We start from the raw sequence: 144,179 nt of genomic DNA, 5'->3' as shown, positions 1-144,179 counted from the left end.
GTAGGGATATCATACATTGACCTATGTGAGGACGTGTGTGCAGAATAAGACCAGCCACAATTTCAACAATAATAAACCATGGCTTTACTCACATCAAAAGCCACATGCATCCCACCGAAGAAGAAGCATTCTACAGTGGAGACCAGGTCTTGTACAACCAGACTAGACACAAGCTGACAAAGAAGATCAAGGTAGCAAAAGACATTTCAGTGAGAAAAAGTTTATCCCCCTCTTTTATTCGTTGTTACAAGTTTGTGTTCATGATGTTGCAAATCTGTGTTGTGATGTATATATGTATGCATGCATGAAAATGCCTAGCTGCAAAACAAATTTCTCCCACAAAGGACAATAAAAGGAACTGAAACTAAGCTTAAAACCATGCATTGACCAACTTACCCCATCATCACCAACATATTTAATAGGTCTCTAGAACTGTGGGAAGTTCCCACCAGCTGAAAACACTTTACCATCAACACTGTCCCCAAGAAACAGATCATCACAGCTAAATGACCATAGATATGTGGTCATGAAATCCTTTGAGCGCCTGGTGCCGAAGCATCTGAGAGAAATCAGAGGCCCTCTGTTGGACCCCCTGCAGTTTAACTACCGGGCAAACAGCTCAACAGAGGACGCTGTCAACCTGGGTCTACGCTTCATCCTGCGCCACTTTGACCACCCAGGGACATACGGCAGGATCCTGTTTGTAGACTTCGGCTCGGCCTCTAACACGATCAACCCTGACATCCTCCACCAGAAACTCACCCAGCTCACAATGCCACCCTCCACCTGTTAGTGGCTTACCAGCTTCCTGTCCGACCACCAGCAGCATGTGAGGCTGGGCAGCATTTCCTCCTGTCCAAGAGCAGTCAGTGACGGTGCCCCCCAGACGTGTGTTCTCTCCCCTCTCCACTTCTCTCGGTAAATTACTGGCTGCACATCCATCTATGAAATTATTAAAGTTTGGGGACGACACCGCTGTCATTGGGCTGATCCAGCACAGTCTACATACAGACACCCCCCCCCCCCACACACACACACACACACACCCCTCCACCACACACATATGCACTCTGTCTTCAACATCACTGTCTTCTGTGAATCACTTCCAGGAAACACCCTGAGGACCTGAGAGTCCTCATGTATTGACACCTTCCGTAAGACACTGTGCTTCCTCTGACAACTTAAGAAATCCAAACTTCTGTAGGAGCTACTGGTCATCTTTTGCACTGTCAGTCTGTCTTGTACTCATCCATCTCTGTGTGATTCAATTCATCCACAAAACTTAACAGATCTTAACTGCAACAAACAATCCTCTGCAGAGAGGATTATCAGGTCTGATCTTCCATACCTTCATGATCTATCTATCTATCTATCTATCTATCTATCTATCTATCTATCTATCTATCTATCTATCTATCTATCTATCTATCTATCTATCTATCTATCTATCTATCTATCTATCTATCTGTCTGTCTGTCTGTCTGTCTGTCTGTCTGTCTGTCTGTCTGTCTGTCTGTCTGTCTGTCTGTCTGTCTGTGTGTGTATATATATATGTATATGTCCTAATACAGCCAAAATCCAATCAAATGCTGTAACATGGTTTCAATCACACAATTCATACCCCAAACATGTAAAAATGCTCAGTATCGATTGATAGAGACAGAATAAATCTGTAAACCTATTTTTGCTTTATTGAGCATGTTTACATGTTCAGGGTATGACTGGTGTGATTCAAGCCATGTTACAGCATTTGATTGGATTTTGGCTGTATTAGAATATACCCCATTAATCTCGGTAACAGATGGTCACAGAATAGTTTTTGAAAGGGCTCTTGCAATAGCATTCCTGCACTTTAAATACAATAAACACTTCAAGACGTAAATAAGTACAGTTCCTATTTTGAAGTGTTCAAGGTGGATATTGCAAAAGGAATAAAATACTTTTTTTTTTTTTTTTACAATGGCTCTCCAAGCCAGAGAGAATAGAAAGGTTCTGCCTGATGGGAACAGCTGGAATAAGTGACCTGGGAGCTGAGTGGCTGAATAAGAGATGACCAGCCATCTTTATTTTTGTTCCCATAGCACAACACTTTGGTATTTATGACATTCTGCTCAAAGAAATTGTCACAACAAACTTTGACCAAGTTGTCAGCTGCCTGTTGACACCGGGGATGAGCATCAGAGCCAGTCAGGTGAGCTAGCAGGGCCATGTCATCTGTGTATTTCAAAAGTGAAATCCCCTCACTGTTGCAAGAAATGCCTCTGGTATACATGGAAAACATAACTGGAGATGAAGCTCAACCATGAGGGAGTGCTGTGTTCAAAACCAGCTTATTTGACTTACAGTAAAAACCCTTAAACAAGACCTGTTGTAGTTAGGTTAAAAATAACATAAATAAATAAATACATACAGCTTTAAGTCCATTAAATCAGTCTTGGAGAATCTGTAGATCGAAATTGCTCTCCAGTAAAGTTGGATAAATAAAAGTCCATGAATACAGTCCTTGTGAGAGGTTGTGTAGAGTCCACATGTTTGGTCCACATGCTTGGTCATGGTGTTTAAAAGTATGAGGCTGCATCTTCCACCCCACACCTCACCTTATAGACAAACTGGAGTGGGTTCAGTTTATCCGACACCATTCTTTTTAAGTGGTCACACAGCTCTCTCAATGCATTTGCATAAAACTGAAAACTAAAAAAAGTCAGTGCCCTTTTCTTGACCCCAGACCTGTTTAAGTCCTGGATTAAGGGAAGGTCACCCCTGATGAGGGATGTGGACAAAACAGACTGTACAAAGGAGTGTAAAAGATGACCAGCAGCTTCTGTGTTCCCACACGAAGTTCAGTCCCTGCTGGGCCTTCTTTCAAACAGTATCTATGATTGGGGACTATCTTAGGTCCCGTCAAACTCATTGACGGGACCTAAGAACTTTAAATAATTTTATGAACACACATGTCAATTTGTTCCTGGCTTGCTTTATACAGGGCCCAGTTCCATCTCATGTAAGGTTCTTCCCTGGTCTGATGCACCTTCTTCATATATGAAGTGAACAATGTTTTATTGCTGTTAAATTTGTGAAAGGTCTTGATCTGCATAGACATATCCTCATATAAACTGATGTATGTCTCTGCATGAGGAAAACTATTCAGCTCAGTAAATGAAGCTTCGATGACAATTGAATAGGAGCATTCAAAGCAGGCCTGTAACATGTAATTTGACTCAGTCTACTTTCTAACAATCCTAACTACAGGCTTAGAAGTTTTACAGTTTTTGCCTGTAAGTTGGCATGAAATGAATCAGGCAGTGGTCAGAGAGTCCTAGAGCTGCATGGGGAACTGTTTGGTATGCATCTTTTAAAACTGTAACAGTGATCCGGTGTGTTTTTACCCCTGATGGTTTGTGCTTTTATAATCCCCAAAAACAATGGTGAGAGAGTCTGGGTGTTTTTTTCTCCACGTCTGTTGTCAGCCCATCAACTCGTTTTGTTAGCCTCCACCATGCTGGCTTGTGGTGGGATGTAATCATCCAACAAAATAAGGAAAGCTCCCTAGGTAAATAAAAAGGTTTAGTCTATGTATAATGACTCCAGGAAAGTATTACATATCTTGTGTAACAGTTTAACATCATTACATGATTCCACCATCTCTCTTGTTCTGTGTTCTACTAGTAACAGCTGAAAGCCCAGCATTAGAAGCATGCTGTCCAGGGAGTGCTCACCAAGCCAAGTTTTACTGAAACAGAGGGCTGAAGATCTGTGGGTGGAGAGAACTCCAGATAAATTTGTCGTCCTTGAATCAGGTGAAGAACTAGTTCAATTAATCTGCCAGAAAGGCAGGATCTGAACATCTGACTGTTGGAGACTTTGTGACTATGCCCATCATGGATTTCATGGCCTGCCATGCTTTCTTGCATTTATGCATGTTAGTTCGTTCTTCACCTGGTTCTTGTGGTTGATCTTGGCCAAAGCGGTCTTTCTCCTGAACTCTTATGAGCTCTCTTTCTCTTTAGATTTGTCCCCTTGAAACAAAACATTTTTTGTAATCCATGTTTTATTGTTGGGATAGTCAAAATTTAAAAGTGGCATAGTCCTCACAGAATAAAATGTAGGAGGTTAAAACATCTGTCAAAGGTGTGGATCAACCCTGTGTTTATTAGAAAAGAAGTCCTGGTCAGTAAAACGTAAGCAACCTTTAAGTGTGTGAGCTGCTTCTTCATTCCAGACCTCAACTGTTTCTGGACAGATTCATCCATTTTTAATTGAGAAAACAGAATCACATTTTGATCTCAACAGGTAAATGGTGGTTGTGGCTTAGAAATAATTGTGTGATATGTCACCAAAGCATTAGTTCAGTATATTGTTCATTTTGATGAGGATTCTGACACATTGTTCCAAGCAAGTTGAGTGATTTTATCACACCACCTTATAAAATACTGGCTGCTCTCCAGTCTGACAGTCTGATAGCTCTGTAGTAGTTGTCAGTGATATGCTCTTCAAGAAGATGAAAATCTGGACCTGGTACAGAAACGAGAATAACAGTAATCTGGCTGAACTCTGGGCAGATAGAGAGCTTTAAAATACACAGTCATCACTTCGTAGTCTTTACAGCTCTGTGTCTACCTCATAGTACAGTTTGTTGCTCACCTGTTTTTACCAGCTATACAGACTCCTTCCCTGATTGATTCCTGGGTTTTGATTGGATACCTGTCAAAGTGAACAATCTTAAAAGACAGGAAGACAGGTTTCAGCGAAAACGAAAAGGCTGGTTTGTTTAAAACCCAGGTTGAATTTCAAAAACATGGAAATTTCTTGTTACAGTGATCTGATGTTTGCTAGCATCATAGCAGATAGCAGTAACAAGCTGCCTCACCTCCTCAGTCAGTTTGGTGTTCCTCTTCTGGATCATCTTTTCTTTAAAATTACTTTTTGGCAATTGCAAAACTTAATTTAGTCTTTGTCATTTAGAGGTCACCTTGCTACTATGGTTTCTTTAATAGTTTAGCTGCATAATCAAAGTGTGACTGGGCTTAAGGTCCTGTATTGATGGCAGGACATTCTCCTGCAGTGTTTTCTGATAGAGAGCAAAATTCATGGCTGCATCAACTATGGCAAGTCATCCAGGTCATGAGGAACTAAAGTAGCCCAAACTCTCACACCACCAACACCATGGTTGACTGTCAGTATGATGATCTGTTGCTAAAATGCTGTTAGTTTTAGGTCAGATTTAATGTGACACACACCTTACTAAAAGCAAGTGAGGCCTATAGTTCTTTAGGTGTTATTCTGGTTTGTAATTGTAGTTGAACGGCCTTCATGAGGAAGGTTTATCACTGCTGCATGCTGACTCCAATTGTAGATAATGACTCTCAGTTTGGCTCACTGGCATTCTAAAATGGCTTTGTAACCCTTCCCAGATAGACAGATGTCAAAGACTGTTATTCTATTGGTTTTTGAAATCGTTCTGCTGTCAGGTTCTATTTAAATAATTTGTTACATCCATCAGTCAGGTAATAATAATCAAGCCTGAGTTTGACCTCTGAAATTGAGCTTAGCTTTTTTAGAAACCATAGTTCAACCACAGTTTGGCTCGACATAAAAGCAGAAACAGAAGAAATTTGTGAAGGCGCTACACAACTGTATTTAATATATATGAACTGCAATACATAATTCACTGTTGCTCATCTGAAATTTCACTTAGCTACATCTCAGCAACAGATAGTCTTAACATTTAGTTCTAATACATAAATCCTTTGATTTAAATCGATGTTGTGAGTTTTTTTGACTGTAAGAGATCTAATAAAGAAATGAATAAAAGTGAGAGAGAAAATCATCGAAACAGAGAGAAGAATGTTTATCCTCCTTGTGATCATGTAGCCGTCTGTCTCTCATTTAGCCCAAGGTTCTGATTAAGTCGTTTGTGTTTAAAGAGGAGGAAGCCTCTAATTCCCCTCCTTTCATCTAATTTAATTATGCGCTGACATTCTCCCTTTATTCCTTGAAAGGATAAAAGCAGCTTAAGCTTTTATGTGGAGCTTTAATGACAGCACCGTGAAACTTTACTCGTTGATTGCTTGGCCTTAAGTGTGTTTAGCCTCAACACAGTGCGGTATCAAACATATGTGGAAGCACACCAGCATAAACGCGCAGGCTATAACAGAGCTGGATGCAGCTGGTGTACACGCCTTCACAGTTAAACGCACACACATACAAAAAAAATCTTTTCATGTTGAACTACACTGCAGTCGGTGAACTAAAAAGAAGGTTCTGTTTAACATTCTGCTACACCACTGCCTCTGGGTGCATTTTGACTGTGCTGTTTTGAAGTTGTTGGTATGGTGGGTCAGTGCTTAACACCCCTGCCTTGCAGCAAGAAATGGTTCAAATAGGCCGACCAGGACATTTCTGTTTGAACTTATTGGGTTTTCTATGTTTGGCGTAGAAATACATGTTGTAGGTAAAGTTACTGGGAGGTACGAAAACACTGGACCAATCCTGGAGCTACAGAAGTTTTTGCCAAAATCGTAGACATCACAAGAGACTTTCCACTAGGTTATTTGCTGCAGTCTTAAACAAGTATGTCATCACAAATAGAAGTTTAACAACCCCAGATTGTTGTATCCAGTTATTTGCAACAGGGATTTTATTGCTTTCACTGATCGACTTTAATTACTGATGTTGTTTAATTGATTTTACAAAGCGAAGCACAGAAAACAAGCTCTTTGGATCTGTTTTGGATCACATTTTATGTGTGTAGCAATGCTCACTTTGTTGATATCTAACAGCTGTGGATACCTAAGTCCAATGAACACACAGCGCGTCGTGGAGCATGAAAACACATACCGGGAGGGTTTAAAAGTACAGCAGAAGTGAAGCGCCCTTGGTATATTCCTGGCTGAGAACTCTTCTGGCCCGAAGCTTTTGAACACATCAGTGTGTGGTGACAAAAACAATAAGCTAGAGATTGTGAGCTTCTGTGATTAGCTGTTAATTTAAAGGCAAAACCAAAACAAAAGGGTTAGTTTCAATGAGCTTTGGCTCACTGGGTGAGAGTTGTCTTGCACTTGGAAAGTTATAAGCTCCATTCCTGCCCCCATTCCACCACATCTTCAAGTGCCTTTGGGCATGACACTGTTGTGCAGTTATGATTATATGATTGTGAACATTAAAAAAAAATTGAAAATCATAATTAATAATTTGTAATTTCTAATCAATATCATATACAACAAATATATTTAATGTACACTAGAAGGTTCAAAAAGTAATAATTGGAATAATTAATAACCAAAATTTGGTTATTAACCAAAAGTGTTTGGACATTGAAACTTATTGTGAACTTTGGTTTGATTAAGTCTTAGTAAATATTAATAATTGCAATTTATAACTGCAATGTTAATATTTTAAGTGTTAACTATAACAAAGGGATGGATCGAGCACTAGCTTTTGGTTAGCAAATCACCTCCATATAAAATAAACACAAACATGTCTCTTTTAACATGTCTCTCTTTTATCTATGAAAAGCTGAAAAGGATGCGAGGCTGAAAAGGGGGCTGAAAGGAATGGTCAACTCAGCAGGCCCGAGATTCGGCTGCAGGGTTACTTCAAATGCATTCAAATGTGTAAAATCAGGCTCCTGGCTGATTTAAGATGAGCCAAAAGGTTGCCCATATACAAAACAGTGAGGACTCTACATTTAACAGAAACTTTGCATATGAACGCTCAGCTCATGGCCTGAGGGAAATGGCTCAAACCCATCAAAGGTAAACAGTGACAGTTCTGGACCAGCCTACTTCTAACCTATTTGATCCTGCTCAAGCAAATAGGTTAAAAATCAGCTGTTGAACACACAGCTAGATTTCAAAGCTTTGATGAGCTTGCTTTTTCAAAGGAACATAACGGAGGAAAGTCAAAATTATTATTGTTTAAAAGGTGCCATGTTCAGTTCTGTTCTTTTTGTTTAACTGCTAGAAATATTTATCATTAAGCTTATTTACTTTTTGCTTAGCTTCTTGGTTTATTATTGTCCTTTTCTTTGTGCATTTGGATGTATTCATCTTAGATCAGTGTTAATCCAAGTCAGTGTTGTAGTACTCGAGTCCGAGACTCGAACTCGAGTCCTAGTCATTAGCTAAATTTAGAGACTCGTGACTTGACTTGGACTTGAGCACTGATGACTCGAACTTGGACTCGGACTCCCACATTTAGATCATTCTGACTCGGAAATTGAGAAAAAGACTCAACTTTTTTTATATCATTAGGCTATAATTTTAATATGTCATTAGAATATTATTTGGTGTATGATTTTAATAATCTAAATGGCGTAACGCGCACGTGACGTCACCATCTCATGAGCAACGCCCCTTGCCGCTAAGGTTGGGCAAACAGTGTGAGAGCGCACGTAGCAACCAGCCATTACACATGCAGCAGATACAACGATAGGACCGACTTTTCAGCTGTTAAACTTTCACAAGAGGATGTCCCAGGCGCCCATTTTACTGGTAGAAGTGTGGAACAACATACCAACGTTCAGCTCAAACGATGGCTTGAGTGTCAAAGTCTTAGAAAGACTGGAAAACGGGCCGAGTTGATAGAACGGTAAGTCAATGTTTTTCTTCTGCTCGGCGTTCATGGCGTCATCGGCCGTTTTTTTTTTCTGTTTGTAGTCACCGTCCAGGAATCGGTATAAATTGTCCGGCCCGCCGAACAGTTTAGTCCGGTCCGGTGGCCAAATGCATTTTCATTATCCAACGGCTGTATCTCCTCGCTGCATCGACCGATCCACACCAGATTTGTTGCGAGTCATGGGGGAACGCTGCCGAACGCGTTTGTGTGAATCGCCCGGTGGACGGGCGAGGAAAATGCGTGACAGCATCTGCGGTGGCGGATGACCGGCGGTGCGCGAACCCCGCCAGCCGGCTGGCACCGTGGCAGTGGCCAATAGGCCGGAGCACGCTTGGCTGCGAGGGCCGATCAACGCTGCTTGCGGCTTTAACATCCTTCATATGCGGCCTATCAGCGTACCTCGAGTCGCTGTTGCACGTTCCATAACAACAATGTTTAAAAACCATGGTTAGGAGACGTCTTTGACTTAGAAAAATCAGTCGTTTTACCGAGTAAAACCAAGGGTAACTACAGCGAAAGAGTGGAGGAAAACACATATTTGCCCTACATGTACCACGTGATATGACGTCACGTTCTTAAAATAGCTCGCTCGCGGAACACCATTATTAGTGCAATGGAATGTTACTGCTTCATGTCATACATCACACGTCACGGCATGTTCCTACAACGAATTTGGATCAATAGTGACTCGACTCGGACTCGACTCAGATTTTTTTTTTAATGACTTGGACTTGACTCGGACTTGAACACTGGAGACTCGAACCTGTATGAATAATGGCAATTGGCTGGCTGCCTGGACCTTATTTAGGGGCATCGGATTAAAGTGAGCTAAATACATCTGCATAACAACCATTTCAGATTGTTTTATTGTAAAAGGAGTTAGGGTTAACATTCAATCCTATGCTTGGAGACGGACAAATGTGAAATGATTCAAAGGGTATGAATAGTTTCTGTGAGACACTGCAAGCAGACAAATGATGAAAGGAATGCTTCCAGACACAAAACACCAAAAACAGAGCACATTTTTTCTAAATAAAGGGACAGATAAGCAATCATTCTTGTACCGAAACAGACACACACGGAGGAACAAGGAATCTAATGGGCCTACACTTGAGGTTGGGAGGGTGGGTGGAAAGTTGTGTGATTGTGTGTGTGTGTGTGTGTGTGTGGGGGGGGGGGGCGTTAGGGGGTTGCTGGGGGTGTCTAAAGAGAACCTCTAACAGGTGTTTCTCATTAAAAGTCGGAGGAAACAAATCTAGTGCAGAGAGGAGGAAAGGAAGGGTATGTGATGAGTAGAGAGCAGAGCAGCAATATATTCCTGTGTTATTCATTAGTGTCTTACAGGCTGCTGATATTAATGATTCACTGTCCGTGAGGTTCCCCGTCCTCAGCATGTAGACATACACACAAGAAAACCGAGCTTAGGGTGACATACACACTATATCACCAGTGCATGTTTTCTCCTGTGCTCACTCCTCCCCTGCACTCTTTAAGACCAAAAAACGTATTTGCGTCTTGTCACATTTGCCATGTGTTTTTGTTTGTGTGGTTAGTCTGTTTTGTTAAAATGCTCAATCTGTCTTGGCTCTATCTACAAAGCCCTTGCTTTGTTTTTATTTTTCTATATTTTAATCATATAAAGCACTTTGCTTTGTCTTTGTACTGAAATATGCACTATACAAATAAATTTGCCTTGCCTATAAACCAGATTTGCCTTCTGGAGCCCTTGTTAAAAAAAATGGAATGGACGAAGGGCATTAAAGACATTCATAGACATGACTATACTGTTGGATCTCAGGAACAGATTTACAGTATACATGAAGTGGCCTACAACTGTCGCATTACTTGTATAAAACCCCTCTTGAAACAAAGACAACAGCAGGGTAATCTTACCCTGTGGCATTGAGTGACATGACTGGACTGTTGCTCAGTTGTCCAAAATCTTCTTTTAAACTCATTGTTACATTTCATTTGGAAATCAAGGTCCCAGTGTCTTGAGGAAGAGTAAAGAGGCACATAAGGTCTAGTGTGAAGTCTTAACAATCAGGGATGATTTGAAGAGCCAGGTCATCTTCTAGTGGCTAATATTTTTGAGAAACTGATTTAATAGTTTTCATTACCTAGGAGCCACAACTATCACACTTACCAGAAATAAAGGTTTGAAGTATGCACTGTGTGAAAAAAATAAATAAATAAATTTGTACGAGTTTCATTTGAATATACTTATTAAAAGAAGTAGACTGGCTACCCGCAACATGTTGCATTATTGTGGCTGTATGGTATCATAAGCAAAACCACAACATCTGAGAGATACTAGGCCAAGCACACACACATTTAAACACACTCATTCTAAATTCCCACAAAATGCTACTCTCCCGAGGCCACACACATTTTAGATCTCCTGTAGCCTTTACCTGTCCTAATTAACCAGCTGAACCAATCCATCACCTAGAGAAATCCTCTAATTAACCCCCAACACACCCCAACCCTCCACCACAGCCTCACCTCACCTGCCCCCCCCCCCTCCCCCACCACCACCACCATCACCCCCCAGCTCCCTTTACTCACCCACCACTTTTAGCACTTGGTTGCACATGGATACCTCCATTAACCGTTAAACTGGACTTAGATAATACCCACGTGCAAAAGGCAGGGGTGGGGTCTCATTAAACACTTTGAGACCTGACAAAATCAATTACAGTGATATATTGATTAATCAGCTGGTCCTGGTGGTTCAACAATAGCACCCAGACTCCCACAGGGCTGAAGGGAATGCAGGGGTTTGGAGAGGGATGATATTGGAAAAAAACAGAAAGACATGCACAAGGGAAAAAGAGATGAGCATAGGCTAGAAGAGGAAACCATGGCGACAGTGTGAAGATGGGGAGGACTAAGGAAGAGTCGTAAGGAAGGAATGGTTTTAGGTGGAGTGATTGAATAGGTGTAAAAGGACAACGTCAGGAGCAGAGCAGAGATAAATGTAGACCTGTAAAACCTAGGTAGGGAGAGTAGAGTGGAAAATACATTTCCTTATCAAACTAGTTTCTCCCTCCCTTAATGTCACTCCATTTCTCTCTCGTCCTCCGTTGACCTTTCTTTAATTTCTCTCCTCTACCACCACAACCTCTCTGTTCTTTATATTTTCTCACTTCATCTCCCTCTCTCCTCCCCTCTATTATAACTTTCTCAGCCTGAACTTTCTGTCCAGGGCATAAAGTACTTCCATTTCAACCATATGGGGGTCATTTAGGCATAGATGAGGCTATAACCTTGAAAGTTATAACTGACAACTAAGTTAAAGCTGGGCCGGCAACAACATGAGAGAAAACAGTAGGGACATAGTAAGGGGGAAAAAATATAATGCTGCCCATGAACCAGGGATTTGTGTTTAGTGAATAGTTGAATCCTAATGCATCCTCTAAGATACTTGCACTCATTCTGGTTTTCCTCCTATATGTGCAAAATGAGATTGCCTGTTATCCCACACCTGTGTTGCACTACGTTGCTCTTTCTATTCACAACCTGGGAATAATAAGGTAGACACACAGAGAGCAGCTAGCACAAACTAAGTAGCTATGAGACTTTTTCATATTTCACAAAGACAGACAAGACATTGCTTCCTTTTCCTATAATGAGGCAGCGGGGCTGAAACAGACAACATGGGACATGATTAGATGGCTGCACTTGCAGCAAATATGCCTCCAACCTGAAAGCCAAAACGACAAGGAGCCACTAATTCATACTGGTATGATGCAGTTTGCACACTTGAAGAAATTTATGAGTAAAATTATAGTATATGCATCCTTCTTGGCGCACCATTAAGGTTGAGGGTGGACATGGTTTGATTGATAATTTAATGCATTACTAGGCATACAAACACAGATAGAATAAATTGAAATTAAAGCTACCATGGTCTAATCATACTCTTAAAATGTCCAAAACATACTGTGTGTGGTGTGTTGCATTTCTTAGTAAAGCACTTGTTTGTCTCATGGCTTTCCCTACATAGAAAAATACAGATCAGACCAGATCTATGTAATTTTTTACAAAGTTCTCATCAACCCATGTTTAGAAAAATAACCCCGGAAACTGTACTCTAAAACATCTAGTTTAATTATAGCATGTGAAGCAACTGCTGCCATATTACCTATGGTTTGCAAAACATAGTTAGAAATGTTTTCAACACAGTTTGATAACTTCCATAGGAAATGGGCAAAGAAAGAAGGCATTAAGGAAAAGGAGTGTGGAGACAGTTACTGCAGATTTATTGATATCAAGCCAGAAAAGATCACCTTAATGAGAGTTGTTTTGATTATGCCCACACACCCATAAAACGGGTCTCACATTATATCATTTCTATTAAGTTCTTCTTGCTCCTGCACGTAAATCATGATTGTTTTTAGTGCCTACACAGTTTCTCAGATTCAAACGTACACCAAGATTTTAGTAGGAAATTTTTGCAAGTCTTTAAGCATGGGGCTTCTGGTTGCCGTTCAGGCCAGTTTATTTGAGGATATACTGAAGGATTTTAATTGGGAACGGAATTTGTTAGAAGAAAAGGAAAACAAATCAAACCTATCAAGTCACTGGCTTCTTTAAAATGCTTGAGTACACAGCAGTAGAAAAATGTTAACTATTAGATCTATGATCAGTATGAGCTGTGATGTTTGTTCTATTTGACCATTTTGTATTCAGTTTTGAATATTAGGAGTTTTCAAAACATACTCCAGAGTAAGAAAAAAAAAATATCCCGACTGAGTATATTGGACTATACTGTGTATTTTATGACACAATCAACCTGAGCTTCAGTACAGTAAAAGGCTCGGTTAATATAGTAGACTTAAATGTCAATTTTTCTAGTTTGACTCTCATTTTGACAGCATCAGCAGCTTAACAGACAGCTCCAAATCTAACAAAGGTCAGCTCTGCTTCTCTGATCTTGTTTGTATGCGGCTTCTATGCATGTGGTTACGGGTTTGTGCGTGACTGTGTTTGTGAAGGTGAAAAAGGAAAAGAGAGAGAAAAGGACTGCATAGATCTTAAGAGTTGTTTAAACTCAGCCTAGTGGTTCAATATCCATCAGATTTATGTCTCTGTTATTTTCCTCTCCGAAACATTAAGTGATAAACTCAGTGAAGGACACAATAACAAAGATCTACCTTTTCACCTCTCTCTCCTTGTCTATCTCTTGGTCTCTCTGTCTGTCTCCTTCTGTCCCTGTGCTATCAATCAGCCTTGTGGTAATTGCTGTTGGATTACAGGGCTTTTGCTGTCTGCGTCTAGCGATTAACGTCAGGCCCAAAAAAAATGCCCTGATATACCTCCACAGTTACTGAGTAAAGAGCAGGGCTGTGTGCTCTCACATTCACCGCACACAATAAGCAGCTCACAAACTAATCTGAAATTCCATCACAAAGTTAGCATCTATTGAATTCCAGTTTCAGTGTGTGCTGGCTTTGTAATGCAAGCGTGATTTTCCACCTGTTTGTCCTTGTTTGATCCTCAAATGCATAGCAGCTGGAGATAAAGTGGTGGATGTTGGGTAGTGATCTCAGTCGAGGACAGTGGCGGCCATGATAGATTAGGACTGGCTGCAGGGAATAATGGAAAACAGCAGAATTGAGGAACATACAACCTAGCACACAGCTCTTGAGCATCCGCACGTTCGCCGCAGAGGCGACAAACCTGTTTCTGTGCCTGTTGTTTATCTTCCTCCACTCCTCAGGAATACAGGGAGATGGCAGAAGCAGCAACCACTGGCACAGTTTTCTTTTCCCTCTCTCACAAACATAATTTATCACCTACAGGAGCTTACTCAGTGTATGCACGTGTATGTGTAGACAGTCTGACCTGATCCAGTGCCACCCTAACCTTATTAAGGAACAAAGTGTTGACAACAGGGGAAAATGTTCTTCCTTACCCCTATAAAAACACCACCACCGCCAACTGTCTCTCAATGTCTGTCCTTTAACTCATGTCTCAAAGATTCCCCCCCCACACATACACATTCTGACAAACACACATTCAGAAGGATTGCAGGCAGGCATTCTCTTGCTGAGAATAAAGGAAAAGACACCATTTGTCTTCCCGTCACCTCCCGTCCCATCGTCATGCCTTGCATGTCAAATTGTTTTATGCCTTCAGTTAATCCTTCCACAGGCATGCATCTCACACCGGGGCCCAGTGCTCCCACATGATTAATATAAACATGTTGCACAAACCCAAGGGACACACATAAAAAGAGAAATAAAAACAGCATTTATTATAACTGTTACTTTTATATACATGTGAGGGAAAATGCATCTGCAAAACATTAAATGTGTATTTTTTTTCTTTTTGCTTGTCTCTCTGTGAGGACATGACTCATGGCAGTAAGAGGACACTCTGTCGATCTGTCTCTGCAGTCTCATCCTTTTGGTTTTCTGTCTTGCTGGGTCCTCCCCTGAAAGACCAAATCCACCAATTACTGCTTGAACATTGTTTACATACAACAGTCACATCATGGCCTATGACTAATGCCCCATTTCCATTAGTACCATCTCAGAGCAGTTCGCTATGGGTCAAATTGCTTTTTCAACTTTCCCTTTACAGTTAAGTGGGACAATTTTTAGTACCTGCTTCAATGTGGTTCTAAGGGCTGCAAGTTGACCCCAAGACATCTGGGTCGTTGATTCACTAGGGAGTGAAGTTACTGCTTGCGTAACTGATGACTCCAAAACGAAAATGAGACCTGTCGTATTTTAAGAAAAACACACCAGCCACAGCAGCTACCGAGTATCATTAGAAGCTCCCGCATCAATATCCTGATCCAACGCAGAGGTGCACACATTTTGGTGCTTGGTGGCTGATGAAAAACATTATGTGTTGGACTTTCGGAGCCGCCTTACTATGTTGGCCACGCCCACATTGGTAAGGTACTCATCCATCCATCCATTTTCTAACATGTCTATCCCTTGTGGGGTCGCGAAGGGTGCTGGTGCCTATCTCCAGCTGTCAATGGGCAAGAGGGAACACACTGTAGGTCGCCAGTCAATCGCAGGGTACTCGTCCATGTTAGAACTGAATCAAACCGACCCATTTGAATGACAATGGGTGGATGGATCAAAAAATGTTGAATGTTTGGCTTCCAAAGTGCCAAACAAAGCTCCCCGATGGCTTCTTTAAAATGCACAAAGCTCTGCTTGTGATGGACAGTATGCGAGCGCACATTACACCACAGTTCAAAGATAAAATTAAAGCCTGCAACTCAATACCCATACCAGCCATCATCCATGGAGGCTTGACCAAAGTACTCCAGCCACTCGACATCTCGGTGAACCAGAGCTTTAAGGCAGTCTTGTGTCACCTGTGGGGGGATGGATGGTGGATGGAGAGTACAGCTTCACAGCAACAGGAAAAATATGCCATGCAACTTCCCAGCAAGTCCTTGAATGGATTGACAAAGCATGGACTTCAGTGACAACCGGAACAATTCTGTCAGGATTCAGAAAGGCTGGAATAACTACAACAGAGGCGGAGTCTGATGGCAGCCACGCAGAGGAGGACACGGCGCTTTGTCTCCCTCCGGAGATGGCGGAGTTGTTCAGAAGCGTCACAGAGGATGAAGAATTCAATGGATTCACTGATGTGGAATGAGATCGAGAGCTTGGTGAACTTGCTTACCGATTAGTTACTTGTTGGAGTTGCCGGCTTGTTAAGTTAATTTAGCCAATTCGGCCTCCAGTGTTCTTCATGTTATTGTGTAGCAGAATAACTGGTTACGTTAACATACTGGACCCCTGTTGTTGCAGGTGTTATTGTGTAATAAAATAAGGCAGTAAATGTGACTTATAGTCCAGTGCAACTTAAATGTTTTTTTTCCTCTTTATGATGAATTTTTTGACTGATTTATATTCCAATAAATATGGTATTATTACATTCCGATAAACAGTATGTTATTAAAGGATTAAGGCACAGGGACATATAGGATGCTTGTGCAGTAATAGTGGCCAGCTGCACGTCACGCACCATTTGAAAAGATGACTGTAATCTTGGTTTTCCCCTTGACTGTCTCCTGACTCCAATCCCAAGGCTTGGACACCTTTTTAAAAGTAGATATTAAAGAAGTTTTTATGCATGTTTGAGTCAACTTTGTAATAGGGTAACATGTACATCACAGATAATAGATTCATATTTACAGATGCATGGAGTATTTGCCGCAAGTCTTAGTTCTTGCTCCATACTGTGCATCATGCGAGCGGTTATGTCAGTGTCCACATCAGGGTCCTCACAGCCTGTCTGGTCCACACTGCAGATCTCCATAATCGCTTGTGAAGCATGGGAAAGTGGACATCCTGCTAGACCAAATTCTGTACAGCAGAAAGACAAGTTGGTAGGGAGGAGAGGGAAAGAAAAAAGCATGATGAGGTCGATACAAAATGAAATATTGTATTTGGACCCCATGGAGCCTATTAAAAAGGCTGACTTTGAATGTTATACCAGAAATGGTTTTGAAATGGTTTTGCTTGTGGAAACAAACCAAAAACTGGGAGGGTGCTAAACAAATATTGAAATTAAACCTTAAAAACAGATAATACAACCAAAATATTGTCACTCATTAAGTTTTGAGATAATATATGCATTGCAATTTAAACAAATTTAATTGTTTGTAATTTGATTGACCTAGACTTGCACTTTTACCTGTATGGTGCCATGAAACTACTTGAACCGGTTTAGGAGTTTGTTACCCATTATCAACTTGCACATAATAGAATTATTTCACGATCAATATAAGAAAGCACAGCTAAAAGTAACAAAGATACTTAAAGAAATTTAAATCAATATTGCCTTCCAATATTTCTTACTTTATTTTATTCACCCTTGGATGATCATTGAATAACAATACCTGTATGCCTGGGAGTTCTATTCCTTGGGACCAGCAAAAAAAAAATTACATACATAAATATGTAAACTGGTAAACACAAGCCAACAACAACAACAACAAAGAAAAAAAAAAAGATTAATACAACTGAAATAACATACTCAAGATTAAAAAGGGTCTGGCTATAGAACATCCAAGGGTGTTTAGTTAATTCAAAACCTCATTTACTCAAAACAGTAAGCAAAACCATTGTGAACACTGAGCTCTGACTGACCGCAGAACATCTATTATTTCCTAATAAAAGGGGCCTACTTAATATTTCCAAGGAAACTGCTTGTTCACCGTCCTAAATTAATGCACCAGATCGGTCTTAATCACTGGCATCAGGTGGCTGCGGGCTCCTCAATTAAAACCTAAATTGAAAGAAATCTGATTACTCCATTTACTACACTGATTTTAGTCATTCACTGCCTCACAAAAAGACCTCACAGGATGGCAACTGCTGTACACATGCTGCAGGAACAACACCAACCCACTGAACTTTGTATAAAATCTACCATCGTCTCTTACATTCCTCAACTCTTAAACTTGATTTATTCCAGCCTGCAGCTGTCATTGTGATTATTCTCACTCGTCAACACACTGTCAATATATATTGATGTAATTATAAATATGTATAGATTTACAGCTACTGATTATGAATCCATTTGAAAGAGAAAAAGTAACATCTTCACTTGCGATGGCATAGTGAACAATGTTTGTGACAGGTAGCCCTGGTTTATTATAAAATTAAGACTCCCATGTGTAGTTAGTAATTCATAAAATCTTAAAATGTTAAATGAAAATTAAATTAAAGTCTTAAGATTTTTTCTTTTTTCTTCTTGAACAAGTGGCCGGTGGTGCTTTTCTGGTCCATATCAACAAAGGAATAATCTACAGAGATTACATTTAATAATCTACAAAGACAAGGGATAATCTTCACTCATGAATTACAAGTAGTTTACACACAAGCAAAAAAACATAGGGGCTTGAAATCATGCATGATGTAAGAATATGTAAAGACGGATTCTTGAAAATTATTGCAAATGGATTCCTTTGCTCTAATCTGAGCGTTTCTTTAGGAAAATTTAATTCAATGCAGTGTGAAAACGTCCTGGTTAAACTATTTAGTAGGCCCTTTTGAAATATAACAATGCCTCTGAATTTAACAAGCGTATATATTTACCAAAGAAGAAAATGCCTGAGTTACATAATATAATATACTGCCCCTAGTATTTTCCTTTAATAGAAGACTTGATATGATTTGTAAAGGTTGTTCTTTTTTTCCCAAATCCCACAAAGATTAAACTCTTGTTTTGGAAAAAAAAAACGCTGTAGATTGACGGATGCACTGACAGACGTAAGGACATGTGGCAAAAAGACTTCTTTGAAAGTAACTAAAGAAAATGTGAGTGTTAGACAGAGATAAGGGGAGGTGTAAATGAAGAAAGGCAAAGGTAGAAGGAATGTGGCTCTGGCTACAAAGAAAGAGTGAGAGATAGAAAAATGATCACAACAGTTAGTGGAATGAGTGGTGTCTCATCCCACTCCACTGTGAGCCACATCAAATTGAATCAGATTGAACATCCATCCCCACCTGCTCACTGTAAATTACATTGAGGCCCCCACTGAGAAGCTATGATGGTGTGGCTGAGCATGTGTATGTCTGTAGCACACTGATTCCTCATGCTGCTTGCTGTCTAACCAGTTTCAGCTCCTGTGTTAAAGATTTCAGTCTTTCAATCTTCTATTGTCTCCTCACCCCACCTTCTCTCCTCCCTCTCTGCTGCTGTCGCTGTCTTCAAGCTAGCTTCGAACCTCCACTTAGAGCATCACAACCACCTGCACTGTCAGAGGAAATAGCAGGGGAGGCAAAATGCACAAAGTGCAGAGCTGCAGGCGCCACTGAACATACATAGTTCTGCACTAAAAGTCATTACATTTGAACAAATGTTCGGTTTTGCTCCTACTGATGGAGTGCCACGCCCATTTAAGTCGTCCACATTTTTGCAACGATATCATCACAAACCAGAAGGCATTTTATTTGGAATCAGTGCGATAAACCAACTCAAATTAGTGCAAAATTATAAAGTGGAAAGGAAAGTGGCACTGCATTTGTATTCGGCAACAATTTACTCCCAAATAAAATAAAATCCTCTGCAACCAACTGGTTTCAGAAATCACCTAATTAGTAAATAAAGTCCAGCTGTGCGTAATTTAACCTCTGTCAAAGCACAGCTGTTCTGCGAAAGGTTTGCTCGAGAATATTAGTGAAGAAAGAAAACTGTAATCCATGCACTCTGCAAATCTGCCCTTTCATACGTTTGGCAAGAAGAAAACCATTGGTGAACGAAAGCCCTGAGCACTGCTAGCAATTTGACATACATCAGACAGATTTGATGTGACTTCTGTACCAGGTTTATGACGTATTGAAAAGTCCCAAGTAAAAAAAAAAAAATCAGTGCATGAATTGTACTCTGCTAACAGTGTACTTCTATATATCTATAACCTATAGTCATATTTAGATGTAATTGTCTTTCTTGTCACAGATGTCAGAATGTTTTTATACAGTTATCGTCAAGGGGGGCCCACAGAAAGAAGGGATATTCAAAAGAGCTCCCTAATACAAAATTGTTTTTGGAAATGTTTTAAGATATTTATTCGAGCCACAAGGGATATTCAGCACAGATGTGTTTTCCTGTATTTTTTATTTATTTATTTTTTATCTTTTACACTGACACTGGGAGGACAGCAGGATGGAATGGTTAAACTGAGCATCTTTAGCACTAATAAAGGCTCTCAGCATGCTTCTGTTAAATTGATAATGTCATCAAATATGTCAACACATTGCCTGAGTGTTTGAGTTATGGAAAATTATTGTGATATATTCCATTTGGGTAAAACCTTAAGGATTTGACACACAGTTGTCTATTGACAAAGGTCAATTGACAAATTTGTCTGTAGAAGGGAAAGTCAATAAAATAGAACAGTCAATAGAATGGAAAGAAGCTAACTGAGAAATAGACCTACATTTAAGGCTATGTTAACCAGTAAATGTGTACTGGTACATAGGATTTCAATCCTGAGGATACAGTTGTGTACGATCCGAGGTATTCCTCACAGATGAAGTGGAGATGGTGGAGGAGTATAAATGTTCACCTGGACAAAAAACTGGACTGGAGACACAACGTGAAGCTGTCTACAAGAAGGGACAGAGCAGACTGTGCTTCCTGAGGAAACTGAGGGCCTTCAGGGTCTGCAGCAAGATGCTGCAGATGTTCTATAAGTCTGTTGTAGAAAGTGCGATCTCCTCTAGCGTCATCTGTTGGGGTAGCATCAACTGACTTAAAGAAGCTCAACAAACTTGTAAAGGCCGGTTCTGTTCTGTGGACTCGTCTAGAACCTCCGGAAATAACTTTGCAAAGAAGGATTATTTATAAAATGAAGAACATTCTGGACAACCCTCAGCATCCTCTTAATCAGACTGTTGTACATCAACAGTGTACTCAGTCAGAGGCTTCTTCAGATCCGCTGCAAGACAGACCAGTACAGGAGATCCTTCCTGCCTGCAGCCATCAGCATCTAAAACAACTGGTTGAAGAAACCCCTGTAACATGAGTTAAATCAGCATATGATTTCCCTTTGTGACTGATAAATCATTTTTGAACTGAACTGAAGATGTTTAAAACTGTAAGAAACTCGATGGCCTAATAACCTCACCATGTTTTAGCTCTATCAACAACCTGGTACCATTATTGCAATGAATGTATCATTAGTTTAGACAAAAGTGTGAAGATATACTGTAGCAGCTGATTTCACCTTTTCTATTCTGGCTAAATTACAAGCTCAGAATGGCTCCTTTCAAGGGGAGGATTATGTGAAATAATTCTTCTTGCGTCGACCATGGTTACTTCCTTAGAACAATGTAATTTTATATCACTGTTACAGCCCCTGGCGTGTATTGCCTACATCTTAATTCCTTTCCTTTTTCTGTACTGCCTTTCAATCTGGGAAGTTTCCTCCTACTAATACATCTCCAGTTACTGATTGGCTGCCTCCCTCTAATGGTGGACTCCCGACCAGGGCCATCAAGGTGACCTGTCCAAGGATGATTGGCTTGAGGACACTTGGAAGATGGATGAGAGCGAGATTTAAAAGCCAGCCCTACCCTTCAGTCAGGGCTGGTGTGCGTCATGTGCAGTAAGCCATTGTTTGCTTGCTATGCTGATCTTTCCGTTTTCTAAGGTGGTCTTGGTTCTATTTCAGTGATTTTTGTAGCCAAGACAATTTATTTAGGAAAACTCTAGTCATGGTTCGAGCCATTGGTTTTAGTTTCTGCCTTTTTGTAATTTGGATTGTTTGATTTGCTTCACTTTTGTCTTTGTAGTTAATTCATAATTATTATCATTTTAGGCATTTTTCTGCTGTCTTTTAGTTGATTTTTGAGAATTTAGATTATTGTTGAATTTTGTTTATTTCTATGGACTCATACACTGAAAATAAATTGTCACATTTTCCTTTTTAAACAAGCTTTTGTGTTTTGTCCATGAGCCCAGATTCAACAATCTCCCAAACTAATTTAGTAAGATTACAGACGGACACTCGGAAACCACCATGAGTCTATCTACACAGCAGCAAATACAGACTGGAGTAAAATCCTTCAAGAGGAACCTTTCAAGGTGATCCAGGGGGAGTGTTTAATAGTATAAAAAATAGACCATGATACATTATTTTAAAAACCTACATGTCCCCTGCACAATTTAAATAAAATAAAAATGTAATAGAGTGAAAAATAAATAGAAAAAGTGCAATAACCCAATGACATAGGTGTGCACACCTTAAGCTAAGGCTCCATCTAAATACCCTTAATAAAAGCTCCTAGCTCCTGTTCCTAGCTGCTGTTCCTTGACCTTTCATGGGGTCAACAGAACTCTATCACGGGGAAGGAAAGGAGCTTTGGACTGCTGTGCTGATTTCGGACAGTCTACAATTCCATCATTGTGTGGCGGAAACACACATAGATGATTCTAGACAAATCCGGGCCTACAGCCTTCCAAAAAATGAACTACAAAGTGTGCAATCTCTGCTCTCCGGCCATTTTCGTTTATTTCCATGAGGTAGGCTGTGTTTATACATCGTGTTGCACAAAGGATTGTAAGATTCCTTATAGCTCCTTAGCACTGGTAAGGGACCTCTCGAGGTTCCTATGCTAAATTAGCTGCGGGAGGAAGCATACAAGCTCCTTTGCCTACCTCCTTCCTTACTGACTGCGATATTTGGACAGCACTTACCATGGCAACCACTGACGCACTTCCACCTTGGCTAAAGAGTCCTTACCCAAAAAGGGTATTCAGATGGGCCCTACTGCTTCATTCAAGCACATTTTCAGTGCAGTGGTCAGTCTTCTTTGGTGGGAGCTTTGGTAGGAGCCTGTCAGCATGTCACATCTTGACCTGGTAATAGTTGCCCATCCTTCATTCCAAAAGCTCTCCAAATCGATTATGATGCAAGATTAGTGTAGTGAGCCATTTTCAGATTTATGTGTTTGTTTTAGTCAGAACTTGCGTCTCTTCCTAACTCTACTTCTTAGCCAAGACATGGATAGTTGTCACATGCAGAACACAACAACTACATGCCATTCAGTAGGCCTCTTGGGGGGCCTCTCTGACCAGTGTCAGCCTTGATTAACTTTAAATAAATGTCCAGTTTTTGTAATGTCACTATTGTCTCACATTTTCCCAGATTGTTGGTGACTGCACAAATACAACAAAGTTGAATTTTTGATATCAAGTAAACTTTGTACATCTTTTTTGTTTTATTTGTTGTTGGGTTCCTGCAGACTGTGATTCAGGATACAAAAATGTAAATGTCAGGAAAACTTTAATAGAAGAGCAAGATGCTGTTCCAGGTTAATAAAACTCACTACAATTGATGGTAATTGCAGACTCAAGAAGACTAAATGCTGAAACCAAACAAAAAGGTACTTTAAAAAACAAATGTTTAAGGACTTATACCGTCTGACGAAAGCAGCTTTTGTATTTCTTTTATTTTTTTCCACCAGTGTGTCTATTTTTCTCTTGAACTGTCATGATTTTAGGTTCTGTCTTAGTTTGGGATTATGGAATAGTTTGAGTTTTGTTGTGATTTGATTTTGTTTATTTTATATTATCTGTCAGGGTTCTGCAAGCTTTCAGTTCAGTTCTGTCAGTCACTTCCCTGCCTCTGATTAGTTCCAGCTGTTTTACTGTAATTAGTTTTCACTCCATTTCACCTGTGCACTCCACTATATAGTTCTGCCTCAGTCTTTAGTTCTCCGCCAGATCATTTACGAGCCCACGGTGAGTTTTGTTCCAGCGTTCTTTATTCTGATTGACCTGTTGATGCAAACCCGATTGCTTTTTGATTCTGAGCCAGCCTGTCCCCTGAATCTGTTTTTTCCTGCCCTGTCTTACTGCCTGTTTTGCCGACCCGAATCTGCCTAAGGAGTTTCTGAGCTTGCTTTAGCCCTGTCAGTACTTCTGCCTGATTTTGGACTGCCTTTTGTGTATCGTTTTTGGACTGCCATTTTTGACCATTGAGCCTGCCTGTCCCAGTCTTGTTTGTCTCAGAGCAATAAAACGTCTGAACCTGAAGCCTCTGCTTGTTAGCCTGAATACTGAGTCCACCCGTTCAGTTCCGTTCATGACATGAACTGTACTTGATATGTAACATTAAAGATGAAAAAGTTTTTTAATAAGTTTTTTTTCTTTTTTCTAAACATAAACCAGACATTTGAACAGTGGTGTGTAAAAATGTTTGAAATTTAATTGACTTCAGTTTATTGTTATAGTGCTAATTTTAAAACTAATACCAAACATTTTAGAAACAAAGTAAATTCAGACACTTTTGAGAGACATGTAGATTTGTATAGGTATTTAAATATTCATGTGTTTAAAAAGTACAAACCTGGCTCGCGAGTGTCCATATCTAAAGACAGAAAGTGATAAAAGACATAGTTGGACTGATTACCCAGATATGCATTTGTTTATAAACAGAACTTGCAGCATAACACTGACATATGTGCCATTTTGTGTCTGATAGTGATACGGTATAACCCGTTTAAAATATCTACATGCTGACTGCCAAGAAAGCATGGCTATTTGAGAAATCTGGTGGATTAATTGTGTACTAAATTGAATTGGGTTTGAAGGAATATAAAAGTGTAACAGGTGGTGCTCAGCTTGTCTTAAATGCTCAAGGACAAAGAAAATATACACAGAAGACTGTTTGAAAGCACATGTGTACAGGCATTTACCAGATGTTCTGAGTTCATTTGCTGACATTTCTTCTCTCCCGGTTGAATGAATTTGAATTCTCGTTGGCTCTACATAGGCTGTCCTTCATTTCACAAATCAGGTATTCCTCAGAGCCACATCCAAGGCTGCTGTGTGAACAACCCACTGATGATAAAGAAAAAAATAAATAAAGTAAATGTAAAAAGGAGGCCAAGAAGAATCTGAGATATTAATTAGATTTATAATGCCAGAAAAATGGATGAGCTGACAGTAACTTCAAAATATACAAGGTTAATTATTCAGAATGAATTCAATAGCTTTAATTAGCTACTGTCTATTTTGTAATTTTAATTGTGTAATATTTACACTGGTATTAACTTTTTTATCTTCTATTCTGGCATTTCATTCAAGCTAATTTAAGTCCAGACTTGTTTGTTCTTTCTTTTCTTTCTTCCTCTTTTGATTGCTAATAATTGTGTGTAACTGTCTGTGTATGCCACTGTAACACCCAAACGTCCCCATAGTGGGACGTTTGGGTGTTTTCGGATGTTTTAGTTTTTGCCACACATTACATGTTTGCTTTTTTGCATTATTACCTAAATCAAACTTGGCAAAACAACCATACAACCTCACCAGATTTGTTTTGCTGATCTTTGGTGATGTGTTCAATGTTTAGACCTTTGGCTTTGAAAGGCACAAACATGTTCATCTATACAGGCACACTAGTCCAACTACTTACTCCTGACATTTATGTGGTTTGGTTTTCTCCTCCACTCATCCTCATCTCACCAACAAGCAGCAATGTTGTTTTGTTTTTTCTCAGATACAGTCTATAGAGGATAAATAAACTAAATGCAATCTCTTCTCTCACAAGAACTCTCAAAGATTGCAGGGCTTAAAAGGATATATATTTTTATACATAGCAGTGAGGAAAGGCACCAATCTAAATATAGGGTAGAAAAAGACAGAAGCTATTCAATGCATATAGATTTATTTTTGAAATACAGGTGTAGCTGTTTAAGAAAGTTTAAAGGAGGAATAAGCGATATTTCCCCTCTAGGTGGAGCTTGAGCACTGCCTGTAGACCAAAACAAAATTAGCGACCAGCAGCAAGTCTCTATACCTTCACTCCAGCTGCCACCCGGCCCTTCCATTCTCTTCTCACGCGTCGCCTTCTATACACATCTTTGCAAAGGATAACAATTCAATTCAATTCAATTCTATTCTATTTATATAGCGCCAATTCATGAAACATGTCATCTCAAGGCACTTTACAAAGTCAAATTTAATCATATTATACAGATTGGGTCAGATTATACAGATTGGTCAAACATTTCCTATATAAGGGAACCAGTTGATTGCTTCAACGTCCCGACAAGCAGCATTAACTCGCCACAGGGAGAGTCATCTGTATTGTCCATGGCTTTGCAGCAATCTCTCATACTGAGCAAGCATGAAGCGACAGCGAAAAGAAAAACTCCCCATTAACGGAAAGGAAAACCTCCAGCAGAACCAGGCTCAGTATGAACGGTCATCTGCCTCGACCAACTGGGGCTTAGAGAAGACAGAGCAGAGACACAACAAGAGAGACAAAAAAGCACAGAAGCACACATTGATCCAGTAATCTGTTCTACATTAGATGGTAATAGGGGGTGATCTGTCTTCCTTGGATGATGTCACAGCTAACAGAACGCCAGACCAGGTGTACCTACTATGACTAAAAAAAAGAGAGAGAACAAAAAGTTAAAAGCTGAAATGACAACAGTCATTTCAATGCAATGCAATGCAAAACTGGAGAACAGTAGAGTGGAGAACAGTAGAAATCAGTAGAGTGAGAAAAATAGGCCCTGATGTCCTCCAGTAGCCTCACCTATAGCAGCATAACTACAGAGGTAACTCAGGGTAACATGAGCCACTCTAACTATAAGCTTTGTCAGAAAGGAAAGTTTTAAGCTTAGTCTTAAAAGTAGACGGGGTGTCTGCCTCACGGACCAAAACTGGGAGTTGGTTCCACAAGAGAGGAGCCTGATAGCTAAAGGATCTGCCTCCCATTCTACTTTTAGAGACTCTAGGAACCACCAGCAGACCTGCAGTCTGAGAGTGAAGTGCTCTGTTAGGAACATACGGGGTAATCAGAGCTTTGATATATGATGGAGCTTGATTATTAAGGGCTTTATACGTTAGAAGGAGAATTTTAAATTTTATTCTTGATTTAACAGGAAGCCAATGAAGGGAAGCTAAAATTGGAGAAATATGATCCCTCTTGTTGATTTTCATCAGAACTCTTGCTGCAGCATTTTGGACCAGATGAAGACTTCAAACTGCATTTTGTGGACTTCCTGATAGTAAAGAATTACAATAGTCCAGCCTTGAAGTAACAAATGCATGGACTAGTTTCTCAGCATCACCCCTGGACAGAATGTTTCTAATTTTAGTAATATTCCTGGGGTGAACAAAGGAAACTCTGGAAACCTGTTTAATATGGGATTTAAATGACATGTCTTGGTCATAAATAAATAACACCAAGATTTTTTACTTTATTACTGAGGCCAATTTAATGCCATCCAGATTAAATGATTGATTAGGAAGTTTATTTTTTGAGGACTCTGGTCCAAAGATTACAACTTATGTCTTGTCAGAATTTAAATGCAGGAAATTTAAAGTCATCCAACTTTTGATGTCATCAAGACATGACTGCAGTCAAAGTAATTGATTGGATTCATTAGGATTTATGGATACATATAGCTGAGTGTCATCAGCATAACAGTGGAAATTAATCCTATGCTGTCTGATAATTTTGCCAATCGGAAGCATCTATATAGTAAAGAGAATTGGTCCAAGGACTGAACCCTGTGGTACTCTATAAGTGACCCTAGAGTTTGAAGATTTATTATTAACATAAACAAACTGGAATATGTCCGATAGATAAGATTTAAACCAGCCTAATGCTTTTCCCTTAATCCCTACAGTATGCTCAAGTCTTTGTAGGAGAATATTGTGATCAACTGTATCAAATGCAGCACTGAGATCTAACAGGAAAAGTACAGACACAAGTCCATTATCTGAGGCCATGAGAATGTCATTAGTGACCTTCACCAGAGCTGTTTCAGTGCTATGAGCTCTGAAGCCTGACTGAAACTCCTCAAGTAGGTCATTACTTTGGAAATGTTCACAAAGTTGATTACCAACTACTTTCTCAAGAATTTTAGATAAGGAAAGATTAGATATAGGTCCGTAATTTACTAACTCATCTTGATCAAGAGAAGGTTTCTTAAGTAAAGGTTTAATAACAGCTACTTTAAAAGCCTGTGGTACATATCCATTTACTAAGGATAGATTAATCATGTCTACAACAGTGCCACTGATCAAAGGGAATATCTCCTTAAATAACTTGGTTGGGATTAGGTCTAACATACAGGTTTAGGTGAAGCTAAAATTTTAGACAGCTCAGAAAGCTCTAGTGCTTCTAAACAGTTCAGACACTGCAGGTTCTAAAGATTCCTCCAATGCTGCCTCACTTACTGAGGACGAGGTAATCATGTTTGGGAGTAAGAGAAAATTTTGATCTGATGGGGGTGCTCTCTACCTTGTTGCTCCAACACTGTGCTGCTCTGAAGGTGGTATTTTAGGAGCAGGGAGAAGCTAAGTTCTAAGTGGCAGCTGTTCACATGCATATATATGCACGCGGGGCAGGCTGGCTGTGTAGACAAGAGACTGGAGAACACAGACAGATGCAGTGTGACGTCATACCATAATCCATCTGAAATATTACCTTTAGTTCTTCATATCACTATTTTTTAGTCTACTAAAATAATGCAATTTTGCTTATTGCAAGAGTTTACAACCTGTGTCAGTGATATAGGTATATTTCCTTTTTGTCACAGTGATTTTTCCACTTTTGTTATTTTCATTTTACTGATTTTATTTAACAGGGACAACGTGCATTAATTAACATTGCTGTAAATGCACAAGACTGTTGTCCCTGGACAGATGTAAATATGCACAACTGAAATCAAATAGAAACAGTTTATACAAGTAAACAGTACAAGGTTAAAATAAACCGTTGATAAATACAGTGAAGCAAAGCAAGCTACAATATAAATTGGGCCTATGTTTTCCATAAGGGTTTGTCCATTCATTTACTTTTGGCTGTTCAAAGAAGAAATTCTATACTTATCACCTGAGGAGATTGTAGTTATTAGGATACAAAACCAAAAGTGGTATTAAAGTGAAAGATGAAAAAAGGACATTGTACAGAGTTCAAATGTTTCACATTAGGGTTTGAGGAAGACTTTCTTAGATCCACCTATGTCACTGTTAGTTGTACTTCCTGGGCAGTGCTTTAAAAACATCATAGAGTCACATGTCAAGTAGCAATTCCTTTGCTTTGTCATACAGCTGCAAAAGTTGATGACAACACATGAGTGCAATAAAGAAAACCAAGAAGTGGGTTTCACAATGCTTTTGTGATTCTAATTATCATCATCAATAAAATCATTTTAACCAAAAGGTTTTGCTTTCAAATCATGAAAGGTGAGATTTTTATTATGAGTTAATATGAAACTTATAGTTTGTTGTTGTAGTGGGCAAGAACTCAATAAAACAAGGCTTTAGGGAAAAATGGTTGAACCACTAAAAAAAGCAAAGCTCCCTAATGATTTCTACAATATTACACACTCATTCATGCTGACAGAGCATTGGCAAACTAAAACAACAACCAGAAGCAACAAAGGTCAATTATCAAATAAAACACAGCATCCTTTCTATGCACTAACAGTTTCCAGTTTTAATACAAAATGTAAGCAGACTGTCAATAATTATATGGAGAAATACAAGTGAATGTATTCATCTCTTTTATAATATTTACGTATTTAGCAGTATCAGGACCAAACCCTTTTTTTCTGCAACAAGCTTATTCAGCCAATCATGATGGCTACAAAGCAATTACTGTTTTGTTCTTTTCTTCTCTGCTGGTCAGCCAATTAATTAATGTTATTGACTGGATTCAGAAGCTTCTAACTAGTCTAAATCAGCAAAAAATAAATAAGGAAAAGGACAAGACAATCACTTTTGGTTTATAGTGTTTTGTGTTCTTCTATATTTCTGTAGTTCTATCTGTTTTGCTGGAAATTTAGTCATCAATCTTTTTAAGAATTCATCTTATTTTAAAGTGCATTAAGTGTATTTGCATGTATCTCTAATGTAATTTTGTCTGAAACCCTTGTTTTGCCTGTGTTGTATATCCGTCTAACTATAGTTTTTGTTCTACTAGATCCACATGCAACTGTAAACTGCATACTGATAACCTTGTGTCCAGACCAATGACAGCCCAGAGCACAAAGGAAGAGGGAATGTAGGAAAGGTAGAGGTGGAGACATGAGATCTGTTAAATCTCTGTAAAAAACAATAAATAAAGGAAACAGATGGAAGACCATAAAGACGTGTGTAGTGTTGTCAAGGTGATACTGCTCTCCTTTTACTTTTCTTTTCTACTATCTTTCAGAGATTTAACAATGGGCAGTACAGGACTTGGTGAGTGATTGGCTGAGTGGTGCAATAAGGGTAACAGTTCCCTTAGATAAAGTCTCTTGCCATAAGACTTATTCATTTAATATAGACAGACATGAAGCCAGAAAAGGTAAATTTTCATATTTTGGTAAGGCAATTCATCCGAGCAAACAGAAATTTCTTTCACTGTCTCAGATGAAAATAATACTGACAGTTTAGTTCTTTTAACTGTCAAAGGAACAAAAGTCTAACATGCACCATTCGACTGGATACATTTTGTTTGAATCAGTTGTCATGTGACACTTTCAAGCGTTATGCCATGCACAACTTAACTTTAAGCATAATTTAAGCAGGAGTCTGATTGACTTCATGGATCTAACTAGTTTACATAAGTTCTAATAAAGAGAAGCAGAGCATTAAGACAACTAAAGCTAGCCTCAGTGAGTTATTGTATGGTTTACAAACCTTGAGATTTGTATATTAGAAAATTCATGACACATGCAATAATACATTTCAAGTATTTAGGGATGCTAATTAAGCATTCATGACTTAAAACTAATGAAAACCCAGATGTCAGTTTGTTTGGTTAGAATATAAGAATATACATTTTATTACACAAATGCTAGCCTGCTGATAAACATGTCCTGCACAGTGATATGCCATAAAAATATTTTCTCCCAACAACACAGTTTTCAATTGATTTCATGTATTTAGAGAATAAAGCTCTGAAACCAACTTGGCTGTTTGTGAAAAAGTAAGTTCCCCTTAATCCTAGTAACTGGTTGTGCTGCAATGGACGACAACAACTTCCACCGAGTGTGACAAGCATTTGTGTTCTTTATGGTTAGCAGAGGTTATAAAACTGGAAATGTCCCATGGATGCATTTTTTTGCCCAGTCTCTTAAATCATGCATACTGACCTTTACAGAGACAAGTCAGGTTTGGAGTGCTTTAGATGTTGTTCTGGGTTCTTTTCTCATTATTTACCAAGGAGAGCAATGGCTAGAATAGTTTGGAAGACTTTTCCCCTTAGTAATATTTGAAAACTGTGTTTTGAATTAACTATTATCTATGCCCCATATTAGACATTATTTGACAGTCCGAACCAGTAAAATTTCTAAGAAAGTTTTTTGTTTTCATAAGATGTAAGCCATATTCATTTAAATAAAAACTAATAAAAACATCAATTCAATTCAATTCAATTCAATTCAATTCAATTTTATTTATATAGCGCCAAATCATGAAACATGTCATCTCAAGGCACTTTACAAAGTCAAGTTCAATCATATTATACAAATTGGGTCAGATTATACAGATTGGTCAAAAATTTCCTATATAAGGAAACCAGTTGATTGCATCAAAGTCCCGACAAGCAGCATTCACTCCTGGGGAACCGTAGAGCCACAGGAAGAGTCATCTGCATTGTACATGGCTTTGCTGCAATCCCTCATACTGAGCAAGCATGAAGCGACAGTGGGAAGAAAAACCACCCATTAACGGGAAAAAAAACCTCCGGCAGAACCGGGCTCAGTATGAACGGTCATCTGCCTCGACCGACTGGGGTTACAGAAGACAGAACAGAGACACAACAAGAGAGACAAAAAAGCACAGAAGCACACATTGATCTAGTAATCTGTTCTACATTAGATGGTAGTAGCGGGTGAGCCGTCTTCTCTGGATGATGTCACAGTTAACAGAACGCCAGACCAGGTGTACCTACTATGAAGAGAAAAGAGAGAGAACAGAAAGTTAAAGCAGAAATGACAACACATAATGCATAATTGAAGAACAGTAGAACTCAATATAGTGAGAAAATTAGATCCTGATATACTCCAGTAACCTAAGCCTATAGCAGTAAAACTACAAAGGTAGCTGAGAGTAACATGAGTCACTAGTTATAATTTTTGTCAAAAAGAAAAGTTTTAAGCCTAGTCTTAAAAGTAGACAGGGTGTCTGCCTCACAGACCAAAACTGGGAGTTGGTTCCACAGGAGAGGAGCCTGATAGCTAAAGGATCTGCCTCCCATTCTACTTTTAGAGACTCTAGGAACCACCAGCAGACCTGCAGTCTGAGAGCGAAGTGCTCTGTTAGGAACATACGGGGTAATCAGAGCTCTGATATATGATGGAGCTTGATTATTAAGGGCTTTATACGTTAGAAGAAGAATTTTAAATTCTATTCTTGATTTAACAGGAAGCCAATGAAGGGAAGCTAAAATTGGAGAAATATGATCCCTCTTGTTGATTTTCATCAGAACTCTTGCTGCAGCATTTTGGATCAGCTGAAGGCTTTGAACTGCATTTTGTGGACTTCCTGATAGTAAAGAATTACAATAGTCCAGCCTTGAAGTAACAAATGCATGGACTAGTTTTTCAGCATCACTCCTGGACAGAATGTTTCTAATTTTGGCGATATTCCGCCATCACTGCGTGTGTGTAATCAATCAAAGAAATACGAGTACAATTTTTAAAATCAGTTTGTGAAATAAACTCTTAATGATGTGACATATTGAGGTGCACTTGTACCATCTATTCAATATTAAAATCAACCTTTTCTATATCATGCAAGGAATTTTTAAGAACTCAATTACGCTTCTTAATCTATAATATAAAGCTACCTTTATAGTTTTACTGCTATAGGCTTAGGCTACTGGAGTATATCAGGATCTAATTTTCTCACTCTATTGAGTTCTACTGTTCTTCAATTATGCATTATGTGTTGTCATTTCTGCTTTAACTTTCTGTTCTCTCTTTTCTCTTCATAGTAGGTACACCTGGTCCGGCGTTCTGTTAACTGTGACATCATCCAGAGAAGACGGCTCACCCGCTACTACCATCTAATGTAGAACAGATTACTAGATCAATGTGTGCTTCTGTGCTTTTTTGTTTCTCTTGTTGTGTCTCTGTTCTGTCTTCTGTAACCCCAGTCGGTCGAGGCAGAGGACCGTTCATACTGAGCCCGGTTCTGCCGGAGGTTTTTCCTTCCCGCTAATGGGTGGTTTTTCTTCCCACTGTCGCTTCATGCTTGCTCAGTATGAGGGATTGCAGCAAAGCCATGTACAATGCAGATGACTCTTCCTGTGGCTCTACGGTTCCCCAGGAGTGAATGCTGCTTGTCGGGACTTTGATGCAATCAACTGGTTTCCTTATATAGGACATTTTTGACCAATCTGTATAATCTGACCCAATCTGTATAATATTATTGAACTTGACTTTGTAAAGTGCCTTGAGATGACATGTTTCATGATTTGGCGCTATATAAATAAAATTGAATTGAATTGAATTGAATTAATTATTACAGTTTAATGCTAGACTCTGGCACTTACAGTATGCATTTTTTTTTCATCTGTGCAATGTTTGTAATTTGTAACACAAGTGGGTTTTCATAATTAGCAGGGCTTTAAATGTCTGCACACTACCTTCTGAAGTTTTTTGTCCATCTGTCTGTTTAAATATTTCAGCGCCGAATGCAAAATGTGAGAAATGCCTATAGGTTATTTATTAAGGAATGCACAAATGTCCACTTCAACTAAAATGTGCAACTTTATCGGTCAGAGTTTATGATAACCTTGCGAAACTGAATTTTGTCCACATCTCACAGATGCAACAACAATTGAACTAAATAGCAGGCGAGGATGAGAGATTCTTCATCTAAAAAGGTCCACTTCTTCTGTGTTATTCAACAATATAATTTAGAAGCAGAAGGAGAGATGAATTAACCGATTGTAGGAACGCAAAGTGACATACTAGTTTTATGTTTGTTTTAACGGCTAATTGACCGTATGGATACGAGACAACAATTATGTATTAGCAATTTAGTTTACACAAGCCACTTCACAGTATCATTAAAAATATTAAAACATTAAAAGGAAAAAAAGGCACAAATAAACTACATGGAAACGAACTACATTGTGCCTAGAAAAGATTCCTTTAAAGATGAATTTGTGCTTTTAATCCAAATGAAGGACACCGTTTTTATGATCTCCTTGCCAGCTAAGAGAGAAACAAGACAGAACATATGTGTCATCTCTGTAAGAGCTCTTTTCATAGAAGATAGGTATTCAGTGTCAGTTGTGGGGGCGAGGGTGATAGATAAGTGACAAGACCAGGGTCTAGGTCTGTGTGTGCCTGTTTCAGCAAGAACTGAAAGCTGAACACAGGTAAAAAAAAAACAAGCACACTGACTCAGAAGCATCGGCAGGCACACATACACATACATAATAAAGAGCACATCTGAGAAAAGTTCCCTTTGGACCAGCGAGAAGTAAATTGTCTGCTGTCCCACACCCCCCATCTCTCTTGTTTCGCCAAGCAGCCAGAACTCCTTTGGGTTTAAAACTCATTTTCATGTCTCTTGTAGGCTCTACAATTTTTACATATTTGTTGAAAATCCCATTATGAGGCCTTTGTGATATGAATAATGCTTGCAAATTGGAAAGCATCTTCAGGCAAAAGTTGGACACAGAGGTAATCTTCACAATCTAATCTCTTGAAGCACAAAAACAGCAGTGACACCTCCTGGTGCAGCTTACAGAAAAACATGATCCAGATTGATGAAACGCTCTGAAAGTGATGCATTAATAATCAAAAACAACCCTAATACATATCAAAACACTTTCCCCTTTTTAACCAACCTGTTGGTTCTGAGTCATGCACGGAAAATTGGCACGTGTGAAGTCTGTCACAGTGAGTCTGCTCTGGTGGGTCGGGGCGACCGGTATCCGTGTCCAAACCTAAAGGCGAAAACCCATCCAGATCACAGAACTGCTCTGATCCAAACCCAGCAGTCTGGTTTTTCATCACCTAAGGGGATATGGAAACAGATGGAGGGACGGAGGAGAATGAGGGACAGAAATAGAAGGCAGAAATAAAAAATGAACAGAGGAAAAACGTTTTTTTTTTTTGTTAGAATGAGACAGAGAGATGGCACAAAGGAGGAGAGCGAGGACATAAGAAAGCAAATAAATACATGTTTGAGCTGATTAAAAAGAGGAATGGATCAACGACAATAAAATAGAACATGAAAATAAAACACATAAAAACAGCAGAGTGAAAAAAATATGAGGCTGTCGTATTCTCTTTTCCCTCCAACAAAATCAGTAATTGGTGCAAAAATAAAATCGAATATCATTGTAACTTTTGTGAACCCAAGTAACTGTGGTGAATTAGTATTTTTCAATGTTGAGCGTGTAAATACATATTAATAAGACAAAGTCTTCTAATGAAGATTATTCCCCGCTCTCCTTGTTTCCTTTGTTTCCACTTGATGAATTGATTTTTAATTAACCCCTGGAGCTGGCAAGAACATCTCACAATTGTCTGTTCACCGTTCCTCCCATGCAAGTGTCCTCCTGTGGGACAGGAGTATAGTGAGCAAGCTCTGTTTAGTTAAGATTAGATCTGATACATTAGCATTCTAGCCTTGCATGACACTGCAGATGGGCTGGAGAATGTAGGGAGAAAGGCAAGTGGGAATAGCAATGCTCAGAGCAAGGAAGGAGCAGGGATGAGGAAAGAAAGGATGGAGTCAGGGTAAAAGATATACAATAAAATGGCAAGAGACCAAACAGTGATACTGCACAACCTGGAAGGAATGCTAATTCTTTACGCAGATTAATTTTGTTCTTATAATGACTGGATGTCTTACTTCCAGTCCAAAGGTTGAAAATATACGAAAATGCAAGATGAAACCCAGAAAGAAAGAAAATGAACAAAAATATTAATAAAGAGACATGAGAGGGGAGGAAAAGTACGAGAAATTAACAGGATAAAAGACCAGAAAAGGTCTTGGGCAAAGAGAGAGAGAAAATTAGAAAAGAAAATACTATCTAATCATTCCAGGAGCAGTTTGATTTAGGTCCAGCGGGTCCAGATAACTACCATTTTTACAATCATGAACATCATTTTATTCAAGTTCTTTAATAAAGCACTGGCTGCTCCGCTTTTTTTCTTTTCATTCCTTTCCCACAGTATGGAGGATTTGTGTCATTAAATGGTAGATTACTCATTTGAGACCATTCAGAGAGTTATTTTTTAATCCACCCTGTCCCTGCTTTCTTTAGTAAATGGGTTTTACATTTAAAATGACAGCTTTATGTTCCTCCGAGCTATAGATAAATTATTTAAAGTAATTAGTTCGATACTGATATTGTCTAATACATCAGGGTAGTAAAGAAAACTGTGGGTCAACAAAGTCCCCCCTTTTCCCGCAGTGAACTGTGCCGGCACTGTTTCTGTGTGCCCTCAGAAGTTTTCTGAGTCTGCCATAGTCAGTCTAATCACATATGGGGAGTACAGACAGTGGATAGAAAGCTTTGTAGACTGGCGCCAATAGAACCACCTCATGCTAAATGCAGTGAAAGCAAAAGGAGCTGGTGAGGAAATTTGGAGATGCAGACTCACGTCACTGATAACGGTTCACATCCAGGGAACTGATGTTAATATAGTGGAATCTTATAAGTACATGGGTATTCACCTGGACAATGAACTGGACTTGAGTCACAACAGAGATGCTCTCTACAGGAAGGATCAGGGATGCAGCCTGATAAGGAGACTGAGGTCTTTTTGAGTGCAAGAGGCACTCCTGAAGACCTTTGTTGACTCTGTGGTGGCATCAGCCATCTTCTATGGTGTGGTTTGTTGGAGTAGCATTGACTTATTTGTAGCTGAGAGGAAGCAGCTGGATAAACTCATTAGGTCTGTCTCGGGATGTCCCTCGGATCCAGTGCAGGTTGTGGGAGGCAAAAGGATTGTATGAAAAATAGCATATTTGATGGGCAATATCTCCCACCCCATGCATGGAGCTGTTGCATTAGTTGGAGAACTCTTTCGGATGCAGCAGTCTGTCACCGAAAGAGGTCCTTCTGCAGGTCCTTACTCTCAGTTGCTGTTTGACTTTATATTTTTCTGCTGCTCACAACTGAAGGAGCTGGTGGGGAACCAATTAGTGTTTGCAACATGCTAATGGTTCCACAGGTTCTGAACTGATGATAAACCATTTACACTGTCTCTCAGATGGTAATATCAATTTGCACACATTTTAGCTTCTCTAGGCTCGTTGGTGGTACAATCATGCATATTGCATAGTTTTCTCACATTGTTCTGTAAATCGGCAGCTGTCTTCTATTTTAACTTGAACATGGATTTTTTCCTTGAATATCCCATTTTATCTATTAATAATTGCACAGTATTTTTGATGGGTGACGGGTGGGTCATTGATTTGCATCTGACTTAGAATGCGTCTGGCAGGATGTCCTTAAAGGGATCCACGATTAGTTGAACATATTGGGCTAAATATGTTGAAATGTTCCTATTTACTTAAAAATTGCTGTTTGTGATACGTAAAAGCTCATATTTACTTCAAAAACTGTATATCATTTGTTATATTTCTCACCCATGGAGGTCGCCATTTTTTAACCTGCACAATGCATGCTGGGTTAATGACGCAATCAGGTCCTACTGTACCATAACCTATTGAGTGATCCAAGTTGTTTATTGTATTGTGTTTGACTGGTGTTAATTTAGACAGTACCACACTCTGTCACTGTTGGCTGTAATTTCAAAACAAAAAATAACAGAAAAAGTGAGGTAAGTCTTCATCACTTCCCTCGTATAAACAAAAAAAACCCGCAATGGGTAAAAGCTGTTGGAAAAACACAACTTCCAAAGGACCCACATTTGTGCTCTCAACCCTTCTCTCCAGAAGACTTTGAGTCATTTGTGTGAACAAAATTGATGAAGGCGCTAAGTGGGCACTGCCGTGTGGACTATTTTTATCCATAAGGTCCTTAAACCCCACCGCCTTGTGAGCAAAAGACGCTGGAAGAAACAGAGACAAGGAACACTGGGAGTCCATTTAAATAACAAAGGTACAGCCACTGCCGCCGGTACCTAATGTGAAATCAGTGGACCTGACACCAGACGGAAGACTGGACCGATCAGATCCTAAGCAAGAGTTATTGGACCGGACACAGAGCACACAATCAAACAAGCGGTATGTGTCATTTCTATCTTTCCAACCCATAGCTAACCCTTAAAAAATGGAAAGCACAGTAGCAATATAACTGACTGCCAGGATACAAATGTTTAAAATTCACAATATTAATACCCATAACATAAAACTATCAAACAAGCCAAATCAATGGCATTCTTACAAATACAGCCACAGCAAAGGCTGTTTAGTGTCAGAAAATGTTCAAATAAACATCTCTAGTGCCACAAAACCATTAAAAAACTAATATAAAAGACACCCCAGCAGAAATGCCAGTGAAGACCACACATTCTGTATCAAAACTGTGTGTCAACATCCAGTTATAGTAGATTTTGACTCCAGCATTGACTTAATCCTAAATTGTGCTGTGGATATTACACAAGTTTGCTTTCGTTTCCCTGCTGTATGCTATCACTACAGTTACCATCCACCCCTATCAACTGCTACTGACCAATAGGACCACAATGTTTTGCCGAAAATGTTTATTTTGTGAATTAGGTTTTGAATTATGAAATAAATGCACCACGGACCAGCTCATCAATCAGCCCTTGATTCCACAGGATGATATATCCTTGTAGCAGACAACAAGAGAAGCAAAAAAGTTACAAACTTGGGTATGAACTTTATGTAAGTGGGTTCATTGTGTTATGTATGTAGAAATGTGTATAAGTAGAAAACAAGGTCTTTGCTCACTGTTTAGTTCTCACAGTAAGCTGACAGTTTCATTGAAATTTTGTCTTTTTATTGTTATCTTGCTTCCCGTTTGTATGCTTTAAGATTCCCACTGATACAATTTATTATGATTAGATAAAGTCATAAACGTGATTGTTGCAACATTTGCAGGTTGATAAGCTTGGGGAAAATGTCACTCCAACACCTAGAGTCGTGATACAGTATACAGTATATACAGTATACTCTTTTAAATCCAGGGTTTCAAGTTGAAATGATTGAGGTTCTAAACTTTAAAATTTAAACGTAAAGGTTCCAAAACTACATGTTTCAGTTATTTTTCTGCATCAATTGTCTATAATAGCTTATCCTTGTTAGGTTGCAGGTGGGGCAGATTTGGATGAGAGCCAAGATAGATCCCAGGTTCATCACAGGCCGTTTATTAAAGATGCCAAATATGGAAAAGGCTTGTGAAAGTAAATAAAAAAATCATACAAAACCTGTAAAGCCTAACTTAATAAGAGTGTTTTTTTTCACCATAACATTAATGTATGCAAATAAAACACGTTACCATCTGTGGTTCTGGCTGCTGTTCTGTGGCTTCAGTTTGCAAAACTTTCTCTTGTTTTTTCTTTTCCGGTTCAAATGAATCATCTGGATGAGACATTTCCAGATTGTTAGTTTCTCTTGTTTTCTCTCTCGGTGAACATCCATGTATCTGTGCTCTGCAGAAGTCTTCTTCTGGTGGAGTCAGAGTAAGGCTATCAATAGTCATTTCATCCTCACTGTCTTAATAAAACACACACAAACACACAAAATTAGAATGAAAGTTACCTATGTGCGGTAGCTGAAAAATATTTTTTTTTACAAGATGCTCAATAAACAACACATTTGTCTTTGTGTAGTTTGGAAAATGTTGAAGTTTCAAGGTTAACAATAAAAACAGTGTCCTTGTTTGTCCCGTTTTAAACCGATGAAGAGAACATTTTTATATCAAATATTCAAGAAAAATGGTGAGGTCTGATGTAAGTGTCCTTGACACTTTAAAGCTCTAATAAGCTGATAAAGTTGGCATTCCATGTCTCCCTGGTCAAAGAGCTGAAGGAAGAAGTGGAAATGAAGGATGAAAAAATGAAAGCGAGCATAGAAATGATGGATGAACACAGAAATAGTTGTGGACATTTAAACTAAGGGAATAAAAGTTATATAAAGTAAAAGCAAGATTTGACAGAGTTATGAAAGATTAAACCGTTTCAGCTGTCAACACTGCTGCAGACTTATCTTTCTAATGTAAGTGGTGGATCGTGAAATCAGGTCTAATTAATTAAAATGCACATTTATTCATAGGGAACCTATCATGTAAAATTCACTTTTTGGACATTTTCTGTACTTCCATTTTGGTCTGTACTTCTTCTAGAAACAGTCCAATTGCTAAAAAAAAAATCTGTCCAGACATTTGTTTGCAATAAGTAAATGTTTTTATGTCTGGAAAATGAGCCGTTTCAAAAAAAAAAAAAAAAAACCCCGCTGAGACCAGCCCCTTACCGAGCAACCAAAGTGGAGCTCCTCCCACTTCATTATTAGAAGAAGAGCATGTTTGGTTAGCTGATATTAATGCTTTATGTGCTAATCAATGGCTGCTGGAAAAGCTATTGCTGCTGTATTTCTGCTGTGCAGAAAATGCAATGAACATGTTTTGTATAACCCATTGACCTATCCTAACTTTTTTTTTAAAAGGAAGCATAATAGGTCCCCTTTAATATTAATTCTGTTTCTCTTTGTCTCCTGTTCTATCACCTGCTGATCAATTCTTACGCATAGGGGCATAAATCTAATTTAAAAACTGAAAATGGCTATTGTCCGGGTTTTAAGGGTTGGTGCTGGGTATTGTGTTGTGATGGTGAACGTGTTCCACAGACTGCATTCCGCTATGTAGTGTCACCATGGTGATACAAAAGTAAAAGTCTGTTTATGTGTGTTTGTACTATTTTAGGGGCATTGTTTAGAGTGCAATTACCTTTCTATTTCTTACAGATGTACAATTAAAAACAACCGATCCATTTTAATAAAAAGAAAAACTAAAACATACGTAGTTGTATGTAAATAGGCCTTGACAGTCCAGGGGAGTAAAAGGAACGATTACTGTGATAATTACAAGCTGTTTACTGTTAACTGTATTTAAAATAGTAAATATAAATAGCTATTTTTCTCTAGGTACTTCATCGTTCAAAAAAGTGTCTATTTTTTTAAGGGCCTGTGAATAAAAATATAAGCCTAATATTTAGGTTACGTAAAACCTTTGCTATATTTCTCTTCCTAAATTTGCAGTAGTGGGGAGAAAAGTAGATTGGACTGCAGTTGAGTTTCTATGCAAGGTAAACATTCAGACTGATTTAGTGGAATACAGCAGCAGTTTAAGTTAGTTTATGATGTATATTAGCAAGTAAGCAAAAAAGTCATTTAAAAATGTATGTATGATTTGTTTATATATGTAATTATTTAACTGATTAATACATTTAGACCTTTCTAATATGTTGAAAACAATATTGTATTATTTATTTTACATATATATACACATATATATATATATATATATATATATATATATATATATATATATATATATATATATATATATATATATATATATATATATATATATATACACATTTTGATTTTTATTCAAACTCTCACATATGACAGTCTACTTAATTGTGGAGATTAAGTAGACTAATCTGAAGTATGGAGCAGATAGGAGGAGAGAGTGGTAAAATAAGGTAGAAGATGAACGGAGACAGAACGCATTATCAATCATGTCTTTAATTGGCAAATAACTAAATGTTTTACTCGTTACAGAATGCCTAGGATGGGGCCCCATCTAAGATTATCATGTCCCGCACCCAGGCAAGACTGTCAGCTGGACTGATCAACATCATACAGTGATTTACAAAAGTATTCAAAGCCCTAACCTTTAGTCACAGTAGAAACACAAACATCAGTTTATGTCATTGTCATTTTAAGTGATGGACACAGCACAATTTCTAATTGCGAAGTAGAAAGAAAAATAATGAATGGCCTTCCAATTTTTACAAATAAAAAATCTGAAATGTCTGTAGTAAATCCTGGCACACTGTCCAACAGTCATGATCATACACACTACAAAGAAATGCACTCGCACAGGCAAATAAATATAACTATTGTGCTGCACTTACCTTCTAAAAACTCCTTGTCTTCCTCTGTTTCCACAGGAATATCAGAGAGATCTGAGATGCAGTATGGAGAGGTACAAAGTGTCTTCTCACATGATGGAGGTGATACTAGGCACTTTAAAACCGGAGTGTCTTCAAATTTTAATAATGATTTAGGACAAATATATGAAGGGGCATTGTTTGGAGCAGGCCTACCTATTGAAATAATCGGCTCCAGTGCCTTTGATGTTAGCTGCGACTTTACAGTAGCAGGTGATAAAGACTGTGTGAGTTGATTGTCTAATGGAAGACAATCTTGGTCACTGCAGGAAAGCTGGAATTGCTGTGGGGAGATTAGATTGCCTCTTGGTGTTTCATAAGGGTTCAGAGATGAGATTGTTTCTGCAAATAACTGGAGGGATTGGTTTTTTTCTGTACCATTTTGTTGTGGGGTTGAGTGGTAAACCATAGGCAGTAAGACGGACTGAGCAGAGCTTGATGGAGAGACACTGAACGTAGACCTCAGAGGAAAAGACGTTGATGAAGAAGTGGAAAGATGGTCCTGGGGAATAATTGACGTTGTAGCATCCAAAACTGACGCATCAGGTGAAAATAAAACAGGAGGCTGGGAAGATTTGTGAGTCTTAAATTGTGAATCTGGTAATGAGGAGACGAGTTGTGGTAATCCACAGTTAGCGTTTGATTTGGTAAGTGTGGGTGAGAAAATGGACCTTGATGAATTTGAGTTTGGTGTTTTGGGTGATTTCTTTGATGTTCTGGCAGTAGTACAAGCAAACGCCCCAGAAAGTGATGCTAGACAAAAAAAAATCAGAAGACAGGAATATAATAAAATCATGTAGAGTTTTACAAGAACAACATTAAAGGCTGATTAGAACCATTGCTGCCATTAAGCAAAATATTAGAATTGGCCAAATGGCATCAATCTCACATCACAGGGCATGATGTCCTGAAATGTCCACAAACATTCATATTTTAGGCTTTCAGTACAACACAGCTTACCTTTCAGTGAATTGTCAATTTTTGAATTTTGTGGTGGATGGGGAGAGGAGTGTTCAGCTTCTAAAGCCCTATGCACAAACAGGGGTGTTTGGGACATTTCACTCTGTTCCATCCCAGAGATTTGCTGAACAGCTGAAACTCTGAATGAAAAAGGGAGTACTATCTCAGTTTGCATCAGCCTATTGATGGTCAAATGGGACAATAAATACATTCCAATTCATTATTGCTTTTTCTTTCCATTAATATTGCTGTTCGGATGTTAAATCAGACTTACAATGTAAAACAACTGATCCCAAATCCCTTAACTACTGACTCTGGCTCTTACAACAATGCATTTTATTCATTTAAATGCTCACAACACTAAGGGAGAACCGACAGTAATTACCTTCCTCTCTCTTGTCGAAAAGAAACAGGTTTTCAATCAAGAGAACATCTACTCTACACTGACTTAGTTACCAGCCACTACGAACGTGTCATGAGTGGCAGGTTAAACTCTAAAAACATTTTAGGTTTAAGTCACGTCTTCTTTTTTTTTTTTTGCTCTGCTGGTAAACACATATGCATGTTGCACTTGGAAGAGTCTAATTATCCCATAGGCCATGCTAAGGGTTTATTGTACACCAAGTCTTACATTCTGTTGTTATCCAACTTCTTTTCAACAAGAGACACTTTCTTCATATCTATGCATACCTGTGGAGAAAAAAGAAGCACAATGAGGTTGAGTGAGACATAAACGCAAAGAAGGAACATGTTCATAGTGTGACTGTCTGAGTATATTTATTATTTTTGTCTTGATGTCTTGATGTGCTATGTTACATAATGGCAAATTATTTTGGATAGAAATGGTTATGTACGTTTTACAGTACCTCATCCAAGACTTCTATGACAAGACACAATTCAGGTGTGGAAAGCTGTGGCTCAGTCCTGTCCTGGCTGACAGGAACACTGAACAGTGATGAGCAGTACTGATGAAAATCCTCCTCTTCAGCTATAAATATAAAAAAGAAATCATGATTTGGCTTGGAAAAGGATATTTGGGGCATTTTCTTTTATTTTAACTTTTTTTGCAGGTGTATATTTTTATTATATTTTTCATTACACAGTAACATTTAAATATTGAGAATGAAATAAAAAAATCCAATTCTAGCACAAAGTTTGAATGTTAAAGGTATACTATGCAACCGGGGTTGATTTTCCAGCAAGGCTCCCCCCAGAGGGCGAAAGTAAAAGTGCACTGTCGTAAATATGCTCAGCTGTTCTGGTTTCTCCGTCAAGCCAGGTGCGGTTGTTTTGAGCTTAGCAGACAGGCGAACGCAACGAATCACCATGTCTACTAACACAGTGAAAGTATGAACATGCACACAGAGAGAGAGAAACCATTCCAATGCAGTGTTTCTCCTAGGAATTTGCTTACCGGATGAGCGGAGCGGGGGGAAGACAAGCTTTGCGCGACCGGCAGAGGAGAGGGGCAGAGGGGGGGGGGACAAGCTTTGTGCAACCGGCGGGGGGGTACCCGTGTACGACTCCTCTCTCTGTCCAGAGCCATTTTCCTCTTTCTTGCCTGCTCCGACATGGGCTTTCGCTGTTTTCTCGCTGGTTCCGCCATAATAACTGCACAAATCTAGCAACGAGCATGCCTTTCACTGGGGGCGTGTAGCAGTTCTCGCCGTAAAGCAACACCGACTCTCGCGATGCACATGAGACTACCTTAGTTCCACCTGAAATGACTCATTTAATCACCCAAAACGGTATGGAACACATTAATTAACTGAAAAATGTTGCATAGTATGCCTTTAACAAAAATGTAAAAAAAAAAAAAAAAAAAAAAAAGGTTTTGTTATTAAATTCAAAATCTTGCGAATAAACTGGTCAACAACAATGCTGTCGGTGTAATGCTGGAACTGAGCAGGTTTGTGATGCGTCAGGACAGCCCACATTTGTCCACAAGACGTTTAGCAGGAATTTCTTTGTCATTAAATCCTATTCTAAAGAGTAACGTTAATTGTTTACATGATGCATGGCTTCCATAAGTCTTTGCACCAATCCTGGTGCATTTTAATGGTTACACTTTAATCCTAACATGGTAACTTCCTTTTCAACATTTTAACTTTATTTTTTATGCTTTTTAAATCTTTCCTCTTTATTCACTATTTTGCCTTTTTTTTTAATTTCAACTTCAATCTTGAAATGGGTAAGCAACAAATAATTGCTTCTTTCCCAATTTATTTTTTTATTCTTTGTCACTGCAGATTTTAATAATCAATTAAAAAAATCTGAAATCAGATTTTTTTTTTTTTACATTACTTTTAAAATGTTGCCTATATATGACTCAATTGTGAACTGACCAGCATGCGTAAAACAGCAACAATGACGTCCCACCGAGCACACTTTGGTCCAGGAAACATGGAAAAAATAGGTGTTGGGGTTTTTAGTGTCCAACAGAAGCCATTTATTGTGTCAGTCGGTGCTGGGAATGAATAAAAAGCCAGTGAAACTGTATTCTGGCATTTTACAGAGCTTGGCTGCCAATTTAGCACAGAGGTCTGTTTGAATGCGGGTACATAGCCAGGAATGGTGAGGCAAAGATGTCAACAACTTCTCAGAGACAGAGTCCATTGAGAACTTTAGGATGTCATAGGCAACTTTTAATTATATGTCAATGCCTCTCCTCTCGACTCCTAAGGCAGGACACTCATTGCAATCCATTGTATCACATTGCAGCTGGGGCAGATTAAGGCACGCTGGGTAACCTCTTTGGCATTGCAAAGTCCTCTGTGTGCAGGATTGTTCACAAAGTTTACATAGCTGTGAGGTATGCCCCACATCTAAATGGATCCTATATGACCTGTTCAACTTGGCTTGAATTTCACTCTATATATTAATGAGGTTTAACATCTCGCTATCCCACCACTGATCAGTAATGTCACTGCTGCCCTCCATCTTGCTAAATGCAATCACTTCCGGACGGTGCAAACTAGTGACAAATGTCGATGGACAGTGTCATCAAAGTTGCATCAAATCCGCCTTGGTTGTTCCCACTGGAGTCACATTCAAAAAGATCCGATATGAGTCGGATTCAGGAACACATATGGAAGTGCATCAAATCACATAAAGGCCAGATCTGAACACTCACACTGGAAAACATGGCCTGGTCACTTAATCCCAAAGAAATAAGATTTGGGCCACATTTGCCAGCAGTGGAAATGGGGCCCAAGAGACCCTATTATGTCATCGTAAATGGTAGGTATCTACAGCCACCTCCATTCCAACAAATAAACAGCATAAAGCTGGGAGATGAGATGTTCTTTTCTGAAAAAAGGTTAAATCATTCCACATTTTCTTAAGGACATCTAGCTTAACTAGTCCTAACATTGAAGGTGACATTTAAGTTATACGACAAAGCTACTCATCAACTTAGTAGGTCAGTGCATGGTTATTGGCTTTGGATATGTGCATGTTTATGTAAAACGGGTAGAGATAGAAAATACGGCACCAATCAAAATGAATAAGCAAGCTCAAAACAATAACACATTTGTATTATTATACCTTTATTTAACCAGGAAAGTTACCATTGAGATTTACAATCTCTTTTTTCAAGGAAGATCTGGTAAAATAAACTTATGTCTAAGTGGGTAGAGCATCCACATTCCACTGTTTATTCTATTCTATATTCTAAACAGCATGTTTGCCATAGAAGTGCCACCATCAGAACTTTGATTTCTCTACTTAGAATTAAATAATAGATTGGTCTTTCTTGTAACTGTATGCAGATCAGACAAAAACAGAAGTGTCTTTGGGAAATGAAGGGCTGTTCAGAGCTTGATAACCTATTCCTACCACCTGTCTCAAACTTTAATTCTAATTCATGCCCGTTACAACAGGTTGCAGAGCCTCTCCCCCTCATCTATCTTTAAATATCAAAGGGGCAGAAATGAGCATGTCAATGAATAATAGAAGCTGTTTACTTTCAACATGTAGGGAGGAACCCTTTGTCTTAAATTCTCATTTTCTTTTGCTGACAGACCCATGTGGTGGAGTGACAGCAGTGTGTGAGCGTATGAGAGTATGTGCATAAAAGTGTGTGTTTCACATCATTTGGGGGAATTTACCCTCACAGGCCACATTATTCAATACACCTGTTATTGCTTGTTAACACAAATATTGGATTTGCCAATCAAATGGCAAAAAACACAAAAAATGACACAAGAAGGCGGTGAATGAAGAAAAATGGGCTTCAGTTGACTTTGAACATGACATCCTTGTTGATGACAGAAAACCTGGTCTGAGTATTTCAGCAGCTGCTGATCTTCTGGAATTTTCACACACAACCATCTCAGGTTTACCGAGAAGGGTATGAAAAGAGAAAAATTCCGGGGAGTGGTAGTTGTGTGGATCCAAATGCCTTGTTGATGTCAGAGGATATCAGAAAGGCAGCAATAGCTCTAATGTGTGTGATGAGGCTAATATATGCAAAATACCACCTCTAAATGAACACTTAGAACTTTGAAGCAGATGGGCTGCTGCTTTCTTTAACATGACAATTAGTTCATGGTACTCCAATGGTCTCCATGGTCACCAGATATTAATCCTATAGAGCACTTTTGGAATAAGTGGGAACAGGAATTTCAAATCAACACAGCCCAGCCTACTGGAGGGGAGAAAGTAGATGGCCCACAATCCTTCGCCAGAAAATCAATCGTGAGTTCAGGTTTAGTATATTTAATATAATTTACTGTTTGTCCCAAGGCTTTCCTCCAAGAGGACAACAGACTTTGCCCTGTGTTTGTTGACCTTCACCAAAGACGTGTGGTAGTCACTGATATATGGGGGCCTGGAGACTGGAAAAAGAACCAGCTGTCACACAAGTGACATTTAGATGTGTTAAATACACTACGAGTGGTTGAAAGCCACAGACATACAGTAAAGTTGCTTTCCTTAATCTTTCAGCTTCAGCTCCATTCAGGGGAGTGGATGGATGTTGTCCTAAAGTGGAGGTATTTTTCAAACTGTTTTACCCACAGTCTATAATCACCTACAAATTATTCTGGATGTTTCACATTAAACATTAATGTGATCAGCACTAGGAACTATTTGTGACCTCAGACATTTCTAATACTAACAAACACAGACAGCCCAGGGAATGTTAGAACAGCAAGTTCTTGAAAATTGCAACAAGGTCAGAAACTGAGTCAGTCTTTATTATAAAAAGCAGTTGACCAGTTGTCTCAAACTCCAGTCCAGCTGGCCGGTGTCCTGCAACTTGTAGATGCGTATCTGCTTCAACACACCTGACTAAAATATAAGTTCATTAGCAGAGCTCTGTAGAGCTTGACTGCATGCTAGTGAGGCTCTTTAGCTGTTTCATTCGGGCTTGTAGGGCAAGATACACAGCTAAAAGTTGCAGCTTACCGGCCCTCAAGGATTTGAGTTTGAGACCACTGCCCAAAGAGGTTTGGAAAGATGGATGTAATGCTAGTCTACCATCTCTTTTTACCCCTTGGTTGAAGTTAGAAAATCAGAATATTCCACTGACTGACACACTGCAGACAGTGAGCAGCAGACTACTGGCTGAACCTGATCTCCCCTTGCATGCCCCATGCCTTACTCTGTCAGGCTTGAGCCACCTATAACAGCCCTCCAACTGAACAATCACAGCCAGTGATTACCTGTCACATTGCTATGGATGGAGGGGCAAGAACTGATAAGTCTAACCCGCTGAGAGAAAGAGATTTTACAATTGTGTGTTTGTATATCTGAAAGTGATATGTGTGGATGTGTGCTTGTGCAAGTCATCTATCATACTACTCTGCTGAAGAGGATTCTTGTTTAGTTTGAGGGCCTGTTCTTACTGTGTGTCAGAAAGGTTAGGTGTGGAGCAACAGCATCAAGATCTCAGGGTACCAGTCCCTTTTTGTGGGTCAACAGAGATATATATATATATATATATATATAATTTTTTTTATGTGTGTATATATATATATATATATATTTTTTTATGTATGTATATATATATATATATATTTTTATGTATGTATATATATATATATTTTTATGTATGTATATATATATATGTACGTATGTATGTATGTATGTATGTATGTGTGCGTGTGCTTGGGCACAATTCAGTATTACCAGTCAGGCTGATGGCCATCTCTTCTTCAGTGTCCGTGGTAGGTAATGATTTGAAATCCATACCAAAAGCCAGTGATGGACTATCAACTGGTGTTCTGAAAAGAGGAAATCAGAAAGTAACACCAAATGTAGGCAAAAATTATGTATTTTTATTTTTGTGTCAAGCTTTTTGTCCCTTTATTCCTTTACATACATGGATTGATGGATGCTGTATGTATAGTATCTAGAATTATGCTATATACTATGCATGAAAGTGGATGTCAACCTTTTGGTTTCACAACAAAATGACAACCATAAATATATCCGTCAGTCCAACCGTAGGCAGTAATGCAAGCCACATTCAGTTTGCCAACTGCCATTGAAACACAGAAGAACCACAACAATAGCTGACAGTTGTCTCTTACAATTTATCGTAAACCATTGTGCAGAGCACCAAGTAGAAAAGCTGCATTTCCTCATCATTTGGCAGAACTCACAAGGACTCTGTTAGGGTTAGCTGCTTTAGGAACATGAAAGTGATTTATTACAGGCTAACAACAAACTGCAGTTGTCCTACAAAATGTGCAAAAACATATTTAAGGATAAAACCAAACACTTGTTTCCCCTTCTGAAGAACAAATAAAGCAGAGTACAAAAAGGAATTGATGAGACAGAAGCAGCTGTATTTCTCGTCTAAAAGTAATTAAATGAAGCCGGCAATCACTTGTCGCACTGTGACTGATAGGAAATATAGAGCTAGAGCGGTACAATTAAAAAAGCCTACCAACTTGCAAAATACACACACCCACAGGATTTAAATGTGTGCCTTATTTTCACCCAAAATGTTTTTATCCACTTACTGAAGATGCAATTAGCTTGAAAAATGTGTTTTATTAAAAAACTAAATTGACTACTTCTAATTTGATGAATTGTCACATGCTGCTAGTGTTACCAACAGCATTTTCATAAATTATACGTTGGGCTGTATTGTTAGGCAGATACTGTGTGTTTCAGCAGTGTGTCAACTTTATTGGTAAAAAAAATGAAAAACTATATTTTAGGCTTAAACAAATTTCATGCATGTTCCATTTTTCATCATCCAAAAAGCAAAAACTGCTAGGAGTAAAGGACTTTCAATCAAATATTTCCTTTAAAATTAGCTAAACCACATCTAATATGTATGCTAAAATTGCTTTATAGAAGTCAACCTATCTAGCAGGGGACTATCACTGTGTGGGCTTTTAATAGAGTTTGTTGGACAGGACCTGTTAAAACTCTGACTCTTGGAGGAGGAATGAGCACTCACTTATCCCAGCAACACAGCTCAGTCAGCTCAGTCAAAAGCTTGCTTTCTACAACCTGCAGGCCGTGCACAAATCTACTAGGGTGATAGACTTTACGACTCTAATATAGCTGAGCACTTTTAGCCGATTCTTTAAAGCTCTCTCTTGCTCTCTGCCCCCTCCTTTTCCCATTATTATTAAAGCTTGTTAAAATTCAACCTCTCCTTCTTTCTCCCCTCCAGCCGGTAAGACTCTCTGTCTCTCCATTAAGCTCTGCTACCATCGCCGCTTCAGGGTTATTGCACTCCAGATTGGCTCTCTAGTCTATTCCGCAGTTAAAGGCTGCTACAGTTTGGGACGTTGAGCATTCCAGCTCCAGCAGAGAGAACGCCCAAAACTCCACTCAGCTCTCTTTCCTGCTGACCTGCTTTTGAGCTGACTACTAAGTCCCCCCCCAACACACACACACAGACACAAAAACTGCTTAAATAAAGGTTATAATAACGGGACCTGCAGAAGCCCAACCTGCAGGCAATTGATTGCAGTTAGTACAAAGAAATTGCTTTGTTCACTAGTGCCTTATAAGGGCTGACTATGGAGCTGCATGGTAGGCATGTGCTAAGGTAACAAAAGGACTGTGATAAGGAAAATGTATGCATACAGTCTGTTTCGTTGCATGTGAGGATATATGTCTGCATGATCAGAATGTTGCTAAAATGGGCACATGTTACTTCATCTGATGTTGACTTTCATAACTTGCCATTTGGTGACCAATATTTTGAGAAATAATATATATTACGGTGCATTTCACAAATAAAACAGTTCCTTAAACGTTTAAGTATTGTTCAAAAAATGTCAGTTTAAGAAAAACATTCATTCAACGTCAAAACAGTTTTGAACATGAAACAGTTGAGATGGTGTTAACTCCCATGGATTCGGCACTGAAATATCAACAGTTTTTGAGTTGTATGTCTAATCAACATTATTTTTACGTAAAGATTACGTTTGACCATGGCTCTTACCACCTTTTAACGTGTTAAGTTACAAGTTTTATTTTCACAACTTAAGCAGTTGAAGAATTTAATTGTACTTTTGACGGAAAGTACAATTAAAAGATAAAAAAAGTACTCAAAGTGTTTACTACTGTACTCCTCTTTTAAAGAACTTTCTAACTAAGCAAAGATCAACATCCTTGAACAACTTACCTTTATCAAAATTAGCGTTTAATTTAAAAAATGTTACCTCTAAAGCTAGTGATTCTACAACCATTTGTACTTATCAGCTTGACAACCATGAATGTAGAACATTTCAGATTAGTAGGGCACATTTTATGTACTTTGCATAGGATTTGTTAGTTGTACCTGCGGTGCTTCTTGAGAACCAACCTTTCCATGTAGGTAAGGCTGTTTTCAGAAAACTCCAGCTTGACAGTTAGCTTTCCTTCTGCTCCTTCTCTTTTTTGTCCTTCAGCTTCTCTGTCTGGAGAAAGGTCAGTCTGGGTCGACATGGCTGACACTGATGCTGGGGAAATATGGGGAGAGGGACGTCATATAAAATAAAAATGAGATGAGAGAGAAAAAGGACATCCTAAAGTAAAACAACAGTGAGTCAAAGGCAGAGAAGAAGGCAGGAGAATTTCATGAACAGCCTTTTCAACACACCTTTCTTCAACAAGTGAGAAAACACCTCGCCGCCATACCAAAAGTGCCAAAACAATGAAAGGCAGAAGTTAACCCCATGGGAATAAGAAAAAGATTCAAACACCATCAAAGAAATCTAGTAATCACATAGGAGAAAAAGAAAGACAGAAGTAAAGGAAATTCTTTGACTGTTCTGCAGACACAGTTCACAGTGGCAGCTTTAAATTGGGCCTTGAGTCCATTGGCCTGGCATAAATAATTAGTGCTGGAGTGGGTAGCAGCAATTTTCAGAGCAGAGTGAAAAGAGAGGATCTGACTTTTTCCAAGCATTAAAGCAGAAAAGATACGACTGATGACAAGAACACCCAGTCTGAAGCACACACAACCACAACCCAGATTAACAGCGTTAATAACGCAGGCGTTTAAACCTCAAGCACAGTATGTACTTCAACATATGTTGAAACCGTCTGGACGAAAAGGCACAAAAATGTAATCATAGTTTTACACATAAACCTAGCTGAGGTGCAGTGCAGTGCTGACCTTAACGATCCCGTTTTTATTTTGTCATAATGCAACAGCCATTCTCTCAAGCACCACACTCAGTCTCGACCTTCTAATCTCTAACTGCAGTAAAGACCTTATTTAATTAACTGATCAGACCACAAACAGGAAGAGTGCAGAAAAGAATTAGGAGCAAAGGAGGGCAGTGATAAACAGTTGAGGAGGGTGGGTAGCCAAGTGTGTGGTTGTCTGATAGATGATAAAAAATAATTTTGATACACATGTAGTATATATTTCATAATCGTTTTATTGCAATTGTTACAGCATTAACACCATTATTTCTATATTTTTTTGCAAAATCTATCTTCATTTAACTTTTATTTTACCTATTAACATTTTAGACCTTAGGATAACTGGCCTGAGGACAACAGTATTAATAAATAAAATGGAATGTACAAGAAAGCGAGTGTGCAACAGCCTTTTTTCACTTTATGATTCACCTTCAATAATCCCTCCATATTCCTCCATTTAACAATGGCTATTTTTCTCAATTAAAACAAATTGTTCTAAAGACGAAATTACTGCATTTGCTCAGAAGCAAGAATAAAAGTCATTTAACACAAATTCTGCAATTAAAAAAGCATCCCTGAAAAGATACCTGCTCAACATACCTGCTCATTCAAAATTAATCAGGAAATATCAGGAAACATTGCAGCCTCTGGGACCGAGCTCATTAAAGATGGACTGAGGCAAAGTGGAAAACTGCCCTGTGGCCAGCTGAATCAAAATACGGAATGCTATTTTTTTAAATAATGGATAGTGCATCCTTGGGGCTTAAGAGGAGAGAGAACATTCATCTTGTTAACAGGACATAGTTCAAATACTTTAGCTATGTTTGCATGTAGGTGAACTACCATACATGTAATGATTAACCTGCAGAACTGTGATATATACAGCTCCCTTCACTTTGGCATGTATTGACACCCCCAGCAAAGATGTGTAAAAACGCTTACATTTATTTCTAGATGCATGGACAAAATCTCACCATGATATATTTATTTTAAAAAAAATTGTAAATGGCCTGTACTCATATAGTGTTTTATCAAGTCCTGAGGACCCCAAAGCCCTTTATACAACATTCAGTCATCCAGTCACACGCTGACAGTGATGAGCTACAATTAAGCCACAGCTGCCCTGGGGCAGACTGACAGAAGCGGGGCTGCCATACAATCAGCACCACTGGTCCCTCTGACCACCAGCAGCAGGCAAAGCGGTTGAAGTCTCTTGCCCAAGGACACAAAAACTGAGAAAATCGCCGTGGGGGTTCAAATCGGCAACACAACGAACTCCCTAACTCCTCCGCCACTATCACCCCTTTAAGCACATGTATTCTGTGTGTGTCTGTGTGGTGAGGTTACACTTCCCCTGCTGTCTAGAACCTTTAATCATCTTGTTTTCTATAGAAACGAGACATGAGAATGAGACCAGTTTCTCTTGTTGAGTCTTTAAAAATTGGAAAGATAATAGAATACGATATTATAAAGTGAATGTGTGCTGATTTTTATGAGTGCGCTTAATACCTGTTAAAGTTGTTTTTTTTAACAATGTTTAAAAAAAACATTTTCTACATATTACATGCAACCTATACTATTCAAGTGAAAATCAAACTTATTAGAGGAAAAAATAAGAGAAATAGAAAGCGGCAATATAACTTGTTGTGTGTGCATACCCTTAAAAACTTAGTTGAAACATCTTATAATCTAATTTAAAACCCTAGTGAATCTCTACTGTCCTAGATGGATTATACTTGTAATTCATTTGCATCCATTAGGTAAAGGCATAGTTTGTAGAAGTTGTCCAAAAATAAAATGATTACATTTAACAAAGATATTAGTCAAGAAAAGGCAAAACTAAATCCACAGCATAATATATCAGAATCTGAATCAAGTTTATTGCCAAGTAGGTTTGCACCTAAAAGGAATTTGACTTGGTGTTGATGGTGCAGACAAAATAGATATACATACAGAGCTATATACACAGAAGACTGTGCGTTAATGTAACACAGAAGGTCTGGAGATGCTACGTTGGTGTAGCTTGTAGGTCCTGAATGGGGAAGGGAGAGAGGCAGTGTCCAGTTTCACGGGCGGCTCTTGGCCTTGTTGGTAAGGATGGTAGCGGATGGGAAAAAACTGTTCTTGTGGCGTGAGGTTTCGGTCCTGATGGGCCACAGCCCCTGCCAGAGGGAAGTGACTCTAATATTTTGTGACTGGGGTGCGAGGGATCAGCCACAATCTTCCCTGCACGCTTCAGAGTCCTGAAGCGTACAGGTCCTGGAGAGATGGAAGATTGCAGCCAATCGCCTTCTCTGCAGACCGGATGACACGCTGCAGTCTGCCCTTGTCCTTGGCGGTGGCACCAGCCTACCAGATGGTGATGGAGGAGGTGAGAATGGACTCAATGATGGAGGAGTAGAACTGCACCATCATTGTCCTTGGCAGGTTGAATTTCTTCAGCTGCCGCAGGAAGTACATCCTCTGCTTAGTGAGGGAGTTGATGTTCAGCTCCCACTTTAGGTCCTGGGAGATGACAGTTCCCAGGAAGCGGAAAGACTCCACAGTGTCAATTATGGAGTCACAGAGGGTGATGGGGGTAGCTGGGGCTGACTTCTTCCTGAATTCCACAACCATCTCCACTGTTTTTACAGCGTTGAGCTCCAGGTTGTTCTCCCTGCAGCAGGTCGCCAGATGGTCAGCCTCCCACCTGTAGGCGGACTCGTCACCATCAGAGATTAGTCCTATGAGAGTGGTGTCGTCCGTGAACTTCAGAAGCTTGACAGACTGGTGACTGGAGGTGCAGCTGTTGGTGTACAGGCAGAAGAGCAGAGGAGAAAGAACACAGCTCTGGGGGGAACCATTGCTCATGAGCTGTGAGTCAGAGACATGTTTTACCAGCTTCACGTGCTGCTTCTTGTCAGACAGGAAGTCTGTAATCTGTAATATATACATTCTGGCAGAGTACTAAAAGTTTAAATCCATGTGGGACTACAGTGACATTACAAAAATTCAAAATTTTCTAAACTGGATGAAAAATTAGACTGAAACTAGTTGGGGGGGCTGTCAAGGGGCTGAAAGGAAGAGGGCATTAATTTCCAACAAGTATGTATCTCCTCTGTTTGCTGATTAAACAAAATATCCAGCCTTGCAGGATACTATGTTGTGGTCTAACCTAAACAAGTTGAAGTTTTAAGGCAAAAAGGCATGTTTAGCTAAATACCACCACTGCAATTCAATAAGAGGTCGTCACGCCAACAGTGAACATTGGTGGTGTCAATATCATGCTCTGGGGTTACTTTTCTTCTGATGGAACACAGATTTTGTCTCAGTGGAGGAAACAACTCAGAATACCTCTTTCACATTTCAGCCAAATGTTGGTGAGGAAGAAGGGTTTCATATTTCAAGATCCCTGTAAGTTGGGGTAAATGTCGAAATTAACAAAAAATATTTTATGAGAAAGAAGAGTAAAACTCTAGAAAGGCCAAGCAAGAGTCGAGAACTATATTTGAAGGAAAATCTTCTGGGTTGAATTTCCAACAGCAATATCAGAAATACATTTACTATTAGAAACAGTGAGGTGTGCAGTAGCCTACAGTATTTATTTAAATTCTAATGACATGATTTATTTAAATCCTAACCCTAACCCTTGCTATCTAAAGCCGGGCGTACACTGTACGAGTTTTTCAGTCGTGGTACTTATATACATCTCAAACTGTGCGAGGGAACCGCGGGGTTTAAAAAGTTCACCGCTCACGATCTGTGCAGCGCGACGCTCGGACGAGACCGGACTGCTCACACTGTACGTCGTGTCCCCTCTGGGACCGCTCGCTGTGGGGACAGAGGCAGGCGAGCGACGGTAGGTGACAGGGACCCAGAGCAGGGGTTCGAGGCCCGCAGGAGGCACCGGGCGTCGGGGGAACGGAGGGGAGAGAGGAGGGACGAGAGGCATCGGCGGCCGCGCAGCACGGCAGGTCGCCCCACCCCCCCCCCACCCGCGCGAGCGGAGGAGTGCCGAAACAGGCGGCGGACCGCGGAGGAGTGCCGAAACAGGCAGCCAGCGCATTGCCGCCCTCCCCAGTGCCCCCGCGGGCGGAGGTCGCTTCAGGGACGCCCGCTCCCCTCCCTCCGCTGGCGGGGACGGAGAGGAGGGGAGGGCGCCCCCTCGTAGCTCTGCTTGAACAGCAGGATGTGCTCACAAAAACCTCACGACAGCCGACTGAATTTCAAACATGTTTGATTTTCACCGATCGTCCGATTCCTGATCGGGAGGTAGTCGTGAGAAGCCATTCCCCCCTCCTCCCCCCCTCTACGATCAAGCTGAAATTCGGCCGATTCAAAAAATGCTCGCACGACTGAAGAATCGGCCCGAAAAGGGGAAAAACTCGTACAGTGTACGCCCGGCTTAAGGAAACCCAGCCGATTGCATGGCTTTGCAGCAATCCCTTCTCCTGAACAAAAATGTGGCAATATTGTATTGCCTTAATTTTGTTAAGCTTGCAACAATCCCTGTAACACATAATGAGAGTGGAAAGAACTGACTGCCTTTTAACAGGAAGCAAACCTGACTCGTGAGCAGCCATTTCTCACGACCAACAGTTTAAGAAGAAAGAACATACAAAAAAACAGGAGCACTAGTTTAGGAGTAATATCTGTGTTCATTCAAATTCAAAAATACTTTATTAACCCAAATAGAAATTAAATGTTGTTGTAACGCCTATTGATCCAAATTCTTCAAAGATTTATTGTAGACAGTGATGGCTGTCGCAAGGAAAGATCTCTTGTAGCGGTCTGTAATGCAGCAAATTTGAAGAAGTCTCTGACTGAAGACACAATCTTTTCCCAAGACAGGCTCATGAAGAGGATGGTCATGGTTGCCCATAATTATTTTGGTTTTATAAAGAATCCTCCTTTGCATTATCAACTCCAGAGGTTCCACAGTCGTCTCCAGAACAGAATCAGCCTCCTTTATCAGGTTGTTGAGCCTTTTTAGGTCCCTGGCTCTGATGCTGCTGCCCCAACAGATACAGCAGAGGAGATGAGACTCTCAACAACAGACTTATAGAAGATATGCAGCATCTTGCTGCAAACCTTGAAGGACCTTAGTTTCCTCAAAAAGTACAGTCTGCTGTGTCCTTTCTTATAGACAGCTTCACTGCTGTGTCTCCGGTCCAGTCTGTTGTCCAGATGAACACTGAGGTATTTATATTCTTCAACCACCTCCACTTCTTCTCCCAAGATGAAAATAGGGTTTGAGCTAACCCTGTTTCTCCTGAAATCTACAATCATCTCCTTTGTTTTTGGAGGCGGGGGGGCGGCTGGCGGGGTTCGCGCACCGACGTGGCTCCGGTGCGCGAACCCCGCCGGCCGGCCGGAGCCGCGGCGATGGCCAATAGGCCGGAGCGCGCTTGGCTGCAAGGGCCGATCGACGCCGCTTGCGGCTTTAACATCCTTCATATGCGGCCTATCAGCGTACCTCGAGTCGCTGTTGCACGTTCCATAACAACAATGTTTAAAAACCATGGTTAGGAGACGTCTTAGACTTGGAAAAATCAGTCGTTTTACCGAGTAAAACCAAGGGTAACTACAGCGAAAGAGTGGAGGAAAACGCATATTTGCCCTGTACGTGATATGATGTCACGTTCTAAAAATAGCTCGCTCGCGGAACGCCATTATTAGTGCAATGGAATGTTACTGCTTCAAGTCATACATCACACATCACGGCATGTTCCTACAACGAACTTGGATCAATAGTGACTCGACTCGGACTTGACTCGGATGAGTAGTGGACTTGACTCGGACTCGACTCGGATTTTTTTTTTAATGACTTGGACTTGACTCGGACTTGAACACTGGAGACTCGAACCTGGACTCGGACTCGAGGCATAGTGACTTGACTACAACACTGGTACCGGAACAAGGCAGGATGTCTTCCACAACAGCGGTATCTTCTCTTGGGTCAAGCTTAGATTGAAGAGGTGCTGCAGAATCCCACAGAGCTGCTACAAACAGACCTTCAGGAGTCTGGGGCTGACACCATCTGGACCTGCAGCCTTGTTCCAGTTCAGTCTCTCCAGCTGCCTCTTCACTTAACTTCTAGATAAACAAAAGTGGGAAGGGGACGCAAAGGGAGCAACAGCATCACCTTATTTGGTTGAAGGCAAACTTGTGGAAGCAGAAGAATCTGCGACTGAGGTGGAAGATGGAACATTTGAGGTTTGACAGGTAAGCTGTGGGTCAAAGGAGGGTGGGATGTCTGTTTGGCCGGGTACAAGAGAGAAGGAGGATGAGCTTGTTCCTGAACTGAACAAACTGAAGAATGTGTTCAGCTCATTGGCTCTGTCCAGACTTCCACCTATACAATCCTCCTTTTGCTTGAAGCCTGTGATCTTATTCATCCCTGACCACACATCTCTGATATTGTTCCTCTTGCAGTTTATTCTCCAGCTTCTTCCTGAACCCATCCTTGCTGTCTCTAATCTTGACTTTGAGCTGTTTCTATATACTCCTGACTAACTCCTAGTCTCGCTCCCTAAAGGCTGTTTTTTTCTTGTTTAACAGTTCCTTTAGCAGTTCTTCTTCTGAAGAAGCAACGAGTTAATGGCGGCAACGTCTAAACAGAATATCAGACCAGGTGTAACTTCTGCGAAGAGAAAAACAATAGAGAGAACATAATGGTGCCTCTCTGTATGTTTAAAAGGCTAAGTGCTGCGCAATTGCAAAAAGTACAAAGTGTCATTAGTCACAGTAGTGACAGAGAGAGGGGTCAAGAGATTTTTTAAATCAACTTTGCTTTACTTTTTTTTAACCAAAATAATATTTGTAGTTCATGAAAGGTTAGATTTTTCTCATTTTCTTCTGCGGGGAATAATGATATTGCAGTGAAAGGAATTTATTTAAAGCCTCTTTAAATCATCATCACTTTTTTTTCCAAGGGTTCACATAAAGAAAGTCTCTTTTTATACATGTCTTGAAGAAAATCCTTGTGCTATAAAATCAAAACCGTTTTTCAAAGAAGGCTTTACACATTTGGGGCGGCATAGCTATGTAGTCTAGCCTGAATGCTAAAGTTCCCAGTCTGCAGTTGTTATATCAAAAAAAGAAAAAGAAAAAAGAAAACATTTTATGTTGGGAACTGCTACAATTGATCTCCTCAGTTCCATAACAGCTTTGTGCATTTAAAAAAATAATGAAGACAATATGTGCATGCCTACAACCATTTTTATATAGTTCACCTGGTCTCACGGGTGTCCATAGTACATCGTTTAGGACAAGTTTTCCTATTCCCTCACTCCTTTCTTTTCTCCACTCCATGAGAGCTTCCTGAAAAGATCTTGCAGATTCCTCCTCACTGTACCGTCCTGTGAAAAGGTTGGCCAATTCACGTCTATCATCTGCGGTTACTCCCACCGCTTTCTCCTGTTCATGTTTCACAACTGGCACCTACAACAAAAAGAATATCTTATGAGCTTTTATGTGATGGTCAAAACGTGATGTACGATCCCACACATATTCTCATAACTAAAGGTGAGCGCTGCTACAGATCAAATACTGCATCTACAAATCTGGCCCCCTGTTGTAATGAATACAGATTCTTGTGTCAGTGAAATACATACAAAATCTTCCTTAGCAGTTCTTACTTGCGATAAATCCCAGAACTACCCCACTAATTCTGAACACAAGGGCAAACAACATGTCTTTAGCATTGGCAAGATCGTCTCTAAAATTAGTTATGCAACTGTTCATTCATCGTGTTGAAGAGATAAGTATTCTTCATTTTGTATTCACCCTTCTTGGCATTTTTCATGTTTTGTTGCGTGACGACCTAGAATTAAAATGGAATGTTTGAGAGTTTGCACCATTGAATTTGGAGAATATTCCTACAATTTAGATCTTTTTTATTGTGAAGCAAACAACAAATAGGACAAAATAACAGAAAACTTCAGCATGATAAATTTTCACCCCCTAGAGTTAGTACTTTGTGACAATTACAGCCACAAGCTGCTTTGAATCAGTCTGTACAAGTTCACCACATCCGGCCACTGGGATTGCCCATTCTTCAAGGCAAAACTGCTCCAGTTCCTTCATGTTGGATGGTTTTTGCTTGTGAACAGCAATCTCCATGTATAACTATGATTGGTTTGAGGTCTGGACTTTGACTAGGCTATTTCAACACGTTTAAAACTTTCCCTAAACCAATTCAGAGTGGCTTTAGCAGTATGTTTCAGGCAAGTGCCCTACTGGAAGGTGAACCTCCGTCCCAGTCTCAAGTAACAAGAAAACAAGCAGGGTTTCCTCAACCTGTCTTGACATGCCACCACCATGTTTCCCTGTGGGGACTGTGTTCCCGGGGTGATGGGAAGTGTTGGGTTTGCTCCATATATAGCGTAATATTAGAGGTATAATCTTAGAGGACAAATTTAGCAAAGAAAAAGCATCTCAAGGATCAAGAAAACACAATATTTATTTATCAGAATCCAATGGGTCTGCTGCTGCCTTTGTGGAAGACTTACAAGAAGAAAGCCATAACTAAAAGAAGGCCCTATGAAGTTCTGTTTGCACTTTGCTCCAAGCCATGTAGGAGACATAACAAACGTAAGATAATGTTATCTGGTCAAATAAGACCAACATTTAACTTTCTGGCCTGTTGATGCTTTCACACCTTGGTAGTTGTATTCAGTTAAAATGGGTAAATAATGTTGAAAAACTTGAACTCTGGAATTGCAGTATTAACTCTATAATAAAATGAATCAAATTGTAAAAATGAATAACTTTCCTTCTACCTACTTAGGTATTTGGCTTTGTGGCTGTAACTTGACAAATTTTCCTTAAGCACTTTTTTAAGCACTGCATAATTTGTATAATGTATTTTTAATGTGAGCTTAGTATCTTGATTAAAGTCTGTTTAATTCTATATTAAACAAGCAGGTTAAGGCAATGTTTTTGTTTCACAAACTTATACCTAAATAAAATTAGTAAAATGTAGACTAGCCGGACATAGACCGATTCTTTTCTATACCTTCTGACCTCAGTTGTTTGAAAAGACTACTGTCAGAATGAGGTCAACTGCACTCTGTGGTGTAAAGAGTATGAAATGTCAATCTAACTGTTCCTGCCAGACCTGCACTGCTGGAGGGCCCCTTTCAGTCCAAAGGTACATGCAGTTCACAAGTTTGCTTTTAGATACAGCCTGTGGATATGGCGTCAATTAGGGTTTGTTTGAAGTTCTTTCAATTGACTCACAGGGTGCAGAGGCAGAGCTCACACCATGTAGAGGCTTGTTTGATATCTTTTTAGTGCATTGTCACATCATGTGAACTGCAAATTGAGTGTAATTTTACCCACAGCCAAATCCTTTTATTTTTAAGCTGTATCCATTCATGGATAGACGCTTTGTTTTCTTTAAAAACCCAAGTATTTACCATCCTCTAAAAAGGAAGAAAATAAGGAACCAGCAAGTCGAATAAAGTGTAAAAGTAAAGGTTTTACATATAAAAACCTAAGTGAAAAATCAGTTACTTCAGATTTTAACAGAAATCCTTATGTCATTAGCAGAAAATGCCCAATACAAATAGCCATTATTTACACAAGTGGAAAAGAAAATCGACAAAACGTTTTTCTTCCCATGTAAAATTATCAAGAGATTATGTTTCGTTTGTTTGTTTCTTGAAAACTTTCTCCAGGCTGGGTATTTTGTGTATTCTATATTTTAAAGTTATTGCAACTTTACAAAGTGGTCAACTCAGCCCATGATCGCTTACACAGTACTTACCTGGCTGCAGATATCAGGACTTTTCATCTGTTTTTCCTTGACCTTTGTTCCTTTCTTTGAGCTCTCATCTTCTCTTCCGGGTATGGTTGGGGATGTGATGCTGTGATTGGAATCAGGACTTGCAGTGGATTCAGGATTATAGGCATTGGGAGAAGAGCCAGGGTTAATCTGTCTCTGGAAGCAGCTGACGTCTTGGCATATCACATGAGCCTGTGCGTCTGTCTGCAACAGAAGACCATAGTATATGACACCAGATCAGCATTGCTTGGTTTAAGAGTCTGAAATGACTGCCTTTATCTAAGTGCCATTGAAACATCATTACGATAAGCTCAGGCCCCTATTGAGAGATTATATTACCAAAAAGAAGCCTGATTCTGGCCATTAAGCAGAGATAAATAAGGGAAAACTACTACAAAAGAGAAGAATACATGAGAGAGGACCTTACTAACACAAAACGGCTTTGTTTAATTCAGAGGAAACATGTTTTTGAAATTGAACGATGACTTTACATCTAAATCTGCCAGGTGTATGAAGAAGCAAGAGCAAACCAATTAAACGTTTTCTACATAAGAAAGACAAAAGATCATATAAGTCAAAGCCCCTAGTCTAATTATTTAACAGAAACCCTAAGTGATGAAACTGTCATCTGACATCAACGAGGACATTTAGTGAATTTACACTCAAACATATTTTCTTTTTTGTGCATTTTTCTGTAAGTCTGACAGATGGTTGTGCATGGAAATAGCAGTCAATTAGCAATTTATGAAATACTCCAACCAGTGTGTCTGCCACCAACAACCATCACACTATCAAAGCCACTTGAATCCACTTTCTTACACCTGCCGTGAACGTCGGCAAGTCTCTTCACCACATCTAACTGCTTAAATGCAACGAATGACTGCCATGTAATTGAATGATTAGCTATGGGTGTTACCAAGAAATTGAAAAGGTGTACAACAAAGTGTCTGGTGAGTGTATATTTTCCCTAACGTAAGGGAACCTTAAAATACAAACATACTTATTTAAACATGATAGATGAAAGGAGGTAGTTCTAGAGAGATGACCAATTTGAAAACACTTAGTTCAAATCAGGCTAAAATTGTATAATTTTTCCTTTACAATATTGCTAGAAGCCCAGTAGTGCCATGATAAGTAACTCTACTGCGGCGCTGTAATGAGCCAAATGCCAGCAAATGTGTTCGACAAGAATCACCATTCTTATTGTTAAATTTTAGACACGAGATTTAGCACTCACATCTCTTACTCAAATTAAAGTAGTAAATACTAAGCAAGTCCTGTTTAAAGTACACTGATGACATAAAGCAAAAGGGATGATGCCAGACAGTTCTTTTGACCCCATTTAGAGGGTAACTCCTAATCATTTTAAGTGCTCACACTTACATCCCTGGTCTAACCTTGAAAGTCAATACGGAGAAGTCCATTTTATAGACTTAAAAAATGCATCCCAATTTCATCAAAATAAATCCCCTCAGACTGTACAGTAATATGCGCATTACATAATAGTTGCACACAATTCTTCCAAAAAAGATCAAACACTATATAGAAAAGATAAAAAGGAGTCTTTGTTTGTATAGATCAACTAAATACACACTGGTCACAAGGGGAAAGTAATGTGCCCTAACCTGGAAATCTGTGAGAAAATGTGATTATGTTACTTTGGGTGTTTTGAAAACTGAAAGCTAAAATTAACGTTCATGACATAAAAAAAGAACCTACCTTGCTGTCGAGTTTTGTTTCTCTCATATTTTGAGACACTGTGCTCACTGGATATAACTTGTTTAGTTTGAATTTTATGGTTGCTTGCTAACTCATTATGTTACCACCAATTTTGTAAAGAAAAAACTTCAGACAACTTCAATAGAAGATGGAATGTTTTTTTGGAATCCATTCTAAACAACAACATAACTCTAGACTGTGACACAAATTCTGTCAGAATCGTGGTGCTAATTAACACGACATTGGCATCAGGAACGAGTCAATGTCGTGTTTAGTAGAAGGATGAAAGATCCCTTTCATTGCATTTAGTAACACACCAAATTTTTAAGGCAAAATAAAATTGATGTATGATTTACTTTTTATTCTGTGAGAGGGTGGAGAATAAGGCAAGTCGTTTAAGACATTTTTAAGCATAAATGGTTAAAGAAACTTTTAATTCAGACAATTGGATCATAACAGAACCAATGGTGATTTAAACATTTCACATATCACCTCCTACTGGTATGTTGCTCCATACAATCTTTACATTGATGTTGAATCCAGCGTGTCCACACCTACACACTCTAATTCCCATCCACAGATTTGACAACAGGACAGTAAAAAGGATCATTAATTCTATTAAGCTGTACAATTTCAACAGCTCCTTTAAAGCTTAGCTGGTGTCTGATATGATCAACCATCTGATAAAAGAGCATGAGTGCTTGAGCCTGACAGTCATCCAGGCAACAAGAAACCATCTTGAAGCCCTGTAGTGTTTTATAATGACTTGTACTGAAACACCTAAAATTGGACGTGTAGCACCTTCACAGAGATACATGATGCTTAAAAAGTTTCTATCAAGTCCAATCAAACAAATCGAGAGAAAAAGAATCAAGTCACTTTTGAATTAACTTAGTAGTTTAAGTTAGGAAACCTCTTTTTCAGTGTGGGATACCTGCCAACCAAGGATGCCGCACAAAAAAACAAAACACTCTAGGGATAAAATTCTCCCCTATGGAATAAAAATACTATAATAATCTTTGCTATGGCGATCACCAAACCAACCTCTGTTGATTCAATGTATTTTTCCCACTCCAGACCAGATTCATAGATGGTTATAATACAACATATCCAACTGGGAAACAACAAAAAATGCTTTTCTTCAGTCTAAACCATTTCTGTTCTAACAAGTAAGCAAAAGGCATCCTATTAAGTATATATTAAGTAAAATCTTTAAGTGTCAAATCTCTATTAAAACCTTACAGGTGTTGGGCCATAACTCTCCCCCTAAAAGCAAATCAAAAACGGTTAAAATAGACAGAAAGTTGCTAAACCTACCCCTCTTCCTCTTTCTGACCACTTTCCAGCTGTGTTTACAGTTGCACTTTGAACACCTACTGAAGGTCTTAGTGCACCTGAAACAAAGGACTTGTCAGATCATCTGACTGCCTCTGAAACTCTCTGTGATGGCATAATTGTGGTGCAGCTGGTCCTCCTTGCCAACTTACAATGCAAAATCAAACACAATGGTTACATGTAAAGGTTTTTACAAGTAACTATGGCTTTGAAATTCCCACTCATGACCCCCATTTCAATATTTCCCCTTTTCCTGTGCACTTCAACAGCTGGGCATTGCTAACTTTTTATTATATTTCCAAAGCACTATTATAAAATGCAAATTAACAGTTTTTCAAAGGAAAACGTGTTGCTGATACTTTTTCCAAAATACTTTTTGATCAGTTGGATGAAAAACACAACTGCTGAAAAAAAGGAGGGGAGAGTAAGTATAGGACTTAATGTTAAGATACTAAACTCTCCTATGTTGGCCACATTTTTGGTCTGATAAAGTAAAACTAAAGCTGTCACAGAGACTGATCATTGAATTTAAAAGACATATTGACTAGATTGAATCAGTCTTATGATTGACCTGTTGGCTGGTATGAAACCCAGTTGTTTAAGTTGGTTGACAATTGTTTTTCCTCCTTTTTTTATATTAGTGATTGTTGTTTAATTTTTTGCCTGTTACTGCGAGCTGTAAAAACAAATTGCCCTACAGCACAATAAAGATTACTTGAACAATGGTGAAATAATTTTTTTTACATGCTATCCAACATGAGAAAGAATAGTAACTGTATTTTCTTTTTTTACCACATATTGTAAAAGAGGGTAGTATTGATAGAACTGGAAAAAACATAAAACAGGATTACTGCTGAAGCGAAATCACGGCCTCCAGCTAAATGTTGAGCCGCTATACACACACACCAAAACATTCTCTTCCAGCTGAAGAAACAAAAATCCCAGAAAGGACATTAACAGATAGTGGCAACATATCCAAACTGGGCAACCTTTCGCCTAACGAGTTCCAAAATGGTTCACTTCAAATCAATCAGCACTTCAAAGTAAACACTTGCAATTCCATGTTTTCGTCTTATGTTCTAGTAGTTTGTGTAACCGTGGGAGCTAGACACAGGATGATCACAGAAATACATCCTACTGAAAACAAATACCATTGAAGTATACTGCATGTTTTTCTTAGCATTGCAACCAAAGAATGAAAAGTGGGTGGGGATGATCTGAGAGACAAAGCAAGAAAAACAACATTCTGATATAGATAGGCTCAATTAAACATGCTAATATTAGTTTGAATAATCCTCCTTAGAATTACCTGACAACATTTTGCTACACTGAAGCATGCCACACCCACAAGTGATTCTGCCTTAATGCACTACAATGATTAATCAATTGATTGTTATTGAACCAGGTCTGTGTTTGTGGAAGGCAGGACACATCTGATCAGGTTAAAAAAAAAAATCAGTTTACCGTACTTCATCCTTTATGTAACTCATTCTGCCTCAACCCTGATCAGAGGGTGAGGCATCAGTTTTTCCAAGGAAAATCAAACAGGATTAGCATAGTAGAGAGATATCAGCTGCATGAGCCTAATCCCCAGTCTTTCTATTCTGCCAAAATACACAGTTTGGCATTACTACTGGCTAAAGTGAGGATAGAAATCCAAATGAACAGTGAAAAGACAGAAATAATAATGGTCATCTCTTGTGGTTTCATGGAGCTTTTTCAAGGACATGCAGTTTTTGACTCTGTGCATCCATGTGCATGGTTTGCTCCCTTCATGTTGCAACCCAAATATATATTAGTGTGTTAAAATCGCTACTAATAGGTGTAAAATGAAGATCTTCAGCATTGCAAGTAATGAAAACACTGGGTATGTCATGGTTTAGCCTTTGTGTGTTTTGTTTTCACCAAGAGACTTCTCTGGGCTTTGATATTTACGTTCCTGTCATGAATTTTAGTCGGAAGATTGGGTTCTTTTTATTATAAGCAGATTTTCTTGTTTTATTTTCCAAATACTGATCCTATCCAGTCCTGCTGCTGTTATGGCTTCATGGTTGTATTAGTTTTATATATAAGGTCTCGTCTTTCTCATTTCTTTTGTTAAGCTATGAGGTATTCACATATTTTAAAAAGACTTGGAGTTCCCACAAACGGTTACAGTAGATTTTTGTTTCACAACTAAAAGTCTTAGGATCAGAGCCAAAAGGGCCTGCTGAGAGATAACAGACTACAGGATTTATCAAACCAACTAAATCCAAACGAACAGCTCAAACCCTCATGGAAACTCTCACATCAGTTTGACGTAGTAAACATAGAGTGGGTGGCAGCAATAGCTATTCTCAGAATTTGATGTGACTATATTTCTCTTCCACTGCCCCAGAAAAATTAGACAAATGCAATTTAGAATACTTTAAGTTTATCACACAAATTATGATTTTATAGTGTTGCTTTTGTGGATTGTTTGTGGGGTTTAAAATGACTTAATGTTGGGTTTAATCTAAACATAAAGAAAACTATATCAATGTTATGGCTGGATAGTGTAAATAAACATTTAGAATGATAATGAATGCATCTGTTTTATTTAGAAAATATTTTATCCAGAAATGTTAATTCTTGAAATGCCATTAACTTTGATTGTTTGGTTTAATTCAATAAGGCCTTTTATCGATTGTAGTTTAGTGGTAAATATTGGATTGACTCTGTTTTTTTTTTTTTTGTTGTCCTTTTGTTTGTTCTGTATCTCTACATGACTGTATTTAGTTAGTTGATAGTTTATTCCCATTCCTGTTTTTCTATTTAAGTGGAAAAAAGTTGTATGTATAGAAATCCATTTTTGGGGGGAAAAAAAGAAGAAAGAAACGTCTCACAGCTGTTGTCACATCCCAACCTCTTCAATCATTGGCTGTTGGCAACACTTCTGTCCTGCTGGGTCAGTAATTAGTTAATACCAGCCAATTGAGTCCAGATACGGCTCAAAATATTTAAACGTGTTTGACTGTGACTGAGGTCAGATCTCTTTCACTCTCATACTTCAGTCTACACCCCATCTCAGACTAAGAGATTTTTTTGCTGACTTGCCCTGCTGACTGACTGCAAATACTGCAAACGGACGCAGACTCTTTCTGACTGAGAATCATGGGTAGACTTGGGCAAAGAATCGCTCAGGGTTTCCCCAGCTTAAGTCAGCCTTTTTCCCCACCTTTGGTTCATGTGTATACTGTTTTGTAGTCATGCTTACAAGTTTTCACATTTCTGATATCTTGAAGGAATGTTTCCAGTATGGTCTAAACATCAGCTCCAGATACACTGCACCTCACATTCTACAAGAAAATAATGTTCCCTGTTTGAAACACCTTGAACCGCCTCGGTCCTGCATTTACTTTAAAAAAAGGCTTATTAAGTATATGTTAATATGTCAAGTTCACATGTGACATAATTCCAATGTTGCTCTTTAAAAAAATCTAGAACAGAAGATAATCTAATTTAAAGTTGGCCGCGCATAGTTACAGTTGCTTGTGGTTTTTATTATGTCTCATCCTGTCGGCTGTGCAGAGATGTGTTGAGAACAGTGTTTTTTTTAGATTGAATCTATGGCCACAAAATAAAATTAGCTCATGTATGCCCCTGATAGACCACAGTATAATGCTCTGATAAAGTTGCAATCATTAAGCTGTAATAGGTTTGCAGGTAATGACATATTTACCTCATAAATTAACTTTCTACCCATTTATCACAATATATACTTAACTTCACTGTCTTGCTAAAACAGCTTAACATGTGTCATTTACCCTGTTTTTCCCCTTTATTCATAGCAACGCCAGCCTAGGAATTTTACCACAGTGACACGGGGTGACAGTAAAGATTCTTCATGAGTCACAGAGACAGATATTATTTGCAAAAGTGTACCTTGTAAGGGTGGGTTATCCACAGTCAATCTTGAAAAAAACATTGCTCTACTACTATGGTCATAGTCTGTTGGGCAATGGATTTTTAATGCACTTCTTGTCAATTTACTTTTAAAAAAAGTATTTTACAATACATCTGAATCCAAGAGTAAGGAGTGGTTTTAGAAGTCAGATGTATTTACTTCTGTGTTTGAAATATTTCCTGTCCAACCCACAGTTGCAAAAACAGCAGAGTGGCAAAAATATCCAACTTGTATTTTGTCCTCATACAATTGTTTGCAGTTGTGTTAATTAAAATCATGTTCTTTTTGTTTGTTTGTTTGTTTATTTATTAACTCTAATCAAGTAACTACTCTTTTATTCAGCTTGGCAATTCTGTATAGTTATTCTGTATCAGTTCGTACAAACTCTGTATCAGTTTGTACAAACTTAGAGCAACCTGACTGCAGTGGACGACAGGTAAGAGTCTATACTGATCTATTTCACACTACATAATAAAAGAAAAATTAAGGAAATAATAACCAATTAACATTAAATGCTAACTTTTTCACTAAACAATATGTTTAAATAAGAAATACTTTTGTAATATAAAGTTGCATTATCAGATATGGTTTCTGAATTCATCTGTGTAACGTGGTTCTGTTTAGAATTGTAAAAATGATTCTGCGTAGTTCTATAGCATTTTTAAAGTAGGAATATAGTCTAAAACATCATTCACTTTATTTGTACCAGCTCTTGTTTGTGTACACCACATTCTTGTGCTATTTATTTCCAGCTAGGGACCAGTTTTATTACTTTTCTGTAGTATTTGACAATTACACTGTTAGCTGCTGACTAAGAAAGCACCTGTCAAAAAAACTACATGTGAGTTAGGGTGTGCATATGAACACGAAGACTGTGAACACATGCCTACTCATAGAAACATATTTCTTTATTGCAGAGCTTAAGTTTGAGGATGTAACTGACTTTAACTTAAGACAGATACATTCAGAAAATTAGTAAAACCAAAGGAGAACAGAACTGGAAAAGATATAATTGAAACTGAACCGACTGAACATAGAGAGGAAACAGGTGTGATACACATATAATATAGCTTCTATGAATGAAGGTCCTGCTGTGGTGTTTCAGTGCCCCCTTCTGTTACAACCTGTCACAGCAGCTTATGTAGTAGTTCTCAGTGCATCTTACAACAGACCGAGACTCCCTTCAGCATGTGTGCATGGGGATGTGTGCACAATATGACTGGGAGACAGGAAGGCTATATTAGAGACGGAAAGGTAAAGATTTGTATAATTATCTGAGCTGAAGTGCTTTAAAAGTGCTAAGGGTGCACATGCAATGCAGGTCCACATTTATCTGCCGTAGCAACCTGTTCAAACCTAAATACGAGCACCCCACAGTTTACTAACCTCATCTTTGCCAGACAAACTGTGACTCTGGCAGGGATGAGAGAACGATATAGGTAAGGTTTACTTTTTGTTCACGTACCTTGTGCTAACTGCACCAAGAGTTTGTGAGTACTGCATATGCATGCGTGGCTGTTTGAAAGCATCTTAAGGGAGGTCATTATAACTGCTACCAGAAAGTATCTTCCATTCTTCGTAGAGGAGATAAAAACCCTTGCATCAGCAGATTTGGGAGATCTGCCTGAACACAGTGGACAGACCACAGAGGCAAGGCCAGCGTGAATAGAAACACAATGATGGAATAATAACAAGGTAAAAGCACCATGTTTCTGAAGAAAATTTTTTCTCATTTTTAATGCTCATGCTCCTCTTTACTTTTTCCTCAGTAACTCGTCCCAACTAATTTGTTGTAGTCACAAAGCTTTGGTAGTATTGTTACTACAAATATGAATTAGTTACTAACATTTGTTACTAATTAGTTGTAACTTTAGATATGTTGGGTAAAATCGCTTTAAATCTGAAACCCCCAAGGATTTACCCAGTTTATTTCTTATTATTATTAGAATTAGTTAAGTACTGTGATTTTATGCTTTCTGTATGTTTGTTAGTGTATAAATAGAAGCAATTCAACTTTGAATGTTAGTAATTAAGCTTGTTCCAGTGAAACTAGTCTAGTCAAGGTCTTACGTAACTTATTCTTTGATTTTTCTTTTCCAATTAAATATTTCCCTCTGTAATGTTTTTCTGTTCATGTACTACCCTTTGAATTGTCTTGTTACTGAAAAGTGCTATATAAATAAACTTGCCTTGCCTAACATTAACTATTTGTAAAGACTCTTTCAATGTCTTTAAAGGACGTGTTAAAGGAGCAATCAGCAAAAAAATGTTTAGTTCTTTATTTTAGAGATAAAGAACTAAAAATATGTGGTGTGAAGAACTAAAGGTATCTTTTTAGATGGAATATGATATGACGTCATACACCATCTCTCTATGTTGTTTTCCAGTCTCTTGTTTACAAAGCAGGGCAGGGCACTCACACGTGTACGTCCATGTGAACAGCTGCCACTCAGGGCTTAGCCCCTCCCTGCCCATAGAATGCCACAGCCAGAGCAGGGTAGGGGCAAAATGGTGGAGAGCACGCACAAGGGATGGACATTTTCTCTTGCTAACAGCATTAGATAGTTATGAGTTACTGACTTCTTAACAAGACACGTTCCTGATTCTTTTACCGTTATTAATAGCTGGAACATAATCCACTGATCCGTGAAATAATTAAATGTCCTTTTGGGGGAGTGTTTAGCATAAACCTGTTCAAGCCACAAGTTAAACTAAGAACAGCACAACTAGTAGTGTGTGCATATATATATATATATATATATATATATATATATATATATATATATATATATATATATATATATATATATATATATACACACACACACACACAGAGACAGACAGACAGATCTAGCTGCACTGCAATCCAATTACTTCATACATACAGTGGACAGCATTGAAGTAACCAAAACAAGATGTTTTACTTTAAAAATTTGGAATTTTACTAGAAGCTGTAGAGACAATCCTCCCTACAGCAACACAACTGGGAATAAGATGGATAAATCCAGGTTTGTTGTTCTAAGAGGCAAAAGCTAGTGTCTAGTCCAAACGGGGACCAAAGTGGCCTTCTACCTTAGTGAAACAGCTGCAGCTTCAATAACTTAATGGCAATTATTTTTCGAGCCTTTAAACTGTCGCCATGTTTACATTGGGCAGTTATCTTTGAAGAAGAAAGGAGGCAGTTAGCTATAAGTAATCTTCCTGTGTGAAACATTTACTAGGAAGTCAGTAATTGCCTGACAGAAAAGTAAGGCTATGTAAAATCAATAAAATAGCTTTCACCTAAACTGCTATAATAATTCTACTTTTTATCCAACTTTAATTTTATATGAGGCAGTGACTATGAAAATTCCCCTATATAGTTTGATTACTGAAGTCTTCTTCCAAAAGTCCGTTATTGGTCAGTTCTATAATTACAGTTCATTTTTTTGTGGTATGCTTTTTTCTTGGCTAATACTACAAGATCATTAGGAGCAACATGACACTAAAATCAATAAGTCACCAAAATTGTTGTTGATGAATACATGGCGAATTTCCAGCTCCAGTTTGCAAATTAATCTTTCTCCTTTTCACACTTCTTAGTTGCTTCTCTCCCCTTTCAAAACCTTGATTATGCCAGTAAGTAATGTCATCATGTGTAATAATGTGTTAATTCTCCCCTCTCACATGCCACTATGTGTCAGAGAATGTGTATGTGCATCTGCATGCACACAAATACTTATAGCTGCTACATAGTAGTTTGATAGTACACCGTAAAACACAGCCTCATTTTTCTGCTAGGGCCTGAGGATAAATTACAGCCACTCCCTGGGGATGAGGCTTCCCTATCAGGTTCCAAGCAGCATATCACTACGCTTTATGCCACTATGCAGAAAGTAACGGAGGCACTTTTCCAGCTTTTCTATTTTCATTTTTTGTCTAGATGACATTGAATAGATTGTGCAGAGTCTGTGTGCCTATGGGGTGTTGGCAAATTATGTCCAAGTCTGAATCATAACTTCAGATAAGCCTAAATGCATTTATGTTTGCAAGTTTAAATTTGCAGGTGTATGCGAGCAACTATGTGCATAAGTGCATTTCCAGTCAGAGGTGTGGAGACAGCTGTAAAACTCCCCTTTATCACAATCATTATATGGTACAAGAGCTATGCACGATGTGAGTGCATTACGGCATCGTGTGGATTTGAGCTTGCATTTAGCCTATGTGTCTGCCCAGACTACTATAAGTGCTGACATTAAACCCATCACTATGGAAGACTGGGGGCATTGGGCACTTTAATAGACAGTTCAGTGCCATCATCAGTGCATGCGCTTGTGTGCAAATTACCACATCAGATTTGAATGCATTCTGTGTGCTGGATTTGAATAACTTATTCCACAACATAAAGGGCAGGATGTCAACTCAGCCAATTCAACCCCTCCCCCTCCTTCATTTCCTCTGTGAGTCTGTCTTGCTCTCACGCCTATATCGCTTACATTCTCTGTCTCAGTGTCTTGGAAGTATCAGCTATAAACTAAGGTCAGCTAATTTCATAGTAAAACCAAAAAAAAAGGATAGACAGCAACCAAATTTACACACACCCGCTTTTTATTCACACAAACATTTGGGAGTAGCTGTCCCACCTCCTGAGCTGCAGGAAGACGAGTGAGAAAAAATAAACAATGGTGCCCTTAGGGGTCTTCAGTATCGATAAATGGATCCAACTAAACAGTTATCAGTGCAAACACAAACACTCAGATCGACCGTTGGATAGGACAGTTGAGGCATCGTAAAGGAGAAGAGAAGATAAAGAAAAACAGGTAAACAAGACACAGGGAAGACAACTTCATTATAAAGCAGATGGAAGTCAGGGGAAGGAGTAAGAAGATAAAGTGTGTGCTGCAGAGACAGATGGATAAACCTAATGACCAAGAGGGAAACAATATGAGATAATGGGCAACTGAATGACAGCAGAAGCCGAGAGCTCATGCAGAGGAGAGACAAAGAACAGAAATACTGTACATAAAGAGGCATAAAACAGAAGAATATGTTTAAAAATCAACAGATGAACAAATAGAGGGTGACTGACAGGTTGAAGAAGAGGGGGAAAGGAAATGTCATCTATGATTTAAATTCAGGATATAGTTCAAGTTACCAACCAACTTGGCTTCAAAACTAAATGTAAATGTTTGTGGTTTTGAAAACAGTAAATTTAATCTGCAGAAACTTTATTTTAAATGACCAAAGGACTCAACAGACAGATGTCTCTGAACAGTAATAAAGTAACAAAGTAAATATCAAAATGTGTTTGTGTCCTTACTAATTTAGCTGTCTTGATTTCCTGTCTGGAGATTGTTCCCTTTACTCTGCTTCTTCTCGTCATTCCAAGACCAGAGCTCGGGACTGAAGGTGAAGACTGAGGTGGGGCTGAAAAGAGTAAACACACTAATATTGACACCTGGGCACAGGGCCTTTATTATTATTGACATTTGGACTGTATTTACGTAATTGAGTGGAAAAGACAAACAACACATTAATTAGACAAAGTAAAGAAATAGTGTTTATGAACTTTTGCAGCTATAAAAGGAGTGTGTTTTTTTTCAATGCAAATTAATAGGGGTAATACTAATAAATGTGAGCATAATACTAATCCAAAACAGAAAAATGATTTGGAGTCTTTCACTTTTGTTGTGAAATGCATCCAATAAGTATAACAACAAATAAAACAATACAACATGCAATTACAACCACAACTAACAACATAAACTGAAGGATTCCAGTTGTATTTACTATTATATATTTTTGACATCTAACATTAGTTTATTTTCGAGCATTCTAAATCAACGTACAATAAGAATTTATTTATATCTATATCACCTCATTGTTGAGTGTATGGCTTGTGTTTCTGTCTTATAGAAAGATGGACAGCTTTAGAAAATAACACTTCTGCATCACCTTCCTACACATTTGACACTACAGAATACACAATCTGATTTCCAGCTAAACCATAAAAGCACAGCGTTAACATCCCAGCTCTACGCTGCCACATATACCACACATCACTGCTGCCCTAAAAAGGAATTACCTAAGTGCTACACAATTCCTTCAGCAATGATCCAGTAAAAACATTACCAAAAACTCATGCTATGCCACACAGACACACGGTCTATACTGATCAATAGTCACTTTCCTCCTTAAGCTTAACTCTTAAACTGAGTAAGTTTAAGAGTTAAGCTAATATTTATACGACCATCTAAGAGGTATTGATGGGCAATTATACTATAATTCCCAAATGCTCAGATGATCCTTAAAAATGGGGAGAAAAGGAGGGATGGTGGTATCATGCCAGCAAAACAATCACTTTGCAAAAAATGGAGTTTTATTACAACGGATATATATACATTAAAGACATAGCAGGACTTGATTTTGCAAATGTTTAGACCCATGTGTCATTTTTTTTAACAAAACATTTTTTAGGTGTGTGAAAGCAGCTTTTCCTATTGGTAGAAAAATCTCTAAACTAACCAATCTATACTGAGGTACCCTTATTGTACTTGGTTCCGAGGTGCTTTTAAAAACTGTTCCATGTATAGACTAGATCAATAGGCTCAAATGTTTTGTTCAAGTCTCCTCATGGTACAAACATGCTCCAACTGAGATTGATCCTTGTGTTATAAAGCTCTCACCTGACAATGATTCATCTTTCAGAACTCTGATCTTCAGTTTGCCCGCTGAAAGCTGTGAGGATGACATATAGGTCACAAAACAAAGAGAAAATATTTTAATATGCCTTCAGTTCACACACAGCCTGGTAAGAAATGTTCCTCTTCAAATTAATATTAATAGTATACTGACTGCTGCATCTTTTATGTGGCATCAAATGTTTAAGGTTGAAAATAAACATGAATGAAGCTGAGTGGCTGGATCAAAGTCCATAATATAACAAAAGCAAATTATGTAAAGTTGGATTTTTACTTTACTTTTTGGATTTTGTTGTCATTTGTCCTCTTGAAGCCGTTTGGTTGAGAGTTGCTGTCTGAAGACATGCATTGTCCAAATCTCCACCTAAAGTCTCTTAAATGTCTAAAGAAAGAAAAATAAAGACAGACATACACACAGGTGAGTTAACAATGGATAGAAGGACTAAAATAGTGACACTGTAGATCCCGGTTTGTAGAGTGCCAGTTAAAATACTATATACACTTGTGGGCATAAATGTTGAACATATGATGAAAATTATATATATATATATATATATATATATATATATATATATATATATATATATATATATATATATATATATATATATATATATATATATATATATATATATATATATATATATATGTGTGTGTGTGTGTGTGTGTGTGTGTGTGTACTGTCAAACGATTAAAAGTTTTAAACGCATAATTTGAATAGCTAACTCGACATTAATCGTAAATTAATTGCATATTTTAACTTTTTATTTCTGAAAGTGTAAAAGCCTATTCGGGTATTTTAATATGCAATTTTGCAATAAATGACACTAGTAAAAAAAAACATGCTTGTACAAAAAATATTTACATTTTTTATTTTTACATCACTTTTCAGAATTGGAATGAAACATCCTGGTGCCATGAAATGTTAAACTTTGGCCGATAATGGCTAAATTACTAATCATAACACCCTGATGTTTACACAATGTGTAAACAAATGTGTAAATAAATAAATATTTCCTGCCGGAATTTATATTTTATATATATTTTTTTGCCTCTTAAACAAAGACATACATAAAGTAATACTAATTTACATTTTAAGACATGTAAATAATAAGACAAATTAATAAGCATTAAAGTATGGTTTATGGATTGGGATTCTGCAATGTTATCAGCATGTAAAACTCATCTTTAGAACCAATCTCTGCTCAAAATGGTGATCTGCACCACCAAATCTACTTTCAGCAGTTATCGCCGGTTATTGTATCCGTAAACTGCAGAAAATATGGGCAGAGTTGCTCTTCCTGTCTTTACTGCCTCAGCTCCTATGTCAGTCCAGAGGAGGATGCGCTCCAGCGCGTTATGAGGCGGAGGGATATTTCAGCTGGTCATATTCACTGTGTCTGTAGTGCGGCAGCGTCACTTATTTTAGAGCCCAAATAAGCGATTTCACTTTCACAAACAAGCCCAAAAGAACTGCAACCCGCAACTCATGAAATTTACAAGCAACTTTAGAAAAAAAGAAGCCCAAAGTCGGAAATAAGCAGGCTTGGCAACAGTAAGTGCAGGTCTGTTTTGCTACAGTCTAGCAATCTTGGAACTACGGAAAGCGCAGAGGGCAAAAAAACAAAACACAGTCTGGAGAGCGCTGCGGGAAAAAAGCATTAACGCGATTAACGTGCGTTGAAAAATTTTTTGCCGTTATGGTCTAAAAAAGTTAACGCGTTAAAACTGACAGCCCTAAGATAGATTGATAGATAGATAAACCACAATCAGAACAGTATCTAGAGGTATTAAACTATACAGGTAGACAACAACCAGTTAAGCAAACATCACACAGTTGAAATGCTGTTTTCTCAGCTATACATACAAAAAAAGCTGAAATTGAAAAGTGCACATAAGTGTTAAGGCACACAAGAGTTCAAAAAGTACACTGCACTTTTTGAACACAGCTCAAACACCAGCTCTGCATGTTGTAACTGCAGTGTTACAGACAAGGATTCAGCTCCTCCGGTCCATAGGTCAATTGTAAATACAAAGTCTTGTTTCCCTTGAAGCTGCTGCATGAGTGTTTGTGTTGTTGTATTGAACAACTCTAGGATTTCAGTGTAGCATGAAGAGGTTTTGTGAAGAAAGAACATACCGTGGATTTAGCTACATAAGGAATTGTTGGAACCCAAGTTTTTCCACCATGTAAATAGGATACTGATCCGCACAGATGTATTCTGTCACAGCCCTGTTTAGTGTCACAGCTTCTGGTGACTTGGTGTCATACTTTCTTTCCTTATCAAACAAGTGGTAGAGTTGGCTGTTGTGCTTCTTTTTAAAGCTATAGTTGATAATCCTGTTCAGAAACACTTTTTGTAATACTGGGTAAAATGGTTCTTTCATCCTAAAAGTAGTAAATATGTGATGTATTCACAAAAAATAGGTAAAAAAATTGTTTTCTGTGGGAGCTGCAGACCTGTAAAAACTAACCAATCCCTGCCCCTCGGTCTGAAGGGCATGGATTTGACAGAGTTTTGTTCCTGCTTTAATTTCCCTCTGTCCCTCAAGTTCCAGGGGTATTGCCATATCTATTGGTCGTCCCACATGCCAATCATTCTGACATGCTCACGTAACATCAGTGTCCATGCTCGTTCCTACATAGTTTCTGCTTTCTGGCTGTGCAAGCACACTTGTAGCGTTTATGTATCCGGTTAGGTTAGTGGCTAGGTTAGCGGTTAGCTTTGGCGTTAGCCATTCATTGTAGCTCTACTGCTCTCATCGTAGACTTTGAACATGGCTGAAAGTTGCATGAAGCAAACCACATTCATGTTTATGAGAAGAAGAGGAAGGCCTCAGAGGAAAGCAAGAAGACCAGAGTGGATTGAGGAGATTTTTGCAAACGCTTTAAAAACTATTGGATACATATCCGATTTAGAAACACATATGGAAGTGGCACAAATCTTATTTCCTTTGGGTGAAAAGATCGGAATTGGGCCATTCACACTGCCATGAAAATAAATCGGATATTGGTTGCATATGGGCAAAAAGATTGAATTTTGGGTCAGACTTGCCTGTTGTGTGAATGTAGCCTTTGTCAAACTGATCTCATTTAGTGTTAGACATATGCCTTTGTGTTCTTATACACACTAACCAGACTTTGAAAAGCTCTGATTGCTTTGAAGATGGCAGCATGAGTCTTTTGTCACAGCACCCATTCCAACTAATTATGTATAACGTCTGAAAAAAACAGCATTTTTAGCTGATTCATAAAACTCTGTGATTTTATTAGGCTTGTATTAGTAGTCACAGTAACATATTTCAAAGTGTGGCTTCATGTCTTTAAACTAACATCATTTACTGTACCATTTCATGTAGAAGCAATATCCATTTGATTATTATTATAAGTGCTAGCACTATGAATGAAACCAATAGGAACATTAGAATTATTTCAAGGTCTTCACTGCAACAGATGAGCTCTTATAACTGATTTTATTTCTGAAAAAGGGTAAATGTATCTATTGTGCATGGATAGGTATTGAGTCATTCATGCAGCAAAAACAAACTGTTTTTGGTGAATGTGTTCTTTTTAATGCTGTTGAAAATTTGGAGAAGGTTGAGAAATTTCTCACAACTGACATGACATTTCAGTCTTTAACCCAAACTGCTGCTAGTACTAAAAGCCTTTTTTTAAACTGTGGTTAAAAGAGTAAGCATCTCAGGTCAAACATAATTGTACAGATACACCACACTGGCCTTATTTCAGCAAAGCACTTGAGTGATTGTTAGTAGAGTAGAGACCTTTTTTAGTAGGAAATAACCATTGCAGTTTGCAATGGTGGCACAGAAATTGCAGTAAAAACTGCAGACATGCCTGTAAAGTAAAAACAATGTGATCTTTACAACCATCAGAATATTTTAACTTAGGTAACATGGATCAGAATCAGAATCAAGTTTATTGCCAAGTAGGTTTGCACCTAAAAGGAATTTGACTTGGTGTTGATGGTGCAGACAAAACAAAAAAAAGAACACATATATATATATATATATATATATATATATATATATATATATATATATATATATACAGAATCTAGAGCTACAGTATATGCATGGTAGACTGCGCGTTAATGTAACACAGAAGGTCTGGAGATGCCACATTGGTGTAGCTTGTAGGTCCTGAACGGGGGAGGGAGGCAGTGTCAAGTGTCACGGGCGGCTCTTGGCCTTGTTGGTAAGGCTGGTAGCAAATGGGAAAAAACTGTTCCTGTGGCGTGAGGTTTTGGTCCTGATGGACCGCAGCCTCCTGCCAGAGGGAAGTGTCTGAAATATTTTGTGACTGGGGTGCGAGGGATCAGCTACAATCTTCCCTGCACGCCTCAGATTCCTGGAGGCGTACAGGTCCTGGAGAGATGGAAGATTGCAGCCAATCACCTTCTCTGCAGACCGGATGACACGCTGCAGTCGGCTCTTGTCCTTGGCGGTGGCACCAGCATACCAGATGGTTATGGAGGAGGTGAGGATGTACTCAATGATAATAATAAAGTATGTGTTCGATTAACTTCAGCAAGCTAGTATTGTTAAATGAAAACAGAATTCCAAAAGCATATGGGCAACTTTCTTTTCTTGTGGAGCAAGATTCAGATTACATAATTTGTGGAACAGTTGGACTAATACGTAAACAGGGGTGTAAAAGGATCTAGAAATCTGCTCTAAGTACTTTATAATTAAAGTCATTATTAGAAGTTGCAGCTTCTATTTTACAGGAGAAACATAAAAGATTTCTATCATACATCAACTGGTAAAAACACTTCCTGGGAACACAACCTAAAATATTTTCTACATTTATTATGTAGAAATTATGTATTATTTATAATGAGCAGTAGAAGTATGCTTCTACTGTTCTCTAACTCCAGTGCTGCTTCAGTGAGTGAGACAGTACTGGAGGCATCTTTAGAACCTGATCTGTGTTTAGACCATTTATATCTGGCTGAGCTTTCGAAGTCATCTTAAAACTTGTTTCATCTAAACCTTCTACTTGTATGTTAGACCTAATCCCAACCAAATTATTTAAGGAAGTATTCTCTTGCTCAATGTCCCCATTTTAGATATGATTTGTCAATCCTAAATGATAAATGGATATGTCTCCAGTAGATGTTAAGGTAGATGTTAAAAAAAAATCACATTTCTCCTATTTCAGCTTCCCTTTATTGGTTTCCTGTTAAATCAATAGAATTTAAAGTTATCCTTCTCACATATAAAGCGTATATACATCAGAGATCTGATTGTTCCACGGTCCAAACAGAGCACTTTGGTCTTAGACTGCATGCCTACTGGAGATTCCTAGCATCTCTATCATGCCTTGAACTTCACGTGAGTTTGTTCTGGACTCTTTGGTTACCATTTATATAATCTTTCTCTTCAATTAGTCATCCATTTTCTTCCTGCAACCCCATCCAGGGATGTTGGCTACAGTCCAGTGGACCTTCATTTTCTTAATAATATGAGCACCTATAATCAAAGGAACATGAAACTACTTGAAGATGGTCTTATAGCCTTTACCTTTAACATACTTGTCTATAACTTTACTTCTAATCTCCTGAGACAACTCTCTGCTTCGCTTTCTGCGATCCATGTTCAGTATGATACACACCATGTCACCAAACAGCACAATGACTATTTGTAACCCTTAATAGACAGACTGGCTGGTTACAAGCTTGAAGACATCTGAAATACTAATTACAAGGACACACCTCAGTTTAACATGTCCCTATGGTCAAATTATTTTGAATCTTTTCTAGGGGTACCATAATCTTTGTCCATGCCTGTTTCATTAGTTTGTGTTATATAATAATTCTGGTTTTTATTAGTCTATTTTCAGTAAATTTGTATTTATTATTACTTTTGTCATTTTCTTCAAGTGACCATTGTGGGATTATCTCTAATTAACAGGGGGGTACCAACAATTTTGTCCATGACTGTAGCTCAGTCTATGAAAGCCCAAAGAAAGTCCATGCAGCTTTTCCATAAAAACCTAACATGAAAAACACAAAGACAGATGACAGTGAATTTGTAATTGCAATTGTAATTGGTATGACAACTCGGAGTACACTATGATATTACAATATTTCAAAACAATTGTATAAAATGATAATTGCATTCATTTAAAAAGGAAAAGCAACAATTATCCCCAAACATGTCTAGCATATTGTATTGATTTTTACCTTTAAAATAATGTTATCTGCAACATTTATTCATTGTTATGATTTGGATTCATAGACATTGATGAAAATATTTAGTGACTGCTCTATCAATTTGTTTAAACTACGCTAAATTTGTGGACTACTAAGCCATTTTACAATTCTTTCTATAAAGAGTAAAATAAGACAAACAAACCAGTATTAGCTGAATAATTAGTTGGGTATCTGCTCAGGTAGCCAGTATCTAGTTGGCGGTTTAATAAAAATGCTGCATGTTGCTTTTCAACTACAGATATAAAACAACTTTACCTGAAGAGATATTTTACTTTCAAAACAATGACTGTCCATATTTTGTGGCTGCAAATATTTTCAAATTTGTCTTTCTTGCAGGGGAAAGAAAAGTTTGGGAGTCCTATTTAAGCAAGCTGACAGTCTGTGGGCAGCTACATTGCTCTATGTTTTATAAATACAGAGAAGCGAAGCAATAACTTATTTTCAAACCATGGTATACCTTGATACAAGTAATTGGCCCAAACCTTGCACAGTAGTTTTTTTTAAAGTTTTCAAAAGTGAAGTAAAAAGTGTAGCGGATGGGGGATGTTGTTCATGCTCATGTTGCTGAATTATTTATGGAATTTATTCTATTGTGATGTTTGTCTTCCTTTGGAAAAAGTTTATTTAAGATTGAGCTGGCAGCCTGTCAAGGCTCAGCAAGTCAGCCTTTGAATCTGTGTGTATGTGTATGCAATGGCGAGAGAATTCGGCAACCTGATGTTGTTGCTTTGCCATGCTGACACTGAGGGAAGGCGTCAGGTAATCATCCTACCAGCGTCATCATGGCAACTGGACTGTCGCTAGAGGTGACAGTTGAGGCACACCCCTGTCAGTGCAGGATGACAGGGTGTCCCCTCAGGGTCCCCCCCAGTGTACATGCCTATTTGGGTGTATGTATAGACTGCATTAATAAAAATAAGATAATTTAATCCACACAGACGGGCAACGAACTACACTCAGACTTATATTTGTATGTTTAAGTAAACCAACAATTCTTAATAATGGCTAAAACAGCAGTAAGAAGCAAACGAAAACAGACATTCTCACAGTCAACGTCTCTCCTTACAGACAATGCAGTGACATATGCACACTTCTTTTCAATCAGATTGTGTTGAGGTTTTGTTATCCATGTTGTATAATTGTTTTTCTTGACTGAAGCTTTCCCACATAGGCCAAAGATTAGTTTAGAAGTACATTTTTACTATGTTTGACCTATTTAATTGTTTTAGATTTAGATATCATTGGGACGTTTTAATGTAATACTTACATTTTACCTTAATTTTGCCAATGTATTTCTTGTATTTAAGAAATTTCTTTAACCATTTTATTGTTATTTTTTCTTCCATAAAGCACTTTGAATTACCTTGTTTATGAAGAGTACTATAGAAAAAACCTTGCCCTGCCTTCTAATTGCAGGTGCACCACTTTATTATGTAAACATGCATCTATTCAGCATGCACTTGTACCTGATTGGTCAATACATTCTCACTCCCTAGTCATCATATATTGATGCTTGGTCAGGTTCCCTCACCATCACAAGTTGACACACCGGATACCACCTTTTTGCCATTATTTGACGTGCAGGGTGCCCTCGTAAAATATTATTGCAATGCAGCATAAATTTTATAAACATTTAGGCATAAACATTTAGGCAAAACAACTGCGTTTACATGCATTTTCATGACATCTCTACTGAGAAGTATGTATATTATTTTAATAGTCTTCGGTCAGGGAAGGTAGACAGTCTTTCATTATAGTTTAGCCAAATATTTTAATGCGTTCTGTCTCAGAAAGACGGGAGGAAGTGACATTTTCTACCTACGCCACCGAGTTGCTCCAAGATTCCGGTTCACAACAAACTATTTTTAAGCAAAATATCTGCAGTTATGTACATTTTGATGACATCTATAGCGAAAGGTTTGCACAATTTATTTATAATCTTCGTTCAGGGAAGGAAGACAACCTTTCCTTTATTAGTTTTGTGAAGGAATTTTCAGTACGTTCTCAGAAAGACGTGAGATAGTTCTGTTGTTTTGCTCGTTGCCATTGCTACAACACAGTCACATACATCACTGACGTACACAGACTCCTGCGTTCGTAAAAAACAATATTTAAGGAAAACATCACAGTTCTATGCATTTTGATGACATCTCTAGCAAAACATTTGCATAATAAAGTTAGAATCTTCATTTAGGGAAGGTAGACAATCTTTCCCATACTAGGCCCAGACCTATTTAATTCCTGTCAGGAGAGGCTTATGTCTAACTTAACACTCATATATACCCATAGTGGTATTGACTCTCAGTTGGTGTCTGTATGAAGGCTTCCCAACTACCTTTGGGAATCTAGAATAAAATCTGTGCCTGTGACATAGGCTTGTGAATGCCAGTTACACCCATGCTAAATGTGTAAAGTTAGATTCTAATGTGTAAAATAGCTGGAGGTATAACTTTATAAGCATAACTTTATAAGATGCTTTAATGTTGACTTCAAACCAGGAAACAGCAGAAACTGTAACATGTGAAATTGCAGTCAGCTCCACAGCTGCTACAACACATAAATCTGTGCTCAACACTTTTGCAGGGACATTTTGAATTAAGGATACATTTTAATCACTTATTATGAGAAAATAACATTATCACCATAGTGTGCATTTACTTTTTTATTACATTTAATAAAAAACATATTCTTAATCCCAAAGGAAAATTAAGCATGGGTATAACTCATGTTATTGGAGTTTCTATAATGTGCTGTGCATGGCTGCATGCAGGAAGGATTTCCTGTAGCGGTCTGTAGATCTGGAGAAGCTTCTCACAGAAAACACTTTGTTGTTGTATGACAATCTGATGAAGAGGATGCTCAGGGTTGTCCATAATGTTCTTTGTTTTATGAGGAATATTTCCATTTAAAATTATCTTCACAGGTTCTAGATGAGTCCACAGAACAGAGTTGGCTTTCTTTTTTGATGAAGCTCAACAAGCTTTCATCATGTCAGTGACTCTGATGCTTCAAGTCAGTTGCATCTGATGCTGCCCCAACAGATAATGGCAGAAGAGATAACACACTACACAACAGAAAAGATCTGCAGCATGTAGCTACAAATACTGACCAAAGCTTCTTCAAGATGTCCAATATGTGACCTTTATTCCTTTAAAAATTACGTCACTTAGATACTTACTTGCCAGTTGATGCTGCACATCATTGTTTTTATATGGGCTTTTAAAGGGGATGCATCTTCTTTCTTGGTTCTAATAAACAAAATTAATTATGTAACCCCTGCCACTTTGTGTTATGATTGTGTGTGTTGATTAATGTTCTTGATGACTTGTGAACAAACTATTGGTCTGTATTTCTTATAATTTTCAATAAAAGTTATTTAATGTTAATCAAATAACTCTCGGTCTTTAGCTGTTGTCCGGTGAATATCAGGCCAATTGGCTTTGATATTAGGACAACAGTTGAAATAGTAATTTGACCACTGGCATTCTTCTAACAGCAAACTCTGCACACATATGGAATAAATGAGTGACAAGTATAAGAATGTATTAACAGAAATAAAAGCTCATCCGGGGAATGCCGTTATAGAATGTTTCCTTGTATCAATAATATATTTCAATCAACGAATCCTCTCTACTAGGCTAGTAAATTTTACCTAAAACTACCAAGCAAATACAAAATTAAAGAAACCCAGGAACTTTGTACACACAAATAAAAAAAGGACAAATGAAAATAGTTGAAAATCATCACCATAAGAATTATTCAGGGAATTTAAAGTTCACTGAAGATCTAAGTTAGTGAACCAAAGTTCATCTTGAAGAATTGGAATAAGGTTAAATTAGCTTAAAGGTAGATTCGTCAATTTTTCCTAAAGTTTCCCCAAGTCCCTTTTTAAAGGAATCCATGATTTGTTGTAAAAATGTACTTTATTTGAGAAATATCTATTTTAGATGTAAAAAGCAATACAGTGAAAATACGGTTTAAGCGGTTTAGTTTTTAGAAATATTAATAAAATATTGTTACACGGACGTTGCCATGTTGTTTATGCTGCAATTCTAGGTAAATGGACGTATACTAGGTCCGGTCAGCCGAAACAGCAATGAGCAAAGTTAAATGTTTTCAGTTTGAACTGGAGTGGGTTGAAATTTATGACAATGTAGTAATGTAATAATAATAATAATAATAATAATAAGTACCGCTCGTAGAACTGTGTGATCCGGCACATAAACACACCATGGCCATTGTCAAATAAAGTTGTGGTTGCATCATGCTCTGGGGGTGCTTCTCTTCAGCAGGGACAGGGAAGATGGTCAGAGTTGATGAGAAAATGGATGGAGCTAACCTGACTCTCGCAAGATGAATGTAGTTCCACCGAGCTCCACACAACTCCACACATCCACCTGGGATTGCTCCATTGGAGATGTATTTCCTTGCATATGATTGAATAAACCACTTGTCTTTAATCTTTGTTGACGTGCTACAAGCTTTTCCTAAAACCGGTTGGAAGAAGGGTGAAAACATTGTTTTGTAGTAACAAAAGCCTTCAAAGCCGTTCTCTGCTGTTCTTTAAAAATATTCGGTAGATATGGAGAACACTGATGACATAGCAGCATCAATGTTACCACTTCCACGCTGTGAGCCGCCATTGTTGTCTGAATTAAAACAGTCACTGTTCCGATACGTCACATCTACGAAAATCCCGCCCGGCGATCCTGATTGACTTGTCCGTTTTATGTGGTATTGAAATCCCTCTCAATGCCAGTGATTCCAGATGGATATGTTGACGCCGTGTGGAGCTCAGCGGAACTACACCCATCTAGCGAGAGTCAGGTTAGGACGGAGCCAAATCCAGGGCAATCTTGGAAGAAAACCTGTTTGAGTCTGCAAAAAAGACTTGAGACTGGGGCAAAGGGTTACCTTCCAGCAGGACAACGACCCTGAACATAAACCCAGGGCTGCAATGGAATGGTTTAAAAACATATTCATGTGTTAGAATGGCCCAAAGTCCAGACCTAAACCCAAATCGAGAACATCTGGCAAGATCTGAAAACTACTGTTCACAAGCGCTCTCCATCTAATCTTACTGAATTTGAACTGTTTTGCAAAGAAGAATGGGAAACTATTTCAGCCACTAGATGTGCAAAGCTGGTAGACACATTCCCTAAAAGACTTGCAGCTGTAAATGCAGCAAAAGGTGGTTCCACAAAGTATTGACTCAGGGGAGATGAATAATTTTGCACTATTCTCTTTTGAGTTTATTCGTAAAAATAAAAATAAATCATGTATACCTCTCTTTCTACTTTACAACTGAATACCACTTTGTGTTGGTCTTTCACATAAAATTTCAATAAAATGTTTGTCGTTATAATGTGACGATATGTGGAAAAGTTCAAGGAGTTTGAATACTTTGGCAAGTCATTGTATTTCTCTATTAACATCACTAAGCAATAACTTCCAAAGAAAATTAAACTGAACGTAAAAATCTGCGAAGCAATTAGGAGAGCAACGTGGACACCTACTGTATACTGTACATGAAGGTAAGACAAGAGCTTGTCTCTGTAAGCCATAAGATCTCCAGACAAAGCTTCATTAAATCTGAGGCTCAAGCAAGGCTCAACTGAAGATGCTCTACTATGTTTAACCCAAAGTGCCTATTATTGCCGAGAATCCCTCAAAATCCGATTATGCCATACTTTTTTGAGTAGACTATTGTTATGCTGATTACTTTAATGCATCAATGACGTATGTTCTATGTAGCCTGAGTGTATGAAAAAGGTGCACCTATTGTCACATTACAACGACAACATTTTATTGTGATCTTACAGACAGACAGAATGATAGAGAGAGAAACAAAGGGGGGCCTCAAACAGCCATGCAAGTTGGCAACACCTGAAAAAAAGTTTAACTGTGAATAAGTCGTAGCATATTTACTATTTACAGTAAAGCCTGTGTAAAGAAGATACAGTAGTAATTCTGCATGGAAAACACAAAACAATTTAAAGTAGGTATATATAAAAATATTCTAATACAACTAATAATAACTGACCATGATAGTCTAAGTCTCTTTTTCTGTTCTGTTATGAAGAATGCTCAACACAACTTGTATTGGTGCAAACTCTGAACCTGAACTTCTCATTAGATTATTATTAATAAATTAGTATCTGAAAGGCCAAACCCTGAAAAGAATAACTATTTACATGATAAGTGTTATTTACACAGCACTCCTCTTTTGTCACAAAGTTATTTCCTTTCATTCTTTTCCCTACTTCATACCTTCATCCTCATTGGATCTATTGTAATAACCAATAGTGATCAACAGAGATTTATTTTCTTAAACACTTCACAGCCATCTAATATTAAAACAAAAATTACAAAGTAGCTAAGAAAGCTCCTGCTATCATGCTGCTAATGTCACACCTGTCTTACATATTTTTTTCAGCCTATCAAATATTATACTACAATTGTTTCCAAAATTGTTGAATGTCTAGAATTGTGTTTGTGTAGGAGATTAATGCTGGGAAGTTTGACTTTTTTTAGTGCAACAAGAGCCAGCTACAACAAAGTTTGCAACATGCAAGGACAGCTGACTGAGATTGCAAGACAACAGAAAAGATAAAGACAAGTTAAAAGACAGTCATATGTTCATAACAGGTAATCTAACTCCCAATCCAGGATGCAGCAGCAGTTTATACACATTATTACTTTACAAAATGTAAACAAAACAATGTATGTGTAAAGTCAGGGCAACATTATTTCAGTTTTTGGTGTCCTTTGTACTATTTAGATAATTTTACTATGTGCACGACTGATTTTTACATAAGGAAAAACAAAACCACATTTTTGGTCTATACTTAGCCCATGGAAAATCTGACTGCATTTCTTTGTGGTAAATATGCAAAAATATAGAAATTATTGACATGAGATTATCTGAAACAAATTTGTCACAGGTGCAAAACAATAAAATACATATTATCAAATTTTGTTTTACAAAGTTAATTGTCAAAAGTACAAATGTGGTAAAAGCTTTGTTTGACATAACACTCATATATGAAGGACAGAAACGATGATAGAAAAACAGAGTGAGTTGGTGTTGTTCTGGGAAAAAGAAATCCTTATTCCATAGCAAACACAGTTGACTTCATCTGTACTTTGATTATATAGCATTTCAATCTGAAAAACTCACACGGAAAGAAAAGACAATTAAGAGAATTTTATTGATACAATATTTTAAGTCTTTGGCGCTCAGACCTCGGCAGGAAACATTAACGCTGAATTATACTTTAATATGCATAAGCATATGTGGTGTATGAGAACAGAGATGTTTCCCCCCAGGCCTGAAACTGGTGGTGGAGTGGAGATAGACGAAGTTGGTTCAGTTCATAGACTGCTGGTTCACTCGGGGACCCGGAAAGATAAATGTGCAGCTTGGGTAAATACAGGTTTGCATGAACTGTCCATGATGAGCAAGCATGAAGCGACAATGGAGAGGAAAAACTCCCCTTTGGAAAGAAACCTCTGGTAGAACCACGCTCAACGTGGCGGTCTTCTGCCGGACCGATTGAGATGTGACAGGGAATGCAGTAAGAGTCCGGGAGGAATCACACTCTGATAGGGACGAGGTTGAAGGAGCACTGTGGAAAAGCCGGATGGAGCTTGGCTACGATGGTGGAGAAGGGGATGGAGGTGGGGTGAATCGGGGTCATCTGATTCAAAATCTGACATTGCGCAACCACTGCTTGCCCTTTACTGGGTAGCAGGCTGAGACGTGGATTTGAAGTTCTTTTAAGATGAACTCAGGACGCTGATGGCTTCATGGAGGTGCGGTTCAAAGCTGATTGGCTTGCGACGGAGGCGGATGAACCTCTGATTGGATGGAGGTAAGTAATTCAGTTTCTTCAATTGAACTTCGGCCTCGGCTTCATTTTTAACTAACTATTCACCAAATTGCACTAATAGTTGCTAAAGCAGCACTAGTGTCACACATGCTATATGCCTCATACAGCCGAATTCAACATGACTTTTCAACATGTTGTTCAGCCCAGGTTGATTGACTGAACTCATGTATTCAGCCAAAGTGTTAGATAGATTTCATTAAATACTCTTTTTTTTTGCCACCGCAACCCTGAAAAATGCTTCAGTTGCAAGCTTTACAAGTTGCTGCTTCACAAAGTAAGATGCTTTATGGAAATAGGGCAGCCTTTTTATGGTAAAGCACAGTGTAAACCAAATGGAGGTAAATAAAAATAGATAAAAACAAAAACGCATCTACTAGCTATTACCTCATTTTAAATATATAGGCACACCTCATTAAACTGAAATCTGTGTTTATAAAAGGCTTGGTTGTCAAATAAAAGTACCTTTTGAAAATAAACATAAAGCAGGTATTAAACATACCTTTCGTTAAGCCCACATTTCTGTATTTTTTATTGGTTTGATGTAATATTCTAATCTTAAATGTGTAATGTGTTAAATGTGTTTTCATTAGCTATGAGCAGTAAATCATCATTATCAACAGAAATCAGTCTGTGTGTAAATATTCCACATTCTACATTCTTCTATATATCTTTAATTAGAATACTGGTGAGATATTGTATATACATGTTTAACGCCGCTAGATCAAACCAATAAAATTCTTTGTGTCAATATAACCACAATTATAACAGCCAAAAGAGGAACGGCTTGAAATAACATGACAAGTAAAATTAGAGGTAAACCTGCACCCGAAGTTCTGCCACTTTGACCTTTACAGTGGTTGACTATATGGGCATTAGCCCGCCTCATTTTTAAAAGGTGTTTCACTTTTCTCATCTCTTCCTTCCAAAGTGGATTTTCTGCTTGACCTTTACAGGTAGAGGAATCCCTCATGTCGCTGCACTTTCGACTGGAGTGCTTGTCTGTCTGTGTCTATTTTTCACTGTCTTTTCCTTGTTGTTTCCAACTCACTTTAGGTTGCTGCACACTTTTCCAACTTTCTCTGGTTTCAGCACAATGTCCATAGGGCACCCCACCCAGGCATTTGTATGACTTCATGTTATAACACCAGCGATTTGCTATCCAGATTTCTTACCATTAAGATATGGAGCCCAAAGTACAAATGTGATAAAAGCCTTTTGGTTTTACATATGCAAAAAATGCAATACTGTAAAGCTTATTCCAAACGCAATACTGTAAAGCTTATTCAGCAGAACATCACTCAGGCTATTTGTTAAATATTTTTAGTGATGTAAGCAAGTTTCAACAGTCTCATGTACACATAATCAACTACCCTTTTGAATTAATACAAGTAAGATATGATAAAATAGATAATCTGCAATCCATAACAAACATTTCTGAAATGATACCAATTTTGGAAAACAAATACTAAGACTGTTCCAAGAACATAGTTTGGATTTTTATACAATTAAACTGAATGTCACTAAGTTCAACACAATGCTCCACGTGCACATGTATTAGAGACCATTTCCTTTGAGTTCTGAGAAGATGGCACTTTTTTTTTTTACACTTCATGCTAACCTTGTTAACAGGAGGTCATGGCTTGTCATTGCTTCTTTGTTACAATTAATTTATCCTCTCTTGGTCTCAAACAGACAAGCTAAAAGTTCGATGAATATTTATTTTATACTAATAGTTTAATTGTGTCGAGAAATTTGGCAAACATGTTCTTTGTTTGATCAGGCTAAAAATTTATTGATGTCTTAAGCCAAAAATGTATTATGAATATGACTTCCTTGATATGAATATAACTATCATATCCTATGACTGGCCTAGTATTACGTCACAACTACTTTCTTCTAAATTGCATTGATTTATCTAAACGTTGCCTTGGTCTCTTTGCTGGAGCTTTCCCAGCACTGCCCTTAGCTTCCTTTGGGAAGTGTACAACCAAGACTCACCCTCTCTCCTCCTTCTCCTTACTCATGTTTTCTTTCAGCTGTTCCAGTTTCTCTTCCATCTCCTTGCTCTCGCTGGCAAGAGCCGTGGTGTCCAGTTGCAGTTTTTGCAGGTTCCTATAGCAACAAAGACACATGCAAATGCATGCAATCAGGTCCCAACAATCAATCACACAAACGACTTGTTCCGTTAGATTGGACAGAAAGGCTTTCATCGATATATGTTCAATTCATCTTCTGCGCTAGTAGACTCCTGTTCCCATGACTAAATCAATACTTCAATCAATTAGTTACGGGATCAGCGTACCGCAGAGCAAGGCATCAACCAAGTCAATTATATGCAGGCAGATGAAAAAACTACAGTAAGGGACAGAAAGGAATCTTGCACTGCAAAGAAAAAAAAAAGTCACATAAATTGAAAGATAGCACCTTTCTTTTATCTGTATAGCACCTTTCGCAGACATTAAAAGTCAATCATTAATTTAATCACCTAAAAGAGATACCGCACTGAAAACCGCAGAATCCAGCTTATAGGCTATAACTCAAACAAAAGTCAATTTTCTTGAAGCCTTTCTCATGATAAAATTTGAATGCCTACAGATGAGTCGCAAATAAATAGCACACAGTAGTCAAGGGACGCTAATGGGCTTCTAGTGAACGCCCCAAATCACATTATTGATCTCATATTACCTGGCATTGAGCTTGACAGATCTGGTCTTGTTGTTTGGAACCACAAAGTCATTTAAGTCCATGCCCTTTATTTCCAGTGGCAGCAGAATTTCGTCCAGGTCTTGCGCTGTGCTTCTGCAAAAAAGATAAATAAATAAAAACTCCGGCAGGAATACAGAGATGGCATAAAATAAGGAGTTGTGTATTTTCCAGAGTAGCTTGCACACAGCTATAAATGGATAAGCCCAGAGTGAAATGAGCTAAAAAAAAAATACAAAAGAAAGATCTAACCTTCAGTTAATTTTAAAAAAATTATCTGGCAAATATACAGGTTCTATACAGACAGATAAAGCTGCTAGCGACATAGCTGGTGACAGCAACAGCCTTTATATGTAAAACATTTCACCATCAGAATATGGTTTATGGGGACATCTGAAGAGATTTCCAGAGACAGCCAGTGACCATCTTAGGACAGCGCACACATAATGTATGCAGCTGTCCATGTTAAACTTACATTTCAGAGTAATCATTTCCAGATCATGTTAACTCTCTTGAAGAACCTGACCTTCAAACTAGGCAAGGACAGGTTTGAATTGCTCCCAGTATATTAACCTTGAGCATCAGTACAGTAGTTTCACACTGTTGAGGTATTTATGCAGGAGTTTCAACAAGTCGAAATGTAAGTTTTGAAGTCGAAATGTAATTACTATTATTCCTGCAGCCATCAAAATGTAGAGTAAACACCAGCTACATTTGGTACTAGTCTTTAAGTTCTTATTACACAAGGTATTTGTTCTTCCTATTCTGCTCTTTAAAGTAACAAGAAGCTGATTTTAAATGAACTGAACTTATATAGCGCTTTTCCAGTCGTATTGACCACATTCACCCAATCGCTCTCACTAACGCACACACATTCACACACCGATACGCAGCTCGGCAGGTGACTTTGGGTTAAGTGTCTTGCCCAGGGGCACATCGACAAGTGACAAGGGGAAGCTGGAATCAAACTCACAACCTTCAAGATGACTACTCAACCCATCAAGCCACAGTTGCCCATATTAGCTGGTTTGACAGTTCTATCAGGCTGATTGGGTAGCTAGCCTGCAGCCAGCTGCTTGACAGACATGCTGCTCATAGCAGTCGTTTTAATACAGAATTAACATATTAAGATAAATTGATTTTGCATCTTTAGTTTTCATACCACAACTGTCCATGCTTTTAGAAACCAGAAATATTTCATTATGGCATGGAGGTGATCAGCCTGTGGTTCTGCTGTGGTGTAATGGAGGCCTAAGGGTCACCCTCTTGGCTTTGAGGGTGACCCTTAGGTTATCTGCACTGTTGGATCTGGTGTCTTTCATCTTTAGCTTAACAGCACCCCTTAAGTCCTCTATAGCCCCAGTTCCTCCAGCTCAATCTGGCTGCGCACTGGTTTCAGGGCCAGCCTGGGTTCCTGCTCAACAATGGGATAAAACCAAGTGGAATCAAGAGGAGATCTGAGTGAACACACTGCTTTTCAGTGATTGATCGAGGGGCGAGGAGAAATTTGAAGGTTTCTCGCCGAGGAAGTCTATATTATTAATATTATTAATATTACGGACCACCATGAACGAAGTGGGTCAAACTGAAATATAATTTAGCCATTTACAATCCATGAACCACACTGGAAGGGGAAAAAAAAGAAAGATAAAGGACACTTCAGCTTTCTATACGCAGACGCGCCATATCAGATATGCGGATTTATCAAGGCTTTCTGTCATTTTACCCTGGCTGAAAGCTGTTTTGTCTCTGAAGTGTCCATCCATCCAATGAGCTGTGCCTCATTTTATTATTAGTTTAAGATGATGTGTGATCCAGATATTTACCCCGGTGGATTACTTTATCCTTAAAAAATATCGAAAACAATATTGCATATAATTATACAAACATTATTTGTATATTTTCCTTTCATTTATGCTTTATTCATTATGGTTTATTTTTTTATCACCTACCATTTCTTGCAGATTTTTTTTAAGTGTCAATGTTGCGAACAGGCCGTGTGGTGTGGTGAATGGGGGCTAAAGCCACCCTTAGGAGGCGCTTCTTTCATCTAAAAAGAGGATTTAGGACCACTGAGTTACTGTCAAGTTATTTTTCTTCTTAGCTCAGGTAAGATGCTTATGGTGTTGTCTCTGGTTCAAGAATGGCTTGATGCAAAAATGCAACATTCGTAGCTAATGTGTAGGAATCATTTGTGTGCAGTGGTCCACACGGTCTGCATCAGCAAATTATAATCCCCAGATTATTGAATAGATTTGCCTTGACAGTCATTTCAAGGTTGTAGTTATCACAATTGCTGGTGCACATCTTCCTACAACGATATTTCCTTTTACTCTTTCAATGAACAATGTATGAATAATCTTAGCACAAAGCAAGGGTACAGTGTGTTAAAATATTTTTTTATTATATTTTAACACACTGAGATAAACACATACACAACACTGTGGGCTGCAATATAAGTATTTAGCAAAAAGGGTGCTAAACATTTTAACATCTGTCTGAAAACATGAAAAAAATATTTCAAACAAACGTTACCATCAAATTAAATAAATTAAATCCTCCAAAGAAACTTTAATGTGGAATTAGGATAAATATTAACTATTTCTTGAAAAAACAAAAAACAGGTATTGATTTACCTGTAAGAAAAATGTATTCATCTGTAGCAGATACAGCCCAAATGTGTTCTATCTCTTTAATAACACCTAAATCATAATCAATATTCTTGAACAACATTTGTTTTTTGTTTGCTTTTTTCCCCCCTATCTTATTCAAACTAACCACCGCTAAAAAACACACACCTCTATTTAGCTTAAAAGCGATGAAAACCGAAGCTAATGGCGAACTTCGGCCCAGCGACACAGCGATGAGTTTTGCTGACGCAACGCAGAGAAGTTTAAACTTACCCTGAAAACGGAAGCGAATCGTCGAGTAATGAGTTGTTTACTTTTATGTCAGTTTTCCGTATCGTTGTCAGTATGATTTTGGCCAACAGCTGCGTAGAAGCACGGCGTTTCTGTTGGCATGTAGTCACTATGGCAACCGCAGCCGGAAGTTCATTTGCGTTGAATCCCTCCGCGTGCGCGTTGAATCCCTCCGCGTGCGCGTTGATGCGAGCTTCTACCCTCCTGCGGGCGTTTGATGACTAATCCTCAACTTTACTGCTATGGGACTTCCTTTGTTAGATAAATAAGCATACAGTTCAAAAGCATCTACCTCCCTGTTGCCTAAATAATCATGAGTGGTGGGAATTCCTTGTAAATGATACTTCCTCTCAGCATCAAGATCAATTTAGGCACTGACTAAAGCTTTGAAGCCCACTATTTTTTCTATTTTAGCATTCCTTCGAGTTGTTTTGACTCAATGGAAAGGAAAATCTCTAGATATTTCACGTTGACAACCTTAAGAGAACAGAGAAGAAGTAATTTCCCACAAGCCCCAATATAAATGCTCAGGAATTAATTTGAACAGACCAAAGTGAAAACCATGGACTTGTAAATATACATGTGCATTAGAGGGATTGTCTGTAGGGACACCATATTACTATATCTTTATCATAAAATTGCTAATGAGTAGGCAACTATTTAGGCATTTATGCCTTATGCAACTTTTGTTTTCTTAAAATGAAAAGTTTAAATGTACCTTTTTTGTGTTTCTTCAGTTTATTAGAAAAGCACTTCCTTTGCATTACAGTTCAAGAAAAGCAACACAGCTGCTGCTGGTGCTGATACCAGAGCACCACCACCATCTTTTTTTACAACCCACAACTATATAACTAATAAAATGTTGAAAGCTTTATATAAATAATGTTGTAGCAGAAGTAAAGATGTTACGCTGGATATGTACTTATTTTTCTCCACAGATATTTTTGATTAAAAAAAATCCATCCATTGCACCACCATCTGTGTTGCTATTCTAAAATATTAAATCTTGTGAGTTGTTTCCCTTTATACATTATAAAGTAATAACAATTCTGATGTCATCATTGATTATTACAAAGTGATTTACCAAACACTGTTTTCCACATTCTGATGAATTACAACTACAAAGAATTTTGTGTTTAACCAACACAAAATAGAGCATAATTGTGAAGTTATGGGCAAAATTAAAACTGGTGCATTTGTATTCAGAGCCCGTTAGTCCTATTTTGTACAATCACCTTTTGTTTTAAATATGGTTTTATGTCTTTGGGGATATGTCTCTACCAGCTTTGTACATCTAAAGACTGAGATCTTTGACTGTTCTTCTTTGACAATTAGCCCAAACTCTGTCAGATAGGTAGGAAGTTGTCTTTAAAATGCAAGTCTTGCCACAGATTGTCAATTGTATTTATGCCTAGACTTCTGACTAGGCCACTCCAAAATAGTAATATGCTTTGATCTAAACTATCTCAATGTAAGTTTCGCTGAATGTTTGTTGTTTTCCTGGAGCAAACTCCCAGTCTCTTTTCCGACGGCCTCCAACAGGTTTTCTTTAGTGATTGTCCTATATTTAGCTGCATCCACTTTAACATTAACTTTGTCCACCTGCTCTTATCTTGCTAATGAAAAGCAGACCACAACGTCAACAGCCCCTGTAGTTACCATGGTCGGTCACCTTGGCTGTTTGTGTTGTTGGCCCAGACTGTCAGTTTAAGTGACCTTATCTTAGTGGTTGTACAGTTGTGCCATACTCTTCATTTTCAGATGATGAATTAAAAGCTGCTCTGTGAGATCTTCAAAATGTAGGATATCGTTATATAACCCAACCAGGCAACTAGCTAGGTGACTAGGTGACTTCGAAAAGCAGGTGGCTGTACTGAGGATCAAGTATATCATATATATATCATATATATATGATATATATATATACAGTAAAATTCTTTAAATTTGAATATTATCAACAAGTCAGATTGTCTCAGTAATCCAAATAACTAAGGTACACACATAATATAGATTAATTACTTACAGACTGATGTTTCAGTGCCTTTATTTCAGTTAAAAGTCATCATGTTTGTGCTTGCATATAGTAAAAACATCACATTTAAGGTTAGAATATTAGGTATATCAAAATAAAAATTTTATACACAAATGTAGGCTTAATGAAAATTCTGTTTAATACTTGCTCAAAGAATATTATTTTCAAAAGGTACTTTCATTCAGACAACTGAGCCTCATTGGAACCCGTCACGAACGGAACAGCTGGAACCAGTATTCAGGCCGGACAAGCGGGAAATATGTTTAAAAGAAGGTTTATTGTCAGGATCGGTAATGAGCGGAACCAGGATGACTGGTATGTATAATGAGCAGGGCAAAACAAAGCTTGTAGTCAATAAACAGTCCTAAGTCAAAACCGGGTAATCAGAAATGCAGGACAGTCCAGAACAGAGTCTGAGTCAGGAAACGCAATCAGGTGCGATACATGGACAGGCTAACAGGCTAGACGAGATCGGCAAGCTTGGTGGTCAAGTAGCAGGTCCGGTTCAGTACACAACAGGCAGAGATAACAGACAGGGAAAAGGCAAGCTCAGAATGTCCAGGTACAGGCTAGGTCAGGCACACAAGTTAGCAGTCTGAAACAGGCAGGAAAATCAGGTAACCAGGGATCAGGCTGGCTCAGATATCAGGAGGCAATCGGGTCAGTATTGACGGGTCAATCAGAAATGAGAACGCTCGATAAAACTCACCGAAAGGCTTGTAATGATCTGGCACTGATGACTGGTCCGCAGGCTGGTTAAATACTAACAGATGCAGGTGGATCAGGAGAGTGGTAATGAGAACTGGGTTAAGCTAAGCAGGTGTGTGAAATGAGTGATCAGACCAGGCATCAGTGTCGAGATCCTGACAGGAACCCATATTCTAATTGATTGAATATGACTGCATACATAATTATTTTCTCAGTATGCGACTGTGCACTATTTTAAAATAAAATCCAAATGAAAAATAGTGCCGTTTGTGCTTTGAACACAACACACTCTAGATTCCAATCCAACCTTTTTATGTGGTTAATGTGGTTTAGCATTGTCTTCCCAGGCACCATTCCTTAGTACCATCTTTAGATAATTTAGCATTACAGATCACTTAACAGATGGCAATCCACCTATGTCATGTGGATTGAGCAGCCATCATAATACCACAAAAGCTGCTTTTCAAACTATGGCCTGAAAAGAAACAGAAAGGATGGAATCCTTAGCATAGAAGGTGGTCTGTCTACAGTTTTCAAAATAAAAAAAATATATCTTACATTCATTCATTAGACTAAAGGCTTTTGTTTGCTTGTTTGATACAAGTTTAATCTCAGACAAGAAATTGTCTGAGATTAATTCAGGTTCTTCTGTTTGTTTACTTGGATGGTATAGTGGTGCTAAATATACATTTCCAGGGACAGCAACTAACTCATTAAAGACAGCATGATCAAAACTGTTTCTGAGCTCAAGTAGTAAACTTCATTAAAAAGTTAAGTCTGTTTTTTTTTTTTTTGTTTTTTTTTATTTAACGCCAGAAGTGGACTTTTTAAATCTACTCAGGATTCAGGTTTCGGCCAGCTCCCTTGCATGCACATACTAGGTTTTGACTTCATTTGTATTCCAGGACAAAGGAAATATTCAGACAATTGCAAAAGCATTGTCAAACTGTGCCCCAAGCTTAACACCTTCTCTCAGCCCTGCAATTTTTATCGCATTTCTTCCACAACACAGCACAATAATGGCCTACCAAGCACACGTCCGCCTCATTCCTGAGCCCTGCCTTTTCTCACTTCCCCTTTTGTCTATCTCTCTCTCTCTTCCAACGTTAGTTGCATATGACCTATTGCTCCTGCCATCAGGGAAGTGTGGGTATATGACTTATTGAGCGTGCCTGTGAGTTTGTGAGTGTGGATAGTCATTTAGGGTTGTGACCCTCCAGCTGGATTCTGTCTATGCTGCTAAACAGTTACTCCCGCCCTCTCCTGTTCTCTGTCAGATCTGCCCGAACAGACAGCCTGGTGTGTAGTGGCATACTGATGAGTGGAAGACTGAGCAGAGAAGAGGAAGGGGTGGTATAAGAAGGGTGCAAGGGGCTTCGAGGTGTAGGGGGCAAGCATTGTAAGAGGCCAAAAGGCACATGAAGGAGCGACACAAGAAAAAGAACAAGGAAGCCAGGCAACATAATGCATGAAAGGGAGGGACACAACAACAGAGCAGTTGCAGGAAAAGGACAAGCACTGTACTGTGAAATGTCAGAGCTATTTAATTCATTAGGAGGCAATGATCACGGCACTGCACTGAATGTCATCTGTTGGGTTAAATTGTTTTTAGAAAATCCAAATGCTAGGTACACTGTATACAGACTGCTTTAAAATGATTGGAAACCTTTTGAAGAAGACACAGTCCTGGCAGAAAGAATGGAAAGAGAGCAATCACCCAGCTGGAGTCGAAGACATTCTAGAACCTCCCAGTAGACAATAATGGACATTTATTTTAAGCAAAACCGGAAAATAACAGTGAAACTCCGGATTTTTCGAGCATTCTTCTGCTGCACTTATAAGCTACTATTTAGAGAGAGAAAAAACGCCATTAGCATTCAATGTCAGGCAGATGTATTTATTCAGGCAGCTGTAATTTTCTATTTCCTACCTATTTTGTGATCTTTTTCTACTGATCATTTTTTTTTTGGATGCCAGATGGAGTCACGCAAGACGGACCCGAACAGAAGAAAACACAGAATGAGAATTTATTTGAATGAAAAAATGGCACTGAGGTTTGTCTGATGCAGAGAATTCATCTACATCAGAAAGCAAAAGGATCAAAACCAAAAAGCCATAGCCCATCAGAATAACAATGAGGACAGTGTTGTTTCATGTGTCTTTAATTACTGATGTTCAAGATAATTTCTGTCTTCCCAGTTTGTTTTTATTTTATATAGATAGATGCCTATTTCAGGCACCTTTTACAAGTGACTTTGACATCCCAAGAGTTCTTTCTTTCTTGTTAAATGAAGACTAGAGACAGCTTCCCCTGAATGCTAATGGCATGCTTGTCTGAAACTGCCACATCACATTAAACTGAACTTCTCAGATCAACAGGAAGGATGTAGGCCGAAATAAACAGATATTTGCAAATTACCTCAGCTTATGTGTGACGAAATATTATTTGTTGTATTTTATTTTTCCAGGAAAGAAGTCCATTTTGATCATTAATCTCTTTTGCAAGGATGTCCTGGCCAAGATGAGAAGCAGCACAATGTGCAAGGTGCAAAAAAGCCATTGCATTCACAAAGTAACACCAACAGTATCATTGAACTATTCACACTAACAACAAGGTATCAAGCAATAAAACAAGGCAATACAACACTTAAATGTTACAGGTACGAGATGTGACTAAAACCTCTGACAGTATTTGTTTAGAATTAGATAAAAAATAAGAGACTCTAACCTCAATCTGAGCTGCAAATAATTCCTTTCTGCCTTTAAAAGAGATCTGAATTGTGCAAGCTTCAATAAAACTCAACGCTTGCACTTTGTAGCGACCTAGGTCTGGCTTTTCAGACGTGCTAGAAGCTCTTATATATAAAAGAAGTTCAAAGGTAGCCTTTATTTAATGCATCTTTATTTTTTATTTCCAACTGCTCACTGCTGCTCCTGCCCTCCTGCATTGTACCTAAAGTATGTTACAAGCAGTTTGTGAAAACCTGGAGTGGGTCAGTTTGTGATTATCACAACATGATAACCGTGAGTAAGAATACCATGGTTTTACAGTATTCAGACAAAATGTATTACACAATCAATGCTTTTATTTGAAACAGAAAAGCAAACACTGTTTCTACTGATGCTAAACTAATGTAATTAATTTATTTATAATTATGGGTCAAATGTTGATGTCATATCCTTAGGTGTTAGGTGATGGTTTTCATTTGTGTTTATGTTTTCAGCTTTTTGTAGTTTATTCTGTACCATGACCATGGAGTGCAAACCAACAATACAAAATCTGAAACACTTTTCCAAATCTTGAAACAAATTCACATTTTCGAAAATCATTTAACAACGCACAAAACACGCATGTTCCTAAACATCTCACCATATTCTGTTGTTTTTGCCATTTGAATTTTGCCATATAATTAAATATGGCAGGTTGCAGGTACGCACTGCCTGCTGGCGGTGGCGCAGATGTATGGCAACCTTGCTTCTGTCAGCCTTCCCCAGGGCAGCTATGACTACAATGTAGCTCAGCACTGTCAGCCTATGAATGAATAGGTGAATGACTGAATGTAGCAAGAAGTGCTTTGGGGTCCTCTGGACTTGAAGCTCTTCAGACAAAACATGTATTGTTTTGTCCCCATAGAGTAACACTGGGAGTCTAACAAGCTGATATGAGTTAGTTCTATCAGCTCAGGCAGCAAACCTACAACCATCTACTTGACAGAGATATCACTTGTAGCTTGCAGACCATAGTTTTAAAACAACCTTGATGGAAGTGATGGATGGCTCTCATTTAGTTTACACATTTTTAATATCTGTTATAGCAACAAGAAAAATTACAGTTCAATCTTTTCTTTCTCGTTAGTCAGGCCGGAAAAGAGGAGGAAACCTCTTTCAGCCAGCTGACCAGAGACATTGTGGATGGGCAGCAATGTGTTACTCTATTTTCTCAAGTAACAGAAACTACTTGCTATTTAAAATCTAGGAAATTCTTAAACCTTTCTTTTAAGCAATGTTAAAGAAGAAGCTTGAACAGATCTGTTTCAGTTATATTACTTGTGCTGTATAAAAACGCTACTTTTGGAATCTGGATCCTGAAACATTCAAGGTTTAGTGTGCCACCCAGCAGGACGTCCAGCTAATTAAGCTCAACAAACTTCCTTTGAAAAATTAGGAGCTGTAATCAGACTCTAAGATGCCTCCTTCTGCAAATGTATGAAGGATCTTTTACACAGCTTCTTAATGAATAGTTTCTGTAATTATTACTCATTTAAATGTTTGAGTCTCACAGATTTAACAGTTGTGCTTGAGGGTAAAAGACCTGAAGCAACGAACTGCATGAAAGCATGCTCCCATGATTATTTACTGACACTTATACACTGAGAAATGCTTCTGTGTGAATACATTATTGAGTATGAATTGCATGCAGCACTCAGGGTTTTATTTATTTTTTTTACTCCAAAGACATTAATCTTGATGGCTTATTTTACAGCTATCCTGTAGAAGATCACAAGTAAAAGAACTCAGAATTAGTTTAAAGTTTGTTGATCTTTTCAGGAACTTCAGTTTGCGAATCAGCAACTGGATGTTATAAATGTTGGAAAATCAACTTGGAATATGTGCTTGTGGATGAAATTTGATGTGGGTTATTAGCAGTGTTGGGAGCAACGGTGTTAGAAAATAACGCAGTTATGTTTTCAGTAATGAAGTAATCTAGCTAATTACTTTTTCTCATTCTGGGAACGCTGTAATGTTACCTACAATATAGTGCAGCACGTTACTACAACTTGATCAATTAAAGTGATTTTTCTTAAGAGCAAGCTGCTGTGGGAGGTTTTCCTGCGATGCAGGAGAGCCTTGCAAATTCAGACAAGGAAGGGAGCAAAAAATTTAGGCTTGCCCGTGTCAAAGGCAAAAATTTGCAGGAAGGATAGACAAATGAGTGAATGGAGAACTGAGGTCGTTGCAACTAGACCTGAGTGATAGCCTGGCCAGCCAGACTCAGTTTCGCTTTGCTATACACCCATATTGAAGAGAGGTAAAAGTTAGTCTGGCTGGCCAGGCTACCTGACTGAGGATTGATGAGTTACTGATGTCACTCAAGAAGCTGTTGGTTTGTTGACATTCACTTAGAAATATCACTTGAGGGTTTTCTGACTGTCTGACAACAATGTTGCAATGGCTCTTTGGACATGTAGTAGGTGCCTTCTGGGTATTTATATGGATCTGCATAGGCAATTATAGGAAGAAGGCAGGGCGGCCCAAAATACACATGAACTGCCATATTCTTTCTCATACATCCAGATTTATCAATGCAACATGTGTGGTGGCCGGTCAGTGCACAATTTTGTACACCTGAATTTCTTTGTCCGCTGCAAGTTTCAGAATTTCTCTCTACCGCAAACCTTTAGCATGAAAGCTGCGCATCTTTCTTACATGAGGCCCCAGAGCTTGATCTGTCAGCCATGATACATATGCCCTAACTTTAGGTGAGGGAGGAAATAGATTTCCTCACCACCAGAGACTGGAGCAGCACCTGGATCCCTGCAAATGAGGGTGCAATCCATCTACTGCTCTATCCTACCACCACTATTGGAAAAAGAATTCAAGATTGTTGAATTTCTCTTTTTCAGCTAGAGACATATTTAGTTGTATTTAGCTGTCCGTTTTTAGTTTGTTTTGTTCTTGTTTTTTTTTTGTTTTTTTTGGTTGAGAGCTATAGCCTCAGACTTAAAGGAGCTGACTCTCAGTCTGGCCACCTCATGCTTGACGGTAAACTACTCTGAGGGTCACGGATATATACCAACATGGATAAATCATAAATGCCAACAGAACCACTTCATTTGCAAAATAAAACATAATATCATTAGGTTTCCTAACCCAAAAACCACCCTCTTTACGACAAGCATTGAATTCCATGATCCAACAAACAAAATCAGTGACAAAGGTTGGGCCTGGAAATATGTATTGTTATGTAATATTACTTTTATTAAAACATACACATGAAACCCCTCAAAGATTTAAATCCCTCAAACAGGTAAAAACACCAGAATGTTAAAACTGTGAGTTTCAAATATTTTTTTCTGCCATTTTTATTGCTCTTTTGTCCAGTCAGGGGGCTGTTGGTTCAAGTTTTTAATAAATGCTTTTAGTACTCACTGAAGAGTATCAAATTCATATATAGTGTGTATATATGGTGGGTTGTCGGTTCAATCCCCACTCTGACGTCTGTTGTTGTGTCCTTGGGCAAGACACTTTGTCTGCTCTCAGTAGTGTCTGTATGGCAGCCCTGCTTCTGGCAGCTGTGGCTACAATGTAGCTTATCACCAGCAGTGTATGAATGACTGAATGTAGTGTAAAGGGCTTTGGAGTCCTCAGTACTTGATAAAGGGCTATATAAGTACAGGCCATTTACCAATTTTAAGCAAGAACTTCACACCTGCTGTATACATTTTTAAGGGTTGAATTAATAATTCTTTGTTACCACAAAACAGGTTCCATGTCCAGAGGATTTAGCACCTTTGAAATGATAAAATTCCAACTTGCTGAGGCTCTTTTCTCTGAAGAAAACAGAAAAGGTCCATGGCTGTGAAGAGACATACTTATGTAGATGCTTGTGTAGATAGATGATAAGGGGACAGAGAAGCAAATGCAGAGTTTCGGCACCATCAGTGTCACAGTGGGATGAGAAACATGGACATGGATACTTGTCCAGCTCCTTGACAAATGAGAAGAGTCAGCTACAGTGACTCTCCTAATGATGTCCCCATGCTCCTTTCAGTTCTGTGCTGCATGCCACAGAAGTTGTTTGAATAGGGGCAGTTAGTATGTAAATGCATTAGAAAACACACAAACAGGACTCCATTAAAAGAAGAACATGATGTAAAAGTCACTACTACTACTACTACTACTACTACTACTACTACTAATAATAATAATAATAATAATAATAATAATAATAATAATAACTTTATTTATAAAGCACTTTCAAAAAAGCGCTCAACAATTACAAGGAGGTAAAAGACAAATAAAAACAGCACAGATAAAGTGGCAAAAACACAGAGTTATACACAAGTCTAGTATTGAATAACAAGCTCATTTAAAGTTAAGTTCTAAAAGAAAAGAGAATAAACTAATCACAAAAAGAAAAAAATTAAGCAATTGCACAATTATTGATAATGGGGCACATTCAGATAAAAATACAGTATTTAAGTTAAATAGAAGAAAGACAGCAGCCTATTTACGGAACAACGTGAGAAAGCTATGAATATGTATGATTGTACAAGCAAACACCTCAGAGTAGCTAGAGCGTGTGCAAATTGAACGTAGCATCCTGATCAGATCAAAATCTATGCAACCATTTGCATGTTTGTAAGCACTTACTGAGTCCATTGTGAACAGCAGAGATTATAAAGTCTAACAGCAGCTGGGATGAAGGACCTGCAGAAGCCCTCCTTTGAGCATCTTGAATGCAATAGTCTGTCACTGAAAGAGCTCTCCAGCTCTGCAACAGCTCCAGTTTAGTCTGTGGGGCAGACACCATGTCTACCTTTAAGACGCAGCTTAAAACTTTCCTTTTTGATGAAGCGTATAGCCAGAGTGGCTTAGGTTATCCTGATCGCTATAGCTATTCTGCTATATAGGCTTAGGTTACTGGGGGGCATAATGATACATTTTCCTCATTCTGTTATATTCTGTCACTCTACTACTCAATTTCTTCTCCTATTTCAACTTCTAATTTTATGTGCTCTATGGTTTATCTTTCCAAAGCAGCAACGTCTGACCTGACATTCTTTTTAGCTGTGACACTGTCCTGGAGGGGGTCATTGGCAGAGCTACTGCTGTCAACAACTTAATTTTTCCTTCTATAGATGATACACTTGGCCCTTTCTTTCAGTGGTTAACCCTGTCTCTCTCCTAAGCATTGCGATTGGCTGAGCTTTTACTGTGGCTAACTGTGAGTGCCCTCTCTCTCATACTCCATACTTGAAAACAAGCTCTAAGCTTATTTGTTTAGCTGTACTTGTCTCATAGATGAAGCCACTAAAGGAGCTAGTACTACCTTTTTACTTTTCTCTCACATAGAACGTACTCCCTGATCAGTGCTTCTGTGTTCTTTGTGTTTTCTCTTACCTCCAGTCAGTCGCAGCAGATGGACGTTCACAATGAGGGAGGTATCGCTGCAAAGTCAACAACACAATGCAAGCGACTGTCCACAGTTGCGGCATCCTCATCCAGGAGGGGGAAATGCTGGAAGTCAATAATGAATAATGATGAGAAAACGGGTGTAGAACTATTAATGTAAATTGAGATGGAGGAAGTCCAAGAGGAGGTGAGCAAATCCCCAGAATATGAGTTTGGCAGGTGGTGCTGGATAGAGGGTGTGGTAATGCTGTCTCTTTGTTTCCTTTCTCCCAGGAAAGGCATTTGGAGGAGCAAAGAGCATTGGAGGGTGGAAAGGCAGGTGAGTGTGAGGTAGGCTGCTGACCCATACAAGTGGCTGATATCAGGAGAGCAGCTGGAGACGCAATGAGGAGATTTGCAAAAGGGAACTTGAGATTATTTCTTCAGAATCTGAAACCCAAATCATGAATCCCAAACTTTTTTCGCCACACACCCCCTTCTGTGGCCCAACCAGGTTGACACACCCTCAATCTTCGAAAAAAAATAAAATTATGCAGCTGCAGTTACAACTCAACCGTAATAACAAAGATTATGTAAATAAAGTTAGAACATAATTTAAAAAAAATTGCAATAAAGTTACACACACAACATCCACAACAGAATCCTGACGGTTTTCAGGTTCATCGGTGGTTCAGCGTGGAGCCAGAGAAAGAAAGAGACGCTCAGATCGGTCAAACCTCCACAACCTGTAACGTCTCTGGAGCAGAGATCATCCAGGTGGATTCACGGACTAAACTCTGATGATCTACCTGTGTTCTCACTTTGTTTATTTCATGTACCAGCTTCTAAATCTGAGTCTAACTCACAATTTACTGCGCAAAACAGATACACAAAGAATTTGATTTGATTTGTGTCCGATGACGAGTGAGCGAGAGAGAGAAAGAGAGCGAGAGAGAGAGAGAGAGAGGAGAGAGAGAGAGAGAGAGAGAGAGAGAGAGAGAGAGAGAGAGAGAGAGAACACTTTGGTAGAGCGGCACGGAGTAACAATAACAGAACGCTTGATAAAGCTGTTGTTAATCAGAGAAATAAAATGTTATTTTCTGATCGTTTCACAGCGGTTACCTTCAGCAGGTAAACACGCCCAGGGCAACACACCTCAGCTGCCCGCAGACCCATCTCTGGTTTCCCTGTTTATGTCTGAATATGTGCTAAAACTGCATCTTTAAAATGAACTGCATCTGTCTGAATCACAATGAAAAGTATTACAGATCTGTGCGTGAACATAGTCAAGAAACCGCGTCTATCACCAATCCCCCCCCCCCCCCCCCCCCCCCCCCTCCAGCAGCAGTGAAGGCTGCAACTGTGTGGGTGTGACATGCGCATCAGTGGTTGTCGCGGTTCAGAGTCACGGCACCATGAGCAGCACTGTTTGTAAGTGCTGCGCAATCGATAGAGAGACAGTCACTCAATTTAATCTCGTAAATAAAACTTTCGGCCCGAATAAAATGTTTCCTCTGCTGACGTAAACGACGTAAAGTCAGGAGAGAGAAAGAGACATTTTCTGATTCTCGCTCGTTTTCTTCTCCTGGATCCGTTGCATTTCTCTCCTCACTTAACACTGATTCCACTCTCTCTTGGTTCAGCACCTCCTTCATCACTAACTTTGACCATAGATGTCTCCGCTGCATGACAGTTTCATCTGCGAGAATGATTAAAGCAGAGGCCACAACCTAGGTGCGCATATACAGCACAATGCGTATATGTTATCTTAAAATGAAGCGTAGAAGATTTCTTTTAAATAAATAACTTTTAGTGTGAATACTATAACGTTCCGTTATGACACCCAAGCACCAGACCGCGGTTTTGCTGCTAACACTTTTTAGGAGGAGCAGAACCGGTCAGCTTTCACCCTACCAGTCCCCCGAACCACCACTCCTCCCCCCGAAAGCCACACATTTCTTCAGGTATAAACCCAAAACAACCTAACATAAAGAAACAGTAAGTGTGCAACAGCACTTAGCAATAAAGTCTAATAAAGATCATTACAATACATGTAATCTATTGATTAAATTTACAGTTTTTGATTTTAATCTTTACAAAGGAAATGTTTATTTATACATATTTATGGTGTGGGGGGGGGGGGGGGGGGGGAAACACTGTCAGAACGCCATTACAGATTTCATCACCAAAAATAAGCACCACACTTTGGGAATCCCTGGATTAAACAAAGATACACTAGCAACAAGAACAACACAAGAGAAGGTAGTGCTGATTACCATACTATGAGCAAAAACAATCTGGCATCATCCTCAGTGGATGTGCTCTCCTTTAAGCTCCTGCTGTTTAGCCCTGATGTGCCGCAGTCACACCCTGCAAAGAAGAGATCGGAGAGACCCGCATACACACAAACAAACCAACCTACACAAAGATCTGAGGACATGACACATCATTAATCAGAGAAGTATCGAAGAGGCCAACAGAGTCATGGAGAAGCTGCAAAGATCCACAGATCAGGTCGGAGAATTTATTGACAAGATAGCTGTCAGTTCTGCACTCCATAAATCTGCCGATTACAGAAGACAAGAAGGAAGCAATTGTTGAAAGACTATAAACTATACAAGGTCAAATTAGTTGTTTGTTCTAAGCTGCAAATGGGGACACAACAAACATGTTAAAGAAGGTGCACTGGTCAGATGAGACTTAAAAGTATGTTTGTTTTTGTCTATATGGAAAACTAACAACACACATCAACTTTAATGCACCCTCCGTGGGTTTAAACATGGTACCTGCTGCATAATGCTGTGAGAATTTTTCTCTGCAGAGATAGGAGGGAAACATGAGAAGATGGACGAAACTAAATCCATTACAATTCTGGAAGATGACATGTTGAAGGGTGCAAAAGACTTGAGATTGAAGTTCACAGCAGATAGTGACCCTAAATATATTGCAAAATCTACAAGAAAAGGGTTTAAAGCAAATCACATTCATGTGTTTAAATCACATAGTCCAGACTTGAATCCAAAAATCAAAGTTTGGCAATACTTGAAAATTATCGTTCATAGAGGGCCTCCATCTAAAATGACAGCTTTAGCTCTTTTGCATGGAAGAATGGGGAAAAGAATTATCGCTGGATCTGCAAAGCTGGTAGAGAGATGTCATGATTTGTTTTTTTGTTTTTGTACTCTTTCCACTCCTCCCGGCCACCAGTCACCTTAATTGGCTCCACCTGCTGCTGCAGCTAATTAGTATAAACTCCTCTCACCTGTCACTCTGCCAATTTATGGCCAGCCTCTTCCAGCCCCTCTCCTCCAGAATGTCTCTTCTTGTTTCTCCATCTGCACGTGTTGTTCCCCAGTGACTTCTCACCATTTTGCATGTGTGATTCCCGGGACTGTTCCTCGCCCTGCCCTCACTAGTCTGTTTACCAGTGCTTGTCTGCACCGCCCGGAAAAGGTTTCTGTTGGGAATTCTGTGTCTCGCTCTGCTCACGCTAGTAACACGTCGGCGGCTTCTAACAAACTCTGGTTCTACCTGCAACTTCTGGTCAAGTCTGTGTCTACATACAGCTTCTGGTTGGGTCTGTATCAGCCTGCAGCACCTGTTCAAGTCTGGTCCTTTCAGCAATTTCTGGACAGCTCTAGTTCTGTCAGATATTTCTGGACAACTCTGGTTCTGTCAGCAACACCTGACTGCACTTCCTGGTTAAGTCAGTCTGCACCTGTATCACCTGTTCTCCTGTCCAGTCCTGCCTCATTCACCTCTTTAAAATAAACTTTTTGTTACTACTCTGTGTTTTGGCTGAATATCGGGTTCACTTCGTAGATGTTCATTACAGAGAGATACCCGGAAAGACAATTGTAATTGCATTGGGATGGGGGTGTTCTACAAAATATTGACTCAGGAGGGCTGAATAGAAATGCAGGTCCTACTTTTCAGCACTGGATTTGAAAATATATAGTATTAGAAAATTATGTATCACTACCTTGCACTTTACTATTATGTACAACTTTGTTTTGGTCTGTCACATAAAATCATAACACAATCCGTTGAAGCTTGTGGTTGTGACACAACACAACATGAAAAGTTTTGAGATATGAATACTTTACCAAGGCAGTGGACATAGAAACCTTGAATAATTTTAAGACACCAGGCGGGAAGCATACAATATTAAGGCGAAAGAGTTTTTTTTTCTTCCAAAGTCTAACCAACACAGAGTGAAATGACAGCAGGAAGGAAAGATAAGATATTGGAAAGAAAGATTTGAGAGAGAGGGACAGAAAACAAGGGAGAAAGATCTGCAGTCTAAGTGAAAAGAAAGAAGGGTGGCGAAGAAGCGGGGAGGATATCAAGGTGTCAGGAGCTGATGGCTGGTCATTGCGTGTCATTGAGAAAAGAGACAGAGAGGTAATGAGAGCTGTGGTGGAGCGGAGAGAGGCCAGAGGGCTGGACGGAAAGGCCAAGTGAGAAATTGAGAGGTTGAGTGTGGAAGGGAGGGAGAGACGGATGACTGAGAGAGATGACAGTGCAGACGGGAGAGGAGCACGGAAGAGCGCACGGGAGTGGCTCTCCATCATGTGGAGTAGCTCGAGCCGATGGCACCGTGTCATGCCCCAGACGGGTTCTCACGCGGCTGCGGGCAGAAAAAAAAAAAGGTGCATACCTAGAGATTACACATCAAACTCTGCTCAGCTGAGGATCTGATGACAGCTAGCGGGGGGATTAAATTTTGCTGGTGGCGAGCATGTATCCTGACTATCACATGATGTAACAAAAGAAACGGCGGGAGCTGATGAAAAAGAGAAAACAAAAAAAGGGAAGAAAGAAGGGGTCTGGTAAAAGAAGAGCTGTCATCTTTTCTGAAAAAAGGGGAAACATTAAAATCATTAGATCAAAAGTGTTTAATTGTCAGCAGGAAAAGGGAGGAAGATTTACAGAAAGGCAAAAAAGCAAATGTACAGTAACCCCCAACCCAACAGTGGAAAAGGATAAATTGATAATTCAGGCCTCAAAGTGAGGGTCTAGTTAGCAAGATGCAACACAATAAAACCATACCCCATTACTAAACTGTCTTACTATATAGAACTTCAGGAAAACATAAGTGTGACAGTAAATGCCGCTGAAATCTGGGTCAAACATGAAGTGTAATAACCAGAGAACACCCTGAGACTGTTTGATCACATCCTCCTATTGTTCTGTCATGGATTACAGAGACAAATAATGGCAGGAACAAGGTTTACAATTTTTCTCCCCCAACATGTCACTGAAACAATTTGCGAGAGAGAGAGAGAGCGAGAACACAGGTAGAATAAGTCTCTGTCACCTTAAATATTTAATTTCTGTCTGATCACTCATCGTATCCTCTTTATCTCTCTGCTCACGTCACCAATATTACACCTAGAGACACACACGCACACATGTTCCTTTGCACAAGCTCATGCACAAGATTGAACTGTTCCTGCGCTGCCATCTGGAGGTTGCCAGTAGAAAAAGAGACAGAACTCCACCACCTTGGACTTGTAATTTTCCACAATGGGGTGTAAAATGGCATAGGGAGTAGTCATGCCAGAAAAAATCTCTATATATTCTTGGGAAGCCGCATTAGAAATGACATTCATTTTGTTCACGAAAACAATAACAGAATAACATTGAATTTAGTTTAGAATCAGATAAAAAACAACTATTTACATCAGGCAAAGTGGAGCTCTCTCAAGTCTACTTTATATGTGCATGTATGTCTCACGTAGTGTGTCTAAGTACAAGCTTTGCATGCAAAATCTGCATCACTCGGCCAACTCCGTTTGGTTTGAGTCTGGTTGTTTATGTGCATTTGGATGAAATGGATTCTTCACTAGCATTTTTGGTAGTCTTATGTGACCTGGAATGTATGAGGGTTTTTTTGACAAACACCTCATAAGTATGCACATTTGTTAATTGCAAATGCTGTTGAACACACAGAGAAATACGTTTGCAGTTACCAGAGACGAGTCCATAACCCAAGTTTGAACCCAGAAGGCTCAGAAGGCTTTAGCTTATGGTATGACGTTTAATATAAAGACTGAAAGCGGGAGAAAAAAGATTACCCAGCTGGCGTCAGACTTCCAAAATCCATTAACTGGTGCCTCTGAAGCTAACGTGTCTTTGCATCATGCCTTTTTTCCCCCACTTTTTTTTTTTAAATATACACAAATATTAGAAAACAGTTAATGGGTTGCAACTAGTGCAGTTGTTGCCTTGCCCAGGAGCCAGAGCAACACAGGACGTTCATGCTGCGGGTTCCTTTCCACATGGCTCAAATGTTTTCCCTGTGTGTATGTCAGTTCTCTCTGGGTACTTCAACCTCATTCCACAGTCCAAACCCATAGATGTTAGGTATAACCGGTTTCTCTCAATTGCTCTTATGGTTGTGAATAATCCATTTTAATCCCGTTCATCTGTGTTTAGCCCTGTGATGGAATAGTTATGTGTACTGGTGTAGTAAATTCATGTGGTAAAGATTTCTTTACATGAATTGGGGACTGCGTTAACATGAACCAGCACCCTTATTGGTGGCCAGCAGGTTGCTCATAGAAACCAAATCAAATATGTCGAGAATACATTTTCCCAACCATATCAGGGTTTGAGCTTAAACAGATCGCCTCCAGTAGTGTCAACCAACTGGGTGCTGGTGGACGCTATGTTACTGTTGGCCAAAAGGCAAAGAGGAAAGGGGCAAGGTCGCTCAGGAAGCAGGGAGAGAGATAGAAAGAAGTGTTAGGTTTGATACAGAGGAGTTTAAAGGGGGAATTAAATTAAATCTGCAACTATTGATATAGCTGCAATATCCTTTAGTGAAACATTTCCACAAAACAAACCAGGGTGCCATTTCTCTAACCCAATTAAATAATTGGGTCTTTAGCTTTTTGACAAAAACTGCTGAAGTGGGCTGATTTTGGTGGGCGGACCTACCCCAGCTAGGCAGGGTAGGTCAGCGTGGGCCGTGCCCCACAAGCTCATACCAGCCACAGGTAGGCGTAGTAGCAAGCAGTGTGGAGAGGCAAGCAGGCCAGAGGGCAACTATTTTGCAACAAAGGTTACCCATACTGTGGGAGAATTTTTTTTTTTTGTTTGTTTTAAAATTCTTCCTGTGGCTAAACACAGGTCCCTGTGACCGTTTTTAGTGACATAAGTGATTTAATACCCATGGCTCTAACCTCCTCAGTACTGAAATCTTTTGAAAAAAAAAATATCAAGAGCAAGTTAATCAAATCTGCAGAGGACAAACCAGACCCTTTAAAGTTTGTCAGCGTAAGAGAAACGTTGAAGATGCAGTCTCAGCACTTTTTAAATTTGTTTCTAAGCACATTGATGACCTGGATTTTCACGCTCACCAGCTGTTTCTACATTTTCCTTCTGCTTTGAATACAAGTCAGGCACCACATTTTAGACGGTATTTTTTTTTGACAAATTTTTAGGGTGTGTCCTGGAGTTGTTGGTTGTTGTTTTTGTTTTGTTTTTTATCGGATTTTCTTGTGGACATCTCCTAGCATGTTGTTGTGAATGGCTTTACGTTCCAGTAAGCATTTTTGTTCTGTTTGCTCTCCCCATTGCTGTGTTTTTTCTCCTTTAAATAGTACACTAATAAGTACGAGAGACCCTCAATAGGACGACACATTTTGAAGTTTGCAGATCACACAGTTAATGTCAGCCTCCTACAGGGAGAGGATGACTCACCTGGCCAGGTGGTGGATGGGTTGGTTGTTTGGTGTGACACATCTTTTTAAATTTCAAATTTATTCCACAGTTTTAATAATTTGATCTTGAGTCTATTTTGTGTGTAAAGAACAAAAGGTTAAAGGAAAGGAAGCCAAGTTGCTGTACCATATAGCGTAGATAGGAAGATAAATGGAGTGCAAGTAATCAAGTTAGAACACTATGTGACTAGTGCCGTGGAGGTCAAAAGGTGAGACAGATCATGAGGCTGAGGCTGAAAATGTAAGCGGCGAGCTAAATGTTGTCAGTGTGTATGCCCCACAGGTTGGATCTCAGTAAAGGAAGAGAAATACTGCAGCAAGCTGGATGAAGTGTTAGTGGGTGATCCCATGGGGCGCTGGTGATTGAGGGAAATTTTACTGGACATGTTGAAAGAAAGAGAAGTGATGAGGAGGTGTTAGATAGGCATAGTGTTCAGGACAGAAATGTTAAAGGACAGATGTCGCTGGACTTTTTCCACAGGGATGTAAGTGGCTGTCTTTGTGTTATGTCCATCTTCACATATATGCGATATATGTTTTCTTTAGATCCACAAAGACACCGCTACACTCTTATCACACCTTCTCTGTAGAGTTCCAGTAACATTTCCAAAACAAGCATTTCATCTTTACTTCTGTTTCTTGGCCCACCATGCTGCTGTTTTCTCACCTCTCTAAAGAAAATGTGAGAGAAAAACATTGGGTGATTTAAAAAAGTGGAGGAAAGGGCATACAGGTGGACTTTGTGTTGTGCAGAAGGAAACAGAGATAGGAAGCTGCAAAAGGAGAATATAGTTTGGCTGCATTCTACAGTTTGGTAGTCTGTAACGGAAGATGTAAAACATTATGGAAACTGAAGAAGGAAGAACGATACTTACAGCTTCGGGACAAGGCTGGGTAGGCTCTTGATGATAAGGAATAGACTTAGATTAGACAACTTTATTTGTCATCCTGCATGCACAGAGTGCGCACAGAACAAAATTTCGTGTGCATACAGCTTGGAAAATAGTTACTAGATGAGGTATAAGGTGTAGAAGTCGTAAGGAAAAATGGTAAAGCGGTTAATGTGTCCTTTGGAAAGATGAGAGAATGCAATTTGGTGAATGATAAAGTTCAGGTAAGTACAGTAGAACTAGGGGGACAGGCATATATATATATATATATACTGCTGGGGTAGGTATGTAGCAAAAGGAGAGATAGCAACTGTAAAGGTTATGGTTCATAGGGAGGTTGTACACTAAGGAAGGAGAAAAGTAGCAGAGAGAGATCAAGCCAGAAACTGTGTTCAGCGGGTCAGTTTTTAAGGACTGAGATAGAAATGTGCTAAAGAATTAGGAAGGCGTGTTGACCCAGGTGCGCATATACAGCACAATGTTGTACTTGTAAGAGCAGCTGAACAACGACAATATTGGAGAAAAGAGGGCTGATAGCGGTTAGTTATTGAATCAGTAAGTGCATATGACAAAAAAAATTAGGAAGAAGGACGGTAATGAAAAGGGTATAGAGCAGAAAGAATGTTGGTTAAGATGGCATGTTGAGGTGTGAAGATGTCAAGGAGAGAAATAAGTGAGCTTTTTAAATCCCAGTATTTGAGAGTCTATGGAAGTCTAAGACGTGAATAAGTGTATGGCACCAATTTCCAAGAACAAAAGTGATGTTCTGCATTTAGAGAGGAATAAAACTGATGAGCGACACCGACAACACCATGTGTTGACGGTGTCGCTCATCACATGTGATTTACTTTGGAGAGGTGAGAAATCAGCAGCATGGTTTGCCAAGAAAGAGAAGTGAAGATGAGATGCTTGTTTTGGAAATATTCCTGGAAATCTGCAGAGAAGGTGTGAAGGAGTGTAGTGGTGTCTTTATGGATCTAAAGAAAATGTATAATGTATGTATGTGAAAATGGATACAACACAAAGACAGGAAGGCAGTGATATGTGCAGTGGAAGTGAAGGATGTGTTCAAGGTAGGTGGTCGGCTAACATCAAGGATCAGACCTGAGACCCTTCTTGTTTGCAGTGATGATAGACAGGTTGGCAGATGAGGTCAGGCAGGAGTCCCCACAGAGCATGGGTTCAACATGTGACACTTTGATCTGTGGTAAGTATAGAGAGCAAGTGGAAGAGAGGCTGGAGAGACGGAGGTACACTACTTGTCAAAAGTTTGGAAACTTGTAATGGAATGTCCTTATTTTTATTCCTTTCTACATTGTAGGTACATAATGATAGGTCTGCTGGGCCCATTGCCAGCACTATGATGCTGCCACAGAAACAACCAAAAAGCATTGGCCATGCCCAGACAACTCATGTGAAATTAAGACAGCACCATGTTGTAAGATCAGACACATACATTTACGGTTGTTCAAAGTGACCTACATGCGGGTTTCCAGGGGAAACGGCATGTAGATCAGGCTCATTTGAAAGGAAGAAACGACTAACAGCCATAACAAAGGCAATATTTGCTTCAGCATGAAGGCAACATGTAACAGCACCATGCTTGTTGTTATTTGTGTGAGTGAGGCACATGTGTTACTGAGAGAGATGAAGATACAACGTCAGCAATTTAAGAAAAGAACAAGCTCCCATGTACACATGGAAACACAAAACTGGCGTTACTTGCATGTTGGTCAGAAAAAGCTATCTATTACCATGGCACTTATGTGAAATAATAGTTTCCCCTTACTTCTTCAGTTCTAAATGAACTGCAATTAATTACTTTATCTTTTTACCAGGCACACTTAAGCCTTAATATTACTAGACCTATAAGACAGATAATTATTTAAAAAGAACCTGTCTGACAATATGAAGTAGGCTAAAAGGTCCCAAAACACACACATCATGCTAAGACATGAAGAAATTCAGAATCAGGCAAGAATAAAGTCACTTAAATCTATCTAGCTTGGAACGTTTATAAAGCTATTTTAAAGGCCATTGTACTCGAGCGAACAACAGCGAGAGCCACTACTGGCAAATGGAGAGCCGGTCAAAACAGTAATGAACCTTTCAAGGAATGGCAAGTCCACCAAAATTACTCAAGGAGTGCAATAACTCATCTGGGAGGTTAAAAACGTACCAGAAACAGCATCTAAAGCCATGCAGCCTTAATAGTTATTTGACGATGTGATTGTAAAGAAAATGTTGAAGACAACTGTGTAGTGCAGGTTAAAAGGCAAGTGGTTCATTAGATTTCCCATGGTGGCTAACCCATAGGAAGTGCTAAAGCTAGAATGTACATAAACACTAGTGGAATCCTGCTTTCAGCAATGTATTTATTCTTCTCTCTATTTGCTCAGGCTAACAACATTCTGTTTGCATTTCCCTGATGAAAATATATGTTTTTGGCAGCTGCTTATATGTAAATATTTAAAGTTGGCAGCCCCTCACCATGCTAAAGACCGGGGATGAGTTACTCTACACCATTTCAAATGCACAAGACTATTTAACAGGTTGTTGGCACCAGGGTGGATTTTATCTTCATACCTCCAGTTTAAGACCTAACCTGAGCTGTTGCTAAAACATCTTTTTAATTCTTCTTTTGTTTAATTTTATCATGTTTGTTTTATTTTTTGTTTTTAAGTACTTTTCAATTTTTATCTTGAAAGGTTCTTTATAAATATATTTTTACTTACTAATCATTCCTTTTTAGCTTTTTTAAATCACAGGCAGCACCAAGGTTATTTTAATTTGAATAAATGTTATGAGACTGGGAACCTATTTCAAAAAGAGTAAATATTGTTTGTTGAGAATTACGGGTGCATCTCAGTGAAACAGAATAATAAAGATGTGTTTTTTTTATTCAGAAAGCTAAACTAAAACTGTACATTACAAAGATTCATCACACACAAAATGGTTTAATACATTTATTTACTTCCCTTAATTTTAAAGAATATTTCTTACACCTAAGGGAAACCCAGAACTCTGATTTTCTGAATGTTAGAGTATTGAATAAGAGCATTAAAACATTTCAAGTACAGAAATGGCCTAAACAATCACAGAGAAGATTGCTGACTGACAATCATGAAGCTGTGAGTCATGTATACCATTCAATGCGAGGGTAAGCCACAAAGGAAGCTATTGTTAACAGAATACTGTATCCAAGCATCTTAATGGTAAGTTGAGTGGATCGAAAAAGTGTGGGAGAAAAAGTTGCGCTAGCAATGCAACTAATTTGGAGCAGCTGAAGTCATTATTTCAAGAGCCACCACTCACAAACAATTAGTCCTGTGCTTCAGCTGTTGTATTCTTGGGATGAAGCACTACTAAATGCTAGACAGTAGGACTGACAAAACAGAGTTAACGAGAAGAAGAATCTCAGTGGTACAAAATCTTACTTTTAGATAAAAGGAACTTTAGCGTTTCATTTGGAAATCATGGTCCCGTCATCTGGAGGCAGAGTGGACTGGCACAAATTCCAAGTTCTTTGAGGTCCAGTGTGAAGTTTCACAATCAGTGATACTTTAGATATTCAAGTCAACTGCTGGTGTTTGATGCTGACTTTGGACTTGATGAAATACAATAGACAGTCGTCTACAAAAACATTTGAGAGGAGTTTCGGGTTCTGTCTCTATCAGTATCATCACTGAATTCTCAAATTATTTGGTTGGGCATCATTAACAACTCTTAAGCTATCAAGTTTTATTTCTGAGTGTTACTGGATAAACTCCCAGTATAATGCAGCAGCCTGCTTTCTGTTAGTTCTAGTAGTTACCATTTGCATGCCTTGAAATGGTTGCTTTTAAATTTATCAAGGACTTTGATAGATTTTGGCAAAATGGCTTTTTCTCAATATGCACCATTTTCATTGACTTATTTACAAAACATTCCTAAACTAAAAATACTCATATCCTTTAATAAAAATGAACAGTATCATAAAAATGTGATGGATGAATTGCCATTGTTTTTCTAGAGAGGCTACTATGTTTGAATGAATAGATGGTTATTGTGTATTATAGATTTATTTTATAAAGTTTTGATTTGTGTGGCTGCTAACTTGACTTGCTAGCTAACTTGTAAAAGAGGATTCTGACCCCTATGAGTCAAAGGGAAATTAAAGGGAAGATCCATTTTTAGAAATGGATCTTGCTTTTCTTTCAGTGCAAGGAAGCGTCTTGTCTTAATCGCCTTGCTGTCTCTGTTTCTATGAATACTGGCCATCATGGAGTATTACAATTCATAACAGAGAATAAATCTCCCCCTGATCTTTGTACTTTTATTCTCAGGTCAACTGCTCGTCACTAACAGTCTGTAAACTCATGTGTTGGTACATGTTCATCTATAAAGCTACCCTTGTCACTGAGACAGTCCGGCCACAGACATCGTTCTCAGAGCTTTATCTCCTCTGGGTGTCCATTAGTAAGATCAGAACTTGAGGAAAAAATAATTTTCTTATTTTTCCCTGTCAGCTTGGAACACTCTACAGCAAGATCTGAGGCTGTCCACGTTGATTCCACTTGGACAATTAAAATTTATTTTTCAAGTCCTCCCACGAAACGTAGTCTTGTTTTAAGGTCATATTTTGGATGCTTATTTAATTTGAATCATCTGTTTAAATTTGTCATATTGTTAAAGTGTTTGTAACTATATAAAAAAATCTTGTTTTATCAAAACAGGTGTCTTGCAAATAAAATATTGGATTTTAATGAGACAATCTGGACAAATTAAGGTTAAATTAATAAAGGGACATTCTGATTAGCTAAAGGTATAAATAGATAAAATGAAATTGTATCATAAGGAGGGAGCTGAGAGACACCAAAGCCAGCAGTGCAGACAAGCTGAAGGCAGATAAAGCAAAATGGGCTCAGCACCTCAGCAGAGCCACAGGCTGACTGCCTCCAGGCAACGCTGCACTGATGCAGTAATTGATGCAAAATAACCCCTAACCAACTATTAAGTTCATATGTAGTGCAGCAGATATAAATACTTTTCAGTACACCAAAACTGCTTTAATAAAAATCAATTATCATTTTAACTTTTCTTAGAAACTGCCTTTTGGGTTTTCATTATCTTTAAACCATCATCATTATAATTAACCGAAATGACACTTAATTTATATCACCCTTTGTTTAATCAATATATAAAATGTTCAAGTTTCACTTCCTGAATTGAATTACAAAAAAAATATAACAGTAAGGTACTTGCATCTGTAAAGTAATTTCTGCCCCGAGCTTTCTTTCACTTCCTCCTTGTCAAACCTTGAAGTCTTAACTACAGCAGTGTGATATGAAATTGTCGTTTGTTTGATTAGCTTTGTTAATCTGTGTTCATTAACTCAACAGAGAGAGTAAACAATCCTGATTTTTATCCCCTGCATCAGATGACACCGCCCGGATACTGATTATTTATGGATTAGTGGCCGGTCTAAACAAAAAAAAAAAAAAAAACACCCATGCAAACAACCACCTGGAAAGATCAAGACAGTTACATCATTCTTCTTCCTTCCATTCTCATCATCGACAACAACACGCACAGACGTGCACACATACTGTAAAGTTCATGTGTGGATCCACAGGCACAGTACTTGGGATGGACAGTTTCTGTCATGGCAGCACTTCCCCAAACATGGTCCTGATTAAACAGCAGCTTAGAGCACTTTAATTTCATGGAAGAACAGACAGACAGCAACAGAGAGAGAGAGCAATGAGGGGAGAAAGTGGGGGAACCAGAGGAGGAAAACAGATGTGCAGGCAGGGAGCGGGAACAAGGTGGAGGTGAGAGACTGACAGAAACAGAGAGAAGGAAACAATCTGCTTCAAGAGAAACAGATTGAAATGATGGATGGAGGAGGAGAGAGAATGAAAGAGGGGGACATAGTAAAGAGGGAGATTATTTAAGCAATGAAAGGCAGCATTGACTGATGGGATGTGAGGGGGAGTAAAAGGACATGGGGCGGCGTCAGGCAGAGGAGAGGAGATGAAAGATAGAGCGAGAAAGTGAGAATTAAATAAAGAAGAAATCTGAAGGTCTGTCCAGAATATTGAAAAAAAAAAGAAAAAAAGGAAAAAGAAAATGGGAGTTGGAGATGAGAGGCTGGAAAATATACACGCTTCAGGCAGGTGGAGGGCTTCAATATTTCAGCCACATAAAAAATTCAAATCCCTGCTAAAATCTGTGAACACTGCATTATTTGTGATCGGCCCTCCATTCCGACAACACAACACGCTCCGTCCCCTTATCTCCATCATTACACGCGCTCACAAAACAGCATGCAAACTTTCACCACACGCCCATGCTTCCAGTTAATGGCTGAAGGCGAAGCTGAGAGGGATTATTAGAGGATATCAGGCACAGGGACGCGACCAAACTGTCACACTCTGTCCCGAGCAAACACAAAGTGAGCAGCTGTGTCGGCACAGCCTCGGGCACATGAGGTGAGTTAAGCCAGCAGCCTGTAGCAGCTCAAGTGTCCACGCGTGTGCTCGGTAGAGACATTTTTTCTTTTCAGATGCATTATTCTATAGGTTTCCACTCCAAAAAAAGGCTCAAAGGTATTTAGCATTCAGTTAAGACAATGTAGTCTCCAGCTACACACACGCTCTCTCTCTCTCTCTCTCTCTCTCTCTCTCTCACACACACACACACACACACACAAACACACACACACACACACACTGAAAGACTTGTGGAAATACAGAATAGGGCTTTATGATATGTGTTAAGAAACATAATCCTTTTGCCTTACCAAACTCTGTGACCTCACCGAGAACTGTGCAGTGTTTGAACTCAGAGGAGCAGTAATGTATGAATTTTAATGTCACGTTGTATCATTTTCGACTGCCTATGCTATACGTTGACTTTGTTGCGGGATACCGCTTTGAAGAGTTTTTTTTTTTTTTTTTTTTTTTTTACGGGAACAGAAAACTAGAGAGTTGTGAACGTACTCTGCTCCTCAACTTTGCACAAAATCAACTTGTCACCTTCTTAGTTATTAAGGGTGCCATTGTCTCCATTTTTGGAGGAACCACTATGAAGTGGTCATCAGCCATTGTTGGACATCGATCTTGCTTTATTGGCGCTAAGCTCAGAACATCAAACCGATTATTGGCCTCTAATGTTCCTGTTATGGTTCTGGTGAGGTTTCTCTTTCTTTACAAGATGTCATGATCCGTCTAGCATGTTGTCCTTTTAACTCTACATGATATATCCATCTACATGACGAGGAAGTGACAAAAAGGCTTTGCATTTTTTGTAACAATTACCCCTTTGAGAAATGATCACTTCAGACATGGAATAATTGTTTTTTTTCTGTTCTCTGGAAAGTAATTCCTACATGAAAAAAATCTATACTTTACCCTCGACCTCCGCCTTAAAAAAAAAAATCTACGTTTTGTGAGCAATTGTGTGATTTCTTCCCTGGAATTCCATTTTAACACCAACCTTAAACAAATTGGTTCATTTGTAACTAAACTGAACACTTAAAACATGTAAAAAATATATGTCCCTGTGTTTCAGGTGATGGTAATAAAAGCTGGAGAGGTGAGCCTTTAACCAATATCATATATTTGAATTGTCAATTGAGAATTTGGCATTGATTTAGAAGGTCATCATAGAACACTCTGCAGAGGCCTTTTTCTCTGTTGTTTGTGTCTATGTCGAATACAACGTGCGCTGTGCCTTCCAAATCTATTCATAGGTTTTGAAAGCCACAGTTTGAGGACACAGTTTGTGACACGTCACCTTTGATGATCTATATTTACTAAAAGCTTCTGCTCAAAAACCTTTTTCATAACATGAAGAGAGCTCACTGCCTCCACCGATTTCTCCCCTGACTAGGTGTTTATCTACAATTCCTCTTGTGTTCATCTCCGCCTCACTCCTGTACTCCCACCTCTCCTTTACCTCTGAATTCCCTCCATTTCTTTATAACATTGACCTCCTGGCCTTTTTCATCTCTTCATCTACTGACTTCAAGTGATATCTTCTTTTCATCTTCTGCCCTGTTCTTGTCCTGTATGCCCTCCATGTCCCCCTTTCTTCGAGGAGATTGCTTTACTTGTTGCCTTCTACTTCTTTTTTTCTCTCTCTCTCTTTTTCTTGATCTGTTTCCTCAGAATTGTGAGGGCATCCTTTTTTTTACAACCAGCTTGTGCGTGTACCGTCAGATCAGAAGCACCTACTTAGGCAAGGGAAGCAGAACTTAGTGTCAAAGTGGATTTATTGACCAACATCTTCCTAGCATTAAGACTCTTTAAAACAACTGCTTAGCATTCGGAAGGCATGTGTCTTTCTACTTCAAATCAAATGGTTTTCCCACTGATTCATACCAGACCCATTAAAAACAGGAATACAAGTATGGACCGAAAACCCTTACATCCTGCTGTCATATGCCAAATTTTATTGCATGGCGATAAATGCGCTTCATCTCAGTCATGGTTTTTGTGTCCCCATGTTTCAGTTGCGACTCTGCTCCAATTTACCACAATAAAAATGATGCATGGACTGATGCGCTGACCACCTCCCCCTCCCTCTTGCCTTATGTTCTGCCTTATTGTCCCCTCTTGAGGGAACAATAAGGCAGCGCATAGACCTGATTTGAATAATGGGCTTTCATTATGCTGTAGTTCTCGTATACAACTTGCTAGAATGAGTTAAAATGCCTGTAAAATGGTAAAAAAAAGAAAAAAAGACTGTCCTCCCTTGACTCTGTTGCTCTCATAAAAGTTGTAAAAAACAGCCATTTTCCTAGTTTACAAGTGCAGCAGTAATCATAATGCAATTAAAAACGCATTCAGGCAGTATCCCCATTAGATGCAATGTGGTGAGAGCACACAGAAAAAGTGGAGTAGATACAAAGACAGGAATTAGTTAGTCAGATTTGAATATCTTACACTGTGAATATGGACACGCTAAATGCAATCTATTCAAAGTGACACAGGGTTCTTCTTATGTAAAAAAAATAAATAAAATAAACATTTTTCAGGTCTAGAAATGTAGGGGAATAAAATCTGAGAAATCTTCAGTTGTTTTTTCCTGTATTTCCTGTCCCAGTGGACCAAAAGTAGTATCCATTTGTCAGTCCATCTGGAAATGTCTGCCATGAATTAACTTAAGAACTTAACTTGCAGTTAATGGAATATAATTAAAGGTGGGCTGAAAAAAATAACTTAGAACCACGGGTCTGTATAAATGTGTTATTTTGACATTAAACAATTTCGGGAACCCTCATTATAAAACGTGATCTCTGCATATCCTGTTTAACCACTACTGATCCACTCTGAAGTGTAGTATTGATTATATATATTTGTGTCTCTTATTCTGCATCTCTGTATAATTTCACAGCTGAGTGGTAAGGTTTGCATCTGTATTTCTCCCATCAGCACATGTGATTTAATCACCTTATTGCCTGCTTCATTAGTAGGTACTTGGCTTTCGTGATTAGATCAGCTAATTATTTCCCCAAGTTCTGAAAGCAATTAAAAACATTTGAGACAACAAAAGCATTATGAACCGATACGCTTGTGTAGCTTGTAGTTTTACCGGTATGTTGATAACAGATGATGAATGTATAGCACCTGATGTCTTTGGCTGCTAAGGAGAATAAGAGAGTATAAAAGCTGGTTTGAAAGGTTTGCTGTTGTACAAAATAAGAAACAGACCCTCCACGCTGAATATGGTCTTGTTTACAGCTCTAACATATGGTAGAAAATGTCAAGTACTGCATGCAGCTGGATGTTTCTCAGGGGTTCAGTAAGGATTAAATATTGATTTAAACTTTTTATTAGATTCTTTTTTCACTTAATTTATTCATACTTCACCAATATTCCTCAGTTTCACTTTGCCTTCATAGTATTTCGAAACGTTAAGCGTTTAATGTGTGTGTAGGGACTTTCCATCAGTTTACAACGGTGAGAGAACTCATTTTAATGAGATAGATTTGCATCAGCCTTTTTCACATCTAAGTCTTTTTTTCAAAAGGAGGAAAGTTATAAAATAAAATTAAAAAAAAACTTCTGCACTGGGTCGTTAAAAGTGGGTACATGCTAAGAAGTCCATCATCTCATTTTCTATTCAGATGATGATTAAGATTTATTTTTATATTTAAAGCTAAAACGCAGGAGCAGTCCGTGAGTGTAGGCGTCAGCAAAGTGCTGCATATCAAAATACTTCGCTCACCTTAGACATGCAGGTGTAAGCTCTTTGGGGCGGAAAAAAGCTATATTTTTAAAAGTGGTCAAAGATGTTCAGGTTTGCACTATCGCAATACCAACGATGAAAAACTTTAGCAATGGTCCCAGAGAGGCAACTGTTGATGCCCATCTATCTGAAAATGGCTAGAAGCCATTTCGAAACAGTTTGAATTTTTGAGGAAGAATGATCATAAGCATTCAAACACCTATCATCTTGGTATATGTTTCTCTGTAGTGAGCGCTATGTAAGACAAAAACTAAACACTGCAAATGAGCACAGACACCTCATACCAACTATTAAGCATGGTGGTGAATTGGGATTTTTTTGTATCCACAGAATCTTGGCTTTGCACTCACTAAATTGAATGTGTAGTGTTGTTGTTTTTTTTTTTAAATTCAAGCTTCAACTATGATTCAAAGGGATGCAGCAAACGGAGTGCAAAACAGAGGTAATCAAACAAGCAAAATCACGTACAAACTGATGAAAAACTAAGACCTAGTTCTGAAAACTTCAAGCACCTAAATATTAAGACGTGAATGATGTTGTACAAGGCGCAGTCTCAGTTTGAGAATCTGTGTCAAAACTTCTAAATTGATGTTTACAGACACTCTTCATCCAAGCTGAATGAGCCTCCGCTTTTTTGCAAAGAATAATGGGCAAGTTTGTCAGTCTTTATTTGTCCGAAGCTTTCAGAGACATCCTCCAAAAGACCACGGAGTTGTGGCTGAGTGTGTGTTGAGCGTGGTGCATATCAGCATGGTGAGCCGATTTGTTGTTGTTGTTTTTTTGATGCGACCATCAGGCAAATGGTAACGCAAAATCAAAAGCAGAACCATCAGATTAGCACAGTTTACCGCCTCAAGCTGCTAAAATGTTGAACTTCTGTTAGGATTATGCACTTGACACGGTTTCCTTTTTTTTCTATGTGTAATGTATTTAATAATTTATATTTTTTATATTTGATAAACAAGACTAAGTGCAGCTAGAGGTGTTTCTACAAAGTGTTGACACACACAAGATTTTGAATGTATAATTTTACTTCCACTTCACAATTATGCACTGCTGTGTGGTACTCTACCGTATAAAGCACACTGAGGTTTTGTGGCTCTGAATGCAGAAAGGTGTGTGGAATATGTTATTGCAACTTGTACAAGTTAGGCAAAAGCATACACTTCTTATCATTGCTGTAAATGATTCTGTTACTCTTATTTCCTAGATCACAGTTGACTTGAAAGCAGCATATCCGTGCAGCTCTTCCATCTTAGACTAGCACTTCAATTTAAAACTCATACTGTAAAACATACAATAATGGGGATTTTATTTCCTGAGGGGTTTGGTTCGCAACTGCAATGTTAAAATCTCACCCTAGTATTCAGTTAGAGATCTAAGTTTAGCTCCAGCACTTTAATATCCGTATTTTCTCTCTGTTCTCTGCAACACAGCGAGAACTGGGAAACAAATTATCAACATGCGGGACCTTTCTTCCGTGTCCCATAGTTATTTGTCAGGCTAGAGTTATTTAGAGATTATTTTTAGTTATTGTTTTGCCCATGTACTGGCTTTATTTTTAGCCCCACTTGTCATTTTCTGTTCCCTATGCAGCATGTCTTACCAAATCCGTGTTCTTTTCTTAAAATCTAATTTAAGATGTTTCTGGATCAACTGCACTCACTCGATGCATGAAAGTATTCAGATGCACAGAAGTCCACTCAACATATTAGAGAAAACATATAGGCAACAGTAGAAACTCTCAAGTCAGTTCATTCAAATCCAAATGGTTTTAGCTTGAAGATAACCTCATTGCAGTTGTACTTTGAATACACTTGAGCAGTGCACCTAACTTTGTTATCAGGGACCCCAAAGCTATTTGTAATAAATTAGCTGTTTATGACCGGGGGGGGGGGGGGGGGGGTATAAAAGAAGGGTGTGGCCACAAGAGCAAAAGTGTGAAATATGAACACACAGCTTGCGTGTGATGACAACCCCCCTGAGAGGTGTGCAGGAGGAACCCGCGTGTACGTGTGTTTGTGTTATTAATCTAAATGACAATAAATCTTGCATGCAGTGGGCACTAAAATTAACCAGGCAACGCCAAGATGAGAACTAAATTATGTGACAAATGTAAATTTGATTTATGGTAATTATGCTGCAATCAGGCAGCCTGGGCTGCAGTGTGCATACAGACTAATTCACCTGCCACCAAACTCATACATACAAATGAAGCCATCTTAAAATAAATAAATAAATGAACACATACATATACACACGCCATATATATATATATATATATATATATATATATATATATATATATATATATATATATATATATATATATACATATATATATATATGTGTGTGTGTGTGTGTGTGTGTGTGTGTGTGTGTGTGTGTGGTGCACAAAGAGGTATATGCAGCACTAGAAGAGATACAGCCATAATGCGAGCCAGGTGCTTCAAGCTAATTGTTCGCATAATTCCTATGTAAATTTTTCCACACATACGCATGCGAAATGCTCACGTAATATTCCCCCATGTTTACGTCAAGCTTAACCTGAGTCGTGAGTGTAAATTACCAGCAGGTTCATCTAATTAATCTTAAGGTATTACATGAGACATCATACGATGGGGCGATGATTTATTGGTTAAACGACCTAGTTTGCACGTCTGCAAAGCTATACGCAGCACGGTCGTGAGGATTTATGTACAGACCGAAGAGGTGTATGCAAAGTTTGAGTTCACACAATATGAAACTGTAGCTTGAGCACCATTTTTAAAGACGAACCAAATGACTGAAACTTCAAAATGAAAATAAACTGAGGCTTGCACATTCTGTGAGCGCACCAAGAGACCTATATAGCAAGGCACTTTAATCAGACTTAATTTCATTTCCTCTCCTCCTTCCTTTATCACAGGCTTGGTTCTTATTCATCTTCATAAGAAACAAGAAGAAAAGAAGCCAGCACCCCCCCCCCCCCCCCCCCCCCCCCACCCCACCCCCCAACCTAATAGTACTCTAATTTGCATGATGAGAGTTCAGCCCCATAGATAAAAGTTCTGGAAAAGAAGAGCTGAGAAGGTACACGCAGCTATAGCACCATCACACACTTACTAAGCAAGCACGTTCGGAAATGTAATTTGTTTTTATATTCTTAAGACAAGGAATCTAAAGCAAATTCGACACACACACATACACGCACACACAGAGACAGATTCCCAGTGAAAACAAACATAAGAAAGAACAAACAAGGCTGGCCCTGCAATAAACAGATGACTTAGCACTCACACGGCACTCTGCTTGTTTAGCGTGTAACTCAATTTGAAATGCTAACACGGCCGTGCGCTGAGGGGCATAAAGCGGCGGGCCGGCATCATCAGCCCACGTCCTCGTAATTCAACTCCACTCTTCCAACACCGTGCCGCTGAGCAGTGCCCCACCACCGCCATATTTTACACACGGTGAGTAAAATTAATTGGGAATTTCTGGGCACACATCATTTGCATGGTGGACGTATTTTGCATTGCAGATGAAAAGGAGCGGGGGGTAAATGTAGCATATGCATATGCAAAATGTGTAACAGTGTTCGTTTTCTGTTTCTGACTATTTAAAATGGAGCGTGCATACATATATATATAAATAAATATATATCTACATCTATTTACTTAATAGGAGTGATTATGACCCCTAGCTCCCTCAGCAGAATTCATCATGATATCGTACCAGCCACATGTCTTGGCTATCGTAGTACAGAAGTGTAAAAAGTCCTTTAATTTGGGTAACTTCACCAGCCGGGCAATAAATTATGTTTTTTTTACAAATTCACCGGTGGAACAATTATTGTGAGCCCTGCTTTTGACATGTTATTCAGATCCTGTTTTGCCAATAAAACTGAGGACACACTTCACCAGTCCAGCTTTGATTCTCGGTCAACAAAGTCCACATCAGTCTCTGCTTGTTGGGAACGATCGTTAGGGCGAGTTGGCAGAAAAATCGGTTAGTGTGAGAGGGGAACTGGCCTTAATTCAGTCGATTATGTTTATAAATGTTTACATTTTTGAGGAGAATGTGGGCAAGTTTGGGTACTTTGAACTGAATACTGACCCAACCACAATGTTTTATTGTAAATGTACAACATCCTTAACATAGATGGAAAATAACAGTGGGCATAATACAGACTTTCTAGTAACAGAGTACATTGCAGTTTCAGAAGACATGGTGATGAAATATCTCAACATGAGTCATACAGCAAATCCAATTGATCCAAATCAAGTTCTAATTTACCTTACCACTAGCCGCTATGTTTGTTTAGCTTTTAAATGGTCAAGAGCTTGATGCATTCAGTCGGTTTCAGCTGGTTTGACCTTATGCTGTAGTCTCTGATCCCTCAGCAGGCCCACTGTCCAGAGTGGGATCCTCTATCTCTCAGTTCTGAAACGGACAAAAAAAAATCGACTGAAACCTGTTTGTTAGTGTGAATTCCAAGTCGTTTAACAATCTGTGAAGGTTTTCAAAGTTGTGTAGTGTGTCTCCCAGCTTTAGACATCACTTTTCCTATTGATTTATGCATTCCTCAAGGGTGGAATACAGAGATGGAGGCGTTTGACCATCCTACTTTGCATGATCTATTCAGATGGTCTAGAGCCCTGGGTTCTCTCTAATGCTCTTGTCTTCAGCTGACAGGGCCACAGAGTGACCACATGTTTCAGATGATTATCCTTCCTGTTTTCAGTTTTCCATTTGGAGATCAAGAGATTTTAATTAACTCTATCTTGGTATTTCAAAATGGCATGTATTCCAGCAAGGCTTAGAAGACGAGCCACACAACCACAGCAACACAGATCCTAAACCACTACAGGGGGCATGACGGTACTCTACCACATACCATATTTATCCTTTGTTTCACATCAAATCCACATACAGTGTGTTTTGCTCAAACATTGACCAGGTTAAATCCCAACAGTGTTTGGTAAATTCCAGGTGTTTGCGACAGTGGGAGAGAAAAAGCTTTTTTTCTAGCATTATTGCATTGTAGATAACGTCTAATGATTGCTGTGGAGACATTGTGTCCCCAAAAAGACACTCTTTCAGTTCTATAGGTTTAAGTTCACATTTGGGCAGTATGCGCTTCTTTACAGCAGCTTCTTACACATCTTTAAGCATGAATGGCAATAAATGTAACTGGAACTCTAGGAGTGTCAACAGAGATCTGGCACAAAAAATAAAAACTAAAGCGGTGCCATTCGCTCAGTGCAAAGCAGTCAGGCTTCATTTTTACCTGCTAACATTCACAGTCACAAGATGATTTTATATGCAGCAAGTAGCATTGTAGAGTGAGAGAATGAAAAATACAACCTTGCACAGTTCCTAAAATGCATTTTAATAAGCACTGCCTATAAGCACCTTGCAATAATGCTATTCATGTAATTTATTAGCAGAGCTTGGAGAAGGAAACTGGTGATTAGGGTGCAGGAATTTCGATTAAGCTGAGTGAAGAAGTTCTTGCAGAACTGTCAGCCCCACATTTATGTTTACTGGCTGTCGACAATAACAGGTGGAACTCGCAGCGAGGGCTCCAATTAAAATCAAAATCAACCTGCCTGCTTGTAATTGCTTTTCCACCTCTGCATTCTGTCTGTGTGAAGATGGTGCTAAATATATAATGACATTTAGGTTTCACAGATTGCTTTGCCTATTAGACGCTTTACCCCCGTTCACTCTTTAAATCTTGCTTGTTACAATCTCAGCTGATCTTCATGGCCGTATAAAAAGTGCTGAGAGTCAATCCTGCATGTGTGCAGAGAGCAGAGGGGTCTTTCGCTTGCTCTCAAAGGTGGGGAAAAGCCTGCTCTTTGTGAGCCTCATGAGGAGATTATTCATGATGAAATTATTCATCATGAATAATTTCATGATGAATAAAATTTCCATGTACATTGATTTCTTTATCTTGTACAATTCAAGTGAACGATTTTAATAAATCTGTTGGAACAAAAACATAAAAAAATGAAAAAAAGATTGGCTGAATAATTGTTCGCACCCTTTAACTGATACGATCTTAAAGCTCCTTTTAATTAAATTTCAGCATTCAGTCCTCTTTGGTCTGAATTTTGATATATTTTCTCACTCCACCTTTAAATTACAATTAAGAAGACATCACGTGCCCACAGCCTTCTTCAAGGCAAGCCAAAGCAAGCTGATTCATATAGCACTGTTCAGTAATAGATGATTCAACGTTCTGTACATGAACAGAAAAGCATTACAGAGAAAAGCACATTGCAGCAGAATAGTAGCCATAAGTTAAGATATAAGACAAGTAGGACTATAAACTTCAACATTAACATTCTAAGCAACTCTAAACAAATATGTTTTTAACCTTGATTTAAAGGAACTAAGGGTTCAGCCCAGCTCTGTGGAGTGTACACAATAAATATCATCTTGTTACTGAAAAGTGTTATATAAATAAACTTGCCTTGCCTTGGACAGATCCTCCAGTCTCTGCTGTGGAGCTGCTTCAGGATTACCTTTGGGCTCTGTCCGAACAACCTCATAGAGTAAGCACTCTTTGGGTAAAGCAGAAGTGCATCAGTGCTGTCCTAATAGTGCATCCTAAACAAATGTGTTTTTAATCTTGATTTGAAAGAACTCAGGCTTTCAGTACTTTCACAGTTTCCTGGAAGTTTGTTCCAGATAAGAGGAGCATAGGAACTAAATGCTGCTTCTTTGTGTTTGGATCTGGTTCGTGTTCTAGGTATGCAGAGCAGGCTTGAGTCAGAAGACCTTAGTGGTCTGGAGGATTGATACACTGATAACAAGTCTGTGATGTATTTAGGTGTTAAGCCCTTCAGTGATTTATAGACTAACAGAAGTATTTTAAAGTCTATTATCTGAGACACAGGGAGCCAGTGTAAAGACTTTAGAACTGGGGTGATGTGCTCTACTTTCTTAGTCTTAGTGAGGACGCGGGCAGCAGCGTTCTGGATCAGCTGCAGCTGTCTGATCCACTTTTTAGGCAGACCTGTGAAAACACCGTTGCAGTAATCAATTTGATAAAGTCAAGGATTAGTTTCTCAAGATCCTGCTGAGACATCAGTCCTTTAATACTAGAAATGTTCTTTGGGTGATAGAAGGCCGACTTTGTAATTGTGTTCAGATGCTTTTGGAGGTTCAGGTCTGAGTCCATCACTATATCCAGATTTCAGGCCTGATCGGAGGTTACTAGCCGAAGCAACTGAAGCTGTGTGCTAACTTGTGATCAATCTTCTATATGTCAAAAAATTATTACTTTGGTTTTCATTCAATTGACAAATATTTTGGCACATCCATGCACTGATTTCTTCTAAGCATTTGCTCAGCGCTTGAATGGGTTCAGTCACCTGGTGATATGGTGATGTGGAGCTGTGTGTGGTCTGCATAATTATGGTAACTAATGTTGTTTTTTATGATCTGTACAAGAAGGAGCATGTAGTCATAGAATAGGAGGGGTTCCAAGATGGACCCTTGGGGAACCCCACATGTGATTTTTGTGGTTTCTAAAGTAAAGTTACCTACTGACACAAAAAAGTCTCTGTCCTTTAAGTAGGATGTAAGGCAAGGCAGGTTTATTTGTATAGCACCGTTCAGTAACAAAACAATTCAAATTCTGCACATGAACAGAAAAACATTACAAAGGGAAACATTATATAGGAAAATAATAGCATTACATTAACAAGGGAAAAAGCTTTCTTGCTTCAAAGTTGCTTTGAAAAAAAATTCAGTTTCACAAACCGTACTCCACATTTGGTGTCTCTGTCGGCCTCTTGGCAGCTTTCCAGACTGGTTTTAGTACAACATTTTAATCAGTTTTAGAGAAGTTTCCTTTTTTTTATTTCCCTTTTATTCCATATTCAACACAGTTATAGGTGACAGTATTTGCAGTGACACAGGCTGTACACAAATGCTTTGGACTATGGTTACACACTTCCCCGACTAATGCATCTGCTCTAGGAGCTCATTTAATAATTGTAACCTTTGTGCAAACTGTGCATTTAGTTGATTCATGCAAATTAGCAAATTTCTGGAAAACCTAACTAAATTATCTGAACTTTAGTTATGCTCAGACAGATTTTCTATAATTGATGGGAGGTGTGAAGCCGAATGCTGCAACTGAATCCAAAAGATGTTTCAACAATTCAGTTCAGCAATCACCTGTTTTGCACAGTTAGACCTTCTAGTAAATTTGTTTTTCACTTGGACTGGTCAGGATATATGCCCCATTCTATGTGGTAAAAAGTTTAAATATATATATATATATTTTTTATCAAACTTTCTTTTTTTACTATAACAGGGATGGGTGCACTTTTGAGAGCTGCTGTACCTCTCCTCCCAATGCCAGGGTACTTTGTATTGCAGCAGAGATTAGACTGAGCACCCAGACCCATCAATATCCATGACTCCTGCATTGCTCACAAACACACACTCATACATGGTGATGGAGAGAGCGGAAAAACCTGACACTTTCACTTACGAGTGAATTGCTGCTCTGATGTGCTGAGGCGATTCACACACATACACACAAACTGAGCTGGTGATGGAGTGAAACCATTCCCTCTCCTCACCTCATGCCCAGTAGCTGGCGAGCAGCCAAGTCAAGACTTGCCAGTTGGCGGCTCCACCAAAGACACCGCTAAATTTTCCTTTTTTTTTTTTTCCTTTTTCTTTTTTTGATAAGCTCAGTACAACATTCACACTCTTACTCACAAAAAGAGATTAACACAGTCTGTATTGATTCCCCCCTGCAGAGACCCAGTGGGCCTGCTCCCCACGTTTTCCCTCCTCCCATGTATTTTGAAAACTGGTCACCGATTTGAAACACTGAGTCCTTAGTAGTTTTGCTTGCCCTTGGGTTTACAGTGACACATAAAGCCCATGTCGTCCCCGCATCCATCATTTTCATTATCCTTCTTAAACTCTGGAGTATTATTACTTTATATCTCAGCTTTCTTGCATTTTTACTGTCATGCAATGGAAATCTTTTAACTGTTAGAAAAGTGAAAAAAGTGTATTTCATCGCTTTTTTTGTCCCAGGGATTTATTAAACTGTCTCACCTTCCCCACCCACCACCAGTTAAACAGAATCAAACATTATCTCTTACAGACTTTCTCATATCATGATCCTCAAGTTTAGTGTTAATTGTTACTAGCTAATTGTTACTGTAACTCCAAAGTGACAACACTGGCACGGCTTCCTTCAGACAGGCTCTTTATTAAACGCTGTGAAAACCACAGAAATAAAAGACAAAGCTTTACATATAGATACGTTTACATACAGTGAGGTGACACATACTTTAACAAAAGTTACCTCGTGACCGCCTGCCACTTTGGAGGTTTTTAACAGATTAATTCTTCGACGTCCACTCTAAATTAAAATATTAAGTAATTAAAACACCATAACCAATAAATTTATAAACTATTACAAACATAACTACAACTACCTTGACAGCTACAGGAAACACGAGGCTGCTACTCGTAGCTCTTTTCCAGACTTCTGCTCCTTCTCCGTTCATTCAAATCACGCAGCCTTTCACATATACGCAAATCTCGCGATAACTTTCAACAAAAAATAATTTGACACAAAATAAAATACAGTCATTTTACACAAAACATGAACCAAACAATTTATTTTAAATTCATTATCTTAACTGTTAGAAATAAACATAAATTTTTCCCAATAAATAAATTATTTCACTGACACTTACAGTTACTGTTCAGTTATAGATTACTGATTCACTTGTCAGGGTTATAGAGAGGCAAAACTGAATTCAGTTTTCAAAAAAAAAAATTGAGGTTTTTATGAATAGATTGTTAGTCTATCAAAATAAAAACCCACCTGTCATCTGTTTCCAGTCACAAATTAACCTAATATACATGATCATAGATAAAAACATGATGTACCGTGCCTTGGAAAAGTATTTCTCTTTAATCTTTTTACATTTTGTTCAATCACAAACCATTGGATTTTCTTTGCCGTTATCTGATTAAAAAATGGGTTAATACATATTTAAAGGCACAGCACAGTTTTTATACTTTTAATTGTTAAAACCTTTAAAAGTTATGCCTCATCTGCCTCCCACTTTAAAGCAATGAACTGCTTTGCATTAGCCTGACACAAAATCCTAATAAAATACGCTGGAGTTTGTGGCTGTAATGGGGCGAAATACTTCGATGGCAACACATGCATAGTCCTGGATCCTGAAGGACACTTGAGAACAATTTCTGCAACGGTGCAAAATAAGCCCTTGAAGTACAGAAATAGCTTATTTTTTCTTGCTTTCGTACCACAGTTATTCTGCTTCCATGACAAAAAGGCTTTGTTGAATTCATGCAAATATTAGCATTTTAATGGCTATTATTTTTAGCCTCTCTAAAGACCAGAAGACTGGAATTTGCTAATTGCTCTCATGATGCCCCCAACCTGCTCACTCCTCACTGATTGCAGACAATAAATTGATGCGTAAACACACAAAAAAATCGGGAACAGTCAGAAAAGGGTAGAAACTTTCAGTTTCTCTTTTTGAAAAGGTTACTGCAAACCATCTACCAAGAGTTTTACCAAATTCAGAAATAGTGTTGTTTTACTCTATACATAGAAACTGGCTTTAAACTGAAAAGTGACAGAGAACACATAACCCCATGCAGAATAATGAATTGATGTAGAGACGCAGATCTCTGCATCAACTCATCTTCTCTGGTTTTTTTTTCCTGCACCTCACCATCCTTATCTTCAGGTTATAATTCCCCTTCTCCTTCCTCTGCAGCAGTATTGTACACAGGACCAGCATTGGTCTCTTGTGTCCCATCTCCTCTAATCTTTTTTCTCTTTAAGGTTCCCCTTAGCTTCCTGTCTGGTGCAGTCTTTCCAATCTCCACTGGTTCCTCGGCAGCATAAGGAAGCGAACAGCAATAAAAACCACATTTAAGTGCTGATGACAGCAGTGACCTTGTAACCTCTAATATGTCCTTCTAAAACCCACAGATTAAGTGTTTATGCAGATTTGGAGACATGAAGCAGCTGCTGAGTCTCGGTGAGAATTATTACACTAATTAAATGCTGGTGGGAAGCGCTTTAATGTGAACTACTGTCTGTGTCGCTGTCCTTTTTTTAAAACATATTCATAATTTGCCAATGACAACATGATATGTCGAATATGCACGCAGTACATTTCCTGTCGAGGCAAACATGATTCGGTAACTAGAGCAGAGAATAAGATAGAATGGGATATTTAAACGTAGCATAAAACCTGGAAAGAAAATCTGTCAAAATATACTGCACGTATATGCCATGATGTAGTTCCTGCATGCTCTTCTCTGGGCTGTGGTGAGTTAATTTGAATTAATTTGTTTCACTGTGTGTTTGGGGGAGCCTTAGGCAAGCTGAAATAAAGCAACACTCAGCAGCCACCGCCGCAGGCTACCTTAATATGGTCCCCCTTTGAGACAAGCGCACAAACCTCTAACCATTGCCTGACGCTGGGTTTCACATTTATTTCATCAACAGGATGCTGCCACCCACCAGCAGGCTGCAGAGTGGGAGGTTAGTCTTTATCAGAGCCAAAATATACAACTGTTTTATTAAACTGTAAGGATCTAAGGCCACTTCCTTGGCAGTGTGATGCCGCAAAGGACGATTCAACGAGGGCATAAAGGTTACGTTTTGGGATTTAGCCCACCGCCGTGAAGCTAATTGTGCGGTGGGTGTTTGTGGACCTGTCCAAACAAGGCAACGGTCTCTGCAGGCAGATATCTGGGAGCCACGAGGCAGTCGGAAGATGATGAGAGGAGCAGAAGCCGCCACCATGCCTCAGTGTCTCTGAAAGAGTTACATGATCAAGGTGCGGTGAAAAACTCTGCATTGGTTTTGAGAGTTCCTTGGTGATTTTGGTTTTAGAGAGTAAAACTAAGGGACAAAAGAAATGATACTCAGAGAACAACATCATGGGAGAACGTACAAATGCATGCAGGAACAATGTGCTGAAAACGTTTTAAAACTTTTTTCACCTTAAAAGTGCAAACTTCCATGTATTCTACTGGGACTTAATGTCATAGACCAACACTTTGCTTTAATTCTCCCACCTGAGCTGTGAATCTCTATAGCTCCTCTAGAGTTACTATGGGTCTTTTTGCCGCTTCTCTGATTCCCTCGCTTCATTCAATTGAATGAAAACCAAAGTAATAATTTTTTGACATATAGAAGATTGATCACAAGATAGCACACAGCTTCAGTTGCTTCGGCTAGTAACCTCCGATCAGGCCTGAAATGTGGGTGTAGTGATGGACTCAGACCTGAACCTCCAACGCTTCCCTTCTCTGCCCTGTCAGTTTAGGTGGGCAGTCATATCTTGGTAGGAACACAGCGGCGCCATACTTTCCATTTTAAGATGGTGGATTGAACAGTCCTCTCCCGATCATCAAAGCTTGCTTTATCCTTCTCTTTTACCTGAATCTTTACTGTATTTCTTGGTCATGATGTTTTTTGTTCACAAATGTTCTTACAAACTTCTGAGGTTTTTCTGAGAGCAGCTGGATTTATGCTGACTTTAAATTACACACAGCTGGACTCCATTTGCAAACTGGACTCTTCTGAAGCGGATATCTAGCGCTTGATTGCATTCAGGAATGTGGAGGTAAACACCGCAAACCTTTCACATTTTTAATTGCAAACATTCTGACGATATATCATTGTCCGTCTTTGCCCTATTGTTGTTTTACGACATTTATTTTGACTCCCAACAGTTTTCAATTTGTAAACAGAAATTGTTCCATCTAAAGAGGAAGCTAAATGTATATTTTACAAATATCTTCCATACCCAGTATAAAACGTGAGCAAATATGTGATGTAAATAAATGTCCATCTAGTTACACCAGATACGGATTAATCCCAAAGAGTCAAGACATTTCATCCTCAAGTATTTTGACTTGTGGTTTTTATTCCAAAATATGCAGATTACTACAAGATCTGTTTTTTTATGAGCTGTGCTTTGAGGCTGGCATGATAGATCTTTATCAGAAGATCATCAGCTCAGTGAGCTCATAATAATGACAATATTGTATTATTTGTAGAAATTACAAAGTATGTGGATGGATTTATTTTACACCAGTATTTTCAGATTATAACAGAGGCACTAAAAATGTTGTCACTCCGCTTTATGTTAACAATATTCACTATGAACTTCTGCAGGGAAAGTTGCTCTTGGGGCATAAAATTGACCTTTCAGTAAAAAGGGAAATAAAAACAAGCTGACAAAGCTGCAAAGAAAATCCAAGAAAAGAACAATGTTTTTTTTCTGTGTTTCTTACACTTTGCAAACGGAGTTTGGCCTGAATGCCGGTGGCGATCTAAAGACCAGATGAAGTCTTCCAAAGGTCTGCAAAAGTGCTACGAAGATTGTTAGTCGGCATGTAACATTTTGTTTGTTTTGTATTCTGAAAAAAAGTGTTGATTGAAAATGTTACAGCTGATATCTATCGTATTTTTTCATTATTCTCTACTATTTTCTGCAAAAATAAATGATCACTAGACATCTGACATGGGTGTCAATAGTTAAACTGAATTATTTGTTTCCACAAACTATCTGATGCACTGTTGTAGGCCCAAAGCCTGTGTCTAAATTGAGAACTGCTATGCCTGAGCACGTAAAACCATATGCTGCGAAATTATGTTAGTCATCCATCCAATTCAAAAGCGTGCTCCAGACTTGCCACAGGACAGGATTTCTACCAGAGCACACTGAGCTCGCCCCAACTTCTTCAACTCGGCTACATATATACATAAATCTCCATAAATTAAACTGGAAGCCAAATGAGACATCGCCATCTGAATTCATCCCCTCTTATAAACTGTGACAGAGAGCTGAGCTGGGAATATTGTGGCAATAATACCCAAGAGGGTCTTCTTTTACTGTGATTATGAGCATGACAGTGATGCAGCTCCACCTCACACCAATGGCACCAACCCAGTAATCTGAGTCAAAAAGTCAAAAGTTCTCTCTGGATTGTCAGAAACTGTTCAAACATTGGAGGTGGGTGAAGTGAGTCTCAGCAGGTGGGGATAATATTAGCGGTAATTAATAGATAACTAGATTAACACTTTGCATAATTTTCTGGACTTTTGGGACCTTTTACCATCTTGAGTTCCTTTAGGTAAGACATTTTGCTTCTTTCAGTATTTCAAATTAAAAAAAAAAAAAAAAGAGTCCAAATGGGGTTGGTGAATTGCTTCCTTCTACTAATAAATCAGGGGAGATTTTCTATATGATTCACTGCCCTGGTTACACTTCAGCAGCTGAGGCCTTAGGATGACAGACAGTGTGAACAACATGCCTGATCTAATCTACTCTTTCCTCACTGTTCATTACACGACTTGTCTCGATCTATGTCACTCCCACTGATTCGACACACTCCATCCCTGTCTCTCTTGCGCCCGCTGCTCTTCTTCCGATATTCAGAAACGCTGTGGCTGAGCGAGGACTGCAGATTTAGTGTAAACCATGGTGTCGTCTGCTCCAGTGCACGCGTCGCAAAAAAGACTTACCTCAATGTCCCACGTCTTGATTGTTCTTGCTCTATCGGCTGTGACTAAATACTTCCCACAGGGGCTAACAGTCGTGACAGTGGATCCCAAATCTGCGTTGCGAGCTGTGAACTGTCCCGCCACTTGGTTCCGTTGGATGTTCCAGCGTATGACCAAACCCAAATCCCCACACTAAACCAAATCTGTGCCACTTAATTAAAATTCAGAGGCAGTTATCGCTGAGACAAACACTGGGGTTCTATTATAGCTGATTTTCTTCATGCTGCAGATGTAGAGCCCAGCCAAATGAGAAAGAATAAACTGATTTTCCATGTGGGAAGAATACAAACAGTCTGCACACTTCTAGTAAAATACTAGATTTTGGGAATGCAAAGAAATGAATACAATGCGTACAAATTCAGAAATGTTTATGACATGACAGAGAGTATATCCTTTATTATTTAGCTGAAAAACAACAACAAAAAAATAAAGAAACAACAAAAACTAAACAATAACCTGATTGCTAAATTGTTCAGAGCCTTAAACTAATACAGGTCGGCTGTCCTTGAAGGAATTTCTAGAATTTTTTTTCATTTGCATGGCTGAGCAAAAGCCATAATTTACATAACTGGTTAGAAAGAATCGAAATGAGTGGATTATAGAAGATGCATTGATCAGGAGGAGGAAGAGATAATTGGAGAAAATCTAGAACAACGGTGAGATTACTAAAATCAAACCTTTCTCCCTAACAGGTAAAAAAAGAAGATGGAAACTGGTCCGGGGGCCCATCAAGAGCCTTACAGTCGCACCAAAAGAGTGGCAGAATTTTCTGAGTAGCACATGTTCTACATGTAACAGCAATCTCATGGTTTGTGCTGTGGATAATGATGCTTGATTATCAGCTTCAGCCAGCATGTTCACAAGGTCTTTTGGTTTTGTTCTGTAGTTGATTCGCACCACAAACTTGGTTATCTCAGGGGACACGTAACCCACTCCCTTCCTGAACGCTGTTACGATTATGTGCCCATTCTGTTTACCTGTACATAATTGTTTGAACAGATGAAGACGGCCCCTTTAGGTAGCTGCATATTGCACCCTAAGCGAATTGGATATTTCCTCAGTTCTCTTCCTTATATCTGCCTTGATTTATTCAGATTTTTGCATAAAGTTGTACAAGGAGGTGTTGCTTTAAAATACATTCAAATGAGTGTCTCAACTCAACTCAGTTGTTGTGAAGTAACCTATCAGACGTTTGTCCAGGTGTTGCGAATAAATCCATGTAACTTTTTCATTGACCTCAGTTTTTATTGTTTAGATCTTTAAAACCTTATATCGTTTTTGGGGAAAACCCTAACATCTGCATTTTTTTTAATTGTTCTAATTATCATTGCCACTTCTGTTTAAACGGATATTGCTTTATTACAATTTCTTTCTGTTTTAATTTAATTAGATCATTTCTGTTTTATCCTCCATATAGAGACATGGTTTACTTTGCACAGCATTATATTACAGAGGTCTAAAGGTGCCATAATCAAAAATAGGGCTGAATGATAATTCAGTAACAGTATATATATCGATTGATAGACGTGCGGTCCAATAGAAAAAAGGGTCAATAAAAAGTTCAATAGAAGAACAGTTTTCCTTCCTTTTGCATTCTAGCCTATCATGTAGGGTAATATTATAGTCATTACATCCTCCCAACCAATCACAAACGCAGACCCAGGAAAGCTCCTTGACCAAGCTTCAAAGACTTTAGAGAGCATGTATTTTTTTAATACATAAAGTTCTGGTAAAATTTTGGTTGAATAAAGGGTGGTGTTTGAATTCAGTGTTCTTTATTTAAAAATAGGTCACTAAGCAACAGCATAAATATATATTTTTAATTTTTTGAGAATTTCTATTTCTATTTTATTGATATGCTTTTTTCCTACATCATCCAGCCTTAATCAAATATAAGAATCATTAAATACATATTTATATGCATAAAAATAATTTAATAAAACATTTCTATAAATGCATCTGTAGTTGTTTAAATATTTTTCAATTCAAACAAAAACTCCTATATTAATCACAAAAGTGAATCAAATGAGGTAACCTGAACTTAGAGTCATTGCAGATGGTGAGGGCTGTGGGCAGGAAGGATGTCCTGTAGCAGTCTGGATTACAGCAGAGCTGTAATGTTCTTAATTTTCTGAAGTATCCTTCTTGGAACAGTCGTTTCCAGAAGCTCCAGAGCAGCCACCTGAACAAAGCCAGTCTCATGTGCTTGTTGTCAACTATTTTTCTTAACTCTACTGGCTCTGCTGCTGCTGCTACGCCAACAGATGATGGCAGAGGAGATTCCACTCACTACAACACACTTTACAGAAGATCTGCAGCACGTTTCCGCACATACCGAAAGACCTAAGCTTCCCCAGGAAGTCTGGTAGCATTATACCTTGCTGCTTCACAGGGTCTCCATATTTACCTCGCTGCTTCAATTTCTTGGAAACCTCATGTTCCTAATGATCATCTCTTCATCCAGGCTCCCTGAACACAAAGAAAAGTTAACAACTCCTCAGAGACAGTATGACGTTTAAGAATGTGACTCCTGAACAAGCTTTCATATTTTATCTCTTCCCTCACAGGCAATGTATCATCACTGAATCAAAATATACAATTACATTTATAGTAAACAGTTAACTTTTTTATGAAGACACGCCTTATGAAGCACTAGAAACCCTTTAAAATGTCAACTTCTGTCCCTCAGCTGCCATCTGTTCCACCACTAACTATCACCTCAAGGTAAAAGGGCTTTTCTTGTAATCTGCATTATAAATGTAGGATTCTGTGTGCTCATCTGCGTGTGCTTATGAGTGAGGAATCTCATCAGTTGTCCTGACAGTCGAACAGTATGAGCGAAAAGATTTCTGAGAATGTGGTGGCTATGTTGGAGGAAGAGGGGGTGTAAAGTTTATGAGAGGGTGTGGGTAATCTGCATTATTCATTAAGCCCAGGGCCAGCATCGGTATTTCAGGCGAGTTTTATCATGCTGTGTTATAGTGTGTGTCTGTGTGTTTGCAAGGCTGTGATGGACAGAGAGAATAAGGCTGTAAATATCTGCAGCAGCTACACAAGGTTAAGCTTAATTTGCCTCATTAAGTTTCAAAAGTGCCCTAATGCGCTAAGCACCGGCGATTGTGGTGAGAAATATACCTTGCATATTAGAATGCAGAGGATCCTTTGCACAGACCAACAAATATGCAAATCCTGAAGGAGCTCAAAGCTCAAGTGTTACAGGCAAGGATATAGACTTTTTTATTCAACACCTTCTTCCTCTTATAACCTGGGGACATCCGCATAAAACTGTGAGTAGTTTTATGTTTGAAACCATGTTTATGCAATGCAGAGAGGAAGAAAATTGTACCTGCATCTTGGATAAATTTTTTGTAATGGGCAAGCTTAATGGTTCCAATTATCATTAATATGATAACATTATACACCTAAGCAAAAACCAGCCTTCTATACAGCGGTGTGTGCGTGCATGCGTGTGTGTGTTTTCTTTACTAAGAAATGTTTACAGACTATAAAAATACAGCAGAAGAAAAAATACTAATTCTGCTTTGTGTTTATTTGGATGAATCACAAGTGGCAAGTGAACCGAGTTGATCAGCTGGGACTTGCAAAAACAATGGCAGAAAAACAATGCTTTGATAGATTTCAACAAGGATTCTGAAACATTTGAGGTTCCACCTCACGTGATTGAGCTCTGGCAATCCCTATAGGCATGATGGTTGCTGCCATGAATGGCAAAGCTGAAGGTAACTGTGATAATCCATCCATACAACCATCCATTGTCTCCCACTTATCCAAGGTCTGGTCGTGGGGACAACATGTCAAGGAGAGAAACCAAGACATCCTTCTTTCCAGCGGCATCCTCCAACTCATTCTTAGGGATCCCAAGGTGTTCCTAGGCCAGACAGGATATATAATCCCTTCAACAA

General features: G+C 38.7%; 1 protein-coding gene across 1 annotated transcript; it reads right to left on the bottom strand.

Moving 5' to 3' along the window:
• Nucleotides 1-34,936: 34,936 nt before the first annotated feature.
• Nucleotides 34,937-96,059, bottom strand: zbbx (zinc finger, B-box domain containing). The gene is made up of 14 exons (XM_036150100.1): nucleotides 95,932-96,059; nucleotides 93,011-93,124; nucleotides 92,324-92,437; nucleotides 76,477-76,579; nucleotides 76,183-76,234; nucleotides 74,817-74,923; nucleotides 62,521-62,742; nucleotides 59,984-60,191; nucleotides 51,919-52,078; nucleotides 49,296-49,390; nucleotides 44,030-44,151; nucleotides 43,795-43,853; nucleotides 43,164-43,303; nucleotides 34,937-35,099 (listed from the first exon to the last, which is right to left on the bottom strand). Exons 2-14 carry the CDS (start codon nucleotides 93,070-93,072, stop codon nucleotides 35,053-35,055), a joined length of 1,491 nt encoding a protein of 496 aa, XP_036005993.1. The 5' UTR covers nucleotides 93,073-93,124; nucleotides 95,932-96,059; the 3' UTR covers nucleotides 34,937-35,052.
• Nucleotides 96,060-144,179: the final 48,120 nt, after the last annotated feature.

Source organism: Fundulus heteroclitus, chromosome 18 (genome assembly GCF_011125445.2).
Source record: "Fundulus heteroclitus isolate FHET01 chromosome 18, MU-UCD_Fhet_4.1, whole genome shotgun sequence".
In the NCBI taxonomy this organism is placed as follows: domain Eukaryota; kingdom Metazoa; phylum Chordata; class Actinopteri; order Cyprinodontiformes; family Fundulidae; genus Fundulus; species Fundulus heteroclitus.
The sequence above is the reverse complement of the archived record's forward strand: the minus strand, read 5'-3'. Positions and strand labels throughout refer to the sequence as shown.

What these genes read in the sequence shown, in the direction of transcription:
- zbbx (XM_036150100.1), bottom strand. Translation starts at nt 93,072, where the DNA reads ATGGACTTAAATGACTTTGTGGTTCCAAACAACAAGACCAGATCTGTC. An exon ending in GTTCTCAAGAAGCACCGCAG is followed by an intron (nt 49,391 to 51,918) that starts GTACAACTAACA and finishes TCCTCTTTTCAG; the next exon opens with AACACCAGTTGATAGTCCAT. An exon ending in GATGGCCATCAGCCTGACTG is followed by an intron (nt 44,152 to 49,295) that starts GTAATACTGAAT and finishes TTATATTTATAG; the next exon opens with CTGAAGAGGAGGATTTTCAT.